This window comes from Tetrao urogallus (assembly GCF_951394365.1).
Source record: "Tetrao urogallus genome assembly, chromosome: 7".
NCBI classification, from domain to species: Eukaryota; Metazoa; Chordata; class Aves; order Galliformes; family Phasianidae; genus Tetrao; species Tetrao urogallus.
The window spans coordinates 34,462,070-34,606,248 of record NC_136820.1 but is presented as its reverse complement, the minus strand read 5'-3'; positions in this window follow the sequence as shown (position 1 = coordinate 34,606,248).

The window sequence follows — 144,179 nt, the reverse complement described above, 5'->3', positions numbered from 1 at the left end:
AGACTGCTAAAAATTATAGAGGTTGTACTTACAGCATTAGCTCTGGAGAGAAAGTATTTTGCAGAAATGACAAGACAATTGGGAGTTTTGCAGATGAGACCAGTATAATTGAAGCTTCTTACCCAAATTTTGCAAAATTCATCCAGATTTAAATGTTAAGGTTCGGCTGGCATATCCTGAAACTTCTCATATTGAAATACTATCGTTCACACTGAACCATAACACTCAATTCTTAAACTAGTATAAACTTTGCATACACATAAATGTTACATTCTCTATATTAAAAATTTACTTGCAGCCTATGCATGACATTATGTCTGTCAGGTACTTCTAAGTTCCTACAATTTGTGCTACCTATTCATCTCTCTAATGATGTATTTTAAATTTGAAAACCTCTGGCTGATTCCAGTGAACCACAACTTAAAGAAAAATCAATCCTTAAAGAAATTGTACCAATTTTTTTCCCAAATTGTAATCTGTCCAAAATTCCATTGTTTTGACGATTTAAGTCTTTTGGAGTTGCGGGATTTGGTGTGATTTTCCCCCAGCCCATATTATTAGACCATATAAAATAAGAAACAGAAGATCCTCAGCTTCCTTAGGGAATGTATCATGCTCTCCTTCCAATTCTACCAGTTCCCAAAGGAAGAGATTTTGAAGCAGATGCACTTATGCAAGTGAAGAACAGTTCTGTAAGCAGTGCAACTACTATAACCTGGTTTCCAATGCACCTTTTTTTTTTAGGTGACCGACCTTGTAAAATGAATTAGACTGCAGCATTCAGCTCCACAAAGTTTCCATCACAAAATTTATGCAATCTCCTCTACAGTCTGAATTTGCTTCTCTGGTGAGTTGTCTAAGCTGTGAGCTACAACCTGAGTTTTCCCCTGGTGTATGGTTTTCATAAAGTCTCACCCACACATGAATTCTCTAATGGATAAGAGTTGAGTATGCACTGCAGCTTTTTCCTGAACATAATGATAATCAGGTCTTCCTTCTCCACTTACCCAGTAATTTTCAAAAAATTATAGAAAAACATAGATGTGTAGTATTTGACAGTAACAGTCAAATACTGGACAAAATATCCTATACAGCATACTGCCTATGTAGTACATCACAGGAAAGTGTTTTTGAGATACTTACCTCTCCATCAGAATTGCACAAATTCAGATAATAAGTAAAAAGATTATAGATGAAAGAAGAACTGCCAGAGTGTTTTGACATGATCAGTCTTTTTGTTTGTTTGTTTTGCATTAAGTTATGCTTAAGAAAGCTAACGTATACTTTATGCTTTGGTCTGATTCAAAACCTCACAGCAAACCAGAACAGTAGTTGTCTCAACATATGTCACCTAAAAAAAAAGTTCAGACATTCAGTTTTTGATATCCATAACTCTAGCTAATCTATTGCATTTTATTAATTGGAAAGAAGCATGGTTTATTTCCCTGTTCATTCTCCAGGTGAAGCCAAACAGCAACGGCCATGGAAATAAATGTACATGGGTGATGAAAGAATATGCACAGACTCACAACTCATCCTTGTTTCTGCAGTGCACTTTTAAATTCCAAGAGGTATTTTAATAATGTTCTTCTCCAGCATGAGAAGTTTTTATGCAGATTCCTTTTGTATTCTAGTATCAAAAGGTCCAGAATATTTTGTTCATTTCTTGTACTCATATACCAAAATGAAATAATACGTGCCTTATTGATTTGCAAAACTGTGCGTCTCAAACTTGAAATTTTGAACAATTAACCATACTGGAATGCACACATCTGATACCAACCCTGGTCTCATTACAGGTTTTCAGACTACTGTACAATACAGTCAAATTTCTGATTTATGTTTGACTGTAGTTTGCATTCATTTTATATAGTTTATATGCATTCTAAAAGCAGAAAAATATGTTCTGGTGCTAAAAAAGACAGCTACTATTAAATATGTAAGATAATGAACATTTGTATATACAAGTGCTTATAAGATCTGCATTTACTGTCTTGATGAATATTAAACAGTTGCGGAGGAAACAGAAATACTGTAGGCTAAATAAACATATTCTTTGCTTTGCTTTTTTTTTTTTCCCCTCTGTGCTGGCCAAAGGGAAATGGCAGCCTGGCCATATCCCTCCATCCTGCAGCACATTGTGCCTTCATAGAACTCCTCCAATAGTGCTGAGTTTACATTCAGGGGTTTAAGTGCCACCTGCTTGTCAGACCTTGACCTAACAACCAAGCAAGAAATTTTGCAGGTTAGGCCTCAGTATTCATCACGTATGAAAGCAGGCAAGTGCAAAATGCCATTCTCACAACAGTTCCTATTGAAGTAAGGATCTTATTCTACATCCTTTTCATCCTTTGTTTTCAGTAAGATAAGAAGATAGTATATGCAGAAATTGTGATCAAAGATGTTCATTACATTCAGGAAAAGTGCAAAAGATAAGTTAAAGGTGACCTTCTCATGTCCCTTATATTAGACAGTATTTTATGCAACAAAATCACAGCTATCACTGACTTCAGCTGCAATTATGGGTATTTGGCAATGCAAATCAGACCCATGGTCTCAGATTTGCAGACCCAGAAACCAAAACAAAAAGTAAATCCACTCAGCCAGATTCACCTGTAAAAGTTGGCGCAGTATGTCCTACATCACACAGAGCTCTGCAGCAGAGGCAGAGATAAATCCACTCCAGCCTTTAATGGCTTTAATTACAAGGTCTTTTTTCCCTGCCACTATCTGCCTCACTGCCTGTGTAATCCAACTTATCAGTTGAGCACAACTCATCATTTGCACAATACAAGGCAGGGATCCTGCAGAAAAAGCCCCAACATACCACCACAATTAAAATGAATCATCATGCTTTATAGTCCCATTTAAAGTGCAAGCAAAATTTTTGATTTCCTGTCTGTTGAGCACTTAGCTTTGTTGGAGAGCTGTTTATTGACACCATTCATGCATGGCCGCTCTTTGGTTTTAATTTAATAGAGGTTCAAGGATACAAGAAATGCCACCATTATGCTGTCAGAAACACACCAAGCTCACCAGTAGAACTCAACTGGTTGCAGGTTGCTGCCCTGTGCGGAGCAGGATTATAGGGGGTAGTACAAATGTGGGCCACAGGGTTTCACCACTATGTATGACAACAGACAAAGACTGGTCAAACAGGTCACTTCAGCTTGTTCAGGACCCTGCTCCCCACCTGGCAGAGCCTTCTGAAATTTACCTATTCCAGTTCCATTGATCCATCTGTTCTGAAAACCCAACCCTCTGTTATTTGTATTCCACCAAACTTCAATCCTCCTCCCACTGGATCTCTTAGCCTCCCCTTCCACATCTCCTGTTTAAGCCACCATATTCAGCCCATATCTGCTCTCTGGCACCTTTCCCTTTTTCCCTCATTTCCTTTATGAGACAACACCAATGCACATTGGCTGCTACGTACATGGCACCTTTGGCACAAAACATTATCTTCAAGGAACTGCCCCATGGCTTCTGCACCTTACAGTTTCTGTTACTTTCTGACATAGCTGCCACTCTGCCACCATCCAGTTCTGAACCCACATCTTGCATAACAGCATCTTCCCCATCAGTTTTACCAATGCTTTGGCTCCATTTGGGGCCAACAGCATTTTCAGAAGTAAGCCCCAGACTTCACAATTCCATCTCCTTTGCAATAATTCAGCAGTATCAATATTTGTTCTTCCACATCCCTTGCAAAAACAACTCATTGTAACATTTGGCTAATGTACACAAATCATCAAAATACAGAGAGTCAGTACAGAGCAGGGATTAATTCATGCTCCAGATAACATAAAGGCTAATGGTATAAATACTGAAAGCATATGCCAGGTTGCAATGTTTCTGATAAACACTAGGCTATCAAGTTTCTTTTGGAGAAATCTCACCTAAAACATGAAGCAGTAAGTGCAACCCTTGCAGTCGGTTGTAAAGTGGTAGATAGCCCAAAAGCATTTAAACAAAATGAGTAAAAGCAGGCCCCAGAGCTCTGTAAAAATCCCATCCCTTAAAAGGACACGCTTGCTGTTCTGTGAATCCTTCATACCTTCATTTTCTCAAGGCACTGAATAAATGAGATAACACAAGGGGACAAGCTGCTTTTTCAAACCCTTTAACCTAGTGAAAACCATAAGCGTGCCATTGCAGGGTTTTCTAGGAAAGCTTTCAAATTTAGTACAACTTGGCTAGGAAACACCATTCACCAAGCATCAATAAATATTTAGTTACCAACATAGAAAAAAATTATATTCCTGTTTGTTTTCTTTTTCCTGAATAAAGGTTTTAATTTCTTGCATACATCCCAAGATCAAAAATGGGTTTCCATATTACATCACTGAACAAGCGAGACCAGTCTTTGAGTGAGACCAGAAGTTTAGGCCCTCCCATCTCCAGTTTTTCTATTTGCTCTCTTCTGCCTTTAATAAAGTGCTTCAGACCCAGTTTCCTTTGTAGAAACAAACAGATCATCCATCTCCCTGAATAAGATTAGGTGTCATCACTTCTCCCTTCTTTGGGAAATAATAAAAGTCACATTGCAGAGGGAGAAAAAAAAAAGAAAAAAAAAGGTATTTTTAAACCTTATTCAGCCAGGAACAGAAACTGTAACCTTGGATGCCATATGTGTGAAAGGAAAATAGTTTCAAGTTACAAAGGTCTGTGATTTTTTCTTCCTATGGATTTAGGATGGAAGAGGTAGTGATTTCTATTTGGGATTGAAAGGGTTCTACATCTTGTTCATATTTAAATATCAAATCTATCACAAGTCCAATTAGAATACTACTACTTTTACTTCCTAGTATCATGGAAATTTGCCTTCATTTTTCACCACGCAGCTTAAACAGCTACTTTTCAGTGCAGTTAGTTCTAAGAAGCAATGCCACAAAAACTAAGCTAAAGAGGCAGTAGCAATGTCCCTGCAGCCCACTGCCTAGCAGATAACTGAAGGTAGACAGTAATCTTACATTAGTGTCCACATTTGTTTGCATTCTAAAAGCACACAAGCTTTTTGAAGTACTCCTGAGCTGTTCAGTTTTTGTACAAGAAATCAACTCACAGCTGTCTGATTAGGACCCACAGACAGGAGTTCTCCTTGTCTGGGATTCTCTGACTGCACTGATGTGAATTTTCTCACATTATATAATCTTTCTAACACTTATGCAGATTTTCCAATTATTGTTTCAAATAAAGCTTCACCACACAGGGTCTAATTGAAACTGCAAAGCATTCTGATTTACCACTTCTATAGGCAAACATTTCCAGCTTGTGTACAGCACCCAGCCACGAACGAACAACAGAAATGTTGAGTCCTTTTATTTTCAAAACAAATACGTGATGTACCATAATCTGTCAGTTAGGAACAACACACAGATACACACGCACACAACTGTAAAATAATTGATGTTTTGGACTTATTAGAAAACCAGTAATTGCAAATCCATTTAATTATTCATCTTACAGCATGGAATAAATGGTTACCTTTCAGCAGAGGAGCCCTCCGTGGCACAAGCACTTCTGTGATTTCCACCTGCTGATGCTGTTTCACCAGGTTTCCTTCACTGCCAGCTCTCAACATCTTTTCACCTAAACTAATTTTCCGCGATCGGCTGTTAAAGTCTTCTTTCCGAGACAGAGGTGATTTAGGAGCTGTATTTGCTGATAGAGGTCGAGCCAAGCGCGAGGGTTTGGACATTCTGACTCTGCAGGAATTTACCTGCTCCAAAAAGCAATTTCTAAGAAATCCTTCCCAGCACCGAAGCTGGGGAGCGGTGCGTGCAGCGCAGCTGGGTTTGCAGCGGCGTGCTGCCAGTCCGAGCAGTTTTAAACAACAGGCGCGGGGTGGTCACGCAGCCCACATCTCCCAGACCTGTGGAATGCAAACGCCTGCGAGGGGAGCGCAGGCGAGACTGCTGTGCGCGGAGCCCAGCGCCCTGGGGAGCAGATGCTCATCCCGGGGTATGCGGGGGCTCCTCCCCAGGTGTGGGGGGGCAACGCTGTCCGGGGTTGGGGCACCTCTGCCCCAGGACCCCTATACTGCTCTCCCAACAGGCAAATGCTCCCCTGTTCTGAGGGACTGCTCCATTGTAAGGTCAAAACCATGCTGCTCGAGTGCTGTGTGTTAAAAGCCCGATACCGAGAGTGTGTTTCTTTGGGTTGAGCAAGGCACGAGCTTAAAACAGATTAAATGATGCATATTTTCCCACCACTGTATTTTTTAATTCCCCCAAATAAATGAAGGATTGCCAAATGAGTATCACCTCTCACAGAAAAAAAAAAAAAAAAAAAGTGGCCTAAATCCTTTATCATTAGCCTGCATTGCTAACACCATTGCTTAAGAATTAACACTGCACAGAACGTTGCCAGTCATACTTTTTCTTTCTTTCACTGTTGCATGTACACCTAAAGAATCCCTGGCCTCTTGCATACTACAGATAACCATGTTCTTTACTGCCTCTCCAAAGAATTAACTCCTGACCTCAGGCAATGTTATTTCAAGCCTCAGCTCCTAGGTGCTTTCCTCTGGAAATGCCTAGGCAGAACCTAACAAACAACTCTGCCAGCCCCGTTCTTGTGAATGGTGCCAAGACTCAGAGTATTTGGACACATGAAAAGAAAATTCCATTCATCGTCATCTTGGAAACAACTTCCAAAGGGGGAAAAAAAAAAAAAAAAAAAAAAAAAACACCAACACAACAAAACAGTGCAAGCCAGAGAAAACATCACAGCTGAGGTAAAATCTTCACAACTAATTTTAAAATGTACTCTTCAACGTCCTAGGCAACCAGCATGGGACCTTGTTATTTCAAGGCTAGAACTAACGTACACCAATCAACATTACCAGAGCAAAACTACTAATAGCTATTTAACAGAAATGCTTAAGGAGCAGAAAGACAGGAACACGTGACTAAATTATTACAGACATTCCTCATTTCCAGCCACAATAATTAAGCAATGCAGTGAAATTTTTGAATGTTAACTCCATATATTTTTCTCAAGAGTCTCACATTAAAGAGATAATTGTTTATGTTTCCTGTATAAAGCATTTTGTCTATTGTTTTGTTGCCCCATCAAGTACAGGACAGATTAAGTGCTGTATAACAAGCTTTGCCGCGATACTGATGGCATTCTGCATATTGTTTTATCAACACTGTAAGATCACTGAGTGGAAAGAGTTCAGTGCTTGAGAAGGAACTTGACAGACGGGAGAGGAACTCTGGGCTGATGAACAGTGCTCACACAGTAGGTCACACAGAAAGAAATGGAGCAAATAAGCAGGGATGAAACAAGAGTGCAAAGTTAATCACACAACTGGAGTGGGAAATGAGTGAAGAAGGCCAAGAAGCAGCAGAGAGCCAGTGAGCATGTGAGAGCTCAGCTGCACCAAGCCTATAGAAGGCTGTCACTCCCTCAAAAAACCTGAATTGTTTTGTAAGCACAGTTATTTCTAAGGCCTTCCACTATGATATCTGTACCAAACGCAAATATTCTCTGCATATCAGTTTTTAAGGAGATACAATAGGCTCCAATACTCCATATGCATAATTTATATTAATTCTCCTAAGCACGTGACAACCGTGAAGTAAAATCCAGCTCTGACTGACAACATGAACAATGGTGGTTTTATTTTGAAATCAGTGTAGCTAACATGAAATCCTTCTGGAATCACCCTAAGCACCCTTAGTGTAAACATGGTGCTCTTGGAAACAGCCTCCTCTGCAAAGCAGGAGCCTAACTGAAACACAAAAATTAACATTTAAAAATAAGAAAAAGGTTTTCTACAGCGAGAGTGGCCAGGTGCTGGCACAGGTTGAGCACAGAGGTGGTGAGGTATCTGTTCTTGAGTGGGTTCAACACCTGGCATGGCCGTGAGCATGGAGTCAGGCTGGGCAATCTCCAAAAGTACCTTCCCACCTCAACCATTCCATGATTCTGTATTGCCAAAATATATTCAGAATCTATTTATAATCTATTTTAAAACTAAAATCTGTCTGACAGAAGATACCCAGTCTTCTTTCTCCAATGTCCTAGCCATTAAACCATCCCATACCTGATTTTCCCTGTGGGGAATATGCTTCCTTTCTGGTCATTACTCTCCTTCAGCATTTTAATAGTCTGTGACACAGTATTCTCAAATAAATAAATAAAAGGCCTTCCTTGTTCATTTTAAAGGCTCTTAGGCGTGAAACTAGTGATTTCAGCCATGAGCATATATATATATATATAATATATATATATATATAATATTATATTATATATATATATAAAATATATAATATATAATATTTTATATATATATATATATATATATATTAGGCCTCTTGGAAAAAAAAAAAAAGCACACACAAAAAACAACCACATCTGCAAACAAGAGCCTATGTTGCAGATCTGGTCATGTTTCAGGTTGGATTTAGGCAGACTAAATTACTTCATGCATGGGATGTGGCAGTGTGAGTGCACATGGCCCATGGGTGCCCATAAACTCGTTCCATCTGCAAACCCATTTCAGCCCAGCACCCCAAAGCCCCGGGCTGACCCCCCTGCCACACCACCACCCCCTGCACAGGATTCTAGTAAATCCCTCAGGCATCAAGGCTTTCAACAGCTTTCTGAAGCCCCAAGGTACTCTTTCTGAACTGCTCTTAAAAAAAAATAAAATAAAATAAAATAAAATAAAATAATAAAAAAAAAGGCAGTACCAAAACAAACCCATCTTCTTTTCGCTTAGATTTCAGATAGCCAACTTGAACTATGCAGGAAGAGCACTTCAAACTGATGTAACTAACACACCACTAAGCACCTATGAAGTTCAGTGTGTCAGGTTCTGGTGAATGGCCGTGGGAAGTTTTCTAGTGCTTTGAGTCAATGAATCACATCTGTCACTCCTACTGTTAATTTCTACTGTGTAAGGCAGACAAACAGTGCAGTCTCTACTTCTGAATAACCACACGTGTGTATACAAGTAATATTTTTAGAATACCATACACTTTCCATAGAGTGCTTAAAACAATTTTCCATTAGTTCCAAAACACAAGTCTTCTCTTTTTTGCCTAGAAAGTAAGTTACTGCTGAAGTACAAGAGTGAAAATTTGTTACACGTTAGTTAAGAGAAGGCATTTTTACTGTAGCATATTAAACAGGTTATTATACTGCTATTAACTTAAGTAACGGTTGTGCCCCAGGGATTAAAGAAACATGACTAGAGATGTTATTAATCCAAACAAAGCATTTGGAAAGCTTGAAATTTCCTTTTTTGGGCACCCATGAAGTCCGAGTTTACATTCCCACATAAAGAGCTGGGTATGGCAGAGGATCTTTAGCATGTGAAGCAGAAAGAGTTGGTAGCTGATGCCATGTGGTTCACTATGTAGTGTTTCCTAGGTCTGCAGGAAAAGAATTGATAAGAGATCTCACCCAATGCTCTCCTGCATTTTGACCTGCAGCTGCCTAAAGAAGAGAGATACATACGCACAAACACTTTGTATCCAGCAGACTGCTTCTAAGCCATTGAGAGGCAACAACTGGTATGTGAGTAAATAGAAGTCGCAGGTGCAGAAGTTAAAATCGTAAATTAATGAAGACTTTTCCTTACAAAATTGAGCAAGTAACCAGATGGTGTATATTTTCAGTACAAAATGAGAAATAAATGTAAAGGCACAAAAAGAGCAAAATCAGTGAGGAAAACAACTTCAGACGCAAATCACAGACAGGTATGTAATGTGAAAAAAAAAAGTTTAGTGCTTCAGAGAGGTACATTTTCTAGCAACTGAAGCATGCAGAATTAGTGACAAGTTAATTTTGCAGATGTTAAAGCTTCCTTAGAACTATGTGCCAGTGCTTTACTTGTCCCCGTATGATTACTGAGATAGTTGTATACTATGTAATACAAAAAAGGCTTCACCTTCAATACAGTGAGAGTCGTTTGAAAATATTTCACACAAGTCCAAAAATACTCATCTGGGTAAAATAAACTGGGCAGAAGAAGTCCAGTCAGCCATTCAGTGACAGGTGAACCCTCCAACAGAAAACAAGCACTATCTATGGCAAATCCTATTACTCTTTAATATGGTCTTTAAAAAAAAAGACTGTTATGAGTATTGAAGCAATCCAATAGCTGCTTAGAAGATGCTATAATTAAAGCAGAGCTGTCATTTCTATCAAAAAACCCTGTTCCAGAGATTTACTGCTCTGCTATAAAAATTCAAACTCAGCTCCAAGACTTAAGTAAAAAAAAAAAAAAAAAAAAAAAAAAAAAAAAAAAAAAAAAGAAACCCTTCAGGTCTGGTTTAATTCCTTTTCTTCAATTTCTACAAAATTGAGCAACCTTAGTAAAACTTTTCTTGAACATAGAAGACTTAACAAGTGTGGTCTGAACACTTTATTCTGCCCTCAAACCAGAAATACCATCAAAAAAGGCAGAATTAATTTTATTTATTATTCTATTGTCACTTTTGCACCTTAGATTTGGCTTTATTTTAGTAACATAAAACTCTGAATTTGCCTGAAGTCTATAGCCCAAGTATTTACCACATTCTATTTAGGCACATGTAATTAACGACATCACGGTCATGATTTTTCTAATCCAGTGTTTACACCAGTATTACCCCTGATCTGGTGGCATTCTGTCCTCAGGGTGCCTTTTGACTGCTGCACTTGGTTGCTTCCCCCACTGGAAGGGTTGCATGAGCCCTAGAACATTTGCACATGCGTAACTGCTTCCACCCATGCGATGGGCTGTGCAGAAAACAAAGCAGTGGGGTGTTTGCGTGCAAACACAGCCAGTAACATTTGAACTATCTGCTATTTCCAGTTGGCGCCAACTGTGATGGCAGGCTTGGGTACATTATATAGGTGAGATGATGCTTGTCATTAAATAATTTCAAAAGGAGCAATCAGCTGAGAGCAGCGTCCATGCACGTAACAAAAACTTCTGTTGTTTGTTTTTGTTTTTTTTTTCCTGCAGAATTTACCTTTTTCTATATAGTAAATTAAACACTCACAGAAGAATAGAAAATTCACACATTTCTTCCTTATGTAAATTATTTAATAAACTCTACCAAAGAGGGGCATGCAATTGGACCTGATGCTACACTGGCTGTATTGATTAAAAGAGCTAAAATATATATCACTCTAGTTCAAAGTTGTTTCACTTGTTCAGATACTTTAATCAACTCAAATAATAAATGAGCTTCAACACATTCTTTAAGAAATCAGCTACAAATCACAGTGAATTATTACCATTTATTCATTTTAAATAACATCCGATTATTGCCTTCCACATCTGCAGATACTTCACGTTAGATTCTGTAAGCAATCTGAATGCACAAGATAACTTTTGTCAAATTTATAGATTTAATAGTTTTTTAATAAAAAAGCATTGAAGACTCAAAATCTCTTATGAAATTATGTAAGTATGGATAGTTCAGTTTTTGATACTACGGCAAAGACTGGAGGGAAGAGAAGAACATGAAGCACAGAACTGACATTTTACTCTGAAGAAAATGTTAGTTGTTAATTTGTTTTAACATATCTACAGCCTTCTCTAGCTTTCTGCATCGTCATGTTTCAAATGATCACCGCTTAATAAAAGAGTAATCTTTGGAAGAGCTCTAATTTATCAAAAATACAACACTGAGAGCTTAAAGCATTACATAATAAATAATTAAACAGGTACAACATCAGTAGAGTCTGGATATGTCAGAAGACAAATGCAAAATTTGACCAACAGAATCCTGGCCACCTAATAGATGCACTGAGAATCTGTCTGTGGTTTCAATATTCCTCTTTTATCCAGATGCATCACTACATCACCAGTGTGAGCAAAATAAAAGCTAGTAAAAGAAGTGACTGAAATGAGGACAAACTACAGATGCAGTTTGTCTCAAAATAGCCCAAAAGTGGAATTAAGCATTATAGGAATTCCTCTTCCAGCAAAATTCCATCAGTAACACCCTCAGAAATGACACTGTAGTAGATGCTATCATATGGAGGAGCCAAAATATTGTATGTATAGAAGAGAGAGAACAACTGGAAAATAATGATCATCCTCTGAAGATTGGGTGAGAAGGAAGAGCTGTCTCCTGACTCACCTCCAGCTCTGACATTCATGATTATCTCAGTCTTTGGATGCAAAAATACATAAATAAATAAATAAATCTCATCAGTATGGAAATGGAAAAGGAAATAAGCAAAAACAGAACTCTGTGTAATTAAGTTTTAAATAATGACTCAGAACAGAATTCATTTGGAGAGTTTTTTTGTTGTTGTTTTTGTTTTTGTTTTTTTTTTTTATAATAGCAAAAACAGTTCACCAGAGCCTCTACCTAAATTGCAATTAGTCACAGAGACCATCATACTCATTTGGTATTCTTTTTTTTTTTTTTTTTTTTTTTTTTTTTTTGTGAGCAGCTCTGAGATTCACAAGTTAACCAAGAGCAGAACAACAATAACAACAACAAAAAAAAATCTGTAATTTTTGTTTTAAATACACATTAGTGGGTCTCTAGAAATGTATCTGATGCCTAACTAATGTTTGTTAGTACAGCAATACAGCAATCTGCAATTAGATTTTGTTTTTATGTTTATATTGATGATAGTTCAAGTAATCTGAGTTTAACACTACTCCTTGGAAGCCTCAGGTAAGTACATCCTTATGTGCTCAAGTCACTTGGAAAGGCATTTCTTATTTTCAGTCTACTCCTACTTGCAGAGACTAAATGTTTCAGAAATCTGGAGATTTTATGCAGATGGCTTAATATTCAGCTGTACATATTAGAGGATTCATTAGTTTATTTACACAGATGACAAGGAACAGTCCCAATTACTAGCACTTAAGCCTGAAAAGACTGCAGCATGCTTTAGGAACACAAATACTGCTACTTTCTTTGTTTCTGGCATACATCTGGGGTGGTGTCCAAGTTACTCTGACGGCTCCTCCAATCTTCATCATTAGGCATTGCTCATCATGAACATAAAAGGAAAATCCAATAAAGCACTCACAGTCCCAATAATGGACAATAGCTGGTGTCAATGAAGCAAACAAAACTGAAACAGTAGTTAGTCTTTCCAGCCAAGAAAAATCCTGAAAAGAACCAATAACCCCACCACTAAAGCATAAAGACCTATGAACTATGCTAACAAACAAACAATTTTCTGCCTGGAAAACTAAACTGGTGACCACACCAAGTGCAATACATCAGCATAAAATCTCTTTGGCAAGAAAGCTCAATGGACAGGTAGGTTAACACAAGCTAAAACAAAGAAGGCAAAGAATGACTAGCATTTCTGCCTAGACCCATTAAGAAATTGGTAAAACAATGTTTTGAATGGATATTCTTCTCCCCAAGAAGCAAATCCTTCATCCCCAAGGAGCAAATTATTTACTACACTCTACCAAACAGTACTCTGTGATCTGCCTGTTCTTGGTGCTCTATCTGTTGCCTGTTAATGGCCAGGAGAACTAAAATTATATAATATCCTTTCATTTGTACTCATGCTTTAATTGAATTAAATAAAAAGTTAGCTTCAATGCATTCTTGATTGATCTTGAAGTTTTAAAATAAAAATGTTAGAAGGACTGCTATGTAAAGAAGCCGCAGAAAAGTATGTGTAATTAAAACACGTACGAATCAAGAGAGACGGAAAGAAAAAAGGGGAAAAGAAAATCAGAAAGGAAGACTCACTGATCTCCTCTAAGCCCTCGTGAGTTACTAATGGGCACCAGTCTGTGACAAGGGAGGTTTCACTAAGTCTGGCCTGAATTCCCTGCACTGAAATATAACCACAAAATCTACCATCTTCTTATATGCACCATAAAATAAACAGAATAATTCAGAAGCTATTAAAAATTAATGCTATAAATTCTGAGAGCAAACCTTCATGGAGTCTCTCATTTTAATAGTCCTTAAAATGCCTTTCAGTGTAAAGGTCTGCTTGGGAGAAGTTTGGAAGAACTTGTGTCAAGAAAATCAAGTTTCTCACCTCAGTAAAGACACTTTGAGGTGGAAGAGAAGCTTCTGTATTTAGCTTGCAAGAATTAAACTGTTTTTTTTCCCATGTTTGCTAGCCTTTAAAGACCAGATTTACTCCCACATCAACATTTCACTCCCACATTTACTCCAACATCAGGTTTTTCTGATTCAGATAGCTCCCAGATAATGCATGAACCTAAAGATAAGCACTGCCTTCTCCTTTACTTACAACTCTGCAATGCTAACAGATCTAAAAATAAAGAGATGGTGAAATGACATAGCAACAGACATTGCAAAAATGAAGGAAGTGAATATAAAGCTGGCTTTAGGCAAGTAACCCCTCAAGATATATTAATTAAAAACTCAATTTGTATTTTTTTTATATAGCAATGCCCTTTTCTGAATGAAATAATCCAATTTTCAGTCACTTGACAAGTAATATAACACATTTTAGTATTTTTGAAGAGCAATATTAGGGGAAAAAAGGGAAAGGGGGGGAAAAAAAAGGACAAATACTTAATTAGCAGCAATTTGGAACACTTTTTACTTTAACTTTTCTTCTCAGGTTTCCTCATAACTCTCTCCAGCACTATAAGCCATCTTCTTCCCCTAGAAGCTCCTGTTTCTGCTTACTCATTCTGTGCCCAATAAGATCATAGTCACTTATGCCTTAACACCAATTTCAGGTAAACCATTAAATCCACCCACTTAAGGTTCTATGCTCAAACACAACTACACCAGTAATTGTAATTTTTGATAATGTAAAAATATACAAGATTCTGGTCAAGACTCAGTATTTAATTCTATATTTTCCAAATGCACAACAGCATATTTAAAGGAACTTAGAGTTGATGCTCTACTGTCCACCTGTCTTAGTCTCATCTTTATCTCAACTACTAAAGCAGGCTTTATATCAGTCATAATCACTCCTTTAGTTTTCTTTCCATTAACTTTGCCAGGCATTCATAGACACTTTTCTGTACTAAATATGCTACAAATCCTATTAAAAGGAATTCCTATAGCTTGCAGGGTATTATCACTCATTGCCCTGAAATGGGATGGTGAGGAGACTGATGGGTGGTTGTGCAGAGCTGTCCCCTGGGAGAGTCTGGGAGGCTACCAGAAACTACAAAGCACTTTAAGACACAGAAGAGTAGAAAGCATTTAAAATTTAGCAATGGAAATGCAGAGATTAGGATAAAATTAAGAGGGAAGGAGTTAGCAGGGAGACCACCTTAACCCAGAAGAACACATCCCTTCTGGAGCCACCAACAGCTCACATAGTCCAGAGCAACCCGTAGAAACAACCTAGGTTCAAATCAGCAAAAAAGTTCACGTACAAATACGCTCAAGTGACACAAAAATACCATCCCCTGAAGTCTCCTTGACCACAACAGTGATTAGCATCCATTAGTCCTAGAAAGTTTATAATTGGGTAATTTTTTTTTTGTTTTGGTTACTAGCAAAAAACAAGATCAGATTTCAACATGGTGCTAATACACACATACAGCCTGCAAAAAGCAGACCACAGATTGGCTCCATGGATAGTTTTGTTTAAAAAAAAAATAAAAAAAAAAAAAAAAAAAAAAAAGCAGAAAAAGAAAACAACAAAACAAGCCCACTACAGGAACGTTATTTAAGACACTTTTGTCCAAAGCTAATATTAGTCATGAATCAAAGTGTTTCATTCAACAGGTATCCCATATGACACTATTAAAATCATAAATCTACCAGTTAGATTTCAGGAAACTGTGAGGTTCCACTCATTCCTATGAAATACACACTAACAATGAGAAAAACTTAGCAATACAAACAGCAGTGTCAGACCAGAGTGATTGTGTACTTTGGGGTGATTTGTTCAGGTAAAAAAACAGACGCAGCTGGCTTTTTCCAGCCATAAGTCTTTCCATTTGCAAGCTAGTAGTAGGTTGCCAAGTAAATGTATGCCTCTGGAGTTTATGTTACATATAAGGATTTATTTATTTTTTTTTAAAGTTACATCATTGTCAGAAAAGCTTAATTTTAGACGAATGAAGAACACAACATTAATTAAATCCTTAAAAGTGATCTTTTATTAATTAGGAAGGAAATACCCATTTCATTCACAGAACAGCAATTAGGATAAAGGATAAATCAATACATTTGCATTTATCAACTACTGTTATTCACAAAACAGAATTCAGGAACTTTGATAAAGAATCTTCAATTCCTTCTGTACTTAATTACAACTCATTAACTTTTCATTAGCATCAAGCTCAGTAAAAAGAAACAACAAGTCTTTGATGGTATCGTTGCTGGCAGTGCCTTATGTTAGATGTCAGATATATCCCTTGTTTTGTGAAAGTTGTGTGCGTTGAGCCAGTTACGCCACTGCTTAATCACAGCTACACATTGATCAGTGATCAAGAAAGTACCATTCCCGTTCAATTGGTTATACCTACAGTTGTCACCTCTTCCCCAGTGAGGGATGGCTCCAGTCTGGCCCACCTCATGGTCCTACATCACACCCCCTCTTTCTGATAGGCGCATTCAGCACAGAGGTGCAAAGATCTGGATAAAGCTTAATGAACGTTGAGGGAGGGGATTACTTCCTTTGATCTCCTGGTGCAACCCTTGTCATGAGGCCTGGGATGCTGCTGGTCTTATTGCCACCAAGGCCTAGAACTCTGCATGAGGCTCTTCCCACCCAGAGCTTGTTTTTTGTTCACCCAGGATCAAGAGGTTCTGCTGGGGCCATCCCTCTGGGTAGCACCCCAGCTGGTGTCCCCTTCCAGTGCAGTTATTGTTCCACCCTCCAGGTCCCTGATGGACGTGTTCAATATGACAGGTCCCACACAAACCCTGTCACTGCCCTGCAGGCAGAGAGCTGCACAAACCACAACCCTACTAGTTCTGTTCTGTTGCCCCTTCAAGCTGTGGCCCAACTTGAACACAAAAATACTTCTTTATAAAAAGCTTCTTTAGTATTAAGACAGCGTTCACAGCTGTGCCCTCGTCCCCAATTCCAGACATTCACCCACAGAAGACAATCAGGCTGGTTGTACATAAAAATCTGTCTTTGTACAGGCTACAGCTCCTAGTGACCTGAGCAAAAAAAATACTTCCATGGTATTGATAGATAAGAAAAATGTGTGAAATGCAGCAGCCCATGCAAAGATATTTCTGAAAGAATATATGCAATTTTACTATTGATTTTGGTAGGAAAAAAGAATCCAGCTTAAGAAAGACTTCTGAACCAAGCAGGCAGAAGCATACAGACAAAATACTTTCACATTTGGACAGTTAACTCAGCTATGATCATGAAATGCTTTCATTTAAACTAGCAGTGACACCAAGAAGGCAGTCTTTGAAAGAGCTATCACTGTAATAAACAAAACCTGTATGAGAGGGAGAGGATGAATGACTGAGCACCACCCAGTACCAGTCTTTAGACAGGGTTATTTGTTTTCAGAGACATTTCAAGGCTAAAGTGTAAACTTAATCAAACACTACAACAAAGAGAAAATTGATTCTGAGTTGGAAGGAAAAACATACATTTTCTTATTATGAATACAAACTATTTGGTATCCATTTTGGCTATGTTAATATGAGATTTATTTTTCATTCTTCAGTCCTTTACCTGTTATAAACTACTATTTTTGAGTTAAATGAGTGCTTTATGCATACTTCAGCTGAGTGAGTCACAGCTTAACGACAACAAAAAAGCTCTATAAACCACAAAGTGAACATGCACTTAAGCTAACTTTGCACAGCAGTATTTTTATTTTTCCGAAATCTAATTTTCCATTATTTATGGACTTACTAAAGCGTATTGTACATTAAAGTCGTTTCAATAAAATGTAATGGCGAGACCTTTACCGTATGAGGAAAGAACCCTATAATGCCACTTCTAGACTGGGATAAGACACCAACTGACACAGTTGTGTGCCTGCGGCACTATCTGTGGTAGAGCTCAGTTTTTAAGATGATTACATGATCTGTGTGATATGAGGAAGTCAGAGCACATCATGTATGACTATGAGGAAAAAAAAAAACAACTTGTTATTCAAGAAGAACAGCTATGACCCAAAACCAGTAAAATGTGTAGATTGTTTTAAAAGGTTAATATTTTGCTTAAACTGTAACTCAAACATATTAAATTGGCTACAGTTTCCATGCTATGTGGAATAGTATTATTGTTATAATTATTTTTTAACCCACAGAACCACAGGAATCTCTCTCTTTTTTTTTTTTTTTTTTTTTTTTTCTCCTTTCTTCAATAGTAGCTCTCTTTAGGATTTATTCAAGAGCTATTCTTATTTTGCCAGCAGCATGGAAGCTCAAGTGCTTTGAACCTTTGTATGTTCAGTAGTTAGACTGTGCAAGTTTAACAAATGCCTTGTTGAACTATCTAGTATAAGAAGGTTTCAAAGCATTCTTGCTCATCTAAGTATATATCTGATATTTTTATTAATGTGGTCAGATGTTATTACTATTACAACTTTACTAAAAAAAAAATTAAAAAAAAAGAAAGATTCCTCCTTTACTTCTTTATCAAATTCACTACCTACCAAGTCTATATCGACTCATACACTGTTGCATTTCAGCTCTCAGAGCTGACTGCAACCACGAAATGAGGTGCAGCACAACCCCGTGACAGACCTACCGTTCACTGGGACAGGAAGGAGAGCCATAGATCCTGCGCTCAGAGGGTAACATTTGAATAACAAATCTGTATATAAGTGCATTGTTGCTTTTCTAAGCATGAAGCTTTGCATTATGCATACTTCACTGTGTAAATGCCGACTGCTGAAAAGATCTCTTTTCCTGCCTCCTCCAAGCTCATTCACACCCAGACCCAGACCGTGCCTCTGACCTTCAAAAGCAAGCCACAAAACGTTAGAACCTCCCTCTCTGCAGCCTCTTCCCCACCAGCTTGGCTTATGTGACCGATTTACCCCGAAGTCACATGAGCACCAGCTCTAACACAAGGATAGCTGTAAGACTATTTAGCAGAGGGCAAGAGTATCTTTATCTTTTCCATGACTGTAGTTAGACCCAATTAGATATAACACAGACTGTTCCCGAAGTCATCCCTATACAGTCATTAAATGTTGAGCACCGCGATTTTAAACCTCACAGTGCCACAGACCATACCAGCTTTCCCTACAGACACCAGTCTTCTCCAGATAGCTAAACTCTGCATCAAATTGAAGACCAGCCAAAACTTCAGGGAAAACATACAATAAATGTAGCACAAAAATGTTACAAGTGTTGTATTAATTCACTGTCTCATTTATTTGTATGCCTCACGCAGATCTGCACAAGTATACAGTGCCATGGAACGAGGATTTAGGTTGTTGCACTATATCTGGAATTTCACACAAAGCCAGTGTTGCTGTGTGATTTTTACTCTGTTGTTCAGGTGCTGGTAAATAATAGACAGAAGTGAACTACTGGCTCCTTGCCTGAACTGCATACTTACCAGACTCCCCAGTAAAATGTACAATGATGCACTTGTGAGTAAATCTATATGCCAGATCAAGCACTTTTGGGTACGTTTTCCTCTCACATGTAAGACATTTTCAAAAATTCATCAGATTTTATTTTTTTTTCCATCCCCTGCAAAAAGAGCTCCTCGGAAGCCCATGACAGAGGGACAGGAAACTCCTGCCACAGCTTTGCAGGCTGCTTTCTGCAGCGACATCTGGTGCATTCAAGTACTTCTTGTTACTTTGCTTGCACCCTTTCCGTTTTACCAGGTCAGTAGGAATAACACTGACAACAAAAACACCCTACAAGTCTTACATCACGACTTTCAATAAGAACACCATCACCATTCTGTAACAAACCATGGCAGAGATCGTGCTGACAAACCAGAGCAAGCCTATGCTCCTAAGAAGCTGTCCCCAGGCTTGTATTTCCCCACTAAGCAGCTGTGTTCAATCACAAAGACTGCACTTTTTTTCAGCATTATTAATCTTATGAAAAATTACCAATTTCCTGGTGGTTTGACATCCTCCACGTGGCTGCTCAGTAACATCTTATATAGATAGTCATTTAAGCTCTTTTACACAATAAATGCCATACGGGAAGGTTGAAGAAACAGGTGACGTTCATTTTGAGCTAAACTGAAGCTACTTTAAATGCAGTGCTCTCATGAAAATCAGACCAAACACGTGCTGTCAGCTCATCATTCCTGACTGCAATGCTCGTGTGGGGGTCTGGCTATTTCTATGCTACTGCAATAGAGGATGGACAAATAACAAATAAAGTGTCACCACTGAATATGTGTAGCCACATACACCCAGGTGAGGGCCTGCCAACTTCTGGAACTGGCAAATATTTTCAACCAACTGAACATTTCTTGAGATGTTACAGTGAGAAAAGGAGAGCTACTTTTTCTGAGGTGTTCCCAAAGAAAGACATAAAGGCTGTGATTGAAAGGAAAGGAATGCCTCCCCAAGGACAGCACTTACTTCATTAGCATGGCCTCAAAACTTGCAGCTTCAGCAAATGCACTGTTTATTTTCAGGCTGCTTTCTTGATATCTGTTATTTCTAGATGGTACCATGTTTATTATTTTTCAGAAATTCCAAGAGTCCAAATGCAATTCATGTACTACACGAACAAGAAGAAAAGGATTTTTGATCCAAACAATTCAGTGCTTTTTGTTTTCTAAAGAATTTAAAGAAAGATTCTGGGGACTAAAGCTTCCTAAAAGATTGTGCCAGATAAAATTGAAAGAATTATTCCTACAGTAGAAAGGCAGAACACCAAAGAAGCAGAAGATATGTGAAACAATTCAAAACAAGAAGAAAACATGAACTGAAAGCTCCTTGTCAGCGTTATTACTCCAGGATGCTGTCAAGGAGGACAAATTCATTTATTTTCATTATGGGTAAATAATGAAAATGTAAAACTTCCAGAGAGAGAAAAGTGACTGTCTTATCATATATGAAAAATGATATTGAGCATACAAATACTGAGTTTTCACTCAATGCAATCAGCTCAAACTGGTGGTCTGCCACAGCTTCAGAGCTCCCAGAAAGCTTCTTTTAGAAAATCAGGTCATCACCCACTTATTTAGTTTTTCACCTGTCCCTGTGAAGCACGTAATATCTAAGAAAATGACAAAGAAGTTATAAATCAGTTAAAGCATCCACATGATTCATTATTTTCTCTAGAAATTTCACAGATTGTTCTGTAATGAAGGCATTCAGTGATTAGAACACCCTTCTCAGCAAGTTTAGGCAAGCACTGTATTTACAGTAACATGGTTTCGATTTCCTATCAAACAAGTAAGAAGATGGGATATCTTTCTGGTTCTTTTGTTTGTTTGTTTTAAAGGATAAGAATGACAAACCAATATAAACCAAGACATCGTGACTTTGCAAGTTATTACCATTTTTTAACTAGCTGAACAGGAACAGCATTGAAGAAGACAGGTGGAGATGTTCTTCCCCTTCACAATGGGTGGACTTAAGAAGGCATAAAAAAAACCACCAAAGTTCAAAGGCTGCAGTGCTCCCTGAGCAGTTGAGACAGTCCCAGATCTTCTCTCAGGTGGCTGCTAGCACGAACTGATGCTTCCTTGTCTCAGAAGATCCTGAACAACATCTGAGCCTTCCAAATTATTTCACAGAATCACAGAATGGCCTGGGTTGAAAAGGACCACAACGATCATCTATTTTCAACCCCCTTGCTACATGCAGGATCGCAACTGCTAGACCAGGCTGCCCAGAGCCACATCCAGCCTGGCCTTGAATGCCTCTAGGATGAGGCATCCACAACCTCCTTGGACAACCTGTTCTAGTGTCTAGAACAGGAATTTCCCTTGGGGTTGACTCAGGTCACTCTCGCATCAGTTGAAACACATCAACCTAAAACTCAGCTTAAATCACAAGCCAAAAATATCACATTTTGCCTATTGAAAAATACTGGTACCTAATTTTCAGGACTCTCAAATCTGTTATAAAATGACATTAGGAATCAATCAAAAAATGAAATTCTAGAAAATAATTGTAAGAACCAAGATGAAAACACTTATTAGCAAGCCAAAAATATATCTCAGAGCTCTTCTTTTTATCTTCTCACTCCTCTTGAAAACCAGCAGGTCTCACCAGCAATGTTGTTAACATGGAGTTATTGCCAGAAGTCACAGACAGGGTATGAAATCCCTCCCCTCCCCCCCAGCGTTGCCACACTCAGATATTACAACAGGACAGGCAGACTACAAAGGGCTTTGGTCGTATCTGTATATTGTTTAATAGACAACAGGGACTTTCTACATCTTGCTTTGTGATCAAACAGATGATAAAGAGCCTGGTTTGACAACGATCTGCAGAACCCATGGCTTAAAGATAGATTAAAAAGTCAAACAAAAAGTGCAAAACAGTAGAAAGTCATAGCAGTGTTGAGTTCAGCCTCCTCTGAGCACGTGCAGATGATTGAACAGCATCCAAATCACAGAGATACCAAAGTAAAGGGATGAAATACAGCTCAATGGCCATCATGCGTGTATGGCTGCTGATACTTAGCCCCTTCTTATCATAACTGGGTAATGCCCACTTAAACTGAGATTGTTGTGGGCAGCCTGTCTCTGCTCGTGGGGGCAAAGCAGCCTGGTTCATCGCAGCCTCATTGCACAGCCTTGTCCTCAGTTTTGACAGACGCTGGACAGAGTCAGAGACACCCACAGACCCCACCCCATCAGGATAAATCTGCCAGGGCCCCTCCGTAGAGAATTGGCCAATTAACTCCTTTTTTCCTCACCAGCCACCATGTCCATGCACACCGTCACCAACACTCAGGGCAGATTTACAGGGCTGCTTAACACTCAGCTCCCAACGACCTCAAAGGAATCCACAAATACTTACTGTTTCTGACAGGCCATGCATTTAGATTGATAAATACAACACTGCTAGATGAAAAAGGAGTTTCTATTTTCATTTCAGTCCAAAAGAATGAAAAGCATTCGGCATTTCTTGGTGCCAATTTAAGCACTTTAATTTTAAATTTTGTTTGAAATGCTCATTAAAGAGATCTGTGTTGCCTTATCTTTTCCACCCAGAAAGCTCCTTCAGTATCTGTCTTCAGATCTTCACCTCTTTAAAAATTGTTTGTGTTTGAACTAATTTGGTATTCAGTATCTGCTCTCCATCGGGTGGCTTAGTGAGTCTCGTTTTGTCCTACCTCTTTGAGACAACTTTTCAAATCACAGAATCACAGAATTGTAGGGGTTGGAAGGGACCTCCAGAGATCATCGAGTCCAACCCCCCAATACGAACTTGGCTTTTATATAACATGCTGCTGAAGAAATGACTAAAGACAAGCAAACAAAAAAAATCAATAATAATACAGATATATGCTTAAAATGAATAATTTAGAATATTTTGTTTCATAGAGAAATCTGAAATAGATTCAAAAAAAAAAAATCTGTCTTTAGAGAAAATATCTTTGTATTGCAATGCCTGGGCAGATTTTTTTTTTTTTTTTTTTTTTTTTTTTACTTTTTTTTTTTTTTTTTTTTTTTTTAATAGAAGCGTGAAATAATTCCCTCTAAATGGTGCTTGCAGATATGCTTAGCCAAAGTAATTGCAAAACATAAGAAGAGAGGCACTCAGTGCAGATTCTCCAACAAATGTGTACAGTGGGATAAAGGCAGCTCTAAACTAATGCCTAGGAAGGTAAACAAAATTAATTCAAATTACAAAAGATGGAGATTAAGAGCATGTGAGAAGCAGTGCAGAACCTGTCCCACACCCTGAACCTGCACTCTGTTCTGCAGTCACAGCACGGGGTCCCAAAGTCATCTCAGAGGTACAGCAAAATGGGAAGTTACACAGTAATGTCCTTTTCTCCATCAGAACATTAATGGAGTGTGAACTATATCAAATGAGCACAAGGAAGAACATTTGCTGCAAATTTTACTCAACAGCAGTTCCAGCTATCATATATCAGGAATTGAAAATAAGAGGTGAGGAGTACATATTTTATTATTTCAATGACCTGCAGTAGTAGCGGAATAAAAACCTTTCTCATAAAAACACATCAGTCTGTGCTGACCATACACTTTTTTTTTTCTCCTCAGGAACAAAGGGACACATATACAGCTAAGACTACTTCATTACCTATCTGAACTGACAGTCAAAAACAAATAATACTCTTCTACATTTCACAGACTTGCTTTACAGCTTCCGTTTTATGACTCACAGGTTAAAACCAAGTTCCTACAGTATGTGAGAACTTTTTGTTCCATGACCTTGATCACTGAAGAAGTTACCAGACTTCTTTGGTCAAACTTTCTTAACATCTGCCACTCCAGTACGTGGCCATCCTATCCCTCAGAAGCACAGCCTGATGTTATTGAGCTGCTAACCCTATTGGTTTTAAGGTAGCAAAATAAATACTTTTAAGAAAGAAAGGCAAAGGTGGTAATAAGGACTGGATGTTTGGATTTACCAATTCATAACACGTGTTACATGCATGGGCTTTGGGCTAGGATGATGGGATGTTGCCTTACAATACCTTAGGCTCATTGTTCAAAAGGGTGTTGGAAACATTTCAAGATTACATACAGTTGCTAAAAATTTTTAAGTAAAGTAAAACTCTTGCAGCTGTACAAATATTATTGAAGTATGTGTGTTGTGCACATTTATTTTTTCTCATTTGGGCTCACAGGCTACCAGAGAACTCTGAGTTGTTGCAATCCTGTAGCCAGACCAGCAGCACTTCATAGAATCATAGAACAGTTTGGCTTGAAAGGGACCTTAAAGATCACCTAGTTCAAACCCCTCTGCTATAGGCAAGGACACCTCCCTCTAGATCAGGTTGCTCACAGCCCCATCCAGCCTGGAAGGAGAATTCAAGGTTAAGGATGCCCTACAAACACAGACCATGCAAAAACATCTTTCTTCTCCAAGCTTCACAATGAACAGAAACAAAGTTGCACACAGCTGTATTCGGTAAAGTTTAGACAAGGGACAAGCATTGCAGGGCAGCTTCGCTGTTGGTTCCAAGGTTCCATCAGTGGGATGTCCCTCAACAAGCCCAGGTCTGCAGGAATACAACACCTGCTGTGTACATAGCTGGCTCCGCTGTTCTTTTGTTCAACCTCCCTCCCTCTTCCCAGAGCCAGCAGGACCAAGTAGAACATGTTCATGAAGACGACAGCAAAACTCTAAAATATTTAGCATTTACTTTTGGAAGCAGCTGGTTGCAGAACTAACAAAAAGAAAAGCAGAGTTTGATTTGGTCACACGCAGAGCACAGGGTCCGGTTTGAGCAGCAGCCTCGCTGAGAGAAAAGCACACCTCAGTGGAGTTTTGCCATTCAAAGAAGTGAATTACATAAAACAGGGAAGTTAGCTAAAAGAAAGAAAGCATAAGAGAGTAATTAAAAGACTAAGATAATTGCATGTGCTAGAAAAGTCCATGAAGATACCATATAAGAAAGCCACGGTAAAAGCACAGTATGAGAGTAAAAAAAAAAAAAACAACCAAACAACAGAATAAACAAATTATGAGAGTCTCAGTAGTTCAATACAGGGAGCAAGTCACAGTACTTAATGGACATTTAAAAAACACATCAAGTATTACAAAATAGAAACGAGGAAACAATAGAAAACTCTAATCTATAATGAAAAGATGCCAAGTATCAGAAAACAGTGCATAAAAAAAAAACAATCCCAGGCTATTTAGATTAATAAAAAATCATTAATGAAAATAATTTGCAATCTATTTCACAAACAACACAACAATATTAAGACCAAGAACTGGGAAAGATGCACTGAAAGAACCAAACATTGAAAGCAAGCACTGAGTAAACTCCCCTAATCAGGCTTTAAGTAAGAGCTCTAAGACTTTGTGAAATGTTTGAAATATGCACTGACCTACTTACAATGTTCACAACGAATTAAAAAAACAAAAAAGCCTGAAGTCTGGGAGCTGTTCAATAAAACCAGTGACCCCCTCCATTTATTGCAGTGATAATTTTGAAAGTGCTGCTTCCCCTGCAAATACTGTCTCAATGCAACACTATTAATAATGCTTTAGGTTCCAAATTAATCTTAAATATCCTGTTTCTGCCAAAAATGTAATCTTCTTCAAGCCACAAAGTGCTGCCCTGATAAAAGCTTACAGCAGCAGGAGGCAGGGGATCAGTCTGCCTGGCTCCTTCCCCAGGGACGTGAGCAGGGAACAGTCATGGGTGCTGGGGACAGGCACCCCAAGCTTTGAAGGCAGCCCACATTCCTCCAAAAGTTAAGCCATCCTGATTTATGCTATCAGTTAGGTGAAGAGCAAACCGTTTAATTCAAGGCACAGTGTCACATTGTCCTTCTGGACCTCTCACAGTGACACTGCTTCATTCTGGCAGGTAGGGTAAGGATGATGCATCTTCATCAGTGACATCCACAGTGGAATTGAGGGCACCCTCAGCAAGCTTGCAGATGACACCAAGTTGTGAGGTGCAATCAACATGGCCCAGGTGAACCTCATGAGGTTCAATAAATCTTAGTGTATGGTCTTGAACTTGGGTCATGGCAATACCCGCTATTGTACAAGATGGGGGATATAAGGATGGAGCACAGCCCTGCCAAAAAAGATTTGGGGATGCTGGTGAACAGCAAGCTGGACATCAGCTAGCAATGTGCCCTTGCAGCCCATAAAGCCAACTGTATCCTGAGCTACATCAAAAGAAGTGAAGTGTGGCCAGAAGGGCAAGGGAGGTGATCCTGCCCCTCTATTCTGCACTGGTGATGCCTCACCTGGAGTACTGCATCCAGAGATAGGGCGACAAAAATGATTCCAGGGATGGAACACCTCCCCAAATAGGGCAGGCTGAGAGAGCTGGGCTGTGCAGCCTGGAGAAGAGAAGGTTTTGAGGAAACCAGATAAAAGCATTTCAGTATCTAGAGGCTTTAAGAAAGAAGGCGATAGACCCTTTAGCAGGACAAGGGAAAATGGTTTCAAACTAGAAGAGAGAAGATTTAGATTGGATATAAGAAGTTGTTTTGTTTTGTTTTTTTACAATAAGGGTTTTACAATGAGGCACTGGCACAGGTTTCCCAGACATGTGGTGGATGCCCCTTTACTGGAGATGTTCAAGACCAGGCTAGAGAGGTCTCTGAGCACCTGATCTAGCTGTAGGTGTCTCTGTTCACTGCAGGGGAGTTGGACTAGATGACCTTTAAAAGTCCCTTCCAACTCAAATGATTCTGTGAATCCTGGTGATCTAACCCCACAGCACATCCCATTCCAGCAAATCCACCGCATCCCATACAGATGAAAGAAGCACAGAAGAAGCAAAGGCAATTCTGAGCTCTACAGATTTCTGTATTTAGTTTTCAGGTCAAGCCTCTAAAAATAAGTTTCTAACCTCTAGAAAATGAAGGCTTCTAAAAGAAGACACAAAAAGAACAAGGAACCAAACACATATTACCTGAACACCCAATGGAAACAAATTGGATGCCTATCCATTAATATTAGCAAGGCAGGAAGCCACGAGAAAATTTTGAAGGCAACCTGGGGAGCAAGTAGCCTGATGTCTTGCAGCAGGGAAACCCACTGCAGACACCAGAAATACATAATGCAGGGTAGTAACCGTGTGTCACCCTTTTCAGCAGTCAAGAATGAGGACTAACACCTTCAAAACAAAGATGCTGCAAGAAGTGGTTAGCAGAATACATACACGGTCTTACAAAAATAAATAATATTTTGTAGCAGATGAAAACTACTACAGCTCTAACAAGGAAGCAAACAAGCCAGTAACCTTCCTGGGTATATGATGAAGCAGCAATGAATCAAAATGCTCAGAGGTTAACTACTGCGAGGTTTTTCTGAGACAACACCATCACAGGGATTCATCTGTGAGCTGCCTCAGAAGGGGACAGAGCTGCCCTGCAGAGGATGCACAACCAAATGCAGGAGCTCATTCCCCAAGTACCAGCGCAATGCCAGAGGGGTTGATGGAAATGTTATACTACCATCTTGTTATTATAGTCAAAATGTTGAATTCTTACTATCATTTACACTGCAAAAAAAACATGGTCTGGCTAATTTGAAGAACATCTCTCTCTCTCTCTCCTGACTGCACAGTGTGCATTTGTGCAGAACGCTGATCGCTGCCCGCAGGACAGGGCCTGAAGCAACTAAAGGCAGAGCAGGAGCAGGGTCTGGCAGTCAAAGCATCTCATCAAAACCTTCATATACTGTGATTTATCCTCTTCCAACATATTTTAAAAGAAGTTTTAAGTTGTAGACTTCTTTTACTACAACCGCACTGTTGTGTGTAGTTATGTGCTTGTGTGAGGTATGTGTTTCACACTTAATGTCCAGGTGCCACTGTACACAATAACACATGCATTGCTGCACCAGCAATGCAATGTTTAATATCCTTCTGTTTGATTTTTGCCTTACGCTGGGGAAGTTTTGGCACTCGATTGAATGCAGTGAAATCCGAAACGCACATGGAGTATTTTCACATCACAGTGGGACTGGCACTCACTGCATGCCTGCACAGGGAGTGCTGAGCTCTATAGCTTAAAGCCATCACACACAATGCAGATATGTGCAGTAGGCACAGAGCAGACATGCTCAGTGCTAGAAGTTAGGTGGGGGGCAAGCACAGCAAGTAAAAAGGGAAATTTCTGTTGCTGCAGCCTCTGTTTTCCAAGGGACAGCACTGCCAGCCTCGTTACCAGATTACCTCCTGTGGCCCTTTAGGAGCCACACATGGCCTTGCACCAATATCTGGAAGAGTACTGCATGTCTGCAAGAGGCTGCCAGCCTGGCAGGGACATATGAATGAGACAGCTCCATCGTGCCAAAAGCACTTGTATTGCTATACCACGAAGAAACTTGCACTATGGTATGGGCTTCTCCTGTATATGGGCACAGAATGCAGTAAAGAGGAACATTAATTAGTTATTTTGAACGTGAGTGAATGTGCTGCCAGACACTGCTGGCTTTAGAGTTTCCCTACAACAACCCTGTAACTCCCAAGAACAAGTTTTAATATAGGTCTTTCCTCTTAGAAACCTGATATCAGCTTCAGGAACTATTGCAGGGCTAGCAATAGCGGGTGTTTTCTTACTGGAGTTCAGTCAAGACTGGGATGATATACTGGATGTGCTCTAAATGCTATTTGCCCCAGAGACTTACCCTTTGCATCGGACTATACATTACATGGAAAGTAATAGGAGCAATGGGTACTCAGTACCTTACAGAAGATCATAACCCTTGGCCAAAGCTTGACCCATTAAAAACAATGACTATTTACGTATGTGAATATTACAAGTATTTATAACTGCCAATAGTTTTGAACATCTTCAAGTTTTTGCTTAATGTGCCTTTTATCAATTGAAAAGGTATCAAAGGTATTTGTCTACTGAAACAACTAATCTTGTGAGAGACTGAGCTCCCCAGCTTAAGATAAAAACCCAATGGTAACCCTAAAGCTGATCATGGAAATCAAAGTACTGGAGGAAAAAAAAAAAAAATTTTCTGGCAGCCAAATATTTACTATTATATTGTCAGCCAAATATTTACTTTACTATTGTTAATTAAAAATAAATAAATAAATAAAAACCTTCATTGAGTAAGCATGAGCAAAGTATTACAAAGCAGCTATCTTACGACTGAGGTACCTAAATTGATAGCAACTCTTCAGTCCTTTCTTAATGTATAATTAGTCTATTTGCATTTTAGCAAATGGTTCTGAGCCTCAAAACAAAGCAATAAGAAATGTCTATATGAAAATATCATGGTACGTGTCACTGCACTAAAAACTGTGTTTTCAGATATGCAGACAACACAGCTTATTCTGGCTGCCATGGCCTGTCATGCATTGCATGGATGAAACTTCTAAATATCTTAAAGGAGCAACGGAGAATCATCAGAAAAAGAACTGCTGCTGCCAGGATAAACAAGCCAGCCTCCTGTGTAAGCTCAGGCACTCTTGAGTTACAGGGTTCACCCTCTGAAAAAGGTGCCCAGAGCCATTTCTCACATATTTACCGAAGAAAGGGCTTTGGCTTGCTTTGTAATTAGCAGCTCTTCGAAGCCCTTCTTAGGTCTGCAACATGAAAAATAAGCCTTGTGGCTTCACACAGAAGTCACCAAAACAATACAAGTACATACACCTTGTGCTATTTATCACATTTGCTGCCATGAACATGTGAATATATAAAACAGACTTCATACACACACACACAGACCATGTCAATACAACTCCTCTTCAACTAACTTGTTCCCGAACACACAGAGTTACCCAACTAACATTGTGTTTAAAAAGCAAATGCACATCTTTGACACTAGGAAGGATATTCCAAAACCACTGTTTTGTCTCAGTCACTCTGCTGTACATTTAACCAGCAAACATTTTTCTGTTACTGCTTTGCATTTCGTAATGCCAATTTAAATATTTTTCTCGTTAACCTGGATTTTTTCAAAATAAAGCACTGATAAGGGCCAAGTGATATACAGTAACCACTGAGACCTTACATCAGGCAAGAAATATAAGTAAAAATGCATAACTGCTAGGTTGCAGTTGCCTATACTTTACAAAGATTAACAGCTCAGAATAGAACTATGGACACTCATTTCATGGGGTTTATAGTGATCCACAAAACCTCAACATTTAGCAATGAGTGTCAAACAGTGCCTTCCAATGGAAACTTCAGGTGGTTTTTTGTTGTTGTTTTTAACAGAACCTATACTGCATTCCTGTATTTTTGTCAGAGCGCTCATTAACCATGATAACACTCCTAATGAACAGAAGCCAAGATTTCAGAATTCCATTGCATTTGGAAAAGTCTGGCTTTCTCCAGGGACTCTTTTTGTCTAGCTTTATTTATTCTCTCTTGTCCAAACACTGTCAAATGCCATGTTCACCCTAAATGTTACATCCAATACTCATTTCTGTTTATTATGAATGACATCCCAGACTATTGCTTGCCTGTTTGCTGGGCTTTTAGGAGCTTTTTTTAAATTTTTTTTAAAGTGGGTACTTCACAGACAAGTAAACATGGTTGCACTGATTCAGCAAGATTTCTAGTCTTTATTTTCCTTTATTTTATTATTTTAAAGGGTTTTTGGTTATTTTTGTGGTGGTTTTTTTTTTTTTTTTTTTTGAAGTATGCTAAATTAGACAACTCAATTACACGTGGCCTGTCAAATTTCATAGGTAACAATGAGTAGCTTATAAACTCTAGTGATATTTGTTTTATCAGGAACAGCCCCTCAGTATGAGCAAGGCTGCTCCCCACCAGGGCCCCATCCAACCTGACCTTGAGCACCTCCATGGATGGAGCACCCACAGCTTCTCTGGGCAGCAGTGTCACTGCCCCGCTGCCCCCTTTAGGTGCTGGAAGGCCATGAAGAGGTCTTCCTGGAGCCTTCTCCAGACTCAACAAGCCCAGCTCCCTCAGCCTGTCTTCATAAGAGATATGCTCCAGCCCTCCTTGCAGCCATCCTCTGGACTAGATCAAACAGGTCCACGTCCTTTTGATTCTGGTGGCTGCAGAGCTGAAAGCAGCAATGCAGGTAGGGTCTCACAGGAGCAGAGAAGAGGGAGACAATCACCTCCCCTCCCCAGGTGGTCACATTTCTTTCAATGCCCAGGACACAGATGGCTTTTGAAGTATGGACCCTTCCAGTGTGTTGTTGTACAACACACACTGAACCTCATGATCAAGAAAAGCTCCATTCTATCTGTTGTGCTTGTGCAGCAGAACTCATGTTTTGAAAGTGCAATAATTAATGGTGCCCTAGTGAAAAAAAACAAATGATTTAATTTATCTTTTCAATGGAAAAACTGAGATTGGAACCTCAGAATCCCTGTCAGTGTATCTTTACAGAATATACACAATAAGTATGTCACCACCTCACTTATTTCCAAATCAATTATTCTGCAAATATTAATAACCACGGTTCCTGAAGACAAAGGCTGAAAATATAGACAAATATTAAAACTACAACAACACAATAACATTCTTTAAATATTAACATCACCACTGAAATTTCTGTAGCAATACACAGCTGCACAGCAGTTATGAGTTCCTATCTACCTTCTCCAGGTTAACATGCAAGTTTAACGTTAACAGCAGTTGTATTAAATTTCTTTGATTTAACATTCATAAAACAAAACCAAAATAAATTTAAACTCAAAAGTAAAAAAATCCTTTGACTTGTTTATGTTATTAGTTCACAAGATTTGCAGGAAGAAAACCTTTTCATACTCCTTGCTTAGAGCCAACTACAACACTAGTACTTAAATGAAGCTAGGAAGAAAAGGACGAACCTGTCAACAGTATCAATGCTACCTTTTTTTCCCCTTCCAGTCTAAAAATATAAACAAAAATACAAAAACAAATGAAGAACTCAAATTCATCACTTGCACACAACAATTAGCTGCACCAGAAGGAACCAGAAGGCCACTTCCCTAACAAATAACATTTCACTCAGTGCCTCTCCCGTGACAGTGAAGAAATTGTTCGTTTCATGCAAAAAGATAAAATGGGACACTATGAGATGTACGAAGTTGTTTTCTTCTTAAGACCTTGTCCCAATCCTACCTTTGCTACATTAATCCAGTTAGAAATAATCACTGGCATGCTTCTCAGAAATAATGGAGTAGGGTGGGTATACTCTACAACTCAGTGTCCAAAGAGCAGGAAGCTCTTTAGAAAATTAAGATAATATACATTAATACATTACGCTAAAAAAAAAAAAAAAAAAAAAAAAAAAAACACACCTCAACTCTTGTACTAATGGGTCATAAGGGTATGATTACTCATGGTATTGCCTCTTGGAAAATTTCTCCATGGTAACATGCTCTCCTTCTTCAGTCAATATTACACATCATGCTTTGATTCTGCAGATGTTCCCTCTTATTCTTTTTTTTAAGATTCATTATTTATTCTATGTTAGTGCGTTCTGCACTGCATGCCATCTGTTAACCTAGACAGACAAAACATCAGAATACTTTTATACTTGTCTGCAACATTCCTCAGAACTTGCTGCTTCTCCTAGCTGAGCTCATCTGTCTTTCAGGGATAAACCCTGGAAGCTGTGCCCAGACTGGGCCAGCCCTGTCCATGCCAGCAACTGAACACACGTGGGGCAGCCCTGATGACAACTCAGCAACTCTAAAGGCTCCAAACCCGCCCACAAAGGTCAGTATAATTTTCATTCTTACCTTCAACATTTTTAAGCTAAAATGAAAGGAAGAAGCACAGCTTTGTAAAACACTTATATATGTCAAAACCACCCATACAATAAGGATATGAAAAGCATTAATGTCTAGATGGATAGCATACATGAACATCTCCAGCTTATTTTAAAATCATTTCATATTGCTGCTTGTCTAAGTTTCAGGAACCTGAATTGAGAAAGAGCCAAAAGGGAGCAACGGACTGGTGCTATGATAATTATTTAACATGAAATACAGAAGCAGTCCAGGCAGCAGAGAATGGCACTAATTCATCTGCTGATTTCCAAGTATCCTAATCAACTTGAATCCTAAAGAACTTCATTTAGAAGATATGGGTTGACACTCTCTTAGGAAAAGAAAAACGTTTCACCAAAATCTTACTTCTACTGTAAGCACTTTAATCCCTGTGTTCAGTAAATGACATTTGAGACAACTCATCATCCTCTACATTCCCTATATTAGACTGCAAAATAAGCCTGTACATACCAGACAATCATCTCACAATCAACTCACCTCATTTCTGGCTGCCCTGCAGGCTTTCCTTTACTTTAACTTCCCTCTGCACCCAGAGCATCAGGATATCAGCTTTCAGCATCCCCTGTCACAATGACACACGTTCCTAGACTTTCATGGAGGTGCAGGGAGCCACACTCACATTAGAATACCCCAACAATGCTTTCATTCTAAGCACCAGTTTACAAAATGACCTCACTGAAACACTCACCAGCTGAAAGGAAGCTTCTAGAAACCTGGCACTCACCTTCTGCCTTGTTACCTCTAACGAGCTTCCCCTGCACCTCCTGAACTTACAGGGTCTAATCCTGAACCCAGGAGATCCACAAGGTTAAGCAGCAGGCTCTCCTTAGGAAGGGCAGCCCTGTAATAATCATCAGCTGCTTCTCATCAGGCATGTGGAGGATCCCTGATCCTTGTGCTACAGGGAATATCAGCCCACGGCTGATACATGTAGCAAGCGTGGGGTTACCACCTACTGCTATTATGCTTACAGACATTTAAGGCTCCTCTAGGGAGATCAGGCACCATGGGATAGTCAGTGTGTTCATCAGATGAAGAGTAATGTGCTCTGTAGTGAAAGGCACCACTTTTCCTGCCATCTTGGTAGTGCCACCAGAAACATCACAAGTTAAAATGTCATCACCAAACCAACCTGGGAGATCTCAATCCTTACAGTTCTTCAGAAACAAAGCTACACATTTGGCATGGAACCATAACTGCATACCACCTGATAATAGGGTGAGGAAACTCCAGAGAGGCATTTTGCCACAGAACTGTGCAATCCCAAACAGTAGGTCAACATTCCTCATTGATCCTGGAAGAATATTACATTTAGGGCTGCTACATATTGGTGAGTAGAAAGAAGTTCTGTGCAGTACTGCAGAGGATAAAGACAAAGTAAATTCTGAGCTTCACCCTGCTACTTCCAAACAGACTCTGTTATGTAGGTGATTAAGCAGAGCCCCGACTCACAACACAAAGAGGGGGGAAGGAACTGGCACCAAACAGATCTCAGTATAGCAAGATATTAAAGGCCAGAACTGGCATAAGTGATGAAATGTATCTATTCATGGGAGGCATAAGGTTTATTTTTTATGCAATCAGGCATAAAAATCTGAACAAAGGCACGTAACGAAGAAATGACAATCTGCAGAACTGTCTATCATTAAACACAGCACTTTGTCTCCTTCCAAACAGAACCTGGAGAAAAATCTTCCATCCATCAAGCTTCCAGAATAACCTATTAACCAATAAGATGAGACCAAAATCTGTTTTTCTTTTCTTTTTGTTCACCTAATGCTCCACTTTAATTGAAGACATCCTTGATATAATAGAAATTTGAAGTTCGTCATTCAGATAAAACTACAGTTCATCCATAAGTTACAAAGAAAAAATGATTAAATTAGTACTTAAATCCAGTCATACTATAAACCTCTCCACAAATCAGAAAATGAGCATATCATAGAGAAGTTGCTTTTTACTAAGTAACATTGTTTGCAGTTTTATTAAAAAAAAAAACAACAACAACACTTAAACTTTATACCTCGATTTCTCTACTAAATTAAATTTTAAACTGCAATTTTACCTTGATATCTGAATTTCCATCTGAAATTTTGCATCGTTTGGGTAAAAGTAATTGTCAAGGGAGATGCCACCCCACTGTCTCCAGCTGTTGGCCATGCACCTCTATGCTGTCTTCCTCTTCCCCTGCATGGCCATATGGGGACACTTAGTGTCTGGGTTCAAAGCAGACTATCAGTAAGAAGACAAAAGAAGCAGAGTAGTATTTCCTCTCAACATTCACGTGCACGGCTTAGAGACGTCTAGCCCATAACAGCACAACTGTTCATCAGAGGTGCTTAACCAATTTGAACACACTGACCCACTCAAGTTTTATCTCAGCAGACACCCTCCTGGCAGAGATTTCTTTGAACCTCTCTCTCCTATTCTCACCAAGAGCAACCTCCCCCAGAACATTTACTTGTAAAGATATACATGACTGATGTCAGAGGTGCAACACCTAAGTAGAAAAAAAACATGCCCATGTCTCAGAAGAGCAAACAACTACCAAAACCTTTGAAAGAATCAGAACCTTTTTCTATATGCAGTTCAAATTCAGTTTATATAACTTAAGAGATGCATATCTTAGCATTACATAGAATTCTGAGGGACGCTTCTTAGAAGCCGAAAGTGCTTGTTGACCTAGAAAGTACAGAGAAAATTACTCGTGTATCATCTGCACCCTGCACTACACATCAACTGAACACAGAGGCTGTTTACTCCATTTTCCACATTGCAGAAAGAAAAATGAAGTTCTTAAAATGTCCTGATGGAGGTGAAATGTCTCATTTAAATGGTCAAATGTTTTCAAAATAAATGACAAATATACAGAAACATTTCAGGAAAAAAACACAGTAGCTCTAAAAGCTCTAATGAAGGAGCAGGAGTAGGAAGGTGTACACAAGAGATGAATGGAGATCCAAGCACAAGTTATTGGCACAGAAGTCTACAAGGGGAAAAACATATTCCTGATTCCTGTTCCAACACAGGTGTTGGAAGCCATGAGTGACATTGGGCTGTCACACCAGTCACATGCTGAGGACTTTCATCATTAGCTGAATTTAGAGTGCAACCTTCCAAATCAGCTGGGCAGGTGACAGTCCTGCAGAACCATCAGTAACTGTGGAATAGCAACAGCTGAATGTTATCCAGAGATAACTACTCATTAGTTGAAAAAATAAATTTCTTCCCCCTGGAGAGAAGCAACTGCTTTTCTTTTCGTTTAAAAGAAACAAGCTGTTAGACAAGTTAAAACTATGCCAGTATAGCAACCAAATCATTACAGTTGAATTGCTATGCCAAGAACCATGAAAGAAAGTTCCTAAAGCAGAGTTCTTTCTGCTGTGCTCTTATAAACCCTTTTACACTCCTCCTTAGCCTTACGCATGTAACCTGATCCATGGGAGCTAAGGTTAGCAGTCGTGTTATTGAACACATACAGGGCCACAAAACCGAGCAGGCACACAGGGAAGCTGAACCAATTGTGCCATGGGACTCTTTGCTTTCATATTCCTTGAATTATTATGATTTTTAACTCCACAACCTCAAAATTCTATTAATGCAATCTTCTGCATTGAAATATGTAGTCATTCCATGCAACTTCATATGTCTGCTTGTAAACTTCAACATTTTTATCATTCTTCAGGCAACCCAACCCTTCCAACCTTCAAGCATCCACATCTAACAGTAAGTGCTGTTTTTGATGGGCTGCTTTGTTCCTTGTTCAGATTCATCATCACGCTAGCATTTAGCCCCAAGGCACCACCTTGGCCACATACCCATTTACTTATGATCTACGGAATTTGCAAAGCCTTGCCTGGCATGCAAGAGAATGCAGCAACAGTTTCACATAAATTAAAGAGAGCAAAATAGAACTCTCTCCTTTATTTCTCCAGTCAGCTCTACAACCCACCTCAGACATTTTTGGGGCTAAGATTAGAATTGCTATAATTAAAGTCATAATAAATTTTAAAGGGTCATATCATACATATCATCATAGATTACAATCTGGAATTATAATTGCACGTGATAAAATTTATTTTCTAATAAATGTTTCTTAGCATTATAAATATTGCCAGCAGTAACACCCAGGCATCACAGAGTTTCATTTACAAACATACTTAGAGGTTTTTCAGAAGATGAAGTTGAACAGAGGGGTAAATCAGTAGAGATCTGCTTTTATCATCTCATTTGCTCACCTTTTTGGAAGTCTGTATTTCTCATCTTAAATAGAAGATACCGCCATGCCCACTGAAATACACCTGAATGCAGACTGTGGTAGAGAAGAAAGAATAACATAGCAGGGAATAACGTGTCTGTAACACACCAGGGATTGGGACAGTATTGTATAAAGATACGTTAAAGCTTTTATCACCACATCTTTCAATGAAGGATATTGTAATATTGACATTCTCATAGGTCACGGAGGGAAGTTAGGAATTCCATATGAGACGGGGTACTAAGGAAAGAGTTGTGAAGTTATGGACAAACGGGAGTTTCATACATTTTCTCTTCTTTTTGCCAACCATCAGCCCACGGAACGTTGCCACGACCTCCTAGGGCAAAGTACAGCAGTCCTAGAGGTGCATCTCAAGTTCATCATGCATATATTCTGTTTCAAAGGACGTAACGTGGTACACTAAATTATTGACAGTAGCTCTCATACTGTTAGTTAGATTAAGTCCAGAAGTTATTCCAGCGTGTGTTCAAGTTTATACACATGCTTACAGTTTATATATGTCAGTTTATACGGTGCCTTTTCCACAACACATTTCACAGATCTTTGTGTTGAAGGATAGATTGGATTTGAATGCAGTGATATACAAAGAGGGCAGGAAAAGAGTATTTTTGCATGAAAAAGATCCTTTAGAAAACATCACCATTGAGATTTAAATCACATTTGTCAGAAGCAGCAGAGGGAGACTTTTTAGAAGGACTCACTCATGCAATCTGGTACACCTTTCCTGTTCATACTTCATTCTCAGCTTGCCCCACATCATCACAGCCTTCATCTCTCCAACCCTTCTCCTCACTCTCACTACAGAAACACCTGATGGTGAAAAATGCCACAGTTCATCTTTTCCCATCTACGGGTTTACACTTTGGCCATCTTCAAATACTTCAACATGCCTCACTGACCTCATTACAAAGAGGCTCGGACCTCTCAGAGTTGGAGACACGAGCAAGAAATCAGCAAAGAGAGGACCAGTCCTATTTCCAAGCCCCACAAACTGTTTGCCTCTGGGCTTGGACCCTCGTGGCCAACTCAGAAGTGAAATGCTTCCCTCTGCTGGCACTGATCACAGCTGGGACACATGAGCAGGCTCACTGCAGGCCTGTGACATGAGGGATGCTAGAGGCATGCCAAATGATAGCTCCTTTTTGAAGCTGAGATGCCAGAGACCACCTCAAAGTGAATTAGAGACAAATCTGAAACAAGAATGTCTAGCTGTTTTTCCTCCGCATTTTGTAACTTGTTTAGTTACACATGCAATCATTACTTATTTATTATATATAGACTCAAATTTGGAGCCTTTGTGGATAAAACAGGGTTTTCTTCTGCTGGCTGACCTACATTCTTGTGAATGAAGTTTCTCTTCCTTTCAAGTGTCTCCTAGTTGGAGGAAAAATCCATAAAGTGTGCTGTGTTCAGGGAAATAAATTTAACCGATCCTCTATTCCAATAGAGCTTGTAATTTTTTCCAAGGTTGTTTTTACATAAGTGTTTTATTAGTTTTAATTTAGTTTGAAAATGGAGGCCATTATTTGCAAAAGAACTCCCTTCACGCTTTGATTTCAAATAATCTAACAGATCTGAAGAATGAATGATGATGAAAATGATATAGGGCACCTAAAGAAAAAATCTGCAAGAGGATCAGCAAGAAGAATGTCAGTAAATGGTCAAGGGAACTGAGTCTGAGCAGCCCTGGGAAGCCACCTGTGCTGTACCAGTGCTGTGCAGATGGGAACCACCTCACTGTCCGTGAGCATTGCCCTCCAGTTCTTCTTCAGCACCTTCTGCAGCCTGACCCAGGTAGCAATGCGTGACCTGTGAATTAAGATCAGCCCTCTCCTGAAACAAATGCCTAAATCCTTGGGCCTACTGAAATGCAGCGGCAGGAGGTTTGTTCGTAATAAGCACTCTTCAATACCAAGAGAGTTTGTCCAACGGGTGACTCACTAGATGCTATTTTTAAAAGTATCAGGATGGAAATTCAGAATATTGACTTCATAACCTTGTTTGCTGAGCTCTGATACAGGATTTGTGAAGTGGAAATTTATTCTCTCAATTTCTGGCTTTTCATATTTTAAATACTAAAATATTTGTTAAACATAATCAATTTGTGCCCTGTTCTATCCACAATCAATCCTACCTCCATCACCTTTCAAAGGTTTTTGCAGCACAAATAGCTGATCACTGCTCCAACAACATCCAAAGCGTGATAGGGCAACACCTAAGAAATTATCACATCAGCATCATTGCATTCTCTGTACACTTACTCAAAAAACTGAGTAAGACAAAACTGGTTTTCTGTAATGGCCAATTATGTTTGCACCACCAATTTCACCTGGAAGACCAATATGGGGAAACACATCTACACTTTTTTTTTTTTACTGCAGATATTAAATAGGTTTTTAACAGGCAAATAATGCTACTGAGGGAATCTACAGATTTCTTTTCTGTAAATAAGGTACAGAAAACCAGTGGCAATTTCACTTTTTCTTCCCACTCTCCCTCTATAATCACTTCATTATTACTGTGCTTCAAATGAAATATCTTTTCATATATCTCCTTTAACTTGGTTTTTTAAATTACTTCTTTTTTCTCCTTCCCCACTGTCTTGCCTTTCCCCATCTATTACAATTCCTATGCACTAGTTTCTCACTTAGTCTGAAATTCAATTTTTCCTTAAAATTCCTCTACTAAAGGTTCTCGTTACAAACTACTAGAAGAGGAAAACAATTGCAAATGAATCAAATAAAAAGGTGTCACTACAGACTGATGTCTGGCCTGGCATGTCTGTGTCCAGAGGTGGAGAAAATACTGTAAAAGCAAATCTTTAGAAACTAAAATTCACTTTTTGGAAATTGTTTCCACAGTCATCAGTTTTTGATAATGGAACTTAACTGTTGAGACCAGAGGAGATACACAAAAGCTTTAAATGATTGTGTTAAATTCAACATTGGCTCTAGAACAAGCATGGAGGAGCAACATTCAATTCATTTCTCTGATGTTGGTTTTAGTGTCTGTGGGTACCAGTGCAGGAAAACAGGCAGCATCTGCAGAGCAGGAATTCCCACTCTCTCCTCTTGATTCCTTCCTCTTGATTCCCTTCAATTTAGAAAAAAGAAGTGCCAGCTCCACTAACCCCTCCACTTGTCATCACCTGGGCAAGAAGGGCCCAATCAGACTGCTTTCAGAGGACAGTAAAGTAGTTAATAAAGGCAAAATGAAATTCATTTTCCCAGACACTCTCAGTGTACACTGATGAGAACAGAGGACAAGAGACAACACAGGCGATGTGCAACTCAGGTGACATTCATTTCACCAGTCAGCACTGGTACTCACTGTACAGAAAATTCCTTTCCCCTGTACCATCATTTCCCCTCCTTCACACACATGCATCCAAAGAATACCTTCAAGTCTGAGATAAAAGACATAACCAATGTCTTCCTTGACAGACCTCAGAGAAGCCAGGAATATCAGTTCACAAACGTCTACAAGATGTATCTCACTTGACTATTTCCATAAAATAGAAAGAGCCTGTTTAAGAAAAATTTAGACAGCAGCAGCTTAAATGTATGGTTGTTTCAGCTTTCGTTAAGAAGGAGTGTGAGTGATGAACCGTAATACGCTGATGAGTGAAGGAAGCCACAAAGTCACAAAGCCACATGCTAGGAGTACCCCCAGGAGCCCAGAGGCAGCAGAAGGACAAAGTGAAAAGGAAATAAAATGTCAAGGTGAAACTAAAAACTATTTAAGTTGTAGGACAGACATCATTCAGTCATTTTCCAAAACTACCTAACCACCTAGGCACTAAAGCTCAGTAAGTGACTCCTTCTTTATGTTCCCAGGAAAGGTTCCCTGTGGATTAGCTTTAATTACCCCCACACATGCTTATGGTAGACAGGCATCTGCCGATCAGCTGTGCTCCAAGACAGGCAGACTCCAGTATGCAGCTTAAATTATTTAAAAGCGCTGAAAAATGAGATGTTGCCAAGACTGCAGTAGTGGCAGCAGTGATGGAAGCATATGTAAGCATTTTACACTTTCAACCACTGGTTAAGCATTTTAAAAGCAAAAGCTGTCTTGGAAACAGGAACCAGACAGGTGAACACCCTAGTCCCTGCCTTGGCTCTACTATCGTTTCCTCCATGCCTGCTGAGCTCTTGGCTGTAGAGGAACTCAAACTCAACTCAAAGAGCAGACGGTGCTTACAACTTCACAGCTGAAACACTCCCAGAAGATGTGGCAGGCAGGCCTTGCAGTCCATTAACCTGTCTGGATCAGCCTGTTGAGGTATCTGTGCTCCTTATGCAGTCGGTAGGTAAAGGCAGACACCTAAGGCAGATGGCAGGACTGCCCATTGCACTTCTCCAGAGCTGCAGGTCTCTAATACTGGCCCAGGGAATGAATGCAGGTGGTTATGCTCTATAGCAGTGGATCTCCCTGCTGGAAAATGTCTCTAAAATTTTGGTGAGGCAGTTCCCATACACCTAAATAAGAGATTAAATTCCATCCTGCTGGATGCCTGTGTCTCAACAGCTATGCCTCACTCATATTTTTAACTTCAGCTATTTTAACATCTGGAACAGATGGTACTGTTATTTATCTCTGCTCACACAAAATTAATGTGTGGCATATCATAACAGTCTTGCAGAAAAAAATCAAATATCTCCTCTTTCTTTCTTTTAGAATTACTTAATGTAGAATAAAGCCAAGAGACTTTGAAGTACTGCAGCTACTGAAACTCACTCCTTATATACTTTTCTAGGTCACCAAGAATATCAAGAATCCCACAAATATGAAACATTGATTTTTGATGTAGATTTTAGACTGAGACTTCAGAGAAAATGTACAATTAATTGGTTGAGCAAAGATTTCTTAATTTCTACTGGAAATGAACTATGTAAATATAAAATTCTGTGCAAAGAGGAAAACAAAATTAAAAATTCTTTAGATTGTCATTCCTAAAAAAGAAAAACACCGTAGGTTCACCAATGGACACAGTCTGTAAATGGACTAGATAATGCAATCACATCAAAATAATAGCTCTTCTCTTAAAATCTGAATTTTAGTTTTAACTTTTCTGTTGGATGTGTAGCTTATAGACAATACATTTAATAGGCAAAACACATCTCTAGACAACAAAAACAAAGATAGCATGCTTTCCCCTTGTGTTCACATGTCTGTATTTGTAAGTAATGCAGTTTCTATCACTACCTGAGGTAGATTCTCACATACCTATCTGATTTGCACACGGTAGAGAAAATGGTGTATTCATGACCTGCCATTTTCCTCATAGCAGCCAATGACAAACCTTCCAACATAAGCAACTCAGTGACTGAACAGTTTTTTTTTTTCAATAAGAAATGAATGTAAAAAGTGTCAAAACAGCCTACAAAAAGACAAAAGGATTAGCTACTATAAAAAACAATCTTTTTTTTTTTTTTTTATATTCTAAATCTCACCATTTACCTCTACAACACGTCAGACTGTAAGCTGACAGCATGGCTGCCCCAGGGCAGCAGCAGAGAATGCAGGTTCTCTCCCACTCTTTGCATTCTGTTGACCACACTGTGCATTCCTGCATGCAAGTCCAGATCTCCTCCTTCATTTGCTGGAAATCCACAACTGCATGGGAAATCCACAACTGAATAGTGCCCTTTAGGCTTATGTTTAACTTCAGATGCTGAGTATTATTGCACCTTGCTTCTGCACACCTACTGCAAATTCCTAAGGTGGAGGAAACTCAACAAGTGAAGGCCAGAAACTGCTGACACGGGGGGGGGAACTAATTACACTCTGCATCAAATAAGGGAATTGAGAGAGAGGAGTGATGCAGCAGACCTGGAGGCTTCTAATAAATATCAACTGAATTTGAAAGCAAGGCCTCTCTCAAATTCTGTTGATATTTGTTTTATAGAACACCTTAGAAAACCCTCATTCCATAAATTTATAAGTGAATAGTCTTGTTAAATTAGCATAAAGACAGAATTTTTAAAATGTCTGGAGGAAGGAAACACTAGAAAGCAATTCCCACACATACAGTGCTGTGCAACAAGTTCTTGGCCACAATCTTATCTGCAGTTATTTACAGCAATTCACACAGAAAAAAAGTTGAAGCAAATACTGAAAAAGAAACAGCTAAAATTAGCCTATTAAAAAATAAAATAAAATAAAATAAAATAAAATAAAATAAAATAAAATAAAATAAAATAAAATAAAATAAAAAGGCCTTACTCTGGTATTACATTGTGTGTATACTCACTAAGACAAGTGAGGAATTGCTTCAGGTCCACTGAGCCTCAGGCATTGCACTGATGAGGCATAAGATGATTCAGGATGTTAATATACTTTACTCCTTTTTCATTTATTTTATCCTGCAATCTTTTGTATCTACTCACATTTATTTACAAATGTTTTTCAAACCTAAAGCTTTTTCTATTAGAAATATTGGTATCTTTATATTAAATACGTACTTAGACGCTGGAATAAATATGTACTCTAGCACTGGAAAATGGAGGCACATCAGTTACAGTAATTTAACTACACCCCATTAGGAACAATGGAAAATGCAGTTTCTGCACTTCAGTAAGCCACAGCTCTATTTTCTGTGTGCACAGATGGACAAATATACAAGGCCAATCCTAAAAAGTCACTGAAAGGCCTTGCTCCATTTATGTCAGAGTATGGCTGAGGCAATAGGACTCAGGAAATTAAAATGCATTATATCTATTTCAACAAGATGGATCATGGTCAGATTTTATCCTCCAAATAACATTCACCTTCAAAAGCATATTTTTTTTACTACATTCCAAAGTTAAAGGGGTAAAACCCCAAACGCCTTTCCAGTGACTGCAAAGCAAGTTCACAAATAATACTGAGGTCCCTTGCAAGAAGCCAGCCACAGCTGCAAGCCTGCTCTCCTGAGATGCTCAGCATCAGCAGCTCCATCATGGGACACAGAGAGTGCCACAAAGCCCTAAAATCACTGATTTAACTCTCATCAGCCTCAGAGATTCCTGATGAGAACAGCTCAATTTGGAGCTGCCTTAAGAGCTGAAATTCTAAGATGTTTCACCCTCTTGGTACCCAATACACAAAATTATTTCATGCTTTTACCTCAAGCATGCTTTTCCTTCACATAGGTGAGCAGCTCATTTGATCTCTCTACATCTCAACTACTTGCACACAATTTTAGCCTGCTGACAGGCTAATATTAGATAACACACAATCATCAAGGTGTCTATTATCATTAGTTTTGCATTGGTCAAAATATTTTCCTACTACTTTCAGAGTAGTGGGAAGGTAACAGCGTAATTGCCAGTCCTTGTGATACATAGAAATAGACAACATTTGGCATAGGAGATTAGCACTACAAACAGATGGCTAACTTTGTAAGTAATATATCCCAGTTCAGCAAGTTATTTCATGTTGTTTTCTTAGCTTTAAAGAAAAGTGGTGTCAGAGATTAAAATTTACATTCTTAAACACTTACTAGACTGAGTTTATGCAATAAAATTTGCTGTCTTTACTATTAGAACTTTTACTGCCATCAGCAAAAGCACAACGGGGATCTAAAATCACTGCCTTCAGTCAATGGCACCCCACCAAAACAACCAAACAGACAACTGGTGATTCATTCAGAATATTTCAGAAGTGCATTTCAGAGTGCTGTGCATTGTTACGGAGCCTTTTTGCACAAAGATTTATGGCAATCATGAAACTTCATGCCATCTTTCTTTCATCCATTATCCAAAGCCATTTTTCACTTTCCTGGAGATGAGATAATCATCAGCCTGGAGGGGGGGCTGATGTCACAGCCTGCAAGAGGCTGCTATGGTTTATGCATATGATTGGACCAATGCTCCTATTTTTCTCTTTTTTTGTGTGTGCTTAACAGACATTTCTCAGAAACTCTGTTTGGCAACACCAAGTCAGCAGGACGTGAAGATGAATAGCTTGTATCTATATTACAATTAAGTCATTAATAACATGAAACAGATATCAACATGGTCATGAAGTACTTTTTGAAACTTAAGAGCACTTCAAGAGTAGATGAAAGAGCATTAATCTTTGCAGGAATATATCTCTATATACTATCTTAACATATCTATAACAGTTGCATTGGGAATTTTTACTGAACTCAGCTGTCATAGTGATATTAATCATATCAGTTATAAACACAGGCACAGCCCCAGCCTTCCAGGCTGCCATCACATGATATCCTCAAATTTGGTCAAACGCCTCCACAGAACTGCCAAGAATTTCAGTTTAACTTTAAATCTTGCACTAACTTGAAGGACTTATTTGCCTCTTGATTTGCCTCTTGATTTGCCTCGAGAAAGTAAAATAGCTGCTGTTAACCTTAATCTGAACTTTTAAAAGTGCTTTCAGTACTTGCAGAAGCAACAAATAGAAATATTCTCCTCATATAAGCCAAGCATGAAGTATAGGAAATACTGGGAAATACTGAGTTATATTTATATGAAAGTATCCATTTTTGAGTTTCGTTAAAACCATGTTTAAATCCTTCACGTTAGAAATAAAAGTGCATGTAAATTACAAACAATGTTAGTTCAATAACAGTGGCCAGTTTTGAAGGAAAAAAATAACAACATCTACAAAGTCCATACGCAAAAGACTGGAGAAGACTTGCTGAATGACCTGAGGGCTTGCTGAGGGCTCAAGCACTAATGACACCAAAGAGTGCCTGCGGTATTTTACTGTCTGAGCAAAGGAAATGCCATGCAAGGAAGGACGTGACAGATTGCATCCCTCTCTAGTTCTCTATCTTCCAAACCCACATGAACGCTCACTGATTGTTTCCTAATCTCCTCGAAACCAAAAGGGAAGCCTGGAGATGGGAAACTGACTGCAGCTGGCTTGGGCCAAAGGGCTTAGAGCTGGCTGAGCTCTCTTTTTCCAAGGTAATTTTCTTCAGATCTCCTTTTTATTGTCAGTAACCTCTTTCAAGTCCTTGTTTGGGTACGTCTCAATATTTTTCTTATGCCCTCTTCTTTGGGATCAAAGTCCTATGGGGTTCTGCATCTCTTTGTAGGCAGGAGTCATTGTCCCTGTCCTGATCCTGTTAGGACATGCCTGTGCATTGCTCAGACAGCAGCAGGAAAGTTGAGGGGAGAGGAGAGGATAAACAATTATACATATATATATATATATATATATATATATCTTAAAATAACACACATTTCAGATTCTGCTGCTATTTTCTCTTAGCCCTGCTTTACTTAGGAAAGCAAACAATGTACCAAGTAACCTCTGAGAACAGCCTGTGTAGAAAGATCTAATAAACCTAAATAACCACAAAAATAATAATAATTTTGCTTCTTGTTCTGAAGCATCCTATCTGTGGGCACACTACAATAGCATAGGTATAAACACAATCTTCGTCAGATCCCTTCTGTTCCTGCTACTCTCCGCGCCTTTGCCTGCTGCCGTACCACAGCTCCCACATCTCCCCCAGAGCTGCGCTGCAGTGCGGGAGGAGCAGGTTTGGCAAGCAGTTGGCCGAGCTGTTGAAACTGGGGTAGTTCCCTGGCGAGAAAAGAAAAGAACAAAGCCAGCCTGTAATGCTATAAGAGGACTACAAGGAAACACAGGAAGGAACTCATTCTTGCTTAGAAACAACAACAACAAAGAATTTCCGATGAAAACACTGAATTAACATTATTAAGCAGTTTCTTTCTCACAGCAGAGCAGCCAGAGCACAAACACACCCCAGGAGACACACAATACACCATCCTGAGCAAAAAATAAATACATAAAACTCACCAGCGCTGCTCTGGGCTTCTTTGGAAAGCAGAAAAACAACCAGCAGTATTCTGAATTTGACTTTCAAAAGATCATAAATAACTTATGTGTCCAAACTCCACTAAGTTTGGATGAAGTTAGCCGTCTTGCTTCTCTGGAGGCTTCTTTAGCCTACACAGTTGTTAGTAAGCTTCCTGGAGGTTAGTCAAATTAAGATAAATGAGGTCCAGATTCAGAAATGCTCAGAAAAATACAAAATCGTTAACATATTTAGCTCTACTCAGAGATACCCAAACAAATTATTGCTGGAATCCAGATAGGATGTGGAAGCTGTGCACATCACATACTCACATGTCAGTGCTCAGCACACAGGAGGTGAGCCAGGAAGCCACTGCTGCCCCATCCCCTATTAATCAGCACAAGAAACCATCCAGTGAGATGTGAAGTTCCTGAGACTGCAATTAGCCTTTTTCCTCAGCAAGAAAAAATGAGTAACTTTGTGAAAACCTGTAGTTCCCCCTACTGTTTCCACCACCCCCACAAGGACTTTGCAGATGGAGACTTGGTGAGAATAAATTTAATCCCCTGGGCACTGACTATTCTTACGAAGCAGAAGCGGTGAAAGTGACTGCTGACTCCTCTGTCTGGGCATTAGCACCCCGGCACCAGCACGGGGTCAACAGACACAAGCTATGCACCAACAAACTATTGTGCAACTTCCACTGCATCCGCTAATCCTGTGTTTGTGCATGCCTGACAGATAAAGCAGGCAAGGCTTCACCTAAATACCCCATTTCCCTTTAGGCATAAAGGGGACTTTCCTAAGCTAGCCCCAGGGACTGGAGCCCGCTGTACAGCTCCATTTGACATCGACTGTTTTTCCTACTGAGAAAATCTGTGCTTATAATGTGCAAAATACACTTCCCCATCCATAAGAACAGGGGAGATTAAAAAAACCTAAAGCAGTCAAAATATTCTCTCATCCCCAGTGAATAAGGGCTGCCACTGCTGCAAAGAAAGCACTGCTAGAGGAGGCAGCTTCCCCTGCAGTCCCTTCTCTGGACATTCCTGACAGCGAGAATATATTAAACATTTTAAAGTATTAAACCTTCAGGCACCCCGTGGACAGTCCACACTGCCTCCATATCTTATAGGTCATACCCTTAAAATCTGTAACAAAGGCCAGTAACTTCTCAATGAAGATATTCCAAATATCCAACAAAAATGAAAGAGAACGGAATGGCAGTCAAAATGCTCCTGGTCCTCAGGGAGGCAAGGTCAGCACAGGCCTTCCATGCAGAGCACGCTGTGCTTTCATAACTCTCATTTATGTGGTCCATGTGAAATCAGCCGCTTACAAGCTTTAAAACCCACATTTCTTCTTAACCAAAAACATAAGCAGAGAGCAGCAGAAAAAGGCCTTAATAGCAAATGATAAAGGCACTCACAGATTACATACAGTACCTGCAGATTTTATTACTATAATGCACAAAGACTAAAAATTGTAATAACCTGTTACTACTCAATGTTAGTCAAGTATCCAAACTAAATTTCCAGGTGCTACATGGACTCACACTCAGCAGGTACACTGCCCAAGTTTCCACAGGATGCTGGATTCAAGGGCACTTACATAAAGCATCAGTGCATTGGTACTATTTTGAAGCACAGCACTTTGGATGGTTTAGAATGAGATTACTCAGTCCTAACAGAACAAGGAATCTAAACAGAAGCCTTTAGTGCTGGCATGCACTTCAGGCATGAGACTGCATATATGTGTCCATTTACACATACCCATGAATTGAACAATTTATACAAGATCCTACCCATGAAAATACATAAAATTATTTGAGGGACACAACCATATCCCCTGGATTATACAAGTGTTCTGTTGTTGAAGCTATAAAAGGTAAAGAATCACAGAATGGCATGGGTTGGAAGTGACCCCAAAGACCCCCCAGCCCCAACCCCATAAGCAGGGCTGCCCCCCACCAGATCCGGCTGCCCAGAGCCCCAGCTAACCCAGCCTTGAGCACCATCAGAGACAGGGCACCCACAGCTTGCTGAGCAACAGTGCCTCACTGCACTCTGAGTATAACATCTCTCCCTAATATCGAATCTAAATCTGTCCTCATCATTTTAATGCCATTCCCCCTTGTCCTATCACCATCAGCTTTGTTTGTCTAAGGTTCTCTTTTCTCCTTTCTTACAAAGAATGTAATTTGCACTTTGCCGTGACAGAATTTTATAGAAGGCAATTTCAAAGAGGGATGACAAGATGGAGGGAGGGAAGGGCTGCTGCTATCCAGGTAGAGTCCTCAGTTTGACACAGAGTCATAGCAAGAGCTGAATAGCTCTTGAAATAGCAATGGTGCAAGTTGGCACTCAGCAAAAATTAGTTGTCAAGCTTGTGGGAATGATGTGTGTACATGCACATTTACTGCTTGTGCATTGTGTGGTTTTGCACAATAGTTTTACTTCAGAAACACTTTGGTCTGTGCTGAAATTTTTCCATAATCTAGGCTGTCCTTACATAAACTGTAAATTCGTACATGTCTTTTTGCTTTCCTATTGTTTTCACTAGTTTCTTTAATAATAAGTCTGTGCTCACAAAAATGTATCATTTTACAAATTATTTATTAATGAGAGGCCATCAAGGTTGATGTACTAAAAAAATAATCCAACAATCCAGCTTGGATACATCAAACACATGAACTGAATTTGCCTGAATAGAAGTAAAATTCTCTGGGGGGTTATAAATACTGTGAAAGAAAATTCAAAGAATTTTAAAAAATTGATTGACATATGCTATACACATTGAACCACATTACTGTTACTTATGATTTGGTGGTGTTAATATAAAAATTGTCAACTAGTAAACATAAATAGACATGCTGACAAATAAAACGACACACTTACACTGACCAACAAAAAGCAGACAAAAGAAGGAAACAAGCGGATGAGACAGGTAAGCCTAGATGAGGAGAAATCCTTACATTGCTATTTCACCTATTTCATTTTGTTTGGCACTTTGATACTGCATGAGTGCTATTCAATACAATTGACTCCTGTGTGTATCCACATGAGCTGCACTTTGATTATGAAGGTGAGGCCCTTTTTTACCACCTCACTGAGACAACATCTGTTGGAAATATTGGGAGATAAACCTTCAGACTCAGCAGAAGGCTAACGCTGGGAAAGCAGGATACTAAACTCCAGGAGGAGCTCAGCTTCAAACATCAGTGTCCAACAATGCTAACGTCACCTAAGTGCCTATAGTAATGCATTGTCATGACATGTGATATTGGTAAAACCAGTTTTCTCTAGAAAAAGATGTCTTTAAGCTATGGAAACATCACTTTTTCATACAAAAGCAGCCTGAGTAGCCAAAGAAAGGGAAGTTTTTTCAGCCTGCTTAAGGCTTTAAGAACTCATAGGGCAGGACTTTGTGCCATACACAGCCATTTGGTGCTTATCTTTTAGAAAATTCTGGGCAAAAAGCACTGGATGAAGGCACAAGAGATAAGACTATATAATAAAACCAGAGGCAGAAGATAGCATTGCAAACATCGCTATTGCCCTTAAGATCAGAATGACAGAAATAGTACAAAGATTGAGAGAGACTGGTGCTCATATTGTTTGTGGCAAGGGGTGGTGGGAGTTTTGTACATACAACACGTTGTATAACTGCTAGCAGGATCCTGGGCAAATGTGAACTTCAAAACAGCTATTTTCAACTGGAATATGACACATGAATGTGAAGATAGGGACTTGGAAAATCTGAAACCTACCTTGTTCAGGATGGGCACACCCTAGGGGAGCACTTATCTATATATCACAGATGCTTACATTCCCCACACTCCCTGACACAATTTTAAAAGACACTGAAGTGTTTGCACAAGCATGGTAGGAGAAAGTAGTAGGCTCCTGTCAGCCCCAGTGAAGACAAGTGAGCACACTGGCAGGCTGGGGGCATTTACTGTATGGAAATCTGCAGACTGAAAGGGAGAAGAAGGAGCTGAAAACCACAGATATAAAGTAAGGGGGGAAAGCAAATGTGAACATCCTGTGATGAAGGAAAGAGAAGTAGTTTATTATTACTGAACTAATTACTGCTGTAGTGGAGTAATGGTCTCTGAATTGCTATCCCAATCTCAGTTTCCTGAGCAGCGTTACAGTATGAGTGAATACCTAAATGTATATATACATATAAAATAATAGTAAATAAAAATTAAAAACAAAAATAATTTTGTACAAATTTATTTTAAAATGTTGCTTTAAAATAATTCACTAAAATGCAGAAGCAGCTCATTGAGAATAAGCGTTTTTTTAGCTAATTCCAATCTAGATTTCAAGTAGATGAGATGTCATCTTGGCCTTTGCTCATCTGATGGCTCATTCTCAGTGGAGCACATCAGAACCAATTGCATTATTTACACTCCCTGGTATGAATCTAAGTCCAAAATGTCTCCTGTAACAGAGATAAAAGAACAGAGCAGAGACATGATCCATCATCATGATCCATAAGTGAAACACTATAAAGCTTCAACCATAGGGAGGATCTGTCTGCTGCAACGCAGAGATTCCAAAGCCTCTCAAGTCTTTGAAGGCTGATGTGGTAATTCAATTTGATGAAAAGGACCATATTTAATTTCTTGTACAGGGTACAATGTGAGTCTATATTTCAATTTTGGTTTCTAAATGTTTAATCACTAAATATCTGAATCAGCAGAACAAGGAGGATGGTTCTCTACACAACATCCTTTCTTTTTTATTTCACATAATATGTGATAAGGAGCACATTTATGAATCCCCTCTGTGGCTTAAGTCTTTTTGTGGAATTCAGACCAGAAGCAAGGTAGAAATTGACAAAAATTTTAATGCAAAGAGATCCATTCAAAAGATTCCCTATTTTATTTTATTTTATTTTATTTTATTTTATTTTATTTTATTTTATTTTATTTTATTTTTCACAGAAGCCATTTGATGGGCAGAACATCAGGCTGGGATACACCAACAAGCCTCCCATGCCAACTGCAATGAGAGACTGTCACAAAGGGACCTCCTGCAAAAGCTTCAAAGGTTGCAAGGGGCAGAAGGTGCCTCAGGCATGTCTCATCTATGCATGTGCATGTGGACTCCAAGGAGAAGAGCAGGACAGCAGCACAGCTTTTCACTCCATACCCTTCTTTTACATGCACAGTACAAAAAGGTGTTACTTTGGCCTTTGAGTTGTTTGTAGGGAAGCTAGTATACTTTAGATAGCTCCTCTTGTTGACAAATAGTCCCACCATTTAATGAAATGCCAGTTTTTATTGCTGTAAACTCTAGCTTACACACAACAAAGATGGCAAAATACTTCAAGCAATCTATTCCTGAGACTACTTTCTGTATCGCAGGCAAACAAAGGCAAACCACAACATGAATTATTTGGAAAATAAGAGATTTCTAACACAGTAATAATACCAGCCTCAGCCAATGAAACATTACCTCTAACAACACCTCATAAAACTGCATATCTTCAAAATCTTCTTTATTAAATACCTAAGAGTGTACACTGCAATCAATATATATTGATGGTGTGTTGCTATAGGGCAACATTTTTTGCTTGCCTGTTAGTACTATAACAGCATGGTATGGGTATGGCCAGACTTCAACACATCTTTCTGAAACTCTTCTGGAAGGATAGGAGTAAGTCACACTCAAACCTGTTGACTTTTGAGGCAGTAATTAATGCCACAGGATCTATGTTACGGGGGGACTGAAACGTCAAAAGGGATTGGAGATGACAACGAGCACAGACATGTTGCCCCCTAGCTCCTGCTCTGAGCCAGCATGCCTTCCAAACCCACTCAGGGGCTGTGCTAACCAGGCAGACAGGCAGACAGCCATGCATAGTGCAGCAGCTTCTTTTGTCCGAGTATTTAATGTGGTGGCAGTGAGAGATTTTGGACTGCAGGCGTTGACTTCAGTAATGCATGCCCTGAAGAGCTGCATCCCTCCAAGGTTAAGGTATTGTTTTAAAATGATCTCTTTACTCATATGGGACAGTGTCCCCTATGCACAATACAGTCAAGGCAAAAATGCTCTCCCTGAACAATATGCATCCTAAAAATGCCTATATTTATAAGCTAAAAAACATCAAATGATTTAGAATTGCGTAAATTCAGTTTTACAGTGTTGGTTTACGCTCAGCATCAGACACAGCCTCTGCTTTACCAAGGAGCCTGAAGGGCACCAGACGTTTCTAAGATTGCGGAAACTATAGCAAATGTGTTAATCTCTACCGAGCACAAGCTGTGCTAAAATGTTCTCTGTCTCTCTCTCTGCTACCCTCTAGTGAGCAAGCAAACATGAAAGGTGAGATTCCAGTGCCTTTGCATAAGGACATTGTTAAGCAACTCTGGAATTTTCCACTTTCAGTCTAAAATATTCACCTCTGTCAGTATGACATTGGGCTATTATTTTCTTCTGATTCTATCACTTGAAATGTTTAAGAAACATAGCTTGAAATGTTTGAAACTGCAAACTGTATTTAAAGAAAAGTTTTTAATACGATTATTGGACTGTCCTGACCTTAGGTTTTTCTTTCTCTAAATGCAGGACATTTTTATTTTTCCTGTCAGTGATAATCATTGTTTAGTAGTTTAAAGATTTTATTTTTGTTGTTGTAATAGTTTGCTTTGAACAATTTTAAGTGTTTTTCTCACTGAGGATCTATGGGTCTTCCTTTTTTATGGAATGAGGATGGGGACGCAGGAAAACTAAGCAGTGGAAAACTTAGCAAGTTGTCTGTAGCTTGCTATCCCCTGCCAGACACAAGAAACAGGTATTTATTTGAGAAAGGCAACGTTCAGGACAGACTGTGAAGGTTACTGCTCTATTACTGTTTGTTGCTCCTCTACACCACTTCAAGCTTCTTTCCTATCTCTTTCTGAGGAATTAAACAGATGGCAAACAGAAGTCAGTGCCAGTGTAACTCACCATCTGGCTAATAGATGCATTTTTGCATAGGCTCATTAGCATGCTCGTTCCATCTCAAATCCTCCATAACAGTTTCATCTCTGTCTGTATCTTCTCCATAACATGGTAAATAGATGCAAAACACATATACAAAGCTGCAGTTCATGCAGAACATAATCATGGCTTTTAACTAACCAAAACATCAGAAGTGGGACCAGACCCAACCAGTCCTCCTGAGCATCAGCTGCATTTGCTGTCTACTCCACTTTTATTATTAGTATTATATTCTGATTTAATATTTGCCTTTAATTTACCACTGGCACATTGTTTATCTGATGCACATACTGTAAGAGGAAGCAATTGTTAACTTCAAAATCTTTTAATATATAGATATATATAATTGAGAGGAGAAAACAAATCATCAGGAAAAAAAAATTGCATCACAACTTCAGCTTCTTTGAGGTATGGCTTGGCTGGTTTTGCTGATTGTAATTACTCTGAGATTCCCAAAAGTAGGAACAAGAATGACAGGGCCAGTTTTTGTCCATTCAATAGCGTTAGGGCAGCTCATCAAGAACCTTTTTTCTTTTCTCCTTGACTAATCCTGTCACTATTTAATAATATCGGTCAGAAAGTTCAAAACTTGAGTTATTTAAAGCTCAGCAAATTGCAGCTCAGAACTGCCAGTGTCACAACAGCCTAACAGACAAAGAAACACAATGACAAATTAAAAAACACATGGGCCAGACTGAGAACAGGATTCATCAACCACCAAGTGGATGCGAGAAACATCAGTCTCGTGCACTGCACCAATTCAGGACATATTAGTGTCCCTCCTCAGTATTTGTGAATAATCAAATTTAAATGGAAATGGGAGACATTTGGGGAGTGAGAAAATCTAGTAATGCTCACTAATGCATAACCTACAAGCATTTTAACATAATTTGAGCAAATAATTAAAAGCATGATACTGTAAGGCCAAATCCTGGAGGAACAACAGCAAAACTAGACTGAAGCTTGCACAGGATGTTCCAGCAGCAAAAGCACTGCCTGCTCTACAGCCCAGACAGGGCTCTTCAGCCATCCCAGATTTAAGATTGGTGTACTTTGCTGCTCTTCCAGGGAAGAGAGGCAAGCTACAGGAGACAGACAAGGTTATCACTGAACTGGAATGAGAAGGCCCATTATCTTTATGATGGCTTATGTAGCCACATGGCTATGAGTAAATGAAAAAGGTAGCAAAAAGTGGAAAGAAAATGAGTGTGAAAGCAGCGGTAACAGGGAAGAAAAAAGCAGCAAGTAAGAAGAGAAAAGAAATTGGTAGAGATAGGGAAAATTTGTAGGTGCACAAAAGAAGCTGTTTGTACAAGGAAAAAGGAGTAAAGACCAAAGTTTAGAAATGCCCAATAATTTTTTAAAGAGTTTCAAGTACACTAAAGCTACAGTGCAGATTTTTTAATCTGGATTCATCCAGAAGTAAATACAGTTTACAACTGGCTTTCAGAGAGCCAGACTTATATTTTCTTTGGCAAAAATTCAGATATGAATAGAAATACCACTTAAGGACATATAACTCCTGCCCACCCACCAGCAAGATTACCACTTCAGTAGAGGCTTGGAGGCTTTTGCCTCAAGTTCATTTGAAAAGACTATCATTACCCTTTTATACTTGCACACTGACTTGAAAGCTTAATGGTTGGGCTTAAGACTACTGAGTTACTTTCATGAATTTAAGAACTGAAATGTTTATTTTTAAAGTATAAAATTAGACAGAGTTATGCTGACTCTGAGAAGAGATGGCCAGGTTCAGACCTTTCCACAGGATTTTGAAAGCCACCAACTGATGGTGTTTTTATCATAGGTACTTAGCGCTACCTTAATATTATCCTATACATTTCAGAATTCCCATCTTATCCACTGGCAAAGCACTTCAGCTTTTAAAATGCTGTTCTCAACACAATGATGCATTGCTTAATCCCACACTGGACGAATTCCATGTTCAGGAACAAACTCAAATCTAAGCACAACTTGCAATTGTCAAACACAGTGAGAAGAAAAAAAAAAGAAAAAAAAAGTGTAATTCTACATTTCTGGCCTCTTTTCTAGTACCAGCAGTTTATGTTTACACAGTCCTTCTCCAATCCATTGTGTTCCTACATCTGATCTGTACCCCATGACTGTTGGCCTCGCAGTGTTCTTCAGCAGAAGATGACAGAAGATAGCATGAGAGCAATGGTTAAGAGTCCAATTTTTCTCATCTCTGGGTTGCAACTCTCTCACAGCAAGTTCCTCTCAGCAAGCATTGTCCCTCCTGTAACACAGTGGTATTAGGACATAAGGTCCAGAGCCGTACCAAGGCCTGAGGGCAGTAAATCGAAAGTTCCTGAAGACTGGAAAAAAAAATCCACAAGAATTGTGTGCACAACAACTTGGAAGCTTTTGTGGAAAACATAATCCACCCTGCTGAGAATAAAGCCTGCCTGCATAGAGACCCCCAGGGCAGTCTGAACATTGCTCTGTCCTCCTCCTCAGGAAGGTACCTGAGAGAGATTCCAAGAGTTAAGTCATCCCAAGTGCATCTCCTGGCATTGTGAATCTGGACCCATTAAAAGTAGTCACCAAATAAAATACTGGGACAGAGGCAGTACCTACAAAATAAGACCAGAGAGTACAAATCCTTCTAGGAGCTGGTGGCATGTGATTAATGCTGGGGTGATGCACAATTGCAGGACCTTCACTAAGGATCATGAATTTGTAAATCAACAAGTTTAATCAACTGGCATGTGTTCATAAGACAAAATTCCAGAAAGGATTGCTTAATGAGCTCAAGTGGGAGATTATAGTCATATGGAATATTTTGACATGCCCAACCCAGGTGGGGACCAGAACAAATACAACAGGATAATTGCTATCCTATTAACATATAATGTAATGCTATTTTACTCTGCACCACTTAGATAGCCTGATAACACTAAAGACATGAAGCAACAATTCAATTAATTATTTCAACAGTTGAACAGTATAGATCTCATTAAAGATTTTCTGGAACTGAGATTCATCTCAGTGGAAAATTCCACTTGGCTTGTTTTGTTTGTTTTTAAGCAACATTATCCCAATCCAGGATTAACAGAAATGTTTCACTTGCAGGAAATGTACAATTAAAAATGATTTCAGGTAAGTTAAAGCACTGTGCATGGTAAAAATGAAGTGCTTATTTCAGATGATTCTTGCTTCATTGTGCACATGAACAAAATTCGAAAGTAATACAGAAATAGAATCAATGTGAAACTGAAGCTTTCCCTGTAGCAAGATGCACTGTTATCTCCCTTTTTGCTGCTCTGCCATTCAACAAAAAAAAAAATAAAATTGAAGTATCACTAAAATCTCATTTTTCCAGCAGGGGAAACATAATTTTGACGAAATTGAATTTTCCAGAAGAAAAATATCAGCATGAATAAAAGTAAGCACCACTTTTTCCAAAGCCATTCCTATGGCAGTGCCAAGAAGTATGCGGTGCTTTTTTATCAGGCAGCTCAATTACCACCTTTGGCGTACTGTCTCCTAATTCCACACAACCCGTCAGAGCAAACAGAAAGCATATTGCCTACCTTTGTCTAAGCTCATTCCTAGCTTCCTGATTCTGACTGGGGCAAAACTACCTAAGCCATCTGGAAACATTATGATTATCCATTTGCAGAGGGAAGTCTGGCGGTTCTTTCCATCTAATCCCTCAGAACAGCATATGAACCATTACGCAGCTCAAGTAATCTGAATGTTGTTTTAGAATACAATAAACCAAACTCAGAACCACTCCAGACAGAAGATCTGACAAAAGTCACACCCAGAGACTCTCATACATTCGCTGCCCATCAGGGTGGGCACAGAATCCATCCCAAGCTAGCTCTGGTTATTACCACCCCAAACCTGTGTGACCAGCCCAGCAGCCACCCAGCTCCTGCAGCTCAAAATGCTGAGCTCCAGTAGCTCGAAACCTCAGCAGTTACCAACAGAAAGAAAAGTCCAAATGCTGCAGTTCCTTCTCACCATAAAACAATCATTCTTCAGGTACCTGTATTGTACTAGCAACACTGCATGTGGCACACGTAGATCTCTAAGTCTCTACTGGCTTTTAAATGACAGACTGAACTGATTTGTCTGTACAACTCCTCCTATATTTTAAGTAAGCCAGGATAAACTTTATATTCTCAGGCTGCTGGAGGATGGTGTAAAATTGCACCTTTCTCTGGCAATATAAGCTTTCTCTGCTGCCCATCGCTATTACCAAAAGCCTTCATAGGAAAAATGAGGAGTCCTTTTATTGCCTAAGAGCAGTTTAGAGCATACAGTAAACATCTCCACTCCACAGCACACAATCCCAGAAAGACTTAGGTTGGCAGGGACCTCTGGCCCAACACCTGCACCAGCAGTCTACCCAGGCCCATGGCCAGGCAGTTTTTGGGACTCTCCAAGAATGAGACTCCATAGAGACTCCACCTTCTATTGAGAAGAGCACCTAATCCCCACAGATTGCTGCTGTCCACCACTGACATTTCAGAAAATAAAAATAACCATAACCATGTTCAAGTATGTCATGCACTTACTGTAGTTTTGGAAACATTTCCAGGGTTATCCTAGGAGGAACTCCACAGCACCTATCACCTATCACTCAAGAAGGGAGGAACACCACTGGGATGAAATGTGCACAGGCACATTATGGGAGGACTCAGACACTCCTCCTTGTTTCACTGGCATGGAGCAACTTCCAGTTGCAAGCCAGCCCCTTCACAAACTGGTCTGTGCCTTTAAGGGTGCGCCAGGAAATTAAAGATGGGTCATTGGCTTTTGTTGCGGCAACATGCTTGTATGTATTTTTAAATAATACATACGATCATAAAGCATACAGTGCATGGGTTTCTCTGTTACATAAATGTAAATAAAATATCATGAATACACAGCACAGAAACCTTTCTCCTCGGGCATTCAGCTTCCTGTACTCTTAAACATGCCCTGTTAACTCATGGATGTTGTATTGCAACCTTTTTCTGAAATAACTGTAAGAAATACACATACTCACACCACTAAAAAGAGAATATTTAAGCTTAAATTAGGAGTAGAAAAATTAAAAGACATCTTATGTAGACAGTTACAAAATTCCTTACAAGGTAGCCTGGCACATGACTCCTTTAAGAAAAAAAAAAAAAATCTCTTGACCTTCATGAACTGTTTATAACCAGATTTGTTCAAAAACAGACTTTAATTAGCATTAGACAATTAGTTAAAAACAATTGTGAAAACAGCTTTTAATTCAACTATACTTTCCTTGGATCATTAATTCAGGTCCAGAAACTACTCAGGAGGTAAATTCAGTTCTTACCTTATCACATAGACTAAGATGTGGAAACCCTTTTCCTGGGTTCCACCAGGCCAGGAAGTCCCCTAACCTCCTACACTGATTGAAATCTTCAGTCTTGCTCATCTTTTTCCACATAAAATGCACTGGAAACATTGAGAAACTGAAAAAGCAGCCTATCAGATGGATGCAGCAGGGATTGCTGCAACACTGCATCCTGCAGGGGATGAGGACGACTAAAGTTTATTGTGGCCAGAGACAAATCACAGTGCTTCAGAGCACAGAGAGAGTACCAGTATTCAGATAATACTGACAACTAATGCTGAGTATACTGGGACCACCAGGCAGCCCTTCTAGCCCTCCTCACTTTCTGCTCCGTGACTTCTTACTGCATCTCTTTGCCATATAATACAATACCTCACTTTCGAGATTCAAAGGGGATTTTTGGAGAGTAACTAAGAAGGGTCCAAGTGGCAGAACCACATGCACAGATCTGTGTTTCTACACCTATTTTTGTGCTCCTGAAACTCCATACAGCTCTACCCAGGAGCAGCCTCTAGAGGCCAGCCCCACTCCTTATGTAACAGAAGTTTGTAGTATGCAATAAAACCAGCCCCAAACGATGACTGGGCAAAATTCATCATCTGTGCAATTCTACTTAGGACAGGGTCCTGCAATTATCCACCACGCACTCCTGACCATGCTGTGCATCTCCATTCTCTCCTTCCTTCTACATGGGAAAGGAATAAAGCATTTGAAAAATAGCAAGTGATCTGCCTAAGTTATTAATATCTCTGAATGTACTGTGTTCAGTTCATTACTCTTTGTTGCTTCACTCTGATTTCAGAGGAGTATTTGCTCACTCACTGTGCAAAGTCAAATATTACAAAAGAAAATTCTGCACATTCCTTAATTAAAATTAATTATGCTTTTGTAAGCTTGTAGTCTGGTGTATCACAGGTATTTTGGAATGAACTTTAATATCAAAAACCATTATAGGTAAAATTTTGCATGCAGCACTAGCAAATTCTGCATAGAACTTCTGTTAAAAATGATACAGATTAGTCAAAAAGCTTCTAATCAAACAAAAAAGCTCAACATTCCCCCACACACACACCACTCACACCATTATTTCTCATAAATGTAGCCAGTTTATGTATATCGTAATATACCATCATATCAAACGATGACATGTACACAGAATGGATTCTCATTTTTTTGTTGCATAATTAATTTATGTTTAGATAGAAGTATCCATCCATAAACAGAATAGTGTATCACATACAGGTTTCATATTCCTACTGTTATGAATTCAGTGAGGAACCAAAATCACACACTGATGAAATTACTTTCCCAAGGTTATGCAGGAAGTGCCTGGTAGAAATGGGAATCAACTCTTAAATCATCAGAGGCCACATAAGCAGAAAAATCAAACTTCTACTCTCTTGGAGCTAGAAAGAAAAATTTAAATCAAATTCCTGTCTTGATCTACGAGAAGTGTAAAATTATATACTGCATGCATTACACGACTAATTTACTTGCAGCCATACATCTTTTCTGCTAATCCTGACAGTACGTAGTATTTGGGTTCAGAATTGTCACATACTAGCTCCCTTCTCTAAAACCGGTCCAGCTGTCAGTTTACAACTCATTAAAGTCCAAGCCCAGTATCAGCACCTGGGTAATATTAGCTCTTTGTGCCCCACTTACAGATAGAAGGCTTCTAATGAGATTAAATGAAAAAACAAGTCAACTAAATATGGCAACTCTCTTGAGTATCTTAAAGTATCTCTTCACACCCAGGTAAAAAGTTTGCCTGGGTCTCACAGTTTAACACTGAGGAAATATCTTACTGGCCACAAGAGTTTGTGGTTTACTTTGGCCATGCAATAATGGAAAAAGAAGAACAATAAATAAAAGCTCATTTGTCTCCACCTTTATCAGTATTGTAGAGTATGTTAAAATAAAGTAAACCTGATCTGAGTAAACCTTCTTCTGTCAAATACTACGAATGGCTTCTCTGCACTGAAATGTTTAACCAATTCTTGCTAAGCAATTTGCAAGGAAAGCAGAAGTATCTCTCATGTGTTGTGTAAGGATCATTGCCTTTTCAAGCCGCCTTAGGAAAGGGTCAGAATGGGAAGTGGCTCCTGCAAGACTTGCTTGAGCCCAAGTAATCAGATTGTGCTTTCTCTTGGTGTCACTGAAGATAATAAATGTGATGGCGCTAGTCCCTTCCTTGTTCATCAATGTCAAAAGATCTCCATATAAATGCAAACAATTCACAGTTGTATTTCATGAGCTCCTGAACTGAGAGATCCAACAGGCAAATAAGACTTGTGCTGCATGAATTCAGTTCTACTATAAGGAATATATATATATATATAATATATACATAAGTATATATTTATATATATATCTCTCTCTATCAACATGAAACAAAACATACCTGACCAACGTACTACATGTATCTGAAAGGAATGCAGCCAAACTTTGTTGTGAAAACTTTAGTCTCTTTTGTCTAAATGACAAAAGAAAAAAGACTACTAGAAATAAAGGGATTTGAAGTAATTTTTAAGCACATCTGTATTTAAACTCCAAATCAGATAAGCCATAAGCATGTACATAATGGTAAGTTCTGCAATCAAATGCTACTTAATTCCTCAGACACAGACCTACTTACAAAGTTTTTACTACTAATGCATCAAAATCCAAATAACAAGCTTCAAAACTGACACAAAGAAATATTAATTCCTGTTTACAGAGCATTTTAAGGCAAATTTAACCTACATATCAAACTATATACTCAAGACAAACACCTCTTTCTGGCACTGGGCAAACACATTCCTAGACTTTGGCCAGCACAGTTGGGTGTTGCTGTAGGAGTGACCTGTCCTAATGTTCCCCAGGGACATGCTGAACATTCTGGCTATGAGTCTTGAGGCAGACAATGAAAGTAAATAATTTGCTGTGTTTCCCACTATCAAAGTCAGATCAACTTGAACATCACTTAGGTTGATGCTACTTAGACAACAGATACTCAAAGACGAAAAGGAATGTGAGAATTTGTCACATTCACTCCCTTCCGTTCTCCCAGCTTCTGTATGTCCAAATTACTCCCACTTACACTATTCCCACATCAGTGGAAATCAAAGATGACACTTGAATTAGGATGCTTCCTGTTAACCTACTCCCACCTACTCTCTGGCATAGCATCTGTGGCAGTCTTCATCGGCTGTGAATTCTTGAGTAGGCTTAGGAGAAGCTTTCTCTTACCATGCATTCATTCATAACACAAATGTTAGGTGAGAAAGTGTTGAAAGTTCTTAAAGCGTTATCAACTTAAAAATCTCCACAGGAGCATATTCTTAATAACATATTCTAAAACTTAAAGATTAATCTCTGTTAGAGCAGATCTTCATCTTCTGTAGTTCTGTAGCTCTGTAGTTCAGTTCTGCAGCTTCTTGCTGCAACTGATTGGAAGTCATCCATCAAACGAATTCAGTTTTGAATGTCACAGTACTTATTTTCTAATTTTTCCTGGACATCAGTCCACTGTACTGAAAAAAGTTAGAAGGTAATTTTTAATTAAAGAGCTGACCAAGACAACTTCCCCGATCTCCTGATTTGCATCGGTTAAAGCCAGAACAATTAACAACTCATGCAGTTTGTCCAAAATTCTGCCTGTCTGAATATCACAGCCTTTCTCTAAAGGCTCTGGCTCTCTGCAGCAGATGAGATGCTCCTACAAAACTATCTCAGACAGCCCATGTCACCACTTAGGAAGTCAGCTAGGAGAGGGCTGCTTCTTTCCTAAAGGGAGGACAGGGCAGGAAGCTGAATGAATGTAGGTCAGAAAGCTTCCATTTCCCCAGACCCAGCAGGCCACCCTGTCCTCAGGTTGTGAGTTCAGGCACAGTCACGTCTGGAGCTCCAGCAGTCCATGCTATGTGAGGGCTCCAACTTAAGGCAGGAACAGCACATCAGAGCCCCATTTTCATCTACATTCACATTCTGAAGTGCTACTTTTACTGACTTTAAGCTAATGCCAAATTCAGAAACTATGATCCTTTCAAAAGTGCCAAAGAGTTAATTTATATCTGGCCATAGTTTTATAAATTCCTTAAAATTCTCAACTTGGAGCTGATTCCAACATTAATTGCCTAAAGATTCAGCCAAATTGCTTCTCTGCTCCCAAGTCAGAGAGTAGAAAACTAGGCTGATACATCTCAAGGTTTGCAAATATAATTGCTTTGGCATCCATAGCTCTGAAGTACTGACAGTTCTTCATAATATCCAATCTTCTTGAATATTCAGAAGTTAGACTTCAGAGATCACTGACATTGATGTAGTTTTCCTTCTTTTTCCTTCTTTTTTTCTTTTCCTTGTAATTTGTTTAGCTCTTTTACTCTTCAAACTGCACTCTGTGCACGCTTTCTTACTAAATATCCTTAGCTCATTGCTATTTTCTTCTACTAAACATTAGCTATTTTGATGCAGAAATATATATATATATGTACATATATTACATACATATATATACAGAGAGAGAAAGAGAAAGCTCGTCAATGAAATGTTACGAAGTCAGTCAGTATAGGTAACAAGAGGCAGACATAGAAAGGGAGATAATCTTTACTTTTAACTGCCGTTTTCAAAGTAATTAGCTTTCTAGTTCACTGACATTCCTTAAATACTACTTCTCCATACTCCAAGGCAGCTTCCAGAGATGTTTCCCCTCTCTTTATTTAGCAGTTGTACATAAACTATGGACATCAGTATCCTTTGATTAGGATTTTACTTGAAACCTATAGCAAATATGCCTACATTACATTTATTAAACTATTCTTCATCCTTTTGTAAATAATTGCTGCTAATCATAAACAGGACACATCCCTGTTTTTTAAACAGTAAAAGATTCAAGAATGGTTAACAAGCACCTAAAAATGGACATTTGTATACACGTATTTGTGTTCAGATACAAATAGTGCAGCTATCTGACAATTTTGACCACTGTAATTTCCTAAGAATAGTAAAACACAACAGAACATCTTAAATGAAATCACAAAACTGTTAAAAATCTGCAAGAAACAAAAATTCTGAGGCTACCAAGTCTCACATTTTCTACAGGAATATACATAGATATATATGTGGGGTATACAAAAGCAATGCTTCCTATTTATTTACATTGGCCCACAATGCCAGAGGTGAATTTTGGTGGTATGGCAATAGAAATGGAACCTTCCCACCAATTTTTTTTTTACGTGTTGTTGCTGTGTGGTAGATGGCAGCAGAGGGGCAGTCTGACAGAGTAGTGTCTGACATGAAAGCACATAGGAAACAAAAGGGTGAAACTGAATTCTTCCATGTAGAAAAAATGGCACTCATTGATATTCACTGATGCTTGCTGAACGTTTCCAAAGAGCAAACACAGAATGTGAGCACAGTGAGGCAGTGGAACACGCATTTCAGCAGCAGCAACAGCCATGTGATAGACAAGCCATGTTCCGGACGGTCATGCAGATTGTTAGGAACCTGGCATGCAGGCACTTGTTCATCACTGATGAAAATGCATAAAGGCGGTGACTATACTGAAAAACAGTTTTGTAGCTGAGAATTTGCTCTATCAAATGGTGTTATGTGCTCTTTATATCTGTTGTAACTTCTACAGAAATAAACAGGAGGCATTAATTTTGGAACAACCTACGCATTTGAAGATCAAGTCCTGGTCTTCTTTTCCTTAACCTACTCTACCCACACTTAACAAAGCTCTGATTTCCTAAGCGTTCTCCCACTTGACAAGTTAAAATAGTTTCTAAGAGCTTAGTTTACAGCGGAGCACCTGTTACTTCTTAACATGACTGGAAGCAGTTTCCTAAACTGTGTCATTATCCCAACAAGTCTTCAGGGATAGGGATGAGCAAGATTCACAATGTTATCTGCAGTACTCCATTTCTGCAAGTTATTTGAGCAACTAATATCAGTGGGGGAAAAATAAAATCTACTTTTTATTTGGTGTTATCTTTTCCCCATGTTTTCCATAGCAAACAAAGTCATTGCCTTTGTTCATTTGTAGAAAACCTGTCATGTATCTTTGGCATCATCTTCTCAAAATGTACTGGCGTTAATTTTATGTTCCCACTGAAGGCTTTTCACTTAGCTGTCTCTAAATATTGCTGTTAGAAGGTTCTTCTCCCTTATTATATGTTTAATCTTCTATCACTCTACCTCCACTAAGTTTTACAAGGTTATTGTAAAATATGTCAGAAATGAAAAAAAGGAAATTTTGTCAGATTAGTTATAAAATGATTACAAGTTTCACAAGATCTTTTTTTCCAATTTATTTTACTCAGTGTCACTTTATTAAAAATGACATCGATTACATGTCTTACTGTTTCAGTAAGTGGAGAAATCTGCAGCATTAGAAAAAACACACTTTTTTTTCCTCTTTGAAAATGAACTGCAGAATTACTCTGAACATCTGAGTGTAAAAGGGATGTTTCTGTGCTGTACAAGTAGCTTAGCTATGGTTCTTTTGCATTCATTTTTATTGTTTCTACAAACTAAATATAAATAATAAAAAATCAAACTGCTTCTTTGCCATGTACTACAGGCATGCTAAAAACAGAAAATTGGCTTCTGCTTCAGCTCTTGACTGAACTAGTGTATTTGTTTCAAAATGGAAAGGTGAGCCAGTGCTTAGGAGAGAATTACCATCAGAGCACTATGATTATGATTAAGATCTGAAAAATTATCAGAAGTTACAGTCAAGGGTTAATTTGGGGCTAGCATTTGGGTAGAAATGAGCAAGTTGTTTTGGGACATATCCCAGGGTGCAGGTGCTCTAATCTGTTTTTTGGGTACATCAGTGGGATTGTGCAGCACCCACTGCCATCCAGGAACACTTCTGGCTCTTATGCCTTCAAGGCAGTGTATCATTATCTAATACTAAAAGGTTCTCTATTGACGCAAAGCTTGAGATGTGCTTAAGGTGACCGCACTCAGGCCTGGGCAGATGATTTGCTTTGGCTCTGGGCATGGCTCTGCATGGCTGAATGCAGATCCTCTCTATAGCAAGCAGAGCGTGCAGACCTCCTGGAGACACTGCTCGTAGTGCAGCAGAAGACCTTCATTGTGTGATTTCTAAATGGTGCTGCTGGGAAGTTCCACACACAGAAAACCCATGTAAGTAAACATGCCTGCTCAGCCCAAAGCCCAGCAACAAACAGATTCTCATACAAAAAATCTGTTTCCTGTGTTTACCTTCTAAATTTGAAGAAAAGGATGTTTCCACAGCTTCATAATATGCCCAGAGAGAAGGCTGACAGCTTCCAGTCAGCCATCAACCAACTCAAAACCCCTAATCCTATCTACTTCCAAAGAACACCTGTGTAATTTTGACTTACAATATCCCAATTTATACTACAATAACAAATAAAATTCCACTGCTAAGTTTGATTTGCAAGGCTAAAACACATCCTTTGCCACATCTTTAAACTTACTGAGGCCAATAAAATCTTAAAGTGTGAATTAATGATATTTTTCAGGCTACAAAGTAGAATTACATTTAAAATTTTATTCTCTGGTTTTGGGAAACATAAAGAACAAAACATAGTAAATAAAATGGAAAATGAAGTATGGATTCAAGCCCTAGTCAGCTTCATTTTTTTTTTCCCCATGTAACATTATTTCTATCATATTTAAGCTAATAACATAGATGTAAACTGTGAATAAAATAAATACTGTTCTTATAAATTAGGTGATAATATATCAAACTTACTAGCAGAAAGCAGCTTACGTGTACAGAAATCTGATAATATGATAAATTAGGTAAAGTAGGTGAAAGAGATTTTGATGCAATACAGAAGGATTCCTTGACCCAATTACTATCACCAGCAAGCTTTAACATTTTTCTCCCCAGTTATTTATTTGTTTCACAGCATGGGATCAATCAATTTCTCTCCTGTTGACAGGGGAATATATATTTCTTTCTTTCACATAAATACTCTTAAATGTTAACAATTATCTAGCACTTGATTAAGTATATACACACACACACTACATATATTATATATATATTATCTTGAGCAACAAAGTGAATGGGGAAAAAAAAGAAAAAGAAAACCAACAGTAACTGCTAAAGAGGTTTCTGGAAACCATCCAAACACAAAAGCATGAACCACTGACATGGAGCTAAAGCACAAAAATAATTAACCATGATCAGCAATAAAAAACAGGCAAAAAGTTACTGACAGGAGAAATAAGTGATGTCCCCTTGCCATTTAGCTCAACCACTGCAACACCCTCCAGGCTGCTCAGAGTCCTCTTTCCCAAGAGGAAATGGAATTCCCAAATGGAGATTTACTCCATAATCTTCCATGTTGAGTCCAACCCAGGATGCACTGTTCATCCATTGGACACTGAGTCCCAAACCAAGCAAGAGACTGCAGCAGCATTCCTAACACCTGCCCTGTCCAACAACCTTTGTGGTTGGCTGCTCAGTGGATCCAGCAGCCTAGAGCTGCATAGGAAACTTCCCTTCCTGATCTGAAGGAACGGTAGTCTCTTCTGTGCCTCCTCTCCTGTGCACACACAGTCCTTCTCAGCACTCCTCTTGTTCATTAAGTATTCAAAATGGTGAACAAAAATGCTTCTCAAATAAAATGCTATGTTTCTCACTAAGTTCACTACAGGACATCCCACAGCTTTGTGGCTAGGTTCATGCCAAAGAGGTGGCACACGTACTCTTAGAGGCACCCAGAAGAGTTACATGAATGTAGCTAGATCTACAACTCAAGTAAAATCTATACATGCTCTGACTCATGGAAGGCAGAGTTGATGTAAGTGTATCAGAGTTAGGGTGACAAGAGCATACCAACAGCAAAACAGGCTTCACACAAAGGATTTTGTCTCAGCTGTTCATGCAGTATATTAACTCACTTAGAAATCTTTCCTTCTGTGCCTATTCGGCAGAGAAAGCATGTGAAAATAAAGCCAGGAGAAATGATCCCGCAAGGAAGACAAGCACAGCCCCCAGCTATTACAGGCACCGGAGTCAGCAGGCATGACCCAAGCTGCCATGTGAGAGAACAGACAGCGTAAATCACCTTCGCTCCCTGTTTACAGTAAATCACTCTCACCCATCTTGACCTTCCACAAATTTGTTTTGCAGAGTTATTCAGCAAGTAATCTAATATGAGCAAGCCAAGGAACAGGCATACTTGCATATACAAATAGCTCTCTAGAAAAGCAATCTAATTTTACTTTTGCTAGTTAGTAGTCTTGCTCAGACAGATCAGCCTCCAAACAAATATTGAACCTGACATAAAAAAAACCCAGAAGGTTAAAATAATGGCAAAGTTCCTTATGCCCATCATGGAGGTCAAAAACATTTCTGTGTCACAAAGCTACCAGCTGATGCCAACACAACTTGTACCTAACCATCCTTGAAACATTTACTGGGCTAAAGTTTCAGCATCATGATTCTATGTATGTATTAAACAAGATGTTACAGCAGTTCATCACAACCTTCTCTCTGCTTCGTAAAAGAATGTGAAACACAGGAAATGAGAGGCCAATTGCTTTTCTCTCGCTAGATGAATATGTGAGACACCAAGGTTGTATAACAAATGCGCAGTATTTGTCCTCTATAAATCAGTATTTACAGATTCGCAATTTGAGTACTCTGAAGTGGCAGAGATGTTCTGAGGTAACATATACTGAATTTGCAAATCAGTCTAAAACTGCATCTATTAACAGGCACATCCAGATATTCACAGAATCACAAGGTTGGAAGGGACCTCAAGGATCATGAATCTCCAACCCCCCTGCCACCTGCAGGGCCACCAATTCCACATTTAATACCAGACCAGGTTGCCCAGGGCCCCATCCAATCTGGCCTTGAACACCTCCAGGGATGGGGTATATTCACCTTTAGAAGGACTTCATGCTTCCGAACCTCTCCCATCTTTCATCATTACGCAGTGACTTTTTAATAGCAATTTGTTATGAAACAAAAACAGCTGTTGAGTAAAACAATTCTTCCACAAATATTCCTATTAAGTACAAATCTCACCAGCTGGGACTGCTCACAATGCAGGTCTCACAAAGCTCTGCCAATTTGGAGACAGACAGATTGAATATTTCAAAATTTCCAGGTTCAGCAGCAGCCACCAAGGCATTAGGGAACCACCACACTGATATTTCAGATTCAATGAACAGACTTTGTAGGCAGCAGAGTAGCAAGATACAACAGCCAGCCCTCTACTCTAAATTAGCATCTCCATATGAAAGCATCAGTACCAACTTCAAATTCAGACAGCAGTTTTAGAAAATAAGTAATTTTAAATCTATAGCCAGAGCTGCCCCCAAAAAGTCAAATAGTTAACTAAGCATGAATTTATTATTATGTGTTCAGAAGGGACATAAATGCTGAAGATTGTGACAGATTTAAACAGGAACTTTCTGATGGAAGATTAAAAAATTCAGGACGCATCCAGCCTTGACTAAAGCATTACCTTGAGCCAGCAGAACGTGCTGGAGGCAGAAAGCTGGGAGTCTTTGGAGACTGAAATGCTCTGTGTTTTGACAGACCTTTCACATTACGCATATGCTCACGATAGACTTCAAGACATCACAAGATGCAAAGCAGAAACGAACTCAGGCTTCCTTGTAGAATGGCAGGTGGTTGCATAAAGCTGAAAAAGCTATGCTTTTATGAGTGCTACAAAATGTTTGTAAATGTGAAAATGTTTACACTTGGATTCATGTGACAGTGATTTGCAAGAGAGCGGAAGAAGCAAAATAAAAGCACCTGAAAAAAAGGCTTGCTGAGATTTTGATGTAAATCAGGAAAAAAGCTCAGTATAGTGATGTTATCAACCTCTTCAAAAAACAAACTGATCTTCATCTCTATTTCTCGATGGAAAGAATAGCTTGCAAGCAGCAAAACATCTTATCTCACTCACAGAAATACTAAATTGCAAGTCTATTGTCAAGAACATCAGAGAAAACATAAACCATACGTCGAAAATCCACGGACTAAAATCTATTCTTCTATTATAAGGAATGAGAGCAATAACCCTCAGGAACTAAGCTGTGTTCCTAAGAGGAAGAAACTCAAAAGAAACTGCCTCCCCCATGTTCTCACCTCACTAAATTGCGCTCTCTCCAGAAGGTGACAGTTCTGTACCAGCATGCAGGTACGGAAATCAAAGTACAGGCAGCTCCATTTCCTCCAAGCTGTTCCATTTTGAAGCCTGTGGTTAGCACTTTTTTTTTAACACCAATTTCCTTCCAAAGCTTCTGCACGGCAAAAACATGCCAAACCAGGAAAGTCTCCTGAAAGCACAGATCTGATTTGAAAAAAAGAAAAGAAAAGAAAAGAAAAGAAAAGAAAAGAAAAGAAAAGAAAAGAAAAGAAAAGAAAAGAAAAGAAAAGAAAAGAAAAGAAAAGAAAAGAAAAGAAAAGAAAAGAAAAGAAAAGAAAAGAAAAGAAAAGAAAAGAAAAGAAAAGAAAAGAAAAGAAAAGAAAAGAAAAGAAAAGAAAAGAAAAGAAAGAGTGGGCTACAGATATGCTGCTTGGTGAATTTACGTAGACAAAGAAATAGATGAGTAGATGCAGATTTTTTTTTCGAAACTGCCATTTTTGAAATGTATATTCAAAGTTTTTCTCTCTCCTTGTTACAGGCTTTAAACTCTTGTAATTTAGAGAGAAAAATGGGGGAAAAGATGGACAGTAAAATTATTTTTCCAGTTCAGAAAACGAAATGGTGACATAACAAAAGGGCAAGTTCACTTCCCCTTTGCTGTCCCCATATCCCTCATACATATCAGCAGTATTTACATTGGAGCAACACGCAGATTTTCTGCTGCAGTCAGTCTGTGAGAGGCTCCTTCCTAACGTAGAACTCTTCCATTTCTTCAAGTTGTTCTCTACACAGAAGTTCTGGGTTACAGCTGGGCTTGTGTTGTAACAGTGAGTTCTGCTACTGCTGAGAGAACAGATAGCACTTGGGGAATGATCAAGTTACAATTCTCACTTTATTTTTAGTATTTCTCTCCATTTTCAAGCTGTTCAGAGCAGAAAGGTCTCTTCTTCAAAGGAAATTCCCACTTTGAGGATAGGCACAAAGCACTGTAATATGCACATCTGTGAGAGTCCTCACTGCTATTTTTCTATCACACCTTCCAAAAAGTACTGGCAGACAGCAACCTGCAGACGTCCAATCCCCTCTCCATCTGACATGTCGTTGGCTACTTATTAACACTGACCCTCTCAAACTCAGTGTAAAAACTCACTCAGTGAATTACATTTCATTGTTTAGAAGTACTTAAATTAGAAGTGCTTTATTGTTGCACTAATGGTTTTCTTCTCTTGATTTTCCCTACATGGCTCACCCTTAAGTTAGTCATACTAGAATGTAGGCTTCCTAGTACAGAGCTATATAAAAACAGATCCATCTTCCTCTGAACTACACACACAAGGTACATATAGGTCAAACTTAACAACAGTGCCACACTGCAGCATGCAGTCCAATATAACCATACACAGACATCGGAAGAGACTGCTGGAACCACCCCACTGAGGCTGCAGTCCACCAAAGCAGCCCAGGTGCCCAACATGAGGTGGCACAGAACATCTGTTCCCACACCTAACTCAAACCACATACACAGCTCCAGGCACAGTTTGTCAATCCCAGGGCTTTAAGTACGGAACTCGACAAGTCTAACCTACAACAATCAGGAAGAACAACCAGAGGAATCACTAGTAAAGAATTCTATCAAAACATCAGGGGATCTATTAAGTTAAAATGTTGAGGTGATGTTAAAAGATAGATTGTAATACACATTCCAAAGTGAGACAAATTAAAAGCAAATTTTAAAAAAGTCACTGCAGAAATTCCTGGATGATAGCATACAGTCTTAAATCCAGCCCAAGTTTCACTTCTCATCCATTTTTCTTCACATAAAGCTTCCTAATGAGTACCATTACTTCCTCTGCAATTGCAGCTAATACCCACTGTCTGAATCGGCTTAAAACATTCCATTGTAGTGTCATCCAATTTGATGACAAAATGATTGTGCAACAAAGAAATGATTCCCCTGTGACTGAATGTGAAAAACTACCATCAATGCTGGCCAGAGGCTCCTCACTACAATCTCAGACCAGCCAAAAAGCTTTCTCTGTAGTTGTCCCCATGCTAACCAATGCCACAAAACAGGTGGCAGCAGCCAGCAAAGCAAAAGCATCTCTGTCCCTTGCTGCACTGTATCCAGGTTGGATGCAGCCTTTGGAACAATGAACCACAGCCAAAAGTCCTGTCCTAAACACATAACACCCTCAAGAACAAGCAAAGGTTTGCCTGGTATAAGCACAAATATGAAAGTATAGCCTCACATTGTCTTCTCCAAGGGGAGAAGGGGAAAATTTTTTGCAAGGGGAAAATGTTATGGCTATATCACATGCAAGAGCAGGATAGTGCCTTCATTTAGCTCTGTTAGCTCTTTTTGTATTTCTGGCATTTGTCAGAGAATGATGTTACTGATCTATATCCACTCTGTTTGGTCCAAATTCCCTTACAGCCATCCAAGACACCCTTATTTGATGCTCAGGTAATAAAATGCACATATACTGTCACTGAAAGTCAAAAAGCTGTATGTCAAAGCAAAAACAGATACAAAAACTACTTTTTAGGCCACTGACAATGTACAGTGTCACTCACTTTATTTGCTTTAGGTGAAGAAGCCCCTGTGTTGCACAGAGTGAGATGGGTCTAGATCTCAGACACTCCCTTCTTCCCACATATTTGGTACATTAACTTCACCTCCATATACAGCTCATGGGAAAAGTGATTTTTTAAGAAAATAGTTTGAAATTCAACTTCCACATTTAACACAGATTTCAAGGGGATACAGTGCATGCAGGCCATAGAGTAAGCAGCCTGTCTTCTAAGTTCTGAAAGCAACAGATGTGGAAATAAACACATCACCCTCACAACTGAAAGGTGCATCCAAAAAGCAGCACAATGTTCAGAACATTAATTCCTTTAGGGATTTAAAATGTTAAAAAATATATATCACTGCATATGAAAATGTTAATTCCTTTCTAATACATACCATTACAGCTATTTGTATAACAGGATACTCGACTAAACCTGACATAATTTGACAAACCTATGTTTCAGCTTTTTGCATTGCCTATCGGCTAAGGTGAAATCCACTTTTAATTAAGAAAGCCTGCCTACTGAAAAGTATTTAGCTATTGCTTTGAGCCAGAAGCCCTACAATAGTTTCATAAAAGTCACCTGCTTTATTATTCTAATATCCATCCAAGTATTTCTGTGAGAAAACAAAACGCTGCGTGCTGCTAGCTGCACTGAGCCATCACACCGGAACTCTGCAGCACAGAAATGTCAGCAGCCTCTTGTGTAACACAAACTGCTCACACTTTGTAAGAACCACCACTGCCTATCAGGAGATACAGCATGGCTCCTTCCACTTGGAATTCATGAAATTTTAAAGACCCCATATGAATTTTTTGCCTGATATCCCTCCCAGCCCCTGTATTTTCCCGTTTGCATTTGCCCATATGGAAATCAGTGCAGACTTCGTTAATAGCAACTGTAAATATCCATTGTTAGGTCCCCTCTTCTGTTCTTACAAGCCATCCTAAGAGTTTTTCAATGGCATGGAGTAAAAATGCATCATTAATCTGTAAGGCATTTTTATATCATAGCTGAGTGAAAGCAGATCCATGCTCTTCAGCCTCCTGCAGCGTGACGACCCTGGATTCCTTCAGATCCCTGACCTTCAAGTGCTGATGCACAATGTTTCCATTAGACAGGGCAGGATTATGTAGGACATGCAACTCTCCAAGTTGTTAGTAAATATACCTGCGGGAAAAAGCTTTTCTCTGAGCTTCAGTTGCAAATCTCATCCCCTTCAATGAAGTGAATTAGTTGATCGGAAAACCAGAACACCTACCTTATGGAGCATTGTTTCAACCCAGGATGCATGAACACTGGTTCCCTGGGAGAATAAAAGCCATAACCCTGAAAGCCTATTATCTAGTGAATCACCTTCACAATTAAACATGCTTTTTCATTACTTCAGTGGGAAAAAAAAACAAAAACCTGCAAGACATCTCAAGAAAAATTGCAAAACGTCTTTCCACCAAGAAAGAGAAAACTAGGAAGTCAAAGACAAAGACATAAAAAATGCCTCGACTTTGCTCAGTCCATTTTCAGCCCTCATATGAAGTGCTACTCTGTTTTGAAGCAGTGACTACGAGAAGACAGCCTCCTAATTGGGAATCCTCTACTGAGGACCTGATGTGACTGACTTGGGTTTCTTCATCCCTCAGCCCCATCAGAACAGCACAGCCACATCACTCTTCCAAGGCTGTGATGGCACTGGGGAAGTGAAGAGGAATTAATTATCACCACCGCTAGAAAATGTCAACACTTATTCTTCCATAAGAACTAGTCTAGATGATCTACAGGGTTATCACTGAGGACTTGATAAGACTTGGGCACTATACAATTGTAATTAAGACATAATTTCTTCAGAAAAGTTTGCATTATTGAGTGAAAAGGAATGAACTCATTAGGATCACTGAATGAATTTGCAGCATGTGAAATAAATAATAATAATTAAAAAGAGAAAAAACTCAATCGTAACTTATTTTTAACCTAGGCACATACAACAATAGCAACCATTAATATGCAATAACTGTTAAATTCTACCAATATTTTCAGTCAATTTTCAGTGCTGAATAGCATGTCATGTCCATCTGCTACAGAAAAAATTGAAGCATACATGATCTAAAGCCGAGGCAGATTAATTCCCCAATGACTAATACTCAGAAACAATGAGAAATGGCACAAACTACATTATTCACTGCTGAGCATGATCTACAGCACAGAGAAACAAAAATGTCACAGGGGACACTACCGAATCACAGAACCTATTTCAACAGAGACAGACATGGAGCAGCTACTTTTCATTCTAAGGAAATTTGAAAATTTGCTCACAAAGTCAAACATTTACAGTGAAGAGTTTTGAATGAGCAAAAGAAGATTTCACTTATTTCTATTTCTTTTTAACTTAAATTCACCTCTTATAGCCAACTTCTAAGTTAAAAGCAATTTCAAGGATAGTCCACTTGGTAAAGTGCTGCCACAAGAAGCTCCCATTCTATTAAATCAATTTTCCCCTTCAAATAGACAGAGTTGGTGCCATCAAATCTTCCTTATACTTGCTGGTCACCACCAAATGGTGCTCTTCCCAGTAAAGCATAAGACAACAGAGATGCTGAACAGATACATTGATACTGAACTACTGACACTACTGATGATTTAATTTCTCCTATACTCTAGACAAAAAAAAATTCACAGGGAAACTGACAAGGAAGAGGTAGCCATCTGAGGATGAAAAGATATTCAGATGGTAGGATTGCTCAGAAGATAGCCAGCAACCACCAAGAACAGAAATCAAGAACTAAAGGAAAAGAGAAAGAACTGGACCCAACGGGAATACATATTTAAAGCAAAAGCAAGAATAGGAGAGACACTACTGTGAGAAGAGCATATCCTTCTTTCCAACCCGTGAATCATTATGTAAGAAAAAATAAATAATTAATAAACAAATAATAAAAATTAGGCTGACTTGATAGACTCCTACATAAATATGATAATGTATTATATTACCTCTGAACTGCAGCTGTCAGAAAACGACTTCTATCCCAAGAACATCAGTTTCTCCTTCCAAACTCAAAAGCACAGAGACAATACTGAATTCAGCATTAGCATGAAGTACATAATCATCTAATCTTTTTCCATGAGAAAATATAATTACCATGCATTCATGATGTTGATAAAACAGTGTTTCCAAACTTTTACGATCACAAGGAAATGCTTCCTTTTAATTGAACTCATTCACCCACTCTTCTAAGGCAAACTGCTCTCACAGAAACAATGTTATTCCTACTACTGTCCCTGCTCTCACTTTGCTTTTACCACTTTTGGGTTTCAGGTCTTCCTCTTCCTTTTCTTAAATCTCCCAGCCTCCAACTCTCTCACTCGGTGTCTGCTGAGCATCTCCTGAACTCTGCTTTTCCTTCCAAAATTCACAGCAAAAAATGCCCAAACATAGCAAGCAGCTCCTGGGGATCTGATAACTGCTTTATATCGTATCAGCACCTTTGAGCTATGATTGAGGGTATTTCATTATTACTTTATAACTCAAGTCAGTGATAGAATCAAATGAAGAGGTCATTCAGCTTTGTTTTCAAAAGCCCTCAGATGAGACAGGGATACTTCTGGAGCCAGACTATCTGGCAGCAGATGCACAGAATTACTTTATCAGGAATCCTTATCAACAACTGTCTGCAGTTCACAATTTCATACATTTTTAGAATGAACTGTTGTAAAACAGGTAGCTGAGATGAAAACACAGGTTTAAACAGAAGCCCTCTGGGAAAGCCTAGGGCAGCACACTAATAAATCATTTTGAGTAACTTTTGAAAGAGGAGGGAAAAAAAGGGGTGAGGCAGGCGAAATGCCACTCCATGATGAACTTTCAAGGAAAGGCTGGATGTTGTGTTGAGGGACATGGTTTAGTGTGAGCTATTGGGAATAGGTGAACGGTTGGACTGGATGATCTTTTAGGTCTTTTCCAACCTTGGTGATTCTATGATTCTATGATAACTGGTTTTGCATTACTGCAAGCACCATTCTTATTTACCTAGGGAGGGGACTGATGTTATACAGCCATCCCAGAGAGACCATGAAAGTACCAGTGACCTCTCTCACTGTGTGGTACTGCAAGGTGCTGCCAGGAGGCAACACCTGTGAGGGGCATCAGGAAGGGCCACCCATGTGTGGGTCACAGGCAGAGCTGCACTGCTGCTACAAGTGTTTTCACAGTGATTCAAAAACAGCAGCTACAATTTTTACCCTCTACACCACATATCAAGTACAGCACATCCTTGCTTCTATTGCAGCCAATACACAGCCTTCTGAAGGGCTTCTCCTTTATCCCTGACTCGTGGTATCATACACAAGGGCATCGATTATGGGAAAATTCTCGCTGTTCTATATACACAAAGTTTGCAGGCTATTCTCTGCCTATGTGACCAGGGGTAAGTATTGTACACCAGAAAGGATTTAATTATCTCAAAATATTCTTCTCTAGTATTTCCTTCCCCCTGTACTGCCAGACTACTCCGTGACTCATGCTCTGGGAGCAGCCCAGGCTGACCACAGGGACCAGTGTCGCTTATCCCAGGGCATGCTGGCCCTCAGTCAGCACTGCTGGTGTTCTCAGCCATGCCCTGCTCCTGCTCATTAGCCCAGATGTAGCCTGCGGGACCAATTTCCAGTCTGAGCTCACACAAGGCAGTATTTGTGTGATGCTGTTTGCTATGCTGATGCCTGCACGAGCCTTGGTACCACGGCACCAGGAGCAGGACAGTTGTGACAAGCAGGTAAAGAACTCACTAGGCAAGCACAATGCCTTCTTTCTCTCCTGCATCACATTCAGCTCCTTTTAATATACCTGTCAAATTCCACATCAAAAGTGCTCAGAATTTTTGTCCTTGACTTTTTCATTAGAAAGCTACCCCAAAATTTTAGGGACATTCTTTTTTATTTCTATTTTTACATACCATTTAAATACAATGCTTTGTTCTCCAGTACGTCTCTGTTGGCTCCACATATGCATTCCAAATTTGTGCTAGTTCTGATTTGGAGAGAAAAAAGCAAAATCAATCCCAACTTCTATATTCCAGCTTTTTCTATGTTCAAGCTGCTCAGCCCAACAGACTTAGATAAAGGATTCAGACTAATGAAGTCTGTCCCTTCCAAAACCAGAAACTGACTTACATGCATGTTTGTACTTATCTTTCCATTCATTTTAACTTGTGAGAACTCAATTCAAGGCTATTTGCTAGAGCCAGCTGTTTTAATGGTCTCATTACTTACCCAAGCCCAGATCTCAATAAACTTGGGGAAGCAGCCAAAGGATTTGGCTGAGCCTCTTACAAGGCCCCATGACAAATGGTAACTATCATTTTATTATCTGTCTCAGAGATATGAAGGTCTGGTTGGATTCTCCAGTCTGGATGTTTAAAGAACAGCAGCAAATTTCTGCTTTCCACTCATCATTAACAAAATGATTGTGACTTCTTGGGCGTGCAGATATTATACAATATACATCCCTCCACCCTCAGGAACTCATGCCAAATTAAGTCAAATCTCTGGGGTATATTCAAAAGCCAGAGCATTCACTGCCTATTACTTTCCTGAATCAAGAAATCCAACACGTGAGCTTTGAAATAATCTAGGACTCTGGTAGTCTTTCTCCACAGCAGCTAAGCGAAGACACTTAGCTCCACCAGCTCACACCAGCACACCATGGTACAAGCAATAAAGGTTTGAGAGTCCCAAAATGTGCACCATCAGACTTTGAGCTCCTTTTCCAAACACCTGGATCCAACTTTCTTTCACAGAATCATAGGATAGAACCATAGAATCATTAAGGTTGGAAAAGACCTCCAAGATCATCTAGTCCAACTGTCCACCTACCACTTGTAGTGCCCACTAGCCAAATCCCTCAGCATCACATCTACACATTTCTTGAACCCTCCAGGGATGGTTCCACCACTTCCCTAGGCAGCCTGCACCAATGCCTCACCACTCTTTCAAAGAAGTTTTTCCTAATACCCAACCCTCAGAGAAAACTGCACAAAGTTGAGGCTTTTGAGCAGGCAGATGGGAATGGCTGAAGTACTCCAGGAAGTCCAAGGATGAGAGGTTTCCAGGGTAAAGTATCTTCTTTGATGCTTGCTTTCATGCTGCCTTTTGCTTTGCAGTGACTGTGGCTGCTTTTCAGCAGAAAATACACCCTGCTCTCACATCCAGCTGAGACAGGAAGATTGTTCTTTGTTTTTTATTATCTATTCAGGGCCCAAAATTAATATTTTAGGAGACAAAAGGAAAATTATATATTAGAGTAAGGAAGTTTGAGTTGTTTGACACCATCAATTTGCTCCGGTTCTTTTAGAAAATAGTCTCCACTAAATCACACTACAAAAAAAGAGTCCACATTGTGAGAAGTTTAGCCTAAAAGCTTTATTGTGGGCTTTGTCTGAAAGACAGCCTGATCTGCTCTGCAAGCCTCCCTGCAGCCTCCTCTTTGCTGACCCCCTAATTGCAATCCCATCACTTGTCAAGTTCTGGTTAATAGATGCTCAGTAATAAGACAACACTATGCAAGTGAGGAGAGAAGAGTATTCAGAGCAAATTCAAAAAGGCTACACAAGCAGTAACCGAATGAAAAGGGAAGTAAGAAAGTGTGCTCTTGTGCAGAGCAGCTGCTGTTACAGAGGTGCATGTAACTATGACAAAACCCACCCAAAACACACAGACCAACGACCAGTGTGAGATGACTTCTATAGCTGAACTGTTCCTTTACCTCTGAATAGTGACTGCAGCTGATTACAGGTGAAATGTCTCATGCTTTTGCTGCCGGAGCCTCTTCCTCACCATAAACAGAAAGGCTGTCTAGGATTTATTGCTCCAGTCTTCATTACAGATAAAACCAAATTCATATCCTTTTCAACATAGATCAACACATAAGCTGAAGATGATGCCCCAGTAATGCTTTCAAGTTAACAACAGATTCTAGCTCAGTGCTTATGATCGGCACCTCACCAACAATCCCACTGCTGTGTTGCATATGTATCAACAATCCACATTCTAAGTAACATTAACTCTTTTTCTCTTCTTAAAAAAAAAAAGAGAGAGAGAAAGAGAGAAAGAAAGACAGAAAGAGAGGAAGAGAGAAAGAGAAATGAAGGAAAAAAGGAAGAGAGAGAGAGAGACAGACAGACAGACAGAGAGACAGAGAGAGACAGAGACAGAGAAAGAGAAAGAAAAAAAAAGAACGAAAGAAAGAAAAGAAAGTAGTATTCATACTTTCTATTCTCAGAGTGCTTTCAGACATTTGGTCTAGATTAAAACATAGAATTCACTGCTCTTACTTACAGGGTGTTTTCCTATTGTGCTCCTGTATTAAACTGCTGACACACACCAACTCATAAATTTGTCTCCTACCTTGTTAGTATTTTCCACACACCATGTCTTAGGAAAAGTTCAAAAGTTCATTGGTAAAACCCTGCTTATTTCTGCTCTCTGAAAAGTCTTATGACAAAAAACGTCAAGAAACTTAACACAATTGACAACTAATTACAGAGCACTACATAGTTCTTGTAAGGCTGCAGAAAACATTTGTAAGTAATTTACCATTGTTAACAGAATTGACAACACATACACAGACCCAAACCTGAACTGCTAATAAGTACATCAGTAATTTCTCTAAGCAGTCAGACTGAGTAACTCAGTGGTAATTTGCTTATTGTTTTCCTAATAGGGAAAAGAGGATTACAGCCAATTCTCCATTCATTTACACATCCTCGAGGGATTTCTAGGGTTATTTTTCCACAGCACTAGAAGCCTTATCTGTCCCACCAACATCCACCAGCAGCCACAGAACCAACACTTCCAAAATAGCTTTCCAGAGGGAAGATACACTGTGTGGAAGGGAGCATGCACAAGATTAGAATCTGCACATGGAGGAAGTTATTTTGCTATGAATTAAGGTGGACGGAACTACCTGAAACAAGGATATTTCTAGTATACATGGAAAAGCATACATTGGATGGGAAAACGGCATGGAAAGGTCAGCATTTAATGGTCAACAGTTTATCCATATGGAAATTGAAGTGAGTCCTTAATTTACAAAAATTAGTATAAGTTCCAATATGATCTATCTGCTCATAACACTTGTATCTCAAACTCCACAAATGACACACCACGCAGACTTATGCAGGTGACAGGGGAATGGTTTCCAATTTGCACTCCTGGAAGAACCACCAGTGTGTACAAATGACCTGCTGTTTTCTGCAGATATAACTTCATCAAGAGGAGACCACAGTCAGTACAGGCCAATTAACAAGTGCTAGCCAGAAGTCTGAACTAATTGACTATCCAAGGGTCTAAAAAATTATAAATAATAACAATAAAGCTATTTATTGGTTCGTATTAATCAAATGTTCATAGTTCTTTTTTAAAAAATGAAGTCCAGGCTTAGCAGAAAAAGGCTATGGCAGGGTGTCTGTGTCAGCATTTTAAAGCTCTCCAGAAAGGGAAAGGAGACAAAAACCTCACAGAAACATTCCCAGTAATTTTATGATAATCTTTCTGAGAATAACAACTGAAATGAAATTGTGGTTTAGACCTGTAGAAAGACAGGACAGTAACCAGTCATGTATTTCTTTTCAAGAGTTTCAAGTGGAAAAACAGTGTAGCATCTCTTTCCCCATTCACATAAAGAAATCGAAGGTAAATATTACATAAGAAGTCTTTGGAGCATCATAAATACCAATCAGCTTAGCGAGGTTTTCAGTGATGCACCATAGGATTCTACAGCTAATAGGATAGCCATTTCAGCAAGTGCTGCAGGTCAAGATGTATTTGGACACCACTCTCAAATGTTGGGTTTGGATTTTGGGAAGTCCTGTGTGGAGCCAATGCAAGAAAACAGGAGACATTACTTTCAGAGCAGCCCTCATAACTGCCAAGGGGAACACAGCTGAGGTGCAGCAAGAGGCACAGAGCAGAGCAGAGCACACACCCTAGGGCATCCTGCTGAAGGACAGCTCTGCAGCCCACCACAGCCGGGAGGAGAGCTGTAGCAAGAAGCCTTAGATCCATGACCCAGAAATGAGGAACATCACACAGAAGGACAGGACTAGAGCAAACACAAGTGAGCTCTAAAACCAAGTGTGCAAAACAGCCTATACATGTCTTCACATTAAGACTGAAGAGCAGCAGCATTCCTGGATTCAAGAGGATTGCAGGATGCTTCTCACCAGCACCTTTACCTGCTGACGTTACACCTTCCAAAGCCTCCTTAACAGCAGAAAGAGCCTCCTTTTGCATGTTTTTAAACGCAGCTCTATTTCTCTCCGTCTGACAGTTTTTCCACTTGCGGGCCTTTATCCTCCAACCAACCCACACCCCCGCTGCTGCCACTCACACAGCACTGCTGTTTGGAAACAAGCACCTACTCGCTTCCTTTCATCATTCACTCAGCCAGTTTGACACACTGCCTACCACTTGCCTGAGGATTTCATTCTGAGAATTTTTCTGCTTTCTGCTGTGTGTTGCCAACTGTCTGCCACATCCCACATGGTTTCAGCCTCTGGTGATGAAGTACATCTTCCATCAGTGAAGCCACTGCCTCCACTGTCCCATCAACTTAAATGCAGAGCCTATTGCCTTGGCTCTAGAAGTCTAAGTCAAGGAGTCCTCATGTTTCTGTAAGCTTCCTGTACTACTCGCAGATCCAAAATACCAACAGCATCCTCTTGTTTGCATTCATAGAAACCTAGCCTAAAACCAGAACAGGAAACTGGAGCCTAGGCTGCAGGTGCCACCCATTTTGAGGAGCATAAACCCAGACACTGCTTTGGGAACAGCTTTGGCTCATGGGAAGTTTTGCTTTCATCATCTCTGATCTTTGCAGTTCTGGATACACAGCATGGGCACAGCTGCTGGGGGACAGTGAGGATGCAGACTGCTATGCAGCCGCACACGTGGTTTCACCTGGGAATTGGTGGAACAAACAGCAGGATGCAGCAAGGTTTCTTTCCTCAGCCTGCTCTCCCTCTGTAGTCCTTTAAGAGATGAGCAAGGCCAAAAACCACACACAGGAAAGGCTACCTCCACCTCATTTTCAGCAAGACTTTCTCAGAAGTCTTATGACAACTTCAGAGCAGCAGCCTTACCTAAATACATACATACATCGGTACATGTACACAGCTTTTGGACACTGGATTAGTGGCAAGAACTTCCTCATTAAGGCAGGAAAAGCTATACTGAGAAATAAAGCTGAGATCTCATGAATGTGGATTTTGGCTCCTAAATCCTTGTGCAAAGCCCTCCATGCTCTGCACTTGGACATTTCAATAGCTTAAGAAAACACATAACACAGCACAGAAATATTACTGAATTACTGAAAGGTGTATTGAATTAAACAATTTCAGTCTGTTATAATGCCTTCAGCACTTTCATACAGAGTACATCATACACATAAAAAATATATATTCCCTCTGTCCCACACATACTCTCTGATTCACAACTGAAATAGAGAAAGAATTCTTATACTTTTGTGGTGCTCGGACCCAAAACACTGCTGTTTAGCAAGATTTTATGTTCCTCATTGTCAAGATCTTAATGAAAGACAATCTGTACAATGAACTAAAGATCAACAAAAACACACAAATTTCTGTGGTTTTTTAATTGTTGTTGATTTCATTTTTAAACTAATTAGTAAGTGGAAATTTTACACTAAAAAGCCATTTTTTATCTTATGTGCTCTGGAGAGCAGGACTTCATTTATATGAACCTTCCACATAATTGGATGAAATGTCCTTTTTTTATCTGATAAATGTGCACTGAATGTGGAGCCTTTCAAAAACAACACGTGCGCATACTTCAAGTCACAGCAAATGAAATAGCCTTTCTTCTTTTCTGTAACACAATCACATGAAGACTCAAGTAAAATGAAAGAGATAGCTATCATTTCAATCACTTTTTAGCCATGATTTTTTTTTAATGTATCAAATTAAAAGAATATAGAAAATTACCAATGAAAAACATTATTTCAATGCAAAGACTCACAGACAGGCTTAATGCGCTAAAAATGGGTTTTGTTCATTTGTTTCCAGAAGCAGCTAGTTCCAGTGAAAATATTGTCTTGCTTTCACACTATAATCTCAGATGACATAGGATTATGTGTTTAATTCCAAATCTAATAAGAGAACGGAGCCTATAGAACTACTCAGGCACAAGGAAGCTCCCTTCGCAAATAATGGAACATGAGAAGCATGAGGTGTGAGATTGGACCTGGCATGCACTGAGCAAACAAGTCCTGCTGCTACAAAACTAACTTTAAAAGCTGAAAACACAGTAAGCCTCAAAAATGTTACACGAGAATAGCTTCATTCAAAAAATTAATTCAAAGTTGGGGCACTTTCTGAAAACACATCTGAGACACAGCAGTAGCCAATAAAACCAAAAGGTTTTATGAGTCTCTCCAAGTTTCTGCATATATTTTTTAACATTTTTTAGTGTAAAAGCCAGAAAGCACTATCAAATTTCTTCAGCAAAGTTTAGAAAGAAATAATGTGTGCATTAACTTGTTTGCTCTGTACACATAATGCTGTGTTTGTATGCAGAACATTCAGTTTCTTTTTGGACCTAGTTTATTTAGAAGTCAGTCCCAAAGGTGCCTAAAATAACTGTTTAAATCAAAACCATCTTTGGGAATCTATGTGAATGTGATGAGTTTTGCAGATATATGAGGCATGCAGAATTCCCACCAAAGAAGTTGCAGAACTTAACATGTTTAAACAAACAGAATACAGACAGTAATAAGAGTTACTCCATCCACATGCTAATTCTGGCCCTGATATTGCAAATGTGAAATGTATCTCCTTCTGTTTCCAGTTATGATGTGAAAGCTTGTGAAATAGAAAAGGAAAACTGAAACAGATCCTGAGATGCACAAGCAGATCACAAATAACCATTTTTTTATGGACACAAACATTTCTAAGGTAATGGACAATCTTTTGGACTAAACTTAAGTTTCCCCTATAAAATAAAACACCTGTGCTTTTCAGATAGAATACGATTATCAACATTTTCTTAAATTCCTTTTTCAGCATCACTTCTCTCTTGAACAAAAATTTGTAGGTGAAAACTGTTTTGCCTCACTTTTAATACACAGAAAAAAGCAGCTTTAAAACCATGCACCATGAAATGTTTTGTCTTCAAAAGAATAAAAAGAAACCCATCAGAGCTCAGAGAAAAGGAAAAAAAGAAAGGCAATAAAGTTAAGAATTCATGGTAAGTTGTTTAGTTTCCGCGTCCCATAAAATATTAGTAAGTTTACAATCATTCTCATATTTTAAAATAGGCTGTTGTTGGATTCCTTTGGAAGACAGAACCACTAAGGACACCTCCTGCTTCCACTCACGGCCCATCCTCCCGGCCCTGCACTCTCTTCCATGCACTGCTAGCAATAAATTATTTCATGTGTGAGTGTACAATTTTAAAATACGAGAAAAGTAACAATACTGGATGGAGTGTGTGTTTAAAAGTGTCACTGGACACTTCATTTGTGTGTGCAGGAACCATCTTTTAAAAATGCAGCAGACTGCTTGCTGGAGAATGAACTTTTCTACTAAAAGTAGTTTTCAATCCTCAAAAAATAAAAATAAACAGATAACAGATAAGCACCAGCAGGTTGTTTGTGCAGTGAACAAGGACGGATGAGAAAGGAAGGAAAACTGAGAAAGGAGGGAAAATTCATGAAGCAGTGCTCCAAGTGGTGTAGCGTTAAACTCGTTTGGATCTGCTGTTAGATTTCCACATTTGCAGAGGGAATGTTTCTCTTCACCTTCCACATACGAGCAGCAGCAGCTTCCGAACTTCTCAACACATGCAAGGGAGTAGCACCTGCACAACATTTGTGTCATGAACGTAAGCTCCAGAATAGTGAATTATTTTTTACCAAAGACTTTCAACACACCAAATTTCACAAGAATTAATCTCACACCAGCGCTCTTCACTGACTATGCTCATATTAATGACCTCACTACTGCTGTTCACACTCTTGCTATTACATTATCAGTTAAATGTCAGGGGTATAATTTCTCACCTTCAAGGAAAAGCAACAGAAGTAGAATCATTACAAATGTTTTTATTTTGAAATGGCTACAAATTTAAAATTACTCTAAAATTCAAAGAAGTATTCTAACAGAGAAAAAAAAAAAAAAGGGTTAAAATGTCCTGTAAATCTTTCATTCTTTCAATTTAATTGTATCATGAGGTCTTCAGCATTGAAAAAGTGGAGTCCATCACAGAATATATCCTCAGGTTTTTAAAGATTATTAGCTTTTAAAACAAGACCTCTTTTTCGTTACAAATATTCTTCAGTTTACTACCAACCTTAATTGAGGCAGATAAGTAAAAGAGTCAGCTGTGGCACTAAGTAAGACTTGCATGTAGCATAGGAACATTCTCACAGCTTCTCACCCTTCTCATTGGTAAGACTGCTAAACTTTGGCCAATTTGATGTAGGGACAACACTACCAAACAAGAATTCAGATTTGTGTAATGTTGCTCCATCAACTTCACACCTCTGCTTCTTCCAATGCTCTCCTGTTTGTGACCAACCATTTTCTACATGTACCATATGAGAAAAACACACACGTTCTGTAAAGTGGTATCACAGAGAATGCAGATTTTCGGGAAAGCTTGCCTCCAACAGAAATTCAAATTTGATCTTGAAAACTTGAAACACTGAACAATTTTAAAGGGTATCAGAAGATCTTAAAAAATATCTTGAGTAGAACCATTTATTCAAAGCATTTACAGTTAACAACAAAAGCAAAGAAAAACAGGATCCTCTGAAATTTAAATAACGTACTTTCAAGTGGAGAAAAATCATAAAGTGGGAAGAGCCAAAGCTCCTGTTTGCAGAAGGACAAGAGCAGAGAGGCTGTGATGGGGCTGGATCACTCTCCTGGGAGCTCTGTGGTCACCTCCACAGCTATTTGTATCTGCTGCATCTTCAGAGAAAAGCAGCATTGCCAATAAGGCTCAATAAGTGTCCTATAAAACTGAACAGAGCCCATAACTCCTTTTGCAGAACTGTGGCTAGTTTGTCTGATGCTAATGGTCTTCAGTCACTACACTTCAGACTGAATTTAAACCAGCACCCTGAGAGAAATACCATTTCCTCACCACCTATCCCATCAACCATCTAATGCTTCCCAAAGCACTAAGCATTTTCATGTGCAAATATTGCTATATCTTCGACTGTTGCTATGCAACACTAGGTCTTATATTTCTTAGAAAGATGTGAAGGAAATTGGACTCTTGATCCTTATAGTTTAACTACTATTACACACCACTGTATCTGCTATACACAATTTGGATTAATACTTGTTGAGGAAACCAGGTTATAGTCTTCAACAATTTACTTTTAGAGTCTGGGCTCTGCTCCAATGCATTTCCCCCATTTAATATTTAATTCTTTTTTGAACATGACCTGCCCTGTAATTTTAAGAGAAACCATGTGAGTTCCTCATTCAGCTGTATTATAGTCATTTTGCTATAGAACTGTTCTCCAAATAGTATCTGGCATGTCTTAGGGATAATCATGTTTTATGGTTATAAAAGTTAGCATTGCTGGAATGCCAGAGGACTTACAGACAGCACACACCAGCCCCTCTTGTACCCACGGGAGGAGGAATCCCACCCTATAAGCATCCTCCCTCCCCTGGCTCCTCATCTCTGGGCCTTCTGGGAAAACAAATCACCATATCAATCAGCACAACTTTCAAAAGTGAATGTAGGATTTTTTTTTCCTGGGGCCATTATTTGCTCCTCTGTAGACATGCAGACATTTTTAGTAATATGTCTGGATAATCAGCCTTATGAGCCAGATGGTACGTTTTTAGGAACAAGAGATGTGGGCTGTTTGTTTCACAACCGGGGCCATCTATTTTGATAAGAATTTAACTCACAGTTAATACAAATTGTTGGCATCTGTTTTTATATGAATTGATTGCGCTGAGAACTCAGTTCAAGATCAGTTCTGGGTGAGGAGACCTGCAGACCTAATGGTGAAGTGTCGCTGTGTGTCAGCCTGGAATTTGGCTAACCAGAAGTTCTGTGAGCTCCAGCAAAACAGAGCACGCACTGCACGTGCACTCCATCAATACAAGAAAGAGGGAAAGAAAGAGGGAAAGAAAGAGGGAAAGTGATTTTATTTTTTTTTTTAAAGCAATGGAATGAGAAACACTCTACCATTTTACTTGAACACACAAGCTGATACCGTGGTACATTATACCATGTCATGCAGCCAAGGTTTTCAAACAATTTGCCTCACATTATTCCAGTAGAGAAGAAATTGGTCAACAAGAAGGAATTAAAAACTGATAGAGTTTCACTTAAGTTACACATTTCTTCTCTTAAAGAAAAACATCTTTAGTACAGCAGATTACTTTCGTCCAAAGAAAACCTGCCTACACATGAACTGATCAGGATCACCGAAACTTCCAAGAATTGAACATTTACACTATATTTACAACAATTTCCAAAACAATTTTCAGCAATTTAGTTTTCCCTATTACTTATCCACCCCAGAATCAGATTAGGCCTTTCTTTACCATGTCAGAAATTTTGTAAGTGAAACGATCTTTGGGAAAAAAAGTAATTCTGGAAAAGATACTTTAATAAAGTTCAGATTGCAGACATATTTTGAGAATATGAGCAAAAATATAGCCACATCTCACACTGTTTGGTTTGAGGTTTGGTGTGTCCGCAGAACTATAAAACCAATACACACCACAGAGAAAGATTTTCTCCTTTGTGCAACAATACATTCATAAAAGTTCTGTTTTCAATTTAGAACTAGATTATTTATAAGCAGGGTTATGACTGGACATATTCCTGTACATCTCAATTGCTTTCTAGCAGACACTCTAGTAGAGCTGCAACTACAGAAAGAAATAAAGTTGTTCCACACTCCAATAGGAGAAAACTAACCATTCCCATTGTGCACTTTCATCATATACAGCTCTTTATTCACGGAAAAATAAAGGAGTCAGGTTCCCAAGTAACAAAACAAGCATGCACAACAACATATGTATGCTGCTTGTGGGTTTTAGACTGTGCTTCCAACCCTAAGCACTGAAGAAAAAAAAAAATGACCCAAGAAAAGATAACTCATGGTTATTAAAGAAGGAAATTTAAAATAATTCTTTTACTTCTTTTTCCACTTGATTTTAGAAGCTTTCGTCCTTTACACATCTTCATGTTTTTCTGCAATAATGATAAGGGCAAAGGAATACTGGCATCTGAAGGACGAAGGCTGTACCTCCCAGAATCACAGGGTGCAGAGATGAAGCCTGAGATAACAACAGAAGGCAGCCAGATAAAATCTCAATAGCTTCCAAAAATCGATCAAAATGTTCCAAGATCCTTCATCCAAGCTCACAGTCATTCCCAGCAGCCACCTGCAGATGATACCACACTCCTTCACAACTTCTATTTCTGCCTTACACAGCCACCTCTCCCTCCATGGATTCCACATAGCTTTTGTTTCAGGCTTAGAGAAATTAGCAGAACAGCAATAAGATGCATGACTCTGGGAACAGCAGGGGAGATCACAAACATACATGACCATAAAAAATAGTAATTTATTATTAAAATAGGCCTGCAGCATTTCTCTTTGACTTATTTGAACAGTGCAAAACACAATGTAAAACATTAGGAGAACAGAAACAACCTCCTGCAGACTGAGTCTGACTCTTGAGTTCCACCAAAAACACTATCTTGTTGATGCAGCTATTCCATTTTGGCAGACTTCTGTCAGGATAAAGCAAGCCTAGCACATTTGGTGTTTCTCTCTTGTGATTCTCACTGGGTTTTGTGGGGGTTTTTTTGTTGTTGTTTCTTTTAAATGTGGAAGTAGGAACTTCTATGTATTTGAGCCTCTAAATTACTGCACTGAGGGCTCCATTCAGAATGTTCGTAAGAGAGAACATTAATACAGTCTTTTGGGAAGAAAAAAAAATCAGCAAAAATAGGAGGTGGCATTGCAAAATTGTGTCTATTTGAGACTGCACTGAGATAAGAGTTTAAAATCACTCTTAACTACCAAAGTTAGATTCCATATGACAATAGGCTTCAAAACCTAATCCCCAGTTTTTTGTACCAGCCCACTACAACTGAGGAAGCAGAAATGGTGTTATGTGGGAACTTCTAGGACAGGAGCTGGGAGCTCCTACCAGTGCACAGGGCAAGAAGATGATGAGTCCCATCACCCAAAGCCTCACTTCACACCACCTATTTTTGTTATGAATATACCTCCAAATTGTGCCCTATCCTTCTATGGGGCATGGCCCCAAATCATCCTCAAAGGCAAGCCCTCAGCAAGACAGCCCAGTGATTTCATGCCACAAAGGACTGCTAAATCATCCAGTTGGATTACCACCATTTCTCAAAACATCTCATTTCACCCACAGTCTCACTTGCAGCCCAATGGCTCCTTAAAGGATGTCAGGAAACACTGGCTCTGCAGGTCAAATACTTGTATTATAAAGATGGCACTGGTGCTACAACATGATGGAGGACTGACAGTTCTGACCAGAGTCCCAGCACACAGCTGAAGATATCAGCATGCCTATATACTTCAGAGGAAATTCCCTCTAAATCCCAGACCTTATGATCATTTAAGAAATATCAAATCCCCACTGTAGTAGGAGGCAATGCAACACCTCACAAAAATCAGAGGCTCTGTAAGACATCCAGACTTTGACTTCTCACAGAGCATCTACCCTGCTGCTGAACATAACTTCTGCAGCTTCTGAAAATGGCAAAGAAAGATGTAAAAAAAAAAAAAACCTGTTTGTTTGTTTAAAGACAGAAACCTATTCAAACATATTTTTCCAACAGCATCTTCACAGCACTAACTCCTGACTTCTGCAGCTGAATCCCCACAGGTAAAAGCCCCCCATTGGGAAGGATGTGAGCACAGGCAGTTCTGTTCCCTCCATTAGCCCATCAGAGGGCAGGTGAGTGCTCAGAGGCACCAAAGCACACAGTCACTGCCCATGAAAGAAGGGACACAGCTGTGAAGCTCACAGCACCACACTTAGCAGCACTTACAGGAAAAGGCTTCAGATTGGTAATGCAAAATTAGGCAGCCAGAAATGCTGGGAAACAGGCTTATTTTAAGAGGGTTTGTGTGTTGTTTATATTGAACCTTAGTGGGAAATCACAAGGGAAAACAAATTAGGAAAATGGATGTGTGTGTATATTTGAGATGTCTATAAAGATGCATAAAAAGTATTTTTATCGACATCTAAAGAATGCTCATATTTTAAACAGGTAAAATATAAAACTAAGAAATCTAAGCCAAAGATGATGATTTTTCAAGGACTATCTAACAATTAGTTTCTGACATTTGATACATCCCCTTAAGAAGGGCTGAAAATCAGAAGGGAACAGTTAAAGCAGTGCATGAAGCTCCACTGCAGAAAGCTAAATGACAATTTGCCCAATTATTTTCTTACCCAAGATAAACATGCCTCTTTCCTTCAGAGTGTTCTCTCACTCATCTCCCACTTGATGTGCTGTGGTGGTGACACCATCATTTCTACAGGACAAAAGACCAACCCAGTCTATTTCCACCAGGAGCGTACGAAAGAAAAATAAAACCCAAGAAACTTTCCAGCCTCTAAATATCTTCCTTCATTTCCTGCCTTTGGGTGCTTTTCAGTACACACAGACACCCCCCAGACATACTGCCTTCTCCCTTCCTTTCAATAGAAAGACAACATCATTTAGCCCAGCGTGAATACCAGGCCCTGCAGCATCTTCTTCCCATCCTTCAGCTATTTTTTCCCTCCCCTTGTTTGGACAAAAGCTTGGACAGAACTCAAGCATGCCAGCATACTTTTTTCTCTTCATACTGTTCCTTCTCTTACTTAGTGAGCATTGCCTTTTCCAGTTCCCACAGTGTGGTGGGCATGTGGTGTTACGACTACACATCACTTTATAATTTATTATGTTGTAGCAAAGAATGGCATTGTGAGGTTTTCTAGCCATCACATTCACAGCTCCCATCCCTATGCAGCTCCTTCATCCTTCCTTCTGAACTGCAGTTGACTAAGACAACAGCTTTGTACTGGAAGGAGAAACATGCATAATCTCATACTTTTAGGATGAGCACTCTAAACTGGCTGGGAAAGGACAAGCAGATACCAGCACAAACACATTTTTCCCCTATGCCCTTCATCCACTGGTGCCTCCAGCTCTGCCCTTCTGACAGAGGGACTTCAGCCTCCCAAATTCCTTCACATGCAACACACCCTCATGCCTCTCCATTTCTACATATGGCACTTTATACCCCCATCTGGTGGGCTGGAATGGCTCTAACAGTTACAAAAATGTTTTGATGCAGTCAGTGGGAGGAATGATTAAACAGTAAGCACTGATTTGCAAAAAGGATCAGAGAGTTTGTCCCACTTACCCTGAGATGACACAAAGGGACACTCCATTGGGAGCTGTCAGAGGATAACTGCTTTTTAGATAGGAGGTATTTCAGACTTTATAAGGTCTTTGAAAGAAAAATTAAATATTTGTTACAATTTTCTAATTTATTCCAAATATTTCCTCATATTATTACTCAGAATCTTTTCTTGCGGCTTTCAATCAGTTTTAAATTAAATTGCTTTGAACTGTGCTGGAGTTATTCAAGAGCATTTTGGAGGCTAACAAAAATTCCCCTTTCTGTCAAAGTACCAAAAAAAAAGTCTATATGCCAGCACTCAGAGCAAGAATAGTATAAACTAAGTATGTAGGAAATAGATCCTAAAAAATAAAAATAATTATATATATATTATATATATATGTATATATATGTATGTATTATATCACCCTGTCACTCCCAACAGAGCCTAGGCAATTTGTGGCCATTAGCACACTGAGCACAGCACAACTCACGCAGCCATGCGCTGCCCTGCCATAGAAACTCCAGGTGCATTCCATGCTGGAGCTATCAGCAGCCCTGACAAGGATGCTGGGGCATCATCAGACACCTCCTAACACACAGCAGTTTGATGGCCATGCTACTTGCCAGACATTTTTCAGTGAGCTGCCATCGAGAGAGAGGACTCTTAATCACAGCTCTCCAGCAGATAATATTAAAGGAGAGGGCTGGATGATTTCTGGTCCATTAAAATCAGCTGAAGGCCATCACTCTTTCCCTCCCTCCACATTCCACACTGCTCCCCAAGTACCACTTTTTTTGAGATTTTTTCCACTCATTAAGTCTGCAGACCACCACTGTATTAGGACAAGCAAAAATCAGAAGTCCTATCCTCAGGGTCAGTGGTGAAATGGGATGATCAGTTTTGGGCAGCAACAATCACAGCTGTCTGATTTTAATCTATTAGTGCAAGACTACCACAGTTGTTTCCTTCTATTTCAGTTACCTTTTGGACACAAGGCTGGGGCTTAGCCAGGACTTAGCTTGCAGAGCATTGGTTTGCTAATTCAGGATCTAATTCTGTAATCTATAATTTAACTGACACTGAAGGCTTACTACAAATTAATGTTTTTAAAGAAACACAATATGCTTGAGATGTAAAATGTCCAATAGGCATCAAATTCTGAAAATATTCACTATATTGTTTACTTAGCATCTAATAACTACTCTTGGATGCACCAAAGAACTCATAAAAAGATCTTAAAGATACCACGTGTTATGGAGACATTAAACAAGTGATGCAGTCCTCCAGGGGCTGTGGTCATCACACGCACTGATTTTACTGATGCCTTTTTGCTGATTTTGAAGAGGTTTCAATTTCCTTAGAGAAGAAAAAAAAGAAAAGGAAAAAACCATAACGACCACCATGATCTACAACTCATTTTCCTTCAAGTATTTCACAGACGTCTATTATGGCAAATTTGATTTATGAAAGGTGCCTGTGAATTCTACCTTTTTCTTTCCTTCCTATTCATATACCACAGCCATAAACCTAATCTTCTCTCCAAACCCCATTTTCCCACTAACATTTTCAAGAAATTACTGCATCAACAGCAGCCTGAGAAAGACATCCCTGAGGGGTGTGAAAACATAGAGGAAGAGAGTGGGGTACAGCCTGATTCATTTTCTTCTTGAACCCATTAATAGATCTCAATAAGTCAGCTTTAATGAACACATTCTTACTGACCACAAGAAACCACAACATTGAAATGCTCACTCTGAGAGCCATGTGGAAATGAAATAGCTTCTTACAGCACAGCTTAGACTGGCACGCTGTGCTGACAGAATAATGGGGAGTTTGCAAGTGGCACAGTGCAAGCACACACTGCGTTCACTGGTGTCACAAGTCAGCAGGACGTATGAGCCTGTGCTGGGTATGGGGCCATGCCAGTGTCATCCCTCCTTTGTCAGTGGGGAGGCCTAAGGAGATGGAGGCAGCTCTTCTATACTGGCAGAAGCCAAACTTTCACTACTGCGTTGTCCTCAAAACAACCCAACGCACGTTTGTTACAGTGCTGCAGCCAGCAATTCTTCTGATTACGGTGAAGAGCCAACAAACTGATTTGAGGAGAACAGCACAGCAGCTCCCAAACATACATACAAACATCTCAAGGAGGAGCAATTTTTAATAAAACTTAATGTTCAAGCAAACAGAATACAGAAACAATAAAATAGACCAGAAGAAAAACATAATACATCTTAAATTATGAATGCATAAGCTCATGCTACCCTATACTTTAACACTACACAGAGAGTACATCCAGTTTTATTGGTTTTGTTGAGTGGTTGTGCCAGTAACAGGCACAAACTCAAGCACTCTCCAAGACAGCTTTTCACCACAAATAAATAAAAAAGAATTAAGATTAGCCAGAGATTGAAGTTTTCTATGCACTGACACAAATGAGGGCACTCTTGCACAAGGTTCAGTTGGAAGACAAAGTTACTTGAAGTTTCAGGATAGGGAATCCCTGCATTCAGATATGTAAACCCACTGAAAGAGGTGTTGGTACAGGGACAGGTCTTGTTCTTAGCATTGCCGCAGTAGTCACAACCCAGCTCTGGGAAGAGCACGATCAGTGATGCCAAACTGGCACTTTCAGTGCAGCCCCATAGATTTCCCTGAGGTGAGAAACTGTGATGCATATTGTGCTGTAAACAGAGTAGAGAATGGATTTGGAACTGGATTCCTCCCCTCTCACATCCTACTTCCCAAGCTTTCTCTCTCTGGGTCATTACAATATGATGACATGCATTAAAAGTCATTATTTTTAGAGCACACCGGTACAACAACCATGGAACACTATTACCAGTCCTTCAGAAGAAAGCCCCACATCAACATTCACATCTTTAATTCATGTGTTTTAGTGAGAATTAAAGCTCACAAACTTTAAGATTCCCTTAAGATACAATATTGAGCGTGCACAAGGATGAAAACTGCAGGCGTCCACATTGCTCTCAGGTTCCGGATGAACCAGACTGATGGACTCTGGAAGCAGCCCTCCCTCCACACATAACCATGTATGTCAAGATTCTTCATGTCTTCTGCTCCAGATCATTTTGCTAAAGAGGCAGAAGAGGAAGGCTCCAGGTAGGACAGTTGCATTCCTTGCCTTGAGGACAGTTTTAAAGCTGTTCTTGTGACTATCAGAACATTTTTAACTCATGCTGCATCCAGGCAGAAGGCAACAAACACACATGAAAAAAAGTACAAATATAACAGTGGTAGGGAGGGAGATGACTCACTTAAAACAAAATTACATATTCACTAATCATGCAAAATATTTCTGGTTGGCTTTTTTCCTATGCACTTGGCAGGTGTTGCCTCTTTGGACATAAAACTCATCCTGAGGGATGCAGACAGTATCTCTCACTATTTTCTGCCTCAGCCAGCAGCACAGGGCACCACTAAGGTGCTGGTCCATGACACTCCACAAGATAGATGTTCATGATCTGGCTTTAAACAGTCATTTTCTCTCTAGTCATTCCTCTGCTTTTTTGTAGCTATGAAAACAGTTGTCTTCTTATTACTAATCCATTTCAAACATCACATAGATTAAAACTGTAGTTTTAATCTATGCAGTACTTAATTTTCTGCTACAAATAAGGACGCATTTGAGCTAACTATCCTTTTCAACAGTATCTGAGGGAGCTTCCTACCATATGCTACTGAAAAGGCTGTAGACGTAGAGGATGGAAAAACTCCGGAGAGCATTGCTTGTGACTGAGAGAAGGTTCAATGTGAGTTGAGAAAACAGTCAGCCACATGTACAGTGCTTTTAACAGGGTGCTGGGTGACTAAAGGTCAAGCGACCTGCAAGAGTTACCTCACAAATTCCAACTACCAGACACAAACTGTGCTTATCTGTGGCAAGTATACAACCAATGCTGAGTTTTACTTCTCCACTGCAGCAATGAATCTAATGAACAGCACTCAATGATTTTTCTCTTTAGAAGTCCCAGTTAAAGCTGTATGACTACAGCTTCATCGACATAAAATTACACATAAGAGTAACAAGCAGAAAAACTTTTGGCAAGTATTTTGCTATCATCTAAGCAATATTAAATGATGGTGAGCTGGCATTATTAATTAATTGGGCTGTTAATTTAAGAGCCTTCCTCGAGTGAAGTAGTAAGAGCAAATACTCATGCATATGCAGAGCATAAATTATAGAAGTGTAGTCTAAGATAGTTTTCTGTAATGCTAATCCACAATTTCCACTGCAGGGCTGAACCCATCCTATGCAGAGCCACTTGTTGGCAACACTCAAATTGCACATAAGATGCTCAGCAACACTTAGTAGGAGACAGCACCCTTCAGAAAAAGCACATTAAACAGTGCTCTAGGAATAACAAGGAACTGTAGTTACCAATTTTTACCTCTGAAGATCACTATCACATGTGATAGCATCATCACTTCCCTCACTAGGACTGCCTTTTTCCCCAGTCCAGGAGCAGCCAGAGCTCTCTGCTTGGACAGGCAGTTCCCAGCAGAGCTTCTCCTCTTCTCACAGCCCTCACTTCTCACCCTGTCTGCCAGAATCCAGATTTGTTTTAGCTACAGGACCATATGCTTTTTGATAGACTTGTTGTTGTTGTTGTTGACAGATGAATGAGGTTCAAATTCTTACTGTAGCCAGCGATGAATTTTTACAATTCATTGTCTCTGCTGCTTACTGCCTTGCTTTAATTACTTGAAAGGAAGAACTCTCGTGGAGTAAGGAGGAGTTTTCCAAATACATACAGGCCTTAAACCAAAATAAGCATATAAAATAAATATCTAACACATTAACTAAACAAATAGTTTAGCTCCAGGTTTGTAACCTAGTTCCATAATTCTGTGCTGGCTCAAGTTTCTCTTTCATGTCCCAGAATAAAGGGTTGTGGAAGCTGAGGGACTACTTGAAGGAGCTATCTGCAGTGCTATCAGCATCATATCTTTCCCCCTCGAGTCTCACAATATCATCTGGCTCTTTCAAAGCCTTAGTTCTTGAAGTCTGGTGTTTGCAGAAGCAGAACACTTCTGAAAAGCTCACACAAATAACAATGGGCTACTAGCTCTTTATATTTAAAAATAAAAACTTTAAAAGCTGGTAGACAGATTTATACTTTTGCTCAAATTCTTTTGCATTTAAAAACCTTACTGTTTTTATTTCGTATTTATACTCTTCTTGGAGTGACAAGCTTGTAATAGCAAATAAACTTCCAAAATACCACAAATATATAGTAAAAGCCCACAGTAGTGTGGTGCTGCCAAGCAGGCCAACCTTGGTTCACAGGCCATAAATCATACACCCACGAGCCACAGGCATCCTTCAGTGTACCTCAGAAAGCAGGGCTGTGCATCACAAAGGGCTGTGGGATTTGGGGCCCGTTGCCACCTACACTGCCATGTGGCCCTCAGCCTTATTTTGCTTCCAAGAGCATGGCTGCACCGCAAAGGAACAAGAACTACAGGCAAATCCAGCCCAGATCAACAACATTTGGAACTTCTGTCCTTTATTCTTCTTTCACTATAGAGCCTTTGTAGGCTCCAGTCTAGTTCTCAATGAAGCAACTGTTTCAAGAAAAGGAGGAAAAAACAACCGAGAAAAGCAGAAAGTCCAAGGGGTGGGGAAAGCCTTAGACCAGAAAGAGAAGTGCAATCCAAGAAAAATCTATCCTTTTTTCTCTTCTTCTTGATTTCCCAGAAAAACCAAAAACAGCTGTTCTAATTTGCTCTTCCCATAGCACTGCTCTTGATCTATTTCCTGATGTTACTCCCATTTTTTCCTCTCATTTACTAATTTGTGATCTTTCATTCCTTTATTATATAGACAAGAAAGAGCAACAGATAATTGGAGCATTTTTCATCCTGTTAAGAATAATTTTCAAGACAAAGTCCCTACAAGCTTCCTCCAACCATAAATATAACCTTCTACACCTCAAATTCAGCGTGTTCCACTTGCTGATTTAGGCTTTGAAAACCACCTGGATTTAGTGTTATTGAAAACTAAAGAAACAAACAAACAAACAAAAAAACAAAACAACCACAGAAAAAGCACATACTATTTCAGAAATATTTTCTAGCACAGTGATTATTGTTCAACATTCACATCCATTTCTTTGTGCTCTGCAGCTATGACTACATTTTGTGCATTCTTTATAACTCTTGATTAATTCAACAGAGAAAGAGTGGACCATAGGGAATCTTTGTACTGAGGATATTTCTCCTGTAGTCACACTGGTTTTGCAAACTTACCTGTTTTTATATTTTCCCAAGATTTTCAATCTCACCATCAAAATCCCTGCACTGAATCTTTTTTCTCTTGGAATTAGATAGTGGTTATTGGATACTGGTTGGATATTAGGAAAAAATTCTTCTCAGAAAGAGTGGTAATGCATTGGCACAGGCTGCCAACAGAGTTGGCTTCTGGAGGTGATAAGAAACATGTCTGTGTGGCACTGAGGGACATGGTTAGTATGTACGGTGGAGATGATTGGACTAGGTGATCTTAGTGGTCTTTTCCAACCTCAATGATTCTATGAATGCTGGTATACATAAAGGTGTACTTTAAAAAGAAACACCCTCAAGCTACCGCTACCTGCTATATTTTATAGCATGTTGTCTGGTCTTTGCTCTGTCCCCCCATATGCTCTCTTGTATGCAACTAGTACTAGACAGCCCTGCATACATGTCCTTGTGCCTCACCAAACACTTAAAAGACAAAAGTTAATAAATAATGCCTCCCCCTGTCAAGTGCCAAATAATCTCTGTGTTAATCAACAGTAGCACAGTTCATGGCAGAAATGGAAGGAAGCTGCAACAAAAATCCCAATGATCTATGGATATTAACTGACACCACCTAGGCTGAGGACAGTAATGGGAAATGCATTAGCAGCTTTCCAGCAAGTCCCTTGGCCCTCTTGATAGACAAAAAGCAGCAGGAATATTTCAGTCTCAGAAGAAGTTGAAAGGCTTGGAGGTAAAAGCACAACCAAACTGAAAATCCACAGAGAAGCTGGTGTTCAGACACGAAACAGAGAGGGAGCTTTCAGGAAGAACAAAACAAGGTTTTGCTAGGAATAAAACACTCTGTAGAGGACAGGCTGTGCACAGCTCCATGCATCCCATTCTCCTGAAAATACTGCTGAACAAAAGAGGAACAAACACTTCAGTGGAAGAATACAGAAGTGAGGAGTTGGTCCCAAGATCAAACAACCGACTTTTGACATTACATAAACGAGATCAGCCTAAGGCCACCAGGCCACCTGAGATGATGATAGACTCTCACAGAATTCAATATCCCCAGAAGATACCAACTGATCGTCACCTGGTGGACCGTGAACAGACAATGCATCCCTACAGCAACAAGAAATCTGTCATGGTAGAGGGTTCCTTCCCCATGTTCGGAGATTAAGTAGATGGATTTAAGCTTCAGATATTGGAGAAGTCAGATATGTTTCCCCAGTCACATGTCCCATTGCTAAAAGTATGCATTCTTTAGCAGTTCTCAGTGGAAGAATTGGTCGTTCTTCCTTTTAAGTTCACAAAGGACCAAAATTCATCCTCTCCCATTCCAGACAAACATTAACATCCTGAAAGGAAAAATCAGGTTGTCAAAGTCTAGGAAAGCTTTACAGATAATTACAAGGAATAAAGAAATCAAGAGGCTCCTCAAGTCACTATCTCAGCATAGGACTGGCAATACTCCTGTCTCCCAAAGAGGGCCCTGTAAGTCCTCCTAAATAAAGAGAGTTAAAATGAAGAGAACATATTAACAACTTTAGGCAAGATGGCAGAAATCAATACCCAGTTGGGTGAGATTATACCAAGATGAACCTGCCTTGAAAATGGGTATAGATTCAATGCTTAAGAATAAGTGTGATGCACTGGGACTCACCACAAGGTACCATAGTTTTATTTTACTAATACTTCACAGATCATGCCAAGTGCTCAGCAAGTGCTGGGCCCAGTCTCTGAAGACAATCTAAAGGGTTAACTGGCCTCCTTATTGGGATTTAATGAAAGAAAAAAGTTTGACAACTTGGGAAGGAGGGAGTAGAAATAATATCTCACAGAAAATAAATGTAAGTACTCAACTGAAATAGACATATATGTAGGTAGCCGTGAAAGTAATGCCTCCTTTTTATTTCCACAGAAACTACAACAGATACAAAGAGCACCATGACACTATTTCATGAAGCAAATTCTCAGCTACAAGACGTTATTTTTCAGCATAGTCACCACTATTAGCTGATTTGTTCAGATGAGCTGATCAAAACACTATTCATTTTGTGGTGTAACAACTGTGCATAGCCATCCAGAATGTGGCTTGTCCTTCACATCACTTCTGCCTCTGCTGAAATGCACATCACCACTTCATTGTGCTCACATTCACTGTCTGGTCTCCAGAAACGTTCAGCAAGTGTCAGTGAGTTGGGTCGGTGCAAGTATCAGGCACAATTTTTTCTACATGAAGGAATTCATTTTCACACCTTTGCTTCATACACACTTTCATGTCAGATGTCATTCTGACAGACTGCCCCTCTGCTGCCATCTGTCAAACAGCAACAAAATATAACAGAATATTGATGGGAAGGTTCCAACTCTATTGCCATACCACCAACATCCACCTCTGACATTATGGGCCAACATAATAAAATAGGAGGCATTACTTTTGGAGTAGCTCTCACAGAAATTTTCATCCAAAAGATGCTACAGTAGTAGAACTAAGGCACCAGTAAGTGGTAGAAAATGAAAGGAGGAACATGTGGCTTCTTCTTCAAGGCTGTATCCAGCTTTTCAGGATCCAGGAACATCTGAGAGCTACTACTTGGTGTTTATCACAAACAGCGAATTAGGTAAAAAAGGATCTTTGTGTTCTCATTTCTAATAAACCATTTGACTCTCTTATGAACTTGCAGTTTTCAGAAGAATCATTTTTGTAAATTTAATTTACAAATATGAGGATGGCTGCAGAAATATAGACTTGCTCTCAGTGCCAAAACCCGTGATTTGCCAGATCTGAGATGAAATCCAGACTGACCGAGTATGTTCACATATTTTCATGTGTTGCTTATGTAATGAACAGAGTACAAATAAGAACAAACTAATCACTTGTTCAGGATGCAGTTCCTCCCATACAGCATAATCACCTCATGAGAACACCCACAAAACAAGCATCCCACCACAGAATGAGCCACGCTTACAGTCATCCCAGAAAGGAAGGAATGAAGGAAGAAATAAAAGAAGTGCTACACTATCAAAATGTTCTCTCTTGATTAAATTTAAAGAAAGGTAAAAGCAAAAATGAAATGCAGAAACCCTACAGAATGCATGCAAAGAACAAGAAGAGCAAACAGTTCTTAGAACAACATACTGACAAAGACAAATATATTTAGCAAAAGAATTCTGACTTACTCATGTCAGGAAATGAAAATCATACACTGGGTACTTCTGCTTTTCTTATGCATACAAAATAAAAAAAATAGAAATGCAAGTTGAAAATGCCTTTACAAGAAGTCAAGAAAAGCCCATTTCCAAGTTGGGCACTTGCAGTAAGGTACCAAAAGAAAACAGGTGTGACAATAAAGACTCAGAGGGAGAATCAGAAGCAAGACATAACTATGTGAGCCAGAAACACCTGCACTTTCTTTTCCTTTAGGAAAACAAACAAACAAACAAAAAAACTGGATTTGAAAATCAGGAGTAAACGTGAAAACACATTCTGAACATGCAGAATTTCCTAAGGCATACATCTATTGCAGCAAACCAAACATATGTGCTGTGCATCTGAAGCAGCAGTGCTAATGAAAATAAAGAGCAATAAACAACCACAAGACTGCCTTCAATCTCCTCATTTTCACAGGGTTCTCCAAATACAGCTCTGGGAACAGTATAAGGGGGGAAGACACAATAGTATCATGGCAGCCAGAGTTGTTCAGCAACCCTTACCCAGATTGACAGCCATTGCAATGGTCTTGTTTCAGCTCATAAAATTCACTGGGCTGCAGTGGAGACGAGGAAAAGCTCCAACACAGCACTGGCAATCCAGGCATGTAGGGAAGAGGCTGGAACCTGCAGCTTTACTCCACCAGGATAAACATTTCCATTTTCAGATTAGGTTGCCCGTAATGATGTTTTAGTTTGGTATTACCAAGCCAGTTTTAACCAGTTACTAGTACATGCAAGAGTCAGCCTCCAGTGAATGCCAGTAATGGCTGGATTGAAATCAACTGAGCCTAAAAAAACCTATGCTGGAAGGTGCTCACACATGAAAGCAGCATGAAAAGCAATTATGAGGCATATTTCTACTGAATTAAACCATCCTAGTCTAAATAATAAGTCCACAATCAACTGTTGAGAGAGTTTTAGTTCTCTGAAAAAGATACACTTTAAATATATACTCAATGTTAGAGGGATGCGAATCATATTTGAAGGGAGAGACTGAGATATCCTCTTTCCAGACACCACTTCAAAGCTTTGCTGGCTCCTAGCTTGAGTTAATAGCAAAACCTCAAACAGGAGACCACTTGCAAATGCTAAATCTACTAAAAAAAAATAGAATTAAAAATTGCAGTACTTCAGATTCAAAGGTGTCTGGCACAGGCTCAGATCCTGGCCCTTAGAACTGCAGCCATAAGAGTGAGGTGAATTTAAACTCTATCTATAGGCAGCCAGTATAATGAATGCAAAGCATGATGAACAGAAACAGCTTCAAACACTTGGGCTACCAGCAGTGGTTTGGCCCCAAAATCCTGGTGACAAGGTAACTCAGCAAACCAGACCTCAAGGTAAGAAGAGCAAGAACTGTCGCACTGCACTGCTTAGAGGTGAGTGGAAGTCAATCCCTCCAGGGAGGCAGAGTAACCTCTTGTCCTGAACACAATTCCCTGAGCAGAACATGATCAGAAGTTAAATGACTGTTGCTGATCAGTTGGGACAAGAAGGGACAACTGGTTAACAGCATGACTTTGGAAGGTCACTTCCTGAGAATAGGTAATTTCAATATCAGCAGCATCTTCTCCCATTAACTCAGACACTGACAATGGCTGTCAGTCACTGCCTCGTTTAGCTGATGCTTACTAAAGCAAGTATATTAGTAGACCAAAACCGCAAATATTTGGCCTCAGGGAATTTGAAGTATGAAAATGCATTCTTGTCAGAGTCTAAATTAAATCCAAAGGGCAACAATCCATCAGTAATCTGCAATTTTCCTAAACCAGAAATCTGAAGAACCATCCCAGCATCAGCCTGTGTTATCTATATAAATCAGTATAATTTCTTCTCAACTCAGCCTGGCATATTCAGGCTCCAGGCTATCCAAGAGGATTCAGCCAGTCTGTTCTTAGCTGTAGAAAAACAAAGACAGTATTTCTTTACTTCAGATATCTCTTTCCTGCCCATATATGCAATTAACAGAAGTCATGAGATGCCAGTCAGCACTTCAACTGTCCTTCCCTCTGACATATAGTACAGATGAATTAGTTCCTAAAGATTCCCGATAGACCCAAAAGGCTTCTTACCAGGGCTACTGGGAGAAGCATCTGGGTCCACAGTTACAAAAGCTGATAACCATCCATAAACCAACAACCACTGGCACACAAACGTTAAGGTTGATTCACAAAGACAGGAATTGTAAGCAGCATTTGCTGTAGTTCAGCAAGACATTCTAACAGATATACTAACCTATACACTGATAAAACCACAAAGAATAACCCAATTCCTAATCAGGCACAGAAAATGGCCAAGTGTCTATCTTACATGGCCAGACAGGAGGTTTTATCCACCCACTGCACCTTTAACTTGCAAAAAGGCAATAATTCAACAGGCGTATCACATAGGAAGTAATTACTCCAAGACAGGTAGCATCGCCTAAAATTATTTAGTAGTACGTGGCAGATGTGATGAGACTCAAGATATGTGAAGGAAATAAACACTGATGGTGGCAGAGCAGGCAGTGATGTTCCAGACCTTTGCCATTTTTTAAGAGAGGGAAGCAAGAGCATGTACTAAATGCACCTCTTCTAAACTGCCTTCCCCACCACACCACTTCTCTTTTGCACTTGGTAAAGGGGCAACTCACCATCCTGGTGACCATATCCATCTCCTGCCAATTCAGTCACAATATCCTCCCCATTCAATCCCCACACAGCCACCTCTCTGGAGGAATCTCTCTTAAGGACACAAGAAATAAAAGAAAGTGCATGTGCATCTCCACCCAGCAGATACTCTTCCAAAGTACACTAAGCCAAGAGAGCACAGCAAGAAGGGGCTGACAAAGCAGTCCACATTACCAAGTCTGTCCCAGCTACCAGGAAGGCCCATCTGACCACATGAGATGTGTAAGACAGTGCTGCCCACGTTGCAGACAACTGTCACACTTACCCAGCTCCCTACAGGGCAGCGCCACGCTCCAGCGAGGCGGCCGGGTACCTCTGCCATGAGGCATTCCGGGGCATTGCAGCACCGTGCCTTTGGGAAACCTACAACAAGAAAAAAGGATTTTAGAGTCATTGTGACAAAGCCCCTTTCAAAAGCAGCAGTTACATCCTTCCTGGCAGCTGCAGCATTGCCGCAGCTTTAAACGCTGCACACAACAATCATCAAGGTTGACTAACCAAAAAAATTGTTTGTTAAAATGCAATTAAAGCTGGCAGTACGAGCAGTTTAGCAGCTATACACACCAAAAATATTGCAATAGTCACAAAATCAAATATTTTTAACCCAGTAGTGACACCCCACAACAGGTGTCAGCAAACAGATGATCAGACTTTTACAACAGCAGCTGCCCTTCAGTGTTTGGCCACAGTGCTGAGTTGACATTTGCCCAAAGTGATCTCCAGGCATTCATATTAGCATCTTTTAGCTTTATTTTACCAACATCTATCTCCAAGTTTCAAGATTTTAAATAAGATCTTTACATAAAAAAGAAAGAAGGACAAAAGGAACAATCCCAACAAACTGGAATGTATGAGTTTAATCATTAACTCTGCAATTAATGCAATTTAAGTTCACAGGGATTATGCCTGGAAAAAATAAGCCTTACCAAGGTTCCAAGTCTAACAAAATCTGATTTATAAACATGAAATTATTCCTTTAACTCACATCTGACTGCGGTTAAAGTCACATTTCCTAAACTTAAGGCCAATAGTGCATATTCAAAGTTTGGCAGGTTGATAATTACAGCACATTTTCTTCCAAAACTTTAAAACAAAAATATATATATTCTTGAGAACACTGCTTAATAGTAGGTGACAATGAATGCCGAGTTTGCCATATACAAAAATAACTGGCTGCATTAGTGAGAGCTATCCAAAGAGAAAGCAAGATGCAGAACACCAGAACCTGTTAGTTTCTGTTTCATTGCAATACAGTGCAGCAATGCATTGCCTGACGGCCACACCAAACCACACAAGAGCCCAGAGAACCCACAGAACCATGCCTGGGATTCACATGGCTGACACGCATGAAGGTGCACAGGTCAGCAAACCAGGAGGAACAGCAGCCAGAGGGGGTGGCTGGAATTATTGCTTCCAAACTGAGAACGTTGCTCATTGAAACTTGAATACAGCCTACAGAATCACACTTGACACAATCAAAATCTTTTGCATAGTTATTATTTCATGAAATTAGATTAGCTTTCTACGTAAGTGACAAACTGATTTTAAAAAATTCTTTATCTGACAATTGCTGTAGTTTGAAGAATGAAGTATGTTCTCCTCATACAAAACAGAAGAGATTAAATTGCTTGAATGCAAAAGATAGCTCAGATTCAACCAGAATTGCGCCCAGCAACTCTGCAATAATTGCATACAGAACATAAACATACTTTGTTGAGAACTCATAATATCTAATCAGCTATAATTGTAAATTTTATTATCCATTTGTAAGTTACCAAGGGAGCCAACTAAAGAACATGAAATGCAAAATAATACTCTAGCTGGGATATTTTATTAACATGAAGCTTCTACCCACCCCTTTCCTAATGCCTACAAGGCTACTTTTCTTCTGAATGTATTTTAATTGTTAGCTTCTCTTTGAAGGTATTTCAACTACAATGAGAGAAAGGCTCCAAAGAATTCTTATTGATGTGCTATTTTTCCAAACAATTCTTTCATATTGTCTACAAATGTGTATGTTGGGATACAGATTTTCTGTTCATGTGCATTTCTGTTTCAGAAGAACATCAATATTCTCACCAAGTGACAAGCTATCTGGAAGTTTCTGAACTGACTACATCAGCACTTTGCACCTCTCCTCTGCAAGGCTCCTCTCCTGGGCAAGCACATTTGCTAATGCACATCATCCTCCAAACTCATCTCTGTTACCACTTATTTCTCAAATTCACACCCATTCTGAAGTCTCAAACCACTGCCAAGAACCACGCTAACACCTGGGTCTGGTGGGTACTGCAAAAGAGAGCAGATGGTGGGCACCTCACACTCAGAGCAACCAAAAACCACAGGTTTTAAGGGATGCTTCCAACATCACCCCATGTCATGTCTTCCCTATTATGGCATTTTGTCAGTGTTTAAGGTTCCACCATGACAAGGACACAACAGTAAGGCAACGTGCGGCACACAGCACAGCCCAGGCCTTTGTCTCCCAGCCCATTGGCCATGGGCAGATATTTCAGTGAACTATTTGCAAAACCTGTAAGCTGAGCTACCCAAAACCAAATATAAGTCAGAGGAATAGTACAAAAAGAGAAGCAAAATACAATGACCTGGATATAGATAGATGTTGCAATTTTGGATTTTTAAAAAAAGTTTAAATATGGTTGTTCAAAGCCAGGAGTCAAGTGAACAATAGCCCGTTTACACCAGCTCTGTCACAGGAGATACATGAAAGCTAACCAGGAGAAAGAGCCAGAGGTTCACTCTGTTCCACATCTTGACTCTGTTGATAGCTGGGAGGAAGGAAAAAAAGTTTGCTAAGGAATCAAGCCACAATTAGCAGTTTTGTTGACACAAGTAGCCACCTTGTACGCTAAAAATGCTTTTTTGCAACCCTAAAATAGTATGACAAAGTGAAAAACAAGGAAGCATCGCTCTTCTGAAAACAGCAGCTGACAATTTTATACAGTGAGGAAATGCTATTTTATAGTAACGACTGCCATATCAGCAATACAGTAAAGTTAACATATTGACACTGACAGAGATCATCTCTGCTCTCCATTAATCTGCATTCTTTACAGATGGTTATTCATGAAAATTAAGCGTGAAGCTGAAAGGTTATCTATGGCCATATTAGCAAACATCTGCTTGTGATTCTGGTTTCATGTTTGCGTGCTATTCTTGGAAATGCAACCATTTTCGAGAAGTACCAGATGTGACCAAGTGTTCTTAATCGTAAAATATTCATTTTAGCAAGATAAAAGTTCACTGAAAGAGCAGGGCCACAAGAGAGAGCACATTCTCTGAACACAAGCATAGTGACTGTTTTTCACTGCTATTGCCACTGCATACTCCAGGGGAAAAGCATTTCTGAAGAGGAAAAAAAGCAATTTATTTAGTGCGCCACTACAGATAATCACTCTTCATTTTTAAATATGAAGCACTGAAAGAAATAAACATGAACTTGGTTTCAACCTTAAAGCAGTGACATTGTACATTGCATGAGGTGAGCTATCTATTTGTTGCCCTGCAGCGGGATTTGTAGTTAGTTAGCCTCACGTGGTGGGAAGCAACCTTCTGCAAGGTGACTCTGGGGACCTTGACTTACTCCCAGGTGACCCCACAAGATCCCACGCCACCCACAGTGAGGAAGGAACAGATAACTTTGGGCTGGAAGGCACTGCAGGCAGCAAGCTCTCAAGGGAGGCTATATGAAGAAATTGACGTAGGTTGAATAATTGGTTTAATTCTTTCAGAGCTTCACTATGGTTAACCTAGTTCCTAAAAAAGGTTTCTGCCCCCTCAAAACATTGTCCTTTGTTTGATAGCTATGGTCTCTAGAGGAGTAATGCAGCTAGTTCAAAAGAAATCTGTAGATAAAGGGTCAACATGATTGCATTTAACACAAATCCATACACATCCATCTAGCTCCATGCATATACATACAGACAAGCACGCACACAGATTCTGTTTACAAACTCTCACAGACTCCCTTCTTTGCCAAGACAGCACTTTGTGAAATTAAACATAAGAAAGGAATATCATAATGAAATATTAGAGTGAGGGATTATGAGGTCAGTCAGCAGCATTTATTGTTCAGATGTGAAGATCTTTTTACAGAGTGGCATTTTAAATAAGGGGTCCTGAGTAACAACAACAAAATCACCACCAAGAACATACATACAGCACCATCACCACCACCAGCAACAACCAACCACCATGGCCACAACACAGCCAAACACTTCCAGAAACTCAGACTGCCTCTGCTTGGTTTGGAAGCTCTGGTGAAACACTTGTGCAAAAATGTGTCACACATTCCTCACAAACTTTCAAGGAACACAATGCCAAGTGAAGACTCAAGGGTATTTATCAAAGGGGCTCAGCTTTCCCATGTGTTATATCACAACAGAATGCTGCACTCCCGGCCTTATCTTCAGTCTGCAGTTCTTCCAGGACTTTTTAATTTATTTTTTAATTAGTTCATAGATTTAATTTAATTTCAGACTGGCTAAGTGATAACTCTCATTAGGTATAAAGTAAAACTAAAAGTGATGATCACAGATGTGTGTTATTAGTTGACGCTGTTCACACACCCTTTTATGTGAGGAAGACTGATCATCACAAACACCAAGCATTAAAATGACATAAACCACCCCTTTATGTAGAGAAGACGGATTTTGATTTGAAAGACTACTGTTTCTTAAAATATCAACCTGTTCCCTTCACGTTCAGTATATTCTCCAAATACATGTTTGGCATTTTGAAGACTTCTCCATTAGAGGAAGGCATTTCTTAAACAAGTAAAATTCTCATATTACAGGGCTCCTTGTGCTGGAGTTAAGAACTACAAAGATGGTAAGTCTCACCATTAGTAAGACTGAGTTAAATCATTATTCTGAATCTCCACTGTCATTTTTTAAATTAAATTATTCATTTAGAAAACATACATTGCTGAGTTTTCAATCCGTAGTATACATTTTCTATTACTGCATATGCGATTTCCCTCTAAGATACTCATCTTTAACTTCGGGATCTTTTTCAAATATTTGTTAAGTTACTTTGGATACACAAGAGTCCTTTGGTAGATTGTTATAACCTCAGAAGTGCTCAGGCCATACAGCTTCTTGAGGTGGTCAACAACAATATGGATAGGGAATAGACATTTCATTTCAAGTATGAAAATTGAGAAACTAAAATATTCTTGTGCTGATTTTTCAGTATATCAAGAAACTGCAACAAAACAGTAGAAATTGTTATTTTTGCATTCTAAGGATTATAAGCCCCCCTCCCACTACCTCCCAACCTTCTCCTCCCAGCATTGAGATGGGATTTCTTCCCTGAAGCACAAGAACTTGCACAAGGGCTAAATTATGCAGAAGTGTGCTGGGGCATACAAGAGGCAGGTCCAAGAAGGGGATTCTTGGAGCTACAACACATTAAACTACATAAAATTAAAATAAGTTTCAAAATATGTAAAATAAATTAAATTTCAACAATTGGATAAGCTATGAAGATATTATAAATTTGTGTGGTTTATGTGTTTAACTGGACATAAGCCAGCAATGTGCCCTTGAAGCCCAGAAAGCCAACCATATCCTGGAGTATTGTGTCCAGATGTGGAGTCCATCCTCCTTAGGACAGGACAGACATGGACCTGTTGGAGCATGTGCAGAGGAGAGCTACAGCAGTGACCCCAGGGATGGAACACCTCTCCTATCAGGAGGGTGGTAGGACAAGGGGAAATGGTTTCAAACTTAAAAGAGGGGAGATTAAGATTGGAGATAAGGAAGAAACATTTTGCAGTAAGGGTGATGAGGCACTGGCACAGGTCGCCCAGAGGTGGTGGAAGACCCATCCTCAGAGACATCAAGGTCAGGCTGGGTGCAGCTCTGAGCACCTGTTCTACTGTTGGTGTCCCTGTTCATTGCAGGGGAGTTGGACAAGATGACTTTTAAAGGTCCCTTCCAACTCAGTTCTATGATTGATTCTAAACAGTCTCTGTTGCTCTTTAGCATTCTTCAGGACAAAGGAGGACCTTTACTGAGCTCCTCTCGCAGAAGAGAGAAAAACAAAACAAAACCCCATTTATTTGGAGTGTGGAGAACACTGTGTGAAAACTTATTTTCATTCTGGATTGTCTGGCACAATCTGCTAAGGAAGGGAAAGGATCAACGAGAGCAGTGTTTGAAGTATTTACATCACTCTACTTCATATCTTCGCATCTTAATTTTCTGCTTCCTCAGTGCCCTTTACAGATGTTTGTCCAGAAATTTTGAAATGTCAACCACAAAAATAAAGCTGGGAAGAAAAAGTAACATTTCCTCATTCATTAAAATTTGCCGGCAACCGCAGCGATGCGCCGCGTGAAAAGAGCCTCTTGTTCTGCCCGGCACACAATGCCTCGCGTAACCTTTCAGCCCCTCGGATGCATAGAACAGCATTGACCGCAGCGCCCCGAGAAACAAGGAGCTGCAGAGAAGGTTGCACAGCCCCAGCCATTCTGCAGAGCGCAGATCCCGTCCTCTGAGCACAGCCAGAGCCCAGCGCGGAGCTCCCTCCCGTGGCCGCAGGCGGAGACCCTACGCATCCATCCCGGGCTCCAGCGGGGGCAATGGGTGCTGCCCCCCAACCTGGGCAGCACATCTCGTTCTTTTCCTTCTGCCTCTTCCTCCCGCAAATGGGAGTGCGATTTGCTTCTTCCTAGGCAAGGAAATTTAAAGCGATTCATCACTGCGCTAGATGCGAGTGAATGGTCTGATTCACTGTGAATGATATAAAGCATTCAGAGGTCTGGGCTTTATTGAGCAATCCAGAGACCCAGTGCTGTGCCAGACACCATAAAGAGAATCCCATGAAAGAACTGGTTACAAGCTTCATGAAATTACAGAAGTACAGTGAGTTATAGGAACCCAGCATCTGCCCGAGCAACTTTTTTTCTTAAGCATAAACAGCGCCTTGAAATTAGTTCATAATAATAATAAAAAATTGACCTCACTGTAAATCTATACCTACAACTAACCAAGAAAGGGACAGAGATTTTTTTTCCCAGATAATCACAGAGGAAATATTTCTTGTATTTAGAGAACACACTTTTCAAATTAAAAGAAAGTTAAAACAATTATTAAGAATTAATAATAATAATAATGTTAAGAATTAACACGTTCACTGCATCATTTGTAAACTTTCAGGTGTCATACTGCAATTTCAATCATATCAGAAGCTAACAAACTGCCTTGGGTTCCTGAAGCAGTACAGTTCCAGACAAACAATTCCATTGCAGGTTGTGCTTGGTTAACATTAAAACAAGCATCAGAAGGAAGAATCTCACACCTTAACTCATGTAATGGAATCATAGAACTATTTGAGTTGGAAAGGACCCTCAAAGGTCATCTTGTCTGACTCCCCTTCATGAACAGGGACACCAGGGACAGTTCAACCAGGTGCTCAGAGCCCCAGCCAGCCTGACCACGAGTGTCTCCAGGGATGGGGCATCCACCACCTCTCTGGGCAACCTATGTCACTCTCACTGTAAAAGACTTTTTCCTTATATCCAGTTTAAATCTCCCCTCTTTTTGTTTGAAACAGTTTCCCCTTGTCCTATCACAATAGACCCTGCTAAAGAGTCTGTCTCCTTCTGTCTCCCTGTAGGTACTGAAAGGCCATTATTAGCTCTCCCTGGAGCCTTTTCTTCTCCAGGCTGCACAGCCTCAGCTCTCTCAGCCTGTCCTCACAGGGAAGGTGTTCCATCCCTGGGATCATTTTTGTGGCCCTCCTCTGGGCAGACTCCAGCAGGTCCACGTGTCTCCTGTACTGAGGACTCCACATCTGGATGCAGTCCTCCAGGTGAGGCCTCAGAGAGGCAGGATCACCTCCCTCACCCTGCTGGCCATTCTGCTTTTGATGCAGCCCAAGTTTTCACCCCAGCATTTTCCTTCACTGAGCTCCATCCCTCAGAGCTGAACTAGGAGCAGTGTGCAACCCCTGGCTTTTCAGTAGCTATGTCATCTACCTGCTTGAGGATATATAACGCTGCTTATTAGCATGCTGACTGCTGATGCATTCATCATTAATGCACTACTGAAAATGGCAGCAGTGAAAAAATTCACAGTAAGGCAGATGAGCATGCAGACTGCACAGCCAGAAGCCAAATGAAAACTCAGTGGCAGACACTCACCAGTCCATTGCTATCAAACTAAGAAAAGCAATGGCTCTGTGCTTTCCTGCTCCTGCTCTCGTGATATAATAGCAGATACCTTCATCATATTCTGTGCTGCCAAGAAGCCAGTGCTTGCTGGGAACTGATGAGTAGTAATTCCCCACACCACAGCTCCACAGCACCTACATCAGAAGGACTGCTGGTCTGAGTGCAGCAAGATGCAAGTTGACTTAATGACTGAAAGGGCTTCCAATAACCTGCTTGTCTTTGACCTAAGACGACCTGAACCGCCTGTAATCAGGTCCCACACTCCAAAGGAGCAGAAGTGACTCAACAAATCAATGTTGGCTTTTCCAGGCACACAGCATGAAGCGAGACAAAGCCTCAGTGCCAGCTCCCAGCGTCTGCCTCACATAACACTTTGCAAGCGACAGACTTTGGACTTCTCACACACCCATTACTTGGCAGTGCTGCAGATTCTAAATGCCACAGAGACAGCATGTCAGGCACAGCCCCACACACAGCATTTCCTCACTCTGTTCTCCTGCCCCAGGAATTGGCATTTTGGCTCAGCTGTTCCCAAAGGGGACTTCCCCAGCACCTCAGTGGAATGCCCAGCTTAGGGCCTGGCTCTCTTCTCCTTGAAGCAAAATGTAAAACCTCCCATTAGGTGGCAAACAGCAAAGGCAAGATCTAACACTAATGTACACCCCAGCCATACAGATTGAAGAAACCAACAAATCTTTCCCACTCAATTGGACCTCCGTATTATTTCAGCTTCTAGAAAACAATATTATGAAGTTAAGCACAGATTAATGAAAACAGATTCCATAGATAACACTTTGTATTTTACTAATTTTGTTAGGTTTTTTTTTTTCTATGTTCCAATTAAATCCAAAATATTCTTTATTATTGAGAAGAGATAAGGTAAATAATTTTGAGAAGAGCATCTGCTGAATACTGTTGTTTTCCTCTATGGTTTCTGAAGAAAAATGCTTGAAAAGCAATTTATGTATAAAATGCACTTTGTCTTCATACAGCTTTTGCCTGGCCTGAAATAAAATAATAAATTGTTCCTACTGGAAGCCACCCAGATGACAAACCAAAACTCTTTTCTTATTAAGAACAGAAAAAGATTTTTGTTTGCAGAGAATCACAAAAATATAGGCTAGATTTTATGACTTTGTGATAAACATTAACTTCGCTAAATTAAAAAAAGGACCGCATTCATTTCAAGCCCCATATTAGGAAAACAATGTTTCCTTTTTATGGCTATCTATTACATACTAGCTGAATTTCAATAATCAATTGTAATTCAGCACCATATCATCTATTTATATCCGCCGCTCTCAGCCAACTGCAGATTACTGCACTCTTGAGAAGTTTGGCCAGGATTTCAGCAGAGCTGGCAAACACAGGCTGGCAAGCTCTTCGCAATTAAAGCCTCTATAATGACTATATCAGCATGTATGAAACTGGAAATGTGACTGGACAAAGTACAAACACCATACATTCACACTCATAATGCGTGATTCCTTCACACTTCCCTCCAGTTTTGCTTTGCTGATACTGCAGAGGTGTACAACAGCTGTCCCATCAGATTCCAAACTGAAGACACGTGAGCATTAGCTCTGTGTTCAATTAATGTTAAAAGAGGATTACCCATATTAAAGCATTGTTTATTAGAATAAAAATGACAGCAGAAAGCACTTCCTCACCAGATACATAATAAATATCCAGCCGGAGTGCTAATTATGTCTAAGTGTGCTAACTCCATGTCTAAGTAACAAACACATCTAATCCATCCTTGTGGATTTCAAAGTGAAGATGGATAATTCCACAAGTTTTTCCAGCAAACATTTCCAAGCAAACTCCACATATACTCATAGCAATAAAGGACAGAAACTATTTCCTACTATCAGAATCCAGGCTTTTGCCAGACAGAGCTCAGTCCAAGGTAGGATTTGTTGTTACCAAAGCAATATCCCCTCCCAACTCTCTTGCCAGCATGTGGTCTGTTTCACATGGCCCCAAGAGGACCCTGCAGTTTTGCCTGTTGCCATCCCAATACCCAGCAGTGACCCAATGCTGACTCCACCACACTCATAGAAGTTTCTACTTCCACAGGATTACTATTTGTATTATTTTAGGTACTACTGCAAGAAAAAGTTCTTAAATCAGTGAATAGTATGTCAGTGATGAGAAAAAAGATAATACTGATGCATTTCACTTAAAATAATCATCCGAGGACAAAAAGCTATACACAAATTCTGAAACAATTAGTAGATGTCTAATTATATGCAATCTTTCCTATTATGCTGTACATTATACTTGAGTTATGCAGCAATACTTCTCATTTATGCAATAAAGCTCCGGTAAATTTCAAAGTTAGTACAGAATTGGGCAGCAGTGTTGGTTATGCAGTAATTAATTTCACAACCTGCAAAGTTTTTTTTTGACCTTCTAAGAACACATCACATATTGCAAATGAATAAGAAAATGCATATTATTTTTTTTGTTCCCCTGAAGATCTTCTCCAAGACTTGCGACTTCAACTGTTCCAACTGCATATCAGACATGAGGACAGAGAGGGAGCACACACAGGCATGAGCTATGGTCCTAGTATCACATCTGCAGAGAAAAGGAGGAGTAGTAGCATGTGTGATTTAGTGGGCGTGATGGTGATGGGTTGATGGTTGGACTAGATGATCCCACTGGTCTTTGCTAACCGTAATGATTCTCTATATGTTAGGATGTGAGTTATCCAAAACTCCTAGATCAGACAAGGCTAAGTTGCATTCTTCCAGAGCTAAGGTATCCCATAGCCAGTAGTGTGAACATACAGTAGGAGAGCAGTACTTCAGTTACTTGTCGCGTCAAGTCCCTAAAAGGAAGGAAAAAAAAGAAAAAGAAAAAAAAGGTTGTACAAGCAAGCTCGTGGCCCCCAAACATGCTTGCTTCAGCTCTTTATTGCTGCTCTTTTTTACTCTTGCAGAGAGGAGAGCCTCAGGCACCTCACACTGCTCACCACACAACCTGGCACTGCTAATGTCTCTTGCTTTTTTGAATGGGTTATTAAAATGATCAGTTATGGCTTTTACCTCCTTTTACTTTCTGTTGAATACATCTAGGGAAATGCTTCACTGACCCATTGGAGTATATAGGGCTACTGCTCAGCCCTTGCAAAAATAAACAATCATGAGCACAAGGATCCCCCTTGTGGGGGGGATATCCCTCTTTGAGGATACAGATCACAAGAAAACTGAATGAAATGTAAGCAACACGTAGGCAAGCTGAGGAGTGAAATGCCAACTTTGGGGAGTTTGAACAGCACAGAGGTGCATTTTCTATAGTTGGGTCTCCCATCAGTGCCCATCCACTGTCACAAAGCTTGCAAGGACTGCTCCAGAAATCCACCAGAAAAGAAACACACATTTTTTGTAATCCTCGCTGAGCAGCAGCACAGGCTGCCCGAAGGCTATGGAGTCTCCTTGGAGATATGCAGAAGCTGCCTGGACACAGGCTGGAGCACCCTGCTCTGGGTGTCCTGCTGGAGCTGGGTGGGCCACAAGGACCCCAGGATCCCTGCCCACATCAACTGCTCCCTCAGCCAAACTCATCACTTTTACAGGGAAACAATGTCTTGCTTCTCCCAGCTGAAAGAAGGGATATGAAAAAGAAACAGGCTAACCTGCATCTGCTAATTAATGTAAACACCTCCTAATTGACTACCCCCTTAAAGTAAAAAATGCAAAATAAAGAAATAAATAAATGCACTGTAAGGATAGGATACTTTGAGGCCTAAAGTAAAAAAGATTAAGAATACCACAGGAGGAAAGAGATACAAAAGATCAGAATTACATAGTAACAAATATGAAAAAAATTACTCAGAAGTCAGAAGATTTTATAGACCTACCATTAAATTGCACAAAGTGTATCCAGCAATTCCTACATACTCCAATGGGTCAGTGAAGCATTTCCCTAGATGTATTCAATGGAAAGTAAAAGGAGGTAAAAGCCATAACTGATCATTTTAATAACCCATTCAAAAACCAAGCCTTTACCAGCAAGCAAACCTTTACATTGCTCTGCCCCATTCCATTTTGTCCATTCCACAGAATCTGATTCTTCTCCTGGCATTACCCACAATTCTGGCACAAATAATATTATTATACAGAGATCTGGCAGTTTGCCTGAGTGGCAGCAACAAAAATCTCTGTATTTTCCTTGAATCTTTATATAAATTTTGGAGTTAATTCATTTCATGCTGGCTTGGAAAACTATTTGGAAAACTATTCCATTATTTAATGAATTTTAAGGCAAAACATTCAAGAATATAGCTAATTCCAGCTTACACTAGGTGAAAAAAAACTATTATACAGCTGCTAAGAAAAAAAATGGGAGTGCTTTTGCTTATATAAACTATGCATGTAAATTTCATACATCTTAATGTCAAGCATCTGTGCGATTCTCCATCAGATGACTCATGAAGACATCCTTTTCAGTCTGTAGGGTTTAGACATCTGGTACAACACAAAAATGCTCCTTTGCACCACAGTATAACACATTCAAGAAAAAGCTATTTGTTTCTTTCAAATAGCTGCAAAAAAATAAATAAATAAATAAATAAATCGGTGACGTTTGCTGGAAAATGATGTTTTGAAAGAGGCATAAAGGCCCACGTGCCTATAGTGGGCTGGGAAGGCCCTCACCACCAACTCAGCAATTTGAATGTTTGGGAAGGAAAGCAATTACCACCAGCAGCTCTTTGAAAGCTCAAGTCAGCAATTTCAGTAATTACCAGGGAGCAAATACGTAGAGGTACCATGGCAAAGCAGCCACATGGGCTTTTCTAGCAAAAGAGACCATCACTGAGCAGAGCATGAGATGTATCAATTGGAAATGAACTAAGATAATTAAACTGGGTCTTCTCTACAGGCCTGAGCTTCTGCCCACCACTATGATAATATCAACCACATGACCAGCACAATTTGTTGTGATGAGCCAAGCCAGACAGAAAGTCCTCATTAACTTCATTCTGGGTGGTGACACACTGGAAGAGGTTGCCCAAGGAGGTTGTGGATGCCCCATCCCTGGAGGCATTCAAGGCCAGGCTGGATGTGTCTCTGGGCAGCCTGGTCTGGTGGTTGGTGACCCTGCACATAGCACAGGTGTTGGAACTAGATGATCATTGTGGTCCTTCCCAACCCAGGCCATTCTGATTCTATGATTCTTCCCTGCCTGCTAGCATTACTTCCACCCCATTTTCCCAGTTATTTCTTCTGTTTCCTCTCCCTTCACCTTGTTTTGTGTCCTCTGTTTCCAGCCTCCCTATGCTGTCCATTCCCATGTTTGCCATCCCTAGTCTGTTTTCTCTTCATTGTTTTCTTCACTGCTTATAATAACTTTTAATTGCTACCTGCAAACACTGATTAATCAAGACAGCAATTTAAAGACAAGACTTGCAGATTTCATAGACTATTGTATCTATAAAACAATCTGAAAATACTTGGGCTGTCAATACGTGTTTAAATTTTTCCATTCATATGTAAAAGTATCAATTGCCATAGGGAGGCAATAGAATATCCTACATATGTGTATGTATATGAAAATCCCACACTGGCTAGGAGTTAGAACAAGACTGAGAACCAAGCATCCTCATTTTCCACTGAGTGAAAGACGAACTTCAAAATCATTAACTGTCTTCTTTGCCTTACAGCAAGAGGTCATGGCAAATGTCAAACACAAGAGAGCTGTTCAATTAAGGGCAACCTTACAAAATCCAAACCGTTACCAACAGCAGCCTGGACGTCATCCTAGCCCCAACAAAGCCACCGCCCCGACAGAAGCTATTACACAAGAGTCTGCACTTGAGAACTGCCAAGCTTTAATCTTCAATGAAGAGAAATTAATGTATTCTCTTGAGAAACAATTCTGCCATACCAGAGCAGTGGTTTCTTAGGAATCAAGGGGAAAAAAAGAAAAAAAGAAAAGAAAAAAAAAATGAAAAAGAGAGAAAAAGACAGAGAAAAGACAAGCTAACTTTTTCCATCTCTTCCATCGCTTATACCAAAAGCTACATGTATGGCATAACAGCACTGTAATTTATCCCAAAGCAATAAACAGGAAATTGCTATTTCAAATAGCAAAAGTAAATAGATGTTCTGAATTGCTAACTTGCCATCTATCTGTTGTCAGGAAAAGAAAAAGATGACTGAATACAAAAGCAATGCTTTCTGGGGTGGGGAGGGGAAGACATTCTGGGAAAAAAAAGTAACTAAATCTGGTAGTTTTCTCCAATGGCAGTTTTATTGTTATATATTGAATGCTTCAGAAAACATAGCCCATCTAAGCTATAGTAAATTGTCAAAATAGTTTTAGAATAATTTATCTGCAGAACAAGAGGCAGAGGAAAAAAAAAAAAGAAAAAAAAAGGAAAAAAAAAGGAAAAAAAAAGGAAAAAAAAAGCTGATAGTTCTAGGCACAGTAGCACAAAAAAAAGAAAAAAATGCTCAGTACCAATCCACCTCCTGCAACTTTGCAATGATCTGTGGATAAAGGCTTCGTAAAACCCACAAACCTGAACTGTGACTTGATGTAAAAGTCTCTGGGCCTAAGCACATCAATCAGAGTCCTGAGTCAACGCAATATAGGGTCAGAGTTTCTGGCTGCAGGAGCTGTGCACTGCGAGCGCTGCACCCTGCATAGGGTGAATACAGCAGGACTAGCTATGTGCACAGGGCTTCCTGCGCGCATTAGTTCGGCTGCCATCAAAGCCTACTTTAGGAATGCGAGATTAGATTATATTTCTCGGTAAGCCCAGAGCTGAGGGGAGGAAAAAAAAGTTGTTACATTTAGTCAGAGATTTTCTAGCTTGGTCAACATATAAAAATTTAATTCTTAGAGGGCAGATGATACAGACTTTTGCACACTGCATCCTCACGGTTCACAAGGTCAGAAGAAAAATAAATAAGTAGTGCATTGATTTGCATCCCTGATTTGCAGAAATCAGCTTATTAAAGCTCTCCGTGTTTATGCCTTAATGCCTGCCATTACACAGTATTTCACCTAAAAGTTCAACCAAGCTTTCCTAACAACAAGCAGCAGCTCCATCCACTCAGACCCTCTGAGCACAAGCCATGAGAGCCATCCGCCACTGACTCCCCCCCACTGACTGACACACACAGTGTTCATCTGCAGAGCTTCAAGCAACTATTCTGAAACTATCAAGACACAGAAAGTCAAAAAAAAAAAAAGAAAAAAAGCCAAACTAATAACAAACACCAATTCTTAAATGACAGCATGAGAATAAAACATTAATCACAATGCTTAAATATTCTGAGAGCCTTACGTCACTGTACCCACCCGTACTGCATGCAGCAGTGAAGTTTGCCAAGCAGAGACAAGTCAAATTGTGCTATTCTTAAAGTTCACAGTAGTTTTGCTTTGACCCCAGAAGTAGCAGAGAGTCAGCCCTCAGCTGTCAGCAGATCGTATCCTAGGGCACACACATAGAGCGCTCTGAGCATCCTCCAGCCTTGCTCACACAGTACCTGCATGCTGGGCACCACGTTAGGACGGAGAGCCCTTAACTCGAGGAGATAAGATTTCTCTCTGTAGGGCTCAAAGGAACACTTCCAACTCACACTGCACAGTCCTAAATGATTTTCCCCCTCCTCCTCCAAAGAGCACAATACGAACATCTTCCAGCCGCAGTCAATGCACACAACACAGCCTTCCTCATCATCAGCATTATTGGAGGAAAAGTCATTTTTGCTGTACTCCACGCTTACAATCACGTAACTCGAAAGTTGGACACAGTGGTAAGTTTACTCACAGGCAGAAGACACGCAGGGATGCGAGAAGCAACCGGACCGGCCGAGGGACGCAGCGCTGCGAAACCGCCGGCACCGACCTCCGGTGCCAACTCGCGGCTCCTCTCTCGGGGTACAGCTCTAAGCTCAACGAGTTCAGCGGCCGCTCTCGGGAAGCGGCGGTGCCGCCGGGGGTTCGGTGCCGCCCCGGGGGTTCGGCCCCTCAGCGCCCGCCCCGCTGCGCACCACCTGCCCCAAGGTCACCCCTCCCCAGGGGGAGCAAACTTTGGGGCGCGTTCGGCGCCGCGCTGCAGCGGGGCGGAGGGAGCGGATCGGCGGCCGCAGAGAGGCGGAGGCTGCGCGGAGCTGCGCGGAGCCCTCAGTCACCAGCTGCAACGCGCAGGGCGGGCTGCGCGCCGCTTCCTCCTCTTCCTCCTCCCTCTCTTCCCCTTCCCCCCGACGACTTTCAGTTCACCTGCAAGCAGCCCGGCTCCGCAGCTCTCCCCGGGACTGCAGTCACTGCGTCAGCGCCCTCCCCGCCCCGCGGAGGGAGCTGGGCCGGGGCTGCTTGTCCCGCAGGGAAATTTGGGGCAGCCCCCAGCGTGGAGACCCCTCGGGCACCAAACCCCTCCCCAAGGCGGCTGCCTGCTGCTGCCGGTAAAGATTGCCCCCGTGCTGTCAATCAGCTCCCCGGTGAGGGGCTATAAATATTTATCAGGCATCCTAATAGCCACATCAGCGGAGCGCTTGGTTCGCGTGACTCAGAGCTCCACGAACAGCCCTACGCGCGCGGGCTGCCCCGACACCTAGGGCGGAGCGCAGCTGCTGCAGAGCTGGGAGCTGCGTTAACCGGGCGCCAGCCGTTCCCCGGCACCCCTAGCCTTCCTCCCCGCGCGGTGAGGCAGCCCGGTGTTTGCTGGCTCGAGTGGTTTCCCTTAGGGTACATCGGCGGCCAGGAAGGGGCTGCTTTCTTCCATGGGACTATCACGTTTTCTCGGACAAACCAGGCTTTGTGTTCTAATAGAGGTGGGAAGACACCTTAAGCCAGAATCTGAATGCACGGAAAGCCCTGAAATAAGCTCAGCTGGGATGCAGTGAACTGTGCAGCCCCTCTAGAAACTGGGGATAAGAGATGATAGTTACAAACTTTATACAGCTCCATCTGCGTTAAAAATAAGGGGGGTCTCAGTACAGAAAAATAATATGTGTGAACGGAATGCAGTAAATTCATCTCAGTTTTTTCCAGTTACAAACGTAACTCTCAATGCTGAGCAGCACAGCCACGCTGCCAGGAGCTTCCTGAGCACGTGGTGCTTCTTCCAACTGCCGCCATCTTTGTCAATTTTGCTTATCTGAGAAATTTTAGAGGCAACACTGAGAAAGATCGAGACTTACAAACCCTGTCTGGAAAGGCACAAACTTGCCTTGGTTTGAGTTTCATTTTAAAGGTGATGTTTAAAATGGAATTAGCTAGAGATGCAGTTTCTGCTTCTGCTTTCCTAGGCTTCATGTTCCCAAGCAGCTGCCACTTATGGCTGGAAAGTGGATGGGCTGAACTTGACCTTTCTATCCTGAAGCACATAGTTTTGTATGCACAGATTTCCAGGGAAAAAGACAAAAGAAAAACAAAACAAACAAACAACAACAACAAAAAACCCACAATCCTGCCATCACCAAAAAAAACCCCACGAAAACTCACCAACCCAGTGTGTATAGAGTTGCATAATCCCACTTAAATATGACCTAGATCTGCAATAGAACATCATTAATAAATATTCTTCCAAACTTCATACTTGCTAATCTTAATAAATTACAAATTGGCAGCTTGCCCATCTCTGAGATTTTAGAGCAGATGCTTTAGAGGGAGATCCTATTACCGAGCCTTTGGTTCTGCCGCATCCATGCCTCTGCTAAGAGGGAGCATTATCATCTGTACTATAGCAATGCATGGGGGCTGCAGCTGAGCCAGAATTCAGTTGGGCTTTCACCCACCAGACACATTGCGTGAGAAATTCTGTCCTGGAGATTTACTGACCTAAACATATAAGACAGGCAAGAGATGGCAGGGGAAATAACCTGCCCCAAACCATGCAGAAGGTCTATAACAGCACGGGATGCAGGGCTGATTCAGCAGCCCAGGCTGTAATTGCAGTGATGGCAAGCGTTGCCTTAAATGACGCACTGAGCACAGTCCTGAAAATCCAATGTACAAACCGTGTTTTCGGTAGGAGTGTTAGTTGTTTTGGTGCCTTAATTCAATTAGGCTTCATTCTTCTGCTAACCATTAGCAGCAAAAGTTGGTCAATACCATTTTGTGTCTTGAAGCCAAACCGTAGTGAGGTTATTCCAAAGGAGTTCTGCTCTTTCACACTGAAGTTGCCCGCAACTTGCTAAATTGCAGAATTAATGAACTCCGATTAGGTTTCCTGAGGATTAGTGCAAATTATTGCCCCTCCACTGAAGATATTTGTGGGAGGAATTTGTGAGTGACATTTGACTTCATGCACCAGAAATAAAAGTATGTTCCTCTATGTCCTGCATGCCTTTGAGTAAAACATAGCAGCTACAGTAATGGCAACTCAGTTCACAGTCATAACGTTAACGACAGTTTTCCAGCTTTTAATTTTTCACTCACAGTAGTGCCAAGCATTTGTTCATTGCCACTACTTGCATGGATCTTGGGCCACGAGCTCCTCAGCAGTGTGCTTTCATACAGCTAATGATTGTGATTACTGTGAAGCGAGGTTACCTTATAAGAAACTTTTTTAATGGTCATAAATATTATATTGACAGTATTATTATAAATACTCAAAAAAAACCCCACCACTTTTGTATTTGAGAATGTTTTAGATGCTGCTGCAGAGGTCCTCCTGTTTGGGATACAGAATCACAGAATTGCGGGGGTTGGAAGGGACCTCCAGAGATCATCGAGTCCAACCCCCCTGCCAAAGCAGGTTCCCTACAGCAGGTCGCACAGGTAGGCGTCCAGGCAGGTCTTGAACATCTCCAGAGAAGGAGACTCCACCACATCCCTGGGCAGCCTGTTCCAGTGCTCCGTCACCTCACTGTAAAGAAGTTCTTGCGCACATTTGTGCAGAACTTCCTATGCTGCAGTTTCCGGCCGTTTCCCCTTGTCCTGTCTCCACTCACCACTCACCCTGCTACTTCGGTGTTATCAGGATGCTAAAAGCACCATCTTCCACATTCAGTGTGATTATCAAAAGGAATTCCTTTCTAATATCATCCTATGTAAGGTGTTGTATTTCAAAACTTTGTTAGCTATTAGCTATGACTTTTTAACGTCACTAATATCAAGCTACTAGTGTAATAGAATCACAGAGTGGTTAGAGTGGAAGGGACATTCAAGTCCACCTAGTTCCAATCTTCCAATCCCACTGCCGTATGCAGTGCTGCCCCCACCAGACCCAGCTGCCCAGGACCCCAGAGGCCCCCAGACCCCAGCAGCCCAGCCACAAGAGCATCTACTCACAAACAGAAAGCAAATTGTTGAGCCAGCTGGAGGTGCTTCACTGTAAGTTGAAGATCTACATTTTTAAAATATAAGTATTGTGATGGGATTCTTGTAAGGATGTACTTAGCGAAGCAAGACACATCTCATTTATAGGAAAGTTCTCATTCTCAATTGCACCATGAGAAATGAAGGAAATTGTTGTTGATGTGATACCCATAAAACTTCTGCATTCACTGATTTTATTGCTCTATTGTCTTTCTGATACAAACATGAGGTCACTTAAAGTTACTGCTATGTCTAAGACTGCTGTTTGCCAAAATTGAAATAGAGATGAGGAGCATGAAGAAAAAAAAACATAAAAAAGGGGGGGAAAAAATGCTCCCCAATATTTTTTCGCCTTCCAAAATGGAAGAGCCTGATGCAAGATGTTCATTCTTTTTTCTTCTTTCTGCTCCCTGCCTTCTGTTGTCATAAAGGAATGTCAGCTTTCTGAATGGGCACCGAGCAAACATTTGCTCGATCTCTGGGTCTGTGCAGTAACCTTCCTGCTGGGCACGGAAGTATTTTAAGATACCTGAATTGATTAAATATAGTATTGCACTGCTGCAGAGTTACTCAGCGGAGGAAGGCGCAGTTCCCAGAAGGAGTGGTTTGCTGCAACACGGAACCACTGCAACAGCCCCAGGCCCCAGGAGGCTGCGAGCTGGCAGTTCGGGTTCGGAGCCAAATCCATCCCTTTGCAGCACGACCTGGCATCCACAGCAGTGAGGAATAATTTCAGTCTTTTGCATTTTTCATGGCTATAGCATGCCTTTGTTTTCATTTCTTTCTGGTGGGGATGATCTTTAGGCTTTATTTATTTATTTCCTGGATTTAATCCTGATCTCCGAGCAGGGAGCTCTGCAGAAAAAAATGTCTTTCAGAAGTTTCTGCATTTAAGGGGAAAGGAATACTGCAAGAAACTTTCTCACCAGCACTCACCTGCCTGCAGCACACAGCTCTCCTTGAAACTATAAGCAGTGGAAAAAAAAAAAAGCTTTAAAGAAGAAAAATTTTAAAACATACACCAAGCATTTATGTCTATCAAAGTGTATCACAGGATTTCATAATAGTATGTGGCAGAGCACTCGTCTAATTTCAATGAGGTGTTGAAGCAAGGGAAAAGTCTCAAAAAAAAAAAAAAAAGAATTTCAGTGAAAATCAACCACTTGAGCATCTGCACCAGGGAGAAGACAGGCAGGATCCAACCTGCCTTTAGTTCTTTGATGGCTTCTCCTGAGCCATGGGGCTGCTCTAAATTCCCTGTGAGCTGGTGGGACGTGCAGGGTCAAGTCTACTGCGGGAACTCAGAGTTGGGTATCTGAAATGTGTCCCCTGCTCATCAGCTTGGGCACACAGCAGTGTCCAGGCTGGTGATCAGGGGACTGTCTCCAGCTCCATCAAGTACCACCACCACCATCAGTGCCCCTGGCTTGCTTGTCAGCAGTAAAGTCCTGTATCTCCTATCTAATCCCAAATTTGCATTTTTTTTCTGGAAAAGTATCTTAAATATTTCAACTCTAAACAGCTATTCTGGATCCCTCAAAGAACTGAAAACTCCTTCTTGCCTTCCCCCATCTCAAATATCTCCTTGCTTTTGAGCTGAAAGAGACCTGATTTGGATGCCCAGTCTCTGGAGGTGTTCAAAGGCCATATTGGATGTGGCCCTGGGCAGCCTGTGAGCTGGTGCCTCATTTAGTGAATGGCAACCCTGCCAGTGGAGGGGGTGTTCAAACAAGATGATCTTTGAGGTCCCTTCCAACCAACACCATTCTATGATTCTGTGATTTATTCTTCTACTCATTTTGGCACCGAAGTATAGCATGGCCATTTTCTACCCTTCATAGCAATACAGTTTCACTTATTTTACACTTTAATTTGGTTTCATGTTTTCTATGCACTGCTGAAGACTGGCTTTCTGATGCTACAATAATGACCTTGAAATCACAGTTTTGAATAAAATGTATTGAAGAATATATTAGAAAATAAAAGTTCACATAATAGAAGAGGTTTTAGGTTTGAACTCTGTACTGAACTATGACCACTGAAATTATATTAAAATGACAGAACTCACAGCATTTATATAAAGTGCAACTGAACAGCACCACACCAGCACCAACAGGACCACAAACAGAATGTCCTCAGTTCTGCTCCCAGCTATATCAGACATCCTGTTGCTAAACAGTAGAAGTCTGTAGTGTACAATAGTGAGGAAAAGAATGATAAGAGGAATACATTGGACAGTCAGCTGAACTTGTTTTTGTGGGGCACTGAAAGCTTCTGTTCATCACTTTTCAAGGGAAGAGAGAGAGGAGGAGGACAGTCGGTGTACCTTTCTCTTCACTTGGCCCACAGACTCAGTAGATCTTCCTGAAGAAATGCCAGCCATTGGGTTTGCAGCAGTAGTGAACCAGGAAGCATTCTGCAGTGAAGGCAAGATGCCCGAATGAAATGAGTGTGTGTGTGCACGTGTTTGTTGTCTATGTTTGTCATTTCTGTGCCTGTTACTAAAGATGAAAGGACAGCTAAATGCTTAAGGTCATGAAGAGCAGTGAGAAGAGGGAAGCTTATCCTCTCCTCATTTCTACATTAAGAATAAAGAAATGTTCCAAAATTATCTGACACATTAATACACATTTATGCTGCCAAATTTCCTCACGGAAAAAAAAAAAAGAGCCATATCCTTTACCTATGTTTTTTAACCAGTAACTTATATTGGGAAACCATAATCATTTAACTCTTATTTTCAATGGCTTAATTTTAGTGGTGCTGACTAAAGCTGTGGATAGTCCTTTACACATTTTGAAGCCTTTTAGAACCCTGGCAATGATAGCAATCCTACAGAGAAAATTCCATCAAAAGTTAAGCCTCTAGTAGAACTACTTCTGAATGCTGATAAAGTTTCCTTGCAAAGAGAAACTAAGGAGACCAGAACTCTCAATTCATGGAAAGAGGCATCTGTGAGAATATCTGGTATTAAAATCCTGAATAGTGTGGAGATGGTCAATAAGAAAATATTATTTATTTTCACTCACAGTTTAAGATCACAGTTTAAACTATCCAAATTTAAAAAAAAAATAAAATAAAAAAATTGAAGTGCTCAATGAGATGATGTCTGACTCAGCCTGGAACACAAATGCTTTCAAAGATCACTTAGAAGGACGCCTACGACCAAGATCCAGAAAGTGCTATTGAATAAAGTGCTACAGATGCAATATTTAGCACAGAAGTCTCTAAATACATGACTGTCAGAAATAAGGTAAATATTCACTTATACTTACTTTCTCCATAGTGATTTCCACCGGTTTGAGACAGTATGTGGAGTGAGGTGGGACTCTGGTCTCAGCTGGTATGGTTGCTCAGTCTTCAACAAAGTAGAAGATCCTGTGATAAGATGCTAAAACTGCTGCTGTACATTTTGACTAAAGAAGCCTATGACAGACACATCAGGCATAGGATTACACATTTCTTAACGGATTTATAGAATACTAAAGTTTATATTTAGAGTAGCTGAGTTAATGTTCTGTGCAGTGAGTATCTTAAGATGCCGAGCCACTGTGAAATCAAAACTTGGAAGCTCTGAAACAAACTCCTGTACAAACTGGCTAACGGTATGGACTTCATACTTAGTGATGAACTACTGTTAAGCTTTTCAAGATAGTCTATGAATACTGACAATATTGCTTAACCACTGGGTTTATAAGGATTGTTAGTTCCAAAAGACTTAAGAAAACTTGGTATTAAGATCACACATGTGATTACTGTAGGAAATGAAGTACACAGAAACTATGTTTCTACATAATCCATGCACAAAGACATGTTGACATGCTGCTTTCTGAATGGTGACAGTGATAATTCAAGCTAAAAACTGTAGATCACATTCATAACAAACTGTAACCATAGGCTATGTGGCTCAGAAGGTTCTGATCCATTATGTCTCTTAACAGCAATCACATGAGGAGCTGAAGGAGTGGCACAGCATAGCAGAACTTGCCCTCTAATAGCTAAATTGCACTTTGTAGCAGTCTACAGTTTACATAGGTACGCTTTTCTCATTCACAGAAATCAGTAAATGCACCATTTAATCACGCCTGGAAAACTTCAGGAGTGTGTGGTTACAAGCCCTGCCCAGCAACACACCATATGAAATCAGAAGGCAGACAACAAACTGGTCACAAATATGCAATCAATGCCATGTTTTCCACTCTAAAACATACTGCATGGCTAACATTTTACCTGGTCTCAACTGAAGGCTGCAGCAGCATGCAGTGGCTGAAAGAAACATTTCCCACTACCACCATCACCACCTGCATCACCATCAGGAGCCCAGCTACCTTGCCACAGCTCCCACATTACCAGTCAAACCAGATCATTTTGCCAAGAGGGGAAAATCTTCTGTCATCGGGGATGGCCTGGAGTCCACACAAGGTTCCATGGAAGCACTGTGTAGGTGCCATGCTCTTTACAATGATAGGGGTTACTAGGTTTCTCATCGCAAACTCTGCTGACACGCAACCTGCTACTATCTTTTTCTGTGTTTTAAGCCTCACCTTATTTGTTTTGCCATATAGTGATATAAATAATAAGTGGCCTGGGCAGATATCCTGTAAGGATCTCAACTCCACTGAAATCACAGTGACACACCCGAGCGCTGACATAGCGTGCAGACTTCCCAGAGGCAACTAATGCAGAGCTGGGATTGGGCCACACCAAAGCATTGTGTCCATTTGTTTATTTCTGCAGGAGAGCATGCTGAGATGGAAAATCCAAGAGGAAAATAAAACCATTTGGGGAAAAGAAAAAAAACCAAACAGCTTTAGTAAGCAGGAAGGTGCTGTAACTCGGTGGTATTGACTATGTTGTAATTTCACTGCTCCATTAGCAAGAATTTTTTAGGAGCATGTCTTCCTTCCTAGGTTTGTACAATTATTAGAATACAGCAGAACTGTAAGAAAGAAAGCTGCGCATAAGGAAATAAGAACAGCTAATGCAAAATATTGAATTAATATTTCATTATAGACAAGAGACTTTTTTTAAATGATACCATCTATTCAAGCACTCTTCTCAGACTTAAGAACATGGTGTTGTCTTCTCTATACTCATTGCAGAGGCTGATTTCACATGCACAGTCTGTTTCTAAATGCCAATGTGGTGGCTGCCCAAATTAGAAAACAAAGTAATTGAGGCCAAATTAAAAAACAAAACAAAACAAAAAGGAAGAATATATGAAATGTTTTTCTGAATTATCTGCTTTAGTTTGGTATTACTATTTTGATTACATTCAGCAATTTGAAAAGCATGAAGTAAAGAGTAGGGCATGCTGTGTAAAATGAAGAGCAAAGGCACAGCAATTGCTCATGTCCTCTGGGCGCAGGATGAAATGTGCGTTACATGCATCAATCATCCTCTGCTGCAGGGCCTTCTAAGAGGTACTACATAGCTTAATACAAAGGGGAGAGAGACATTGCTATTTATCTACTTGTTTATGTTCTGTTGGCTTACAGAGTGGCTTGCAAAGGATAAAATTCAGTTCAGTGCTCTGCTGCTTTGATTGCACTCACCTTACTCTTGTCTATAGCATCCCATAGCTTTTTAAAATCCTCTCTAGACACAGACTGATAGCTACTGTAATGCCATGCATTGCAAATTCAGTCAAACAGTCTCATGAGACTACTAAAAACTCTGCAGATGTCACATTTTTCAGAACTTTGGAACCTGCTAAGTAACTTGGATACTGTCACGTATTCTTTTCCCAGAAGAATATTGGTAGGAAGAAAAAAAAACACAAGACAACAGGAGGTGATGTTGTTAGCAAAGAAAACAATCTGCTTGAGCCCTGCTGCTTCTCAGGTACTTAGCCTGAGGAGAACCACCATCAAGGTATGTTTTCATTACACGTTTGGGTGTACAGGTCATCACTCACACCGTGGCTAAGCAAGACTTTCTCAGAAGGAACTCTTATAAATGCAGACAGTGGTTGTTAAGGTAACTAGTGATAGGATGAGAGGGAACAGCCTCACAATGCACCAAGAGAGGTTCAGGTTGAATATTAGAAAAAATTCCTTCTCAGCAAAAGTGGTAAGGCACTGGGACAGGCTGCCCAGGGAGGTGGTGGAGGTTGACAGTTGAATTAGCTGGTCTTTGTGGTCTTTTCCAGCATCAACTATTCCGAAATGAGATTGATCTGTGTCACCGTAGAATAGAAACCACAGGTATAAAAGTTCTGGTACTTTAAGTGGTAATTTCAACAGAATACCTTCAGATTTCCAATGCCATCATCACAGATTTTGGTGGAAACTGGAGCCCTGGCACAACCCTGGATCATCAGGAAGGCAATGGGGTCAGGAAGGCTATTTCTTTACTCCAAGGGCTACATCACAGCATGGAATCCTGCCTGAATGTTCTCATCCCTGTTTCTGAGACAGACATAGCACAAGCAGTAGAGAAAATGATCTCAGAGTTCACAAGTTCTCAGCTGGAAGAGGAGGTCTAACATCTGAAGTTTCCTACTGAGCAATCTGCTACAGCCAGATTTAACTGAGGCTGGTGTGTGATTTCCTTGCAAGGATGCCAAAAGGCCTGCAGGAAGACCTAGAACTGAGCGTTCAAAGATTTTTCCTTCCTTGCCTGTGCAGAATGAAAAGAGAGCAACTGAGGGAAAAAAGGAAGCACATCTTTATCAAAATTACCTCTGAAAATCTAAATCTATTTAAGTCACTTTTACTCCAATATTAAGCATGAAAAGCAAGTTCTTAATACTTGTAGAATATTTAGAAAATCTTATAAACGTGAAAGCTTTGCTTTCATTTTAATATCAAGATGCAACTTGTTATGTTTTGCCATTTTCTGTCTCTTTTATTCCCTTATTCTCTGTCCTTACTTGGTAACTTTTCTCCATTTGGTTTCTATTAACAAAGCATCATTGCAGATTAATATGTTGAACAGCCAGGAACAATACACATGGTTTTGCTCTAATCTTCATGTCTTCCCAGCTTTCCATATTAAGCCTCACCTACCTTCTCCATTTTGTTACACCAATAGAAACCTACGTGTTTTAAATACAACATTTAAACTCTTACTATGCTTATGCAAACCTCATTTTAGGAGAATATTCAGTAGTCATTGGAGACCCTGGAAACAGAACTTGAGCCTAAGGCATTAAAAATAAGGAACAGCTATTGCAACCTAACATTTTGTTGTAGATGTATAAACTTCTAGCTGACTTTTCTCCTTTTTTGATATAAAATAATAAAATATGGTTATTTTTGTCTGTAGAGGAATCCACATTCTTTTTGTTCATGTTAGGCATGAGACCAATCATCATTTGAAACCAGACATTCATGGCTCCTGTAAGTACCTGAAATCCCATTCGTTATTTATCACCTCTGGTTTAATTCCTGACAATTCCTCTACATTTCCCAACATTATGTATGTCGGTGTTTTTCCTATGGTTCTTGGTGTTCCTAACATGACAGATGAGCTGTTTATTTCACAGGCTTTGCAAAGCAACTTTTAGGCAGTAAAACCTCTCCGCAACTACTGGCTTGGAATGTGTTTGAGCCAATTAAATGAAAGCTGAATGCCATTGCCAACTCCCTTCTCCATCCAGATCTTTCTGTAATCTGATTACCCAATTTTACAGTTTCTGCACTGGCCAGTTTCAGACTTGTGTTCACAGAGAGAAATTAAGGAATATTCTTTTTATTACCTTAATTATTTCATTCCCAAGAACACAAAATATTAATATCTTGAGAACTTATATACAAAGAGTAAGAAGACTTATATGAGGATAGCATAAGATGACCACCCCTGAGATGTGCCAGTGTTTATTAATAATAGGCTGGTTTCAAGCACTGAATATATTTTTGGGTGACAGAAAGTGCCTTAGCTGAAGGCTGCTGCTGTGCAGAGCAACCTATGCCTGGCAGCCTGTTGTCAGAGGAGGTGAAAAAATGGATAAGGCTGGCTAGATAAGGCACCTCTCCACAGCTGTCAGGAGAGGCACTAATTCAGCATTTCCAAATTATTTGCAGATTCTGTTAGCTTAATCCATTATTTCCAATGTGGATTATCAATTTGACTGAATTTATTAAATAACGAAGCTTCATTTTTTGAAGTGTCAGGCACCCAAAGCATTATTTGAAATTGGTGTGTTATGGGAACGTGCTCAGTACCTCTGAAAATCAAGTCCAAAATGAACTGCAGATGTAAAACCAGCAGCAAATAATTAGTTTGATCCTGCTTCCATTGAAGCTCAAACACGGTTTTATTAATGCCACTGGACATAAATCAAGCTCTCTATCACAGCATGTACAGCAATTTTTTCAAATGGGCTATTTCCAGAAGATTCTGAATCTCATTAAAAGATGCTCTGTAATACACTCTTAGACCTTAGAGTACTTCCTCTATCAAGGAGACCTCATGACATTTTCTGTGTTAGGAATTGTGCATATCAAGTTGTTCCTGCTTACTTTTTGCAATTAGATAACTAAGTACAGCACTATTTATCACAGAATCATAGAATCGCAGGGGTTGGAAGGGACCTCCAGAGATCATCGAGTCCAACCCTCCTGGTTCCCTACAGCAGGTCACACAGGTAGGCATCCAGGCAGGTCTTGAACATCTCCAGAGAAGGAGACTCCACCACCTCCCTGGGCAGCCTGTTCCAGTGCTCCGTCACCTCACTGTAAAGAAGTTCTTGCGCATGTTTGTGCGGAACTTCCTATGCTGCAGTTTCCGGCCATTTCCCCTTGTCCTGTCTCCACACTGCTGAAAACAATCTGGCCTCACCATTCTGCCCCCCACACCTTAGATATTTATAGACCTATTTATTTTGACTTTTTTCTTTTTTAAATGTAGACACTGAATATCAATAACACCCAATGTTGTTACTTCAAGATCCACTCTGTGCATACTGAAAAACAACAGGGAAATGCTAGCAAGCCACATTGCAAAGTTTTTGGAGACCATCACAAGTTTTGGACAGAGATGCATACAATGCACACCGGCAGCATTTGATATGAAACCTATCACAAGGCATGAGCACGTTTCAGTTGCTGCCTTAGTCTTAGTCCTTATTCCCCTACACACACCAGCCCTAGCAGGAAAAGAAGGTAAATGGTTCAAAGAGGCCAACAGACGTATTTTCTCCTATTCCTCCCAAGCCATGCTCTTTAGGAGAAACACACGGAATTTGACCTTGCATTTTGAAAGGACGCAATTGTAGAAGTGGCAAGTGGCCCCATTTTAAAAGGATCTGATAGTAGAGCTAGAGGGTGGCTGTAGCCATCTCATCCCTCCTAAAAACCAAGCCATGAAAAGCACCTAGCGTGAGGTCGCACTCCTGAATTTTGTTACCTCCTGAACAAAAGCCTATTTGTCATGGACTTTGAAGTGCTCATTACATTACTCTGCAACAGTGTATGAAGTAACTTATTTATGGCTTGAGACTGAATTGAACAAGGAGAAAGACAGCAGCAGCACTCTGCGCTATCAGCTCTGAGGCAATGTGTTAGGTGCTGAAGAAGTGCTACACATCTACAGCCTGCCTACTGCGTGCTTTCTGCAGGAAGCTCACATATGGTGAGAGGTTGCACAAGTCTTGCTGCACACCCCACATATCACTCTTGCAGCTCACCACACTGCCATTCAGCCCATTCAGTTTGCTTTACAGTTTCCGGTTATCTTAGCTCACTTAAGAATCTAGAAGAAACCAAATCTTACAGTTCAGCTCTGTCTTTGCCTCAGTTTGAAGAATAACTTTCATTTCCGAAGAGGAACATCAGCAACAAAGCACGTGTGACTGCTTTCTCATAAAGTAATACATCTTCACATTATGAGTCTATGAATTAAGACAGGATTGTTTGAAAAAGTCTTCCTAGACAGCAATAGCATGCTACAAGGTAATTCAAGCATCTTCATGTAACACAAGGATGTGGCTAACACTGGCACTTATCCAGTGATGACAACGTATACTCTCCTGTATTTATTTATCATGTGAGATATCAAGTCTGTAAATAACCTGACTCTTCTGATTGAGATAATTTTTATTACTTGCATTTGAAGGATTTGGGTTTCCACGTCTTCACTTTGGGGGAAAAGATTAAAAAGAAAGTCATTCCCATTTTTCAAGAGAGAAGAATCAGACCCTGTCCTGACACTTTCTCAGGTGACCACCAAAGAGAAGCACATGATAGAAGAGAACATATCACCTTCTTTCTTCCAGCAACTCGATGCTTCACTTCTCAATAGAGAAAACTGAATTTCTGATAAGATAAAACTCGAGTTCATGATGTACAATAGTTTCATGGGAGAGTGAGCAGCCCAGGAATCTGAGAAACAACTGGAGTGTAAGGTACGCTGTAGAAATATCTATTCTGACATTGCAGGAGTAAGAAGATCAGCAGCACTATTCCCGGCACATTCCTTGCAATGATTCAGTAAGAATAACTGTGCAAGCCTATGTCTTTTTGTTCTGAAAGCAGTGCATCTATTTACTGCAGATAGAATCCTGACTGAGAGGTATCACACCTTTCCACTTCATGCATTTTGTTACTGATAGCTCAGATCAGTGCTCATTCTCATACAGGTTTGCTTCACCTTTTGATGGCTTAAAATCCATAAATGCCAACAAACATAAATAAAAACAATCCTCAGGCCCAGAACAATACAATAAAATAGAGACAAGACACACAGAACTCCAGCTGTAAAAATCTCAGTTCTCATTCTTTATAGAAAAATAGAACAAAAAATAGAATCCTTAAGAGACATCCCTGCCCTTCTGAATTCAAGTGCTCCGTGCCCAGGCTCTTCTGTGTATCACTGAAGACTGGCCATGAAATAATTGGTAGTCACAATTTTTGTTGGATGACTTCATGCTACTTCATGGAAAAACTGACCATCTCAGTTCTGTGGAAGCAATTTACCTGAAATCAATACCAGATGAGTACTGAAGAGTTAGAAGACCCAGAACTCTGCCAAGTGGACCCAGAAATGCAGCTTTTCTCCCAGCAGCCATCCTTCGCAGGCTCTTCACAGAGAAACTCAGTGGTTATGCAATCTGTCAATTAGATGTTTGCTTTTTTCCATAAATTTAATTAGGTTTTGATGGATTCATCAGTTTTCATCTAAATTATTTTTTGGTGAATTCTAATTGGTTCCTGCTGTGGCTTGGCAGCCACATAACTGATCATATGCCTATTTAATCCACTCATGGGATATTTAACAAATTGTTAGCTATTTCACTGTGCACTGAAGTGTGGCTCCACCAATTCTTTTTTGCTGTCATGCTACTGCGGCTATTATGACAGTCCATTATGTGATTTATTTTATGAAATAAATTTGAAGTGTTACAAAAACAACAATATATCATGCTCTTCACCCAAAATATAATAAGGCCAGGAGACATCTCTAAGCTTGTGCGTGTAAAACACTAATACCTTTCCTTCCAATCTGCAGACAGTAGTTTGCCTTTTCTGACATTAGTGTACTAAGTAAGACATATTGCAGAAACAGTTATGTGATAATTCATCTTATCCTTCTAAAAATAAGTACTTAATTGGTTAAGAGAAAAAAGTAATAGGCCTATTTATCAGATGTTTAGGCTTGTCTACCTGGGGAAATAGCCTAGAATAGTTATTGCATACTAACTCTTCATGAGGGCATTCCTAATCCATAGTGAAACGTCTCTGCCTTAATTCACACCAGGCATGAAAGCAGACTGGGCATTACACTTCAAATTCACTCCCTAAACTTGTCTTGCAATAACTCTTCAAATTTCTAAAGAAAACAGTTTAAAGAGTTCAACAAAACAGCTGCAAACTTGTACAATTCTTTCTTTATGTAGTAAAACGCTCATTCTCCTTCCCTGATGCAGCCTGTTGGGTAGGACCAGAAGAGAAACCTAGGAGCACAGAAAGACCTTTCAACCAGCAGTACCTGAAGAAAAGCTCCACGTGCTCCCACTCTTTTCCTCGCTGTCCAACTCCTTTATGTTATGTGGTATCAATTCTTCTCTTTTTTAACTTTTTCCTCTTCCCTGTTGAGTGGTGCACTCCTTGGGTGCTTGGCATGCAGAGCAGTCTTACAACACTTCATGCTTTCTCTGGGAATGTGGCACAGAGTATTCCTTCTCCTGGCACGGAGAGGCTGAAGCAGTGAGGAGGATGGTTCCTGGCCAGACCTGCCAGTGTGAAGTGGTTTTTTTTTCCCCCCTCTCTAAATTAAGTAACAGGGTAATGATGCCTGTAAAGTGAAGTTCTGAAAGACAAAGCTGACAGATGTACACAATATGATCAATCACCCTCTCAGCAGAAATACTAAGTTTTCTCAAAACACGGTAATTTCAACATGTCACAATTCACACAATATCAGACCTTAAAGAAAATCCATACCTGAGATATCAGAAAGTAAGACAAAGCAGAGTTGCTGGTATGCTACTACAGCAAGCTACCTGCAGCATTATCAAATTTTGTTATAATTCACATGCTGTAGGAGAAATACAGCAGCCTCCACATAACTGCATTTTCCTAACAGTAGCTGAGCACTTGCTCTTGGCCACGTTAGGTGAATAAACAAGTGCAGTAAAGAACTTTCAAACCAAACCATTAAGAATGACAGACCCTGGTGGATTAAGTCATGATGGTGAGGTCAGTGGGATGTGAAACTTAACTAATGATGCCATTCCCTTGTCAGCTTGCACTGGCAAAACACATTAAGGTTACCAGCAAGCCCTATGGCTTAGTGAAAAATACTAAAGGGAATTTCAACCTGAAATAGGTCAACAGGAGCAGAATACAAATACCTGCACCCCAAAGACCCTTGGTGAGGAGGAACCTGGCCAGTGACCTTAGTGAAGCCAGAAATTTGCCTTTTGGTTTTTATAGATATGACATACCATTAAATCCCTTTACCTATTTTCTCTATATTGGTTTTCACTGTATATCATAAGGCATTTCTAGATGGTAAATTGTGTAGCCAAGATCTGCATCTCATTAAGGATCTGTATGGGTCCCCAGTTAACAGGACCTTCACCCATCTAAGGTAATCCTGCTCACACTGAGGACCAAGAAGAGTTATAAAAGATTGCTCAGCTATAGTGCAAGAGTGATCATCCTGCAGAAATCAGGTAGAAAGAATCATTTGAAAATTCCTGCGTGCAACATTCTATGTAGTCAGATGAGTAGATCCATGGGGAGCCATCAGCTGCCCCCTGTAGAAAATTCTACAAATGAACAGGAGCTTTCTGGTGGGGACAACTCCGGTCAAGACAGAGCTGCTTTGACTGTGCACTGGGAACCTTTGAAAAGGGAAAAGGATACTGAGACTGGGCTGGACAATACACCAGGATTACCACCAACCTGTGTCTCTTTGCCAGGCAGAGATCAGTGGTACATCTGGTTCCTCAGACAAGAAATCAGCCTTGGAAATCTGGCTGCCTTGCAGAGAAGTTGATTGCATTTTACACCAGTTTGGTGTGGTTTTGAATCAACACTCAGTGAATAAGAACTGAAGACAACTTATCTGATCACTTTTGTGACTGCTAGGCATACATAGGCTTACTGAGTGAGCAAATAAAAAAATACTCAATAGTCAGATGCACAAAGGAACAAGTGTTTTCACCTCCAAGAGGTAATCACAAGAGACCCTCAAGTCAAGCAGAACAGCGAATATACAATTGTTTAATTGCATCATGCTTAGTTATTTAAATTTTATTTCAATATTTACATTAGATGTATTTGCTTAAGGAAAAGCTTGTTTTCTCCTTCCAATGAAGTAAATAAAATTAGATGAGACTGTCTAATTAAAAAAAAAAAAAAAAATCAAATTGGAATCAGAGTCTTAGATGTATTTATGCTACTAAAAGTGAAGAACCATTGCGAGATTCTTAGTGTCTAACAGGCCTGATGCCTCACTTTTGCTAATGTCAAAAAGGGTTTTACTGTCAAACTGTCAAATGAACGGCAATCTGAAAGATAAGAAATAGAGTATTATTAGTGTCAGTACCAGAAAATGTTAATGTGGGTGATATTACAGTGAATGAAATCAGACAGACACAAGTACTGAAAAACAAGCAGGATTCAGAGAAGGAAAATCATACATTGAACAGAAATGTATGTCATTAAGGATCACAGAAATGCTAAATTTCTCAAATAATAGTCATTCAAGAGACATTTCATGGAATACAGTGACCTCAAAAGATAGATAGAATTGGATAGGAGTAATAATCCCCAGTGAGAAGGCAGGTGTTGTCAGCTGTACAGTCAGAAGGAGAAAAGAAGAGTGTAACAAGTGAAAAGGATTGTGTTTGTGTGCTATTGCCACAGCCTTTTGAGTGAGGGACACTGTGGAGTTCCTAGGACTGAACTGCTGAAACGTGAAGAGCTGTGTGTTGTCCCTGGCCTAACTCTCCTCCTGGTTTCTGTGAACATACAGATAAGCCTCCAGAGCCAGGAGTAATGGAGAAGATAACATGCATCCACAGGAAGACCAACTTTGGCAAAACTTGTATGACCACGATTAACCAAGAGCAAATAAGAAAATTTGGGGAATTCAGTTATGTTATGAACAGCAAACAAGAAGCAGAAGCAAAAGCACAAACAGGTGAAGTTTCTGGCAATATTATCACTTCAAGTAAAATAGGAGGCAACATAAGAAGCCTCTACCAACATCTGCAAAGATGAAGCAGCACAGCTATGCAGGATTATTGCCATCAGTAGGCAGAACAGAGAAGCATATGCAACCACAACTTGACCCTAAGACAGAAGCAAGAAACTCTTCTAATTCAGTATCCATTTTATCAAAAATTTGAACTGACTATAAAGTCACAAATACAGACCACAAGTTGTCATACTGAACAGGAATTGGGCACGTACAAAACCATAAGAACATAAGTTTCAACAGTAAACATCAGCCAAAAGCCAACCTAAGAGTGTAGGGCAGGAAAAATATCTTTGGAAGAACAATGGAGCAAAGAACTGGCATAAGCACAAAGTAAGCTGTGAATCAGTCAGGCGTAAGGAGATTAATGGAAAGGCGTGGATAGATTTTCTTTAAAAGGAAATAAAAACATTAGCAACTATTATAGTAATAATTATAATTGTTTTTATTTGCCTTAAGAAGGAAAACGCCGGGTTGTTGTGGGTTTTTTTGTTGGTGGTGGTTTTTTTTTTCTGTTTTGTTTTTTTTTTTTCATTTTAAGTTGAAATCCACTTTCCATCCAGCAACCACTCACCAAAATCACAAGGGAAAATGTAGCTGGTTATTCAGTGTACAATAATGTGGTACAGAAAATGTAAAACATTGTTGCAGAGGAAGGCAGGTGATGCTGCGTGGTTGCTGTAATACATGTATATGCATGACAAGAAGAGTAACAAATTCAGTGTAAAACTATATTCAGTTGCAAGTCTGTATGCATGCATGACTGTGAAAACCAATAAGAATCCTTTTATTTCCTGAAATTAGGAAAAAAAAGAAAAAAAAAGAAAAAAGAAGGAAGACGTCAAAATGAATGCCTTTAGCAAAGCATAGCTTCTGGGTTCAGGCCAGTAGAAAAGTGTTTGAAGAACAGTTTTCAGAAGTTGTAACAACCTCATAATTAATCATTCCTTCAAACACATCAGGAGCAGGAAGCTATAGAGTTTGTAGTCCCGTTAATTGATCAAAGTACAAAAGGAGCTCTCAGACAAGATAAAGCAGAGGAGGAAAATTAAATTATTTTTCGTAGCCTTGAAGGAGTTCAGGGAAAATTCTAGGCTAGAACCCTTCTTCATACATCAGAGGCAATGTGTCAGAGGAGCTATCTCAGAGTGAGCTCATTAGAAAAATCTATAGCAGAAATTGTAATAATTAAGGTAACAAATTGCCAGGCCCAGATGATTTGAAATCTGACCTATTAAAGGAAGCTGCTAAAGCATTTAGGGCTGCAATGGCACTACAGAGGTAGCAAATATGATGACAAGTTTTTAAAAGTTGAAAGGCGTTATCTGGATTGCTACCACCTAGGAGCTTTCATGGCTTTACTGGATAATTGGTAGAAACTAAATAAGTGAATGCTGGGGGAAAGCGTATTACCCCGGAGAAGTAGCATTCAAAAAGGGAAGGCATACACTGAAAACCAGGCAGAGATCTTTGAAGGAATCCAAGAAGAAACCCAGTAAAGAACCTGAGCACAAGGGGGAAAAAAAGACAGTCTGTGCTGGAGCTGCTAATGGCCCATAGCCTTATTTCCAGATGGAAATGCCTGAGGAAGAGAAAAAGACCTGGGAAGATGTAACCAGTAAGTCCAGTGAATATTCTTAGGGCCACAATCATTCTGACTTCCAGAAATCCCTCAGGCAAACTTAACTTTGATGCTTTTCATAACCCACAATGGATTTGTCATCTGTGACCTTACCCAGTCCACCTCTTGAATCCACAAAAACTTACACTGCCCAAGTTCTGTGTGGCAATGAATCCTGAAACTTAAACACATGGTGCTTGAAAGAACACCTTACTTTTTGCTCTGCACTTTCCAGTAGTGCCCTTCAACATCCCCTATTTCACACACAGAAGAGACAATGAAATTCACCAGAATTCACCCCATTGGGCACATACTAATTCAAATTTAGTCTCTTGGGATTTCTGAAAGGCATTTGACAGTATATTTCACTAAAAGCTCTTTGAAAAACTGTGCTGTGATAGAATAGAGGAGGAGCTCCTTCCATGAACCAAAAAAAAAAAAAAAAAAAGTTAAGACTTAGAAAATGAAGAATAAGTACAAACAGCCAATTTTCTCAGTGCACTAGGGACATCAGTGGAATCTTAGAGGATCTGTTCCATTCAGCTCAGTTCTAAATTACCCAGAAAAGCAGGTGAATGAGGAGATGACAGTGTTTTCTGTTGATAAAAATTTAGACGCTAGAACAAAAAGCAAATGAACCAGAACAACCTGAATGATAAAGATTAACTGTATGGTTAAGAGGCAAATTGCATTCAAAGCAGATAAGTGTAAATTAGCAAGCATGAGGAAAAACAATCCTAATTTTACATATGCAGCGACAGTCTCCAAATTATTATTATAATTCTGGAATAAGATCTTGAAAATACAATGGATGATCTATGTGAAAGTGTCAGATCAATGCTCAGAAATAACAAAAACAAGCAAATTGAATGTTAGAAATTATTAGAAAGGGAAAAGAGAAGAAGGGAGAGGATGTCATCCACTGTACAGATGTGAGGCACCTAAACCTTGAATACTATGGACAGTTCTGGCACACTAATATCTTCAGTGTATAGCAGGTCTGAAGAAAGTGTTCAGAGATGGTGGATCAGGCTGACAAAAGTATCAAATGGCTTCTGCATCAGAAATGATTCAGTAGATTAGGTTTTTCCAGTTTGAAGAGAGATGACTGACTGAGACCACAAGAAAGGTCTATGAAACCAGGAGTGTACAGGGAACACAAATAGGGATGTTGCACTCGTCATGTTTTCTAATAGAACAACAAGAAGTGTCAGACAAAGTTAATGGCAAATCCAGAGTGCTGTAAAAATAATACGTAGCCAGTTGTGAATGTTGTTCCAGAGATTTTCACTAGTTTCCCAGTGATTAAGCAAATTAGAGTAAGAAAGATACATCCTGCTCTATTAAACAAGATGACAGATTCTGTAGGCCAGGAATGACAGGTCACCAGAAGCTGGGACATTATGCTGGGGAAGTGCTTTATGGCTGCTCCGGCTTTGTACTCCTCTTGTCAGCTGTTATCAGAGCGAAATAATGGAGTAAATGACTGGTTAGCCTAACCCTGTACAGACTTTCTCACGAGTTTAATCAGGTCATTCCAGCTTCTGAGATTGACAGCTAATAAAATACTTCCTTATTTTAGCAAAGTAAACTTATCTCACTACAGATGGTGAGCACGGAACCCCAGTAGACTATGAAAACAATCAGCTATGAAAGAAGTAAGTAAAGGCAAACTACCAAAAAACTGACACAGGAGCAGCTCTTTAGCAAGAAGTCCAACTGCCAGTGAGAGATCCATGTACCATCATGGCAGCTAGCGATAGCCAGCTGTGTTGGGTTGCCCGTGGCAAATGGTATTTGTGCCAGACATATCACTTCTTATTTTCAAGTGCAACAAACACCAAGATGGTGGTTTAAACCTTACAGAATCACAGAATGGCCCAGGTTGGAAGGGACCTCAAGGATCATGAATCTCCAACCCCCCTGCCACATGCAGGGTCACCAACCTCCCCGTTTGATACTAGACCAGGCTGCTCAGGGTCCCATCCAACCTGGCCTTGAACACCTGTAGGGATGGGGCATCCACAACCTCTCTGGGCAGCCTGTGCCAGCACCTCACCACTCTCAAACCTTACTTTGTCAGTTTGCTGTAACTACAGATTGACAGATGAGGAGGTCAGAGTTTGAACTTCACTTTACTTCCTCAGGCTTTGGGTAGCACTGTCTGATGATACTGATGTAATTGAATCCTGCTCCTTTTTTGAAGCCCCAGCTAGGAGAAACAAGCAAGGTGCCTGTAAATGGGTACATCACATAGCAGAAGTACACAAGGACAAGCCTGGGATTTTGTAGTGCTGAGAGACGTTCAGTCACCAGTCTCTATCATACATAACTGACAAAGGAAGCACTCAGAACAATTTGAAAAACTGAAAAATCCTGAAAGATTTTAGGTTCTTGCTGTTAAATAGACAAAGCTATACTGAAGTTTGGCAAAAAGCTCCATGCTTTTTGTTACAGATACTGATAAAAATTGCATTTAAAAGCAAAAAAGTAGTCTCCAGAAACATCACTACCATTTACTTCCCAAAGTCTTACCCACCCACCCCCCAAAAAAAAAAAAAAAAAAAAAACAAAAAAAAAAAACCACAGGCTGCAAGTCATCCCTAACTTCATTTTATATTTATTACTCGTTTCTACAGTGCTTGATGGAGCAGACTCCATCTGCTCTCCCTCCACAAAAGTAAGCACCAAACCACCATACCTCACTTCTCCAAGCAGCTCCATTGATCCAAGCACCAACCTCATCATAAGGACAGTACTTCTCAAGTTTATAGTGATAGTACTCCCCAACAACTACAACCACATTCAGGTGCAGTTATTAGCATTAAGTGCTCTGAGAATCAGAGCCTTAAGGACTCGATTTTAGCTGATTTTGTCTGAGACCCAGCTGAAAATACTCAGCATGTTTATCCCATCAGTGGGAAATGACAGCCCACCTGCAGAGGTTTGAAAAGGAATGGAGACTTTCCTGGAGCTTCTTGGTAGACTTCAGTGAGCATACCAAACAGAAATTGGAAAATTCAAACAACAAATTGTTTAGAACTGGCAATGCGTGGAGTCATAGAAAAATGAAATCGCGTAAGAAATCTCCGTGTGTCCTTCATCAGATAATTGAAAAACATCCTGTAAATTGTTATGACTTGTTTTTGAGCTTGCTTTTTATGAATTGATGTTAAACTGTGACTCTTTGCTGGGCCATTTGCAAATAGGAAGATTGTCACATTAAATCATTATAAAATATTGTCACATTTATATTCCTGTCTTAGTCCACATTTCTCCAGTGAGGCCAACAAAACAAGTTCCCCTTAATTGAAGTGACTCCTCAGAATGCTAATTAACTTTTCATTGAGTTTGGACATTTTCATATTTCTGATGTCCTTAATTTGCTGACAAATTCAAGGAGACAGCTGAGCTCCTCTGATGTCCTCCCGTTCAATGGAAGGAGGCATAAGGGAAATGTATTATTTTTTTAAATTATGGAGAATGTTCCACTTCTCTGGATGTTGACAGAAGGTGAGAGAATGAAATAGGAGTGAGAAAAGTTATCACATCTTTGTTGTTCACGTTTTTGCTTACTGGCA